Below are 141,369 nucleotides of genomic sequence, written 5' to 3' on the forward strand. Positions count from 1 at the left end.
TTCAGATTCTAGACTTCATAGCAAAGGAACAGGTCCTTAATCTATGGACATGAATTTCATGAATATTTTTAAAAAGTTATAGAGAACTTAAAAAAAAAATTGCTAAAAAGTTAAGATGAGTTTTAAACAATATAACCCATATAAGAAATTAAGTACCATTTAATTTCCACCAATTATTATTATCTCATTTGTACAATATCCCCCACACACTATATTCCCAATTGAATTTCCTGTTTTGGCCACATCCCTTGTATCGCTTACTCCCTCCCAATTCCAAATTGTGTATTACTGTATAACTATAACCAAGGTATAACTGTATAAGTTATCAGTATAAAATCATTTCGCTTGATTATATTATATTATATTAAATAAATCCAACAGTAACACCCGCAATCACACAAAGCGCCTTCCCACCCATTAACAAATAGATAAACATCTTGTGCATTCTCCAAAGCAAAAGTTGTAGTAGTAGACCAGTAGTACTTTTAGGAGTAGTGTTCAGTTGTTCACTCTCTATCTGTTCTCTCTCTCTCCCTCAGTCTCTTGCAGAAAGGGGAGACCATTTGGAGATCCCGATTCCCGATCGCTGTTGCCTGTTCGGAGGGTTTTAACTAGCGATACAGGTACAGGTTTCAATTTACTCCTCACTGATCTTTTCTAGGGCTCCAAAGAATTTCTATCTTCTTATGTGCGATAGCTATATTGCATTAAGACTCTCTTTTTCCCGAGAAGAATCTCGTCTTCTGCTTTTCTTTTTCTTCCTTTTACTGCTTTCGCAACTACAAGCCTTTTAGATCTGAGCTGCTCCTCTACCTATACAACTGTACTAGGGTTTGGAGTTGAATAAAGCCATCCTCCTTTATTTCTTTCTTTTCTTCAAAAAAACAAAAGGAAAAAAGTTCCAATCGCTTCCATTTCTAGATCGATCGTGTGAATGTGAATTAGTAGTAATTTTGTTTCTTGTTTATATCTAAATGCCTTAATTTGTATTCCAGGTTTCAAAATGTCAGCGATGGATTTGAAGGAAAACAAGTTCCTGAGTGTCGGCCTCCTCATTGTCGCAACCATGGTTGTTGCGAAATTCCTCTCTGCGTTTCTGATGCCTAAATCCAGAAAACGTCTCCCCCCTACCATAAAAACATGGCCGGTGCTCGGTGGCTTGATTCGCTTCCTCAAAGGCCCTGTTGTCATGCTTAGGGAAGAGTACCCCAAGCTCGGTAGTGTATTCACCCTCAATATATTGAACAAGAAGATAACTTTCTTCGTTGGACCTGAGGTGTCTGCCCATTTCTTCAAGGCCTCCGAATCTGATCTTAGCCAGCAAGAGGTCTATCGGTTTAACGTCCCAACTTTTGGCCCCGGAGTTGTGTTCGATGTCGACTATTCTGTGCGGCAGGAGCAGTTCCGCTTCTTCACTGAGGCTCTAAGGGTGAATAAATTGAAGGGCTATGTGGATCAGATGGTTGTGGAAGCTGAGGTAACTAACACTCTCCAATTTCCATCCTTTTTTTCTCTTCTGTTGTCTTTTTAGACCTAGTGGCTGCTTATCAATTAGCTAGCTTCAAAGCAGATGGATGGGTTTTGCTGTTTCTCTCCGTCTCTCTGGATGTTCGAGCTAATTGGGATTTGGGAATCCTTTTTGAATATTGACTAAGCATCAAGCGTTTTTCTTCGTTTTCTCCCTCCCTCTCAAGTCTCAATCACGCATTTATGTTCCATATATTTAAGGCTTTAAGCAGGAGAGCTAGCTTTACTCTTCATTCTTTTTGGTTTCCTTCCTTCTGTTGGTAATAAGTAATTGGCGCCATTACTCTTCATTCTTCAATAACTTTATTACCAATACCGACTTCCAATTAACATTTGATTCTTAAATGTTTGATGTATGTATAAAATAATACTTCCTCCACTCATTTTTTTCTGCTGGGTACTGTTCAAATTACGTTACAAAAACTTCTATTTATCTCAGATATTCAGATTAGCCTGGTTCTGATCCTGTCTTTAATCTGGAATTTCACAGGACTTCTTCTCAAAGTGGGGTGAGAGTGGTGAAGTTGACCTAAAGTACGAACTTGAGCATTTAATCATCTTGACAGCAAGCAGGTGCCTTTTGGGTAGGGAAGTTCGTGATCAATTATTTGCAGATGTGTCTTCTCTCTTTCACGATCTTGATAATGGAATGCAACCTATCAGTGTCATCTTCCCATACCTCCCCATCCCAGCCCACCGTCGCCGTGACCAAGCCCGCAAGAAGCTGGCGGATATCTTTGCCAACATTATAGTTTCCCGTAAACGTGCTGACAAATCTGAGAATGACATGCTGCAGTGCTTCATCGACTCAAAGTACAAAGACGGCCGGCCAACTACCGACGGAGAGATCACTGGCCTGCTCATTGCTGCCCTATTCGCCGGACAACACACCAGCTCCATTACTTCCACCTGGACTGGCGCCTACCTGCTTACTCACCAAAAGTACCTCTCAGCCGTGTTGGATGAGCAAAAAAGCCTGATGAAACAGCACGGTGACAACATTGATCACGATATCCTGTCTGAGATGGACGTGCTTTATCGGTGCATCAAGGAAGCACTGAGGCTCCATCCTCCTTTGATAATGCTGCTACGTAGCTCCCATTCTGAGTTCAGCGTGACAACCAGAGAAAGGAAACAGTACGACATCCCAAAAGGTCACATAGTTGCTACATCGCCAGCCTTTGCCAACCGGCTGCCACACGTCTACAAGGACCCAGACAGGTATGACCCGGACAGGTTTGCAGCTGGGAGGGAAGAGGACAAGGTAGCTGGAGCATTCTCGTACATCTCGTTTGGTGGTGGTAGACATGGTTGTCTTGGGGAGCCATTTGCGTATCTGCAGATAAAGGCAATTTGGAGCCATTTGCTAAGGAATTTTGAGCTGGAGTTGGTGTCACCTTTTCCGGATATTGATTGGAATGCCATGGTGGTGGGTGTGAAGGGGAAGGTGATGGTGCGATACAAGCGACGACGGCTTTCTGTTGAATAATTTTGGATGTTCAGAATTAGGATGATTTGCCAACGTTTGTGTTTTTTTTTTTCATTTGCTTAGTTTGCAAAGGTGTGTTTTACTCTGGCGACTGGCTTCTGGTAATTAATTTCATGTTGCCATCTTAAAACCCTTTACTCCCATGGGCTGTAGTATTTATGTAGAAGAGCTTTGATCTTGTTATCAGGAAGACGAGAGACGTCTGTATGACTGTATGTGTGTGTGTTTTCAAAGTTGAAGGAGAATGTGGAGAGGTGTTTGGGAAAGAAAGGTAGGTGCTTGCCAAATGCCAAATTGCCAATGGGTTGTAGTGGCTTCCCACATCAGCATTATGCAACATTGGGAATGAATTTCATTTGATAATGTTGATTTATGCAGAAGAAAGGTGGTGGTGCATTTGATAAATAAAGTGCAGGGAGTAGGCTGTATTTTGAATCCATTTTCAAGTTCCTTGAATTTGTTGGTTCAGATCAAAGATGGCCTCTTCAACTAATTAATTAATATTGTATAACAAAAAGTGGAAAGATAGATTTCTTATGACCAGCTCAGTGAGTAGACCATTTGCACTCTCCTTAATGAAAGAAACAAAGTGAACATATCTCATGTGTGTGGGTTATTGCCTTTTTTTTTTTTGGTAGGTTTTTTAGCTGTTTGTAGCGGAGACATGGGATCAAATGCCGCTGGCGAGTGCCGCTGCCAGTGGGGATTATGGGGTTGGGAAAGGGCAAATTTCTTAAACTATGCGTTTGGAATTTTCGAGGGAAAGCTCATAAAGAAAATAATAATATTATTATTATTATTATTAAAAAATCGCACTTTTCGTCTCGACCACAAAAATTCTAAAGCTGAAAGCGAAAGACGATAACAAACGAGAAAAAAAAAAGAAAAATTTTTTTTGGCTAACGAGGAAAAAAAACGAAATTAGGAGACTATGAGAGAACGAAGAAGCGGAAAACAGTATGACTTACGCGGCGCATGTTGCCGATAAACGCCACGTATAACGCTAATCCGAACTCGCAGGCTGCAGCAATAAACCCAGATGAATTAATGAACGGAAGTCGGAACTCGGACTCGGAAGCAGCAGCCTCCGATTAGGAGAGAAGTTAGAAGCCATAGGTGATACGACAACAAGTCTTCCAAGTTCCAAATCGAAAGAAAGACACTCTAGTAGGGTGGAGAAACCTCGAATGGAGATGGAGTTGGACCTCAACCAACCATAGTTTTCTTCCAAATCTCTTTTTCTCCCCCCTCCCCTTTCTGTTGACCAAAACCTCTCAATAAAATAGAAAACCCTCTCTTCTTTTTCTTTTTCCCCTCTTCTTATATACCGACTCCAAATGTTCTGTTAGAATTCTCGCAAGTTTTTGGTTATCTCCCTCACTTTCATTACTCAAGTGAGAAAGCGAAAATTAAAGAGGATTGTATTATGTTCGAATGAAGATCGTTTCGAGTTGCTCTCAGTCTTGCTGGTGTTGCACTATTTTGTATTGTTAGTGGGTTTCGATGACCATGGGCACGGACTCCGATTCGAACGGCTGGAGCCGAGCCCGGGGTCTGGTAATTAAAACGCTGGTTTTGATTGGAGGGGCGTTTCTGCTTAAGAGACTCACCAAGTCCACCACCAGATGGGATCATGCTCGAATTGTCGCCGAATCCCTCAGCGGTGAGAAGGTAACTCTCCTTACCTAGATTTTGCTTCATCTTATTTTATCTTTTTTTGTTTGTTTTCACTTTTCAGCAATTTAATTTTTCTCTTCATTCTTATACTTCTTATCCGGGGTTTCTACTTGTAGTTCTCGCGGGAGCAAGCTTCTAGAGACCCGGATAATTACTTCAATTTGAGGTACCGTCGGTTCCATTTTATATCTCTTAATTGGATTATAGATTTGGCGTTTCATTTAGTTTCTGAATTAATTATTAGAAACTTCAACCGAATTACTAGTGTCATTCGTTTTTATTGGATTGTTGCTTCTGGATTCATTTTTGCTTTGCAAAATGGCATGTCTGAGTTTTCTGTTGGAATGAGAACTGGTGGACTGCTGCTATTGAAATTAGAGTTTTATTTGTGAACTCTGCTCCTAGCCCCCTACTTACGAAAACCAACGCCAGTGGGTTTGACCACCTGCCAGCTGGTTTTTTTTAATTAAGATTTCTTAATTATTAGTTATAGTACCGCTAATGGTGACCTAATCTTGATTGCATTCAACACTAAAAGGATGAAGATCAATACATAGTTTTCATATTTGGATATTACACATCTTGGGATTGAAGAAGCTCCAGCAGTTGTTTCTGGGGGTGAATCTCCTACAGTAAATTTCTGCCCGTTTAGCCAAATTGGTCCATCTTTTATAACCCTAAGTTTTACCCTGCAGAATGCTTACATGCCCAGCAGCAGAGATAGTGGATAGTTCAAGGGTCCTATATTTTGAACAAGTTAGTATAAGTTGTTATCCATCCATTGCCACTTATAACTTCAATGCTTTTAGAAAGAATAACATTTTGAGGTATCTCCTTCTGATGGCAGGCATTTTGGAGAACTCCTCAGAAGCCCTTCCGACAGGTAAACAAATTCTCATATTCTATGAAACATGTTTTGTATCCTTTCATTCTTTCATTCTATAGGACATTATATGTGTGTGTATTATCTCCTCCGAGCTAATAAGATAGACGAGTAACAAAACTAGAAGGTCTATGATTAGAAATAAGTGTTGTATCCCTGCTAGGTGATAAAATGAGGGAAAGTAGATTAATATGGTTTGGCCATGTAGACTTAAGACTAACCATAGCACTGCTAAGAAGTAATATGATGCAAATTGAAGGGTCTTAATAAGAATTAAGGCAGTGAAAATGATTTGAGGACTTGAAATTCAACCATGGATAAGGACCCAGATGGAGTAGAACAACAAAGTAGGATGTATGTTGCTGACCTCATACAGTTGGGATATGATGTTTTAGAGTTGAATTGAGTTATATCTAAGCTATCCCCCTGACTTGTATGTTCATGAAGCTTTGGGTGCCCATGCATGTTTATATTGCATCCATTTAAAAAAAATATTTTATTTTCTCTAATAGCAATTTTGTCAGCAGGGGAAACCAAAGATACATTCTGTATGTCTCATTAAGTATAAATTGTAATGTATATAAATTTTTATGTAATCTACCCTCTTTCTTTTTAATGAATTTTATTTTATCTTCAAAAACAAAAATAAATTGTAATGTAGGAGAGTAAGATTTATGCTTATCTCACTTTAGTTTTACTGGTATTACTGGCTTTTGATCAGTAGTTACCAGAATGCTACTCCTTGTTTCCAGTTCTGCTCTTTCATTATACAGGAAAAATTCTAACAATTTCCTGGTTACACCTTGCAGAGATTTTATATGGTCAAACCTTGTCCAAAAGAGATGAAATGTGATGTAGAGGTGGGATTCAATTCTGTTTCATAGTTTACTTCCAAGAGAAACACAGTTCTATAGGGTTGCACTGCTTTTTCTTCTATTGTAACCTCCCAGCTAGCTTGCCTTTGGGTGGGAACCACCTACCCACTCTCCATTGCGCCTCTTGTCAGTTTGAGCTCAAAATTTGGAATCCAATTTTAGGTGTCATCATCAATAAACTACTTTGTTCTTTTTGCAATTGTTACACATTTTTGTGAATTTCCATGTTTGGAGATCTAATAATATTGGAAGAAGGGTGAGAGTTCTCCTAATCTTCTTGTCAAGTTAGTTTACATTAGCTTGTTCACAAAGTCAAGTGGCATTAAGTTTTTCCAACCTATTTTACATGGACAGCTAAGTTCATATGCCATTAGAGATGCAGAGGAGTACAAAAACTTTTGTGATCGTCCAAAAGACCAGCGCCCACTTCCAGAAGAAGTTATTGGGGTAAGATTGTGATCACCTTCAACCCTTGATTTCTATAAGTTAGTTGTCTTGTATTTGTGAAGGATACCTTTCAGGAATTGAAGTTGACTATAACATCTTTTTAACATGGGAACAAATTTTAATAAACTGTTGTATTCCAATTGGTAAAGCTTGAATGACAATTTATCATGGTCATATAGAAGGTCAACCAATGCCACTTAGACACTTGAATTGCTGTGCTACTAACAATACTTGAAGGATTGTTTGGACTGAGGTTGCCCAGCCCTAGGTTGTAACTTACAAGTTTTCCTCCTATCTTTTCTTTGGTTATATCTGCTGTATTTTTTGGGATGTAGAGGATGTGTTGTACTTGGCCCAACCGCTTTTTCAAGATGGGCGGTTTTCTCTTTTCATTAATGAAATTTATTTCTGACGCTTATCAAAAAAAAAACACAATACTTGAAGGATTTAGATGACAATTGGTTTAAGGTTACCCTGATTGAGGTTTAAGGTTTAAGGAGATTAGGAGGCCTGCTGTTTTCTTCAATTACTTATTTGTCTTCTGTACCAACCCAATGAGTCTCTGGGTCCGTGAAATTTGATGCATTGCTTCAAGAATCAAGAGTTGCAGAAATTAAGTCTTGATATGTTAGCAAAATGTTTTAAATTTTTGTTGACAAACTTGCACTGTAACCACCTTGATTTGCCATGTCAGGCATATTTTTTCTGTCTTTGATTTTGTAGATGTTATTTAATATATATAATAATATATCACCATGCTTTGGGTCTTCTTTTAGTATTGTTGTTTTATTTAGCAGTGTGATCATATATAACAACCTGACATTCATTTTCATTGGCAGTTTTTTCTTTTAATTTTTATTGTGAGGAACTCAGGATTCCCACATGTTATTACCGGAAAGTAAAGATGTTAAGATTTTTTGTCCTATTATTATAGTTTATATTCCTTCCTAGGCTACAATTCCTCGAATTCCTATTTTAAGATTCTTATTGCTTAGGTCATTCTTAAATTTCTATTTCATCATTGGTATGACTGGGAGTAAGATTTTTCAGGCATATTTTCCCTCTTGTTCCTCTTTTTTGGGGGGTGGGGTGTATTTACTTGGGTATCTTTTCCTCTTTATCCAATTGTTATCCATTAACACATTTGCACAGTTTACAATTTTCCTGTTCACATGATGCATCTACAGAGACCCACTGGCAGGTTTAACTCATGCTTATAAATAAACAAGGCGGTTATCTAGTCATGAAATTTAAGTTGATATCCTCTTATTTCACTGGAAAGAAAGTTAAATTTTAACCAGATGGAAAGGTTAAGACACAATGAATCAATGAACCAGATAACTTTCATGTAATTTGTCTTTTATTCATTTACTTTTAAAGGAAAGATTAAGCCCAACATTCAAGAAACTATTCAGCTTAGTTGATAGTGCTTATTTGTGTGTTAAGTGTGGTGACCATCGCACTTGTCTTGTACTTCCTCCAGGTTCTGCTTGTGTCCCACCTTTATGTTATTCTCTGCTTTTTTGCATTGAACTCTGGTTCTCATAGGGCCTTATTCATATTATCAGATGTTTACTTTGTTATAACTCGTGTAACATTGCAAGTGAGAATTCAAATCAGAATTTGTGGCTTAGCTTATGCAATATTCCAACCCCTTCTTATTTCATTCTTTAGAAATTACCTTGAGATAGAGTTCTGTATGAGTTTTATTTGGTGCATTCTGTAGGACATTGGAGAACATTTAACAACTATTCATCTCAAGCGTTGTGAACGTGGAAAGCGGTGCTTATATGAAGGAACAACCCCACCAGGCGGCTTCCCTAATTCATGGGTCTTTGCTATTTCCTTGTCTTTGTTTCTTATACCCCCTCCCCCAGTTTTTTGAGAAAGTCCATGTCTTCTACCAAAAGCTAATATAAAATTGGAGTTGGAAATTGAACTAAAAAGTTTGAAACTGAGATTCTGATAATCTCATCCATCTTTGCCTAATGATATTTTTGTTTTCCAGAATGATGCAACGAACTGTACTTCTGAACTTGCAGTCCTAAAGAACAACGAAGTACACACTTGGGACAGAGGTTATGACGATGACGGAAATCAAGTAAGATTTAGCTGCATTATACTTTTTAAAAGTCTCTCGTAGAATAATTAATGGCAATAGTTTTGTTTCATTGCTTTTCCCCTCGTTACTGTTAAACAGGCTTGGGGAGTAAAGGAAGGTCCATATGAGTTCAAACCTGCACCTAGCTCAAGTTTCAATGAAATGTTTTCTCCTCTAAATTTCCCTCCGCCATTATCTACAGAGAAAAGGATAGATGGTTCATTTGTCCTACAGGATTGATTACGTACAGAAAAATATATGCACAATGTAAATTTCAGCTCCTGTTATTAAATTTTCCAATTATGTTTGTGAGTTACCCACATCTTTCTATGTGATAGCATTCCATATCCGAAGATGTAATATTGCAAAGGGCAACCTCAGCATAAGTTGAGGGTTGCATGGCCACTTGTAAATCCCATTTTGATAGCATTTTGTGGGTTGGTAGCCTAGATTTCATTTCCATTCAGATGAGAAAGCTTTGTTGCTGGTGGTAGTTCTCTGCGTTATTTTCAGCAATTTTGTTGACTGGTTTATTTTCACTTGAACTGGTTCGAGTTCCTCCTAGTCCTGGTTGAATGATGGGTTTAATTAAATTGCACCCTCACAAAGTTCAATGAAATACTGACCGAACAGAGAGAGAGAGAGATGCCCTCTAAAAACTTACAATTATCGACCTTTTGAACCATGCTCCTGCATCTCATGTTAAAGAGACTCGTGGAAAGCTAATAGACTGCAAATCTTCCTTCAATTGGTTGCTTGTCAACGATTTAGGCATTTAGAGGCATACTTGTCTATGATGTGTTTCATTCACTCTACATGAGTACATGACTACAGCGGTATGGTATGAAATGGAATCTTCAATTTCTTCTACAGTTGATGGTTCACTCATCATCACATTGCGCAAAATTAAATTGAGATAAATTAACAGCACATTTTGAAATTCCAATAGATATTCTACATGGAAGACGATAACAAACAAAGCACTAATCACATAAGAGGGAAGAGGAGATGACAGTGACAGAGGGGTGGAAGTGAAGTCATGCATCTTTTCTTTGTGGTATGCTGCTGGAGTTGCACCTAGAAGGCATTGTTGAGGTAAAAATATAAACCAGCCAAAGCTGCAATCCCAACCACAATTGCAATAGGCAAAGCTCGTCTGCACAGTGAGGAACGATCAAGTAAGAAGCAGAATGTGTATGTATATGATTACTATCAACTGCAGAGAGAGAGAGAGAGACAAGTAGAGAAACCACACTAACCCAATTGCTTCGTCACTCTGGATCTGTGCTTTCCGGGCCTTGCGGACATCTGTGTCGTTAGCATTCTTGGTTACCGCAGGCTCGTAAGTCCTGAATCTTCGCTTTGGAGCACCGCAAACTGCAATAACAATTTAGAGTAATTGTCAAATTGGGGCTTCAATACTGCTGTAATCCCTGCTCCTAGAATTTATTTTTAACTTCATGGAAATCGAGGATCCATAAACATTTAAACAAATCCGCAAATTTAGTTTGAACAAGTTTTTTCGGGGGAGAAAAGCTAAGGAAGTGCATCAACAGAAATTGAAGAGAAGAGAGAAGAATTGCTTCGATCTATAGGCTACAGGGAGAGTGGCAGAAGTAAGCAATATGATGAAATTCAAGAGAAAAGAAAAATCAGCAGCATTTTGAGAAGATGCAGACATAAAAGCAGAAAAAGAAGAATTGAAACTTACCAGGGCAGAAATACTTATCGGGTAGCTTCTCAAAAGGTGTTCTATCGTTGTAGATATACCTGCGCAAGCGCAACCCCAGGGCGAAGCGAAGACAAATGAAAAATTCATCAAATCAAACCATTTACAGAAAAAAAAAAAAAAAAAAAAAAAAAAAAAAAAAGGAAGAAGACGAGCAAATGCAGAAAAGGAAGAGGAGACCGAACCCGCAGTCGCGACAAATGTAGGCTTGCTTTGAAGCAACACGCATAGAGAATCTTGGGGCAGCAGCAGAGGAGAGAGGTTGTTGAGGAGGAGAAAACAAGAGGTGAAGGGAGGGAGAGAAGAATGATGATTTGAGGGCAAAGCGATGGGATGGTCGTCGTAAGCCGACATGGGCAGAAGGTGATAAGGGAGAAGATGAAGGTGAGGCTGCGACGGTCTTAAGTCTTGCAGATGCTTGAAGGGCCATTTCTCTCGTTGTTCCTCACGCTATCTACTTGCTAGTTGCTGCGACCAGCCGAAAACGAGGAGAGAGAATTAGAGATGAGGAGAGGAGCAAAATAAGATTGTGTAGGAAGGAAAGCGTGGCTTTCCTACTCCCCACACAAGCCACTTCCCCAACCGCTGCCCTTTTTTCTCTTTTTCTATGCTTTCTTATCTTGTAGACAATCTGGCAGTGGGCAAGGGTGGGCTGGGGTAATTTGGGGCCTGAACCCAATTCTATTTTAAAAAAAAATTTTACCTTTTCAGGCCCTGAAAATTTTAGAGTCGGGCCTATATCACTATTCGGTTAAAACCGAAAAACTGAATCAAAATTTTTTATTTAATTTTTTTTTGTTTTTTATTAAATTGGTTCAATTAATTCGGTTTTTGGTTTTGATTTTTAGAATTAGAAATTCGGTTAATTGAATTAATCAAATTTTTTTGTTATTATATGTAAGATATAATATAATACATATATAATAAAATAAAATTTGATTACATAATATATAATATACATTATATGTTATAATATATATATATATATATATATATACACTAGAGTATATATTATTAAAATTTGGTTTTAATCAAAAATTTTTGTTTTTCTATAATTCAGTCTCAGTTCAATTTTTATTTTTTTTAGTTTGATTACGAATGCTCACCCCTACCTAGGCCTAATACTTCAAACCTGATCTAGGCTTAATACAATCCATATATATAAGTAATTTAGTGGTGTAAGAGTAATTTTAAACAATAAACTCATTGATAGAGAGTTCTCTAGAGGTTTTGAAAAGTTATGGTGAGTGTAAGAAAAATGCAAAAAAGTGATGGTGAGTTTTTGATAAGAAAAAATTCCTAATCAAGTTATACTTTGGGCTTATTGCCACTTTAGTCTCAAATTTTAAAACACGATAATTCAATACCCAAAATTTCAAAAAAAAAAATGTGTCAATCCATTACCTACAGTTAACCAACCCGTTAATCAACCAATAAGTGACATTTGAAAAGACATAAATGCCCTTCAAGTGTCATCTAATTTTCTTTGCCAATCATCCAAACGTTGACAGAAAATGAACAATCCAAAATCCTTACCTTCTCTATTCAAGAAAGTTGGGGTCACCAGAATGTCCATTGAGACGTGACCCAACTTTCTTGAATAGAAGAGGCAAGGATTTGGAAATGTTCATTTTTTGTCAATATTTGGACGATTGATAAAGAAAATTAAATAAAACTCGAAGGGCATTTATATACTTTCAAATACCAATTAACGGTTGGTTAACAAGCTGGTTAATGGCAATTAATGGATTGGAAAGTTTTAAAAGTATGGGTACTGATGAAGGAAGATTTGGCCCGACCTCGTAACCACTCAACACGTGGCAAAGGCAACAGTTCGGCACAACAGCTCGCCAAGGCGCGAGCTCCGAGAGGAGGAACCAGTGGTCCGAACTCCCCGCAAGGAGCCCGAACTCCTAGTAAGGAGCCCGAGCTCTCCCTTAGGCCCCAAGCCTTACAAACACAAAGGGCAACAACCCGAACTAGCCTGCCCCACGGCAGGCCAGGCCACACCACTGTCCGAACTCAAGACTTCACCTCGCACACCACTCCAGCACTTCGTCCCCGGGACATCGAACTGAACAAACCGTACCTGACACCGAAGGAGTCCGTATCCAGGGGCGGCGCACCTGACTGACTTGGGATCTGATGCTTGACAGCCGCATTCCAACGGCCACCTGCCACCGCCATCTCCAGTTACAGAGACGGCTCCGACAAGGAGCAGTGGCGGTTCTGTCCCAGCAAAGGTGATGACACCCGAACTGGCAGAAACACAGAAGTAATCATACCCGACCTGACAGAGGCCTCGGAGTGAGTGCGCGAGGTGGTTATAAAAAGGCTCTCTACCCCCCGAGGAAGGTACGTGAACTTTGCGCCATCTGGTTTTATCTTGCCTTTGAGAGAATACTAACTTGAGCTTCGGAGTGATCTCGTCGGGTTCCTCCCCGGAGATTCCCCACTTTCTTCGTTTCAAGCCCCCCTGTTGCTCCAATCAGAGGCAAGGTCGTTGACAGCTAGGATCGGCCGGATTGCGCACCATCAATTGGCGTCGTCTGTGGGAACGCTTCTAAAAGCCTCTCTCTAAAACTCTCATAACCTCTCTTCTCCAAAAACCCCAACACTCATGGCTTCTTCCAGCAATGTCGGACGTGGCACGGAGATGAACACCACCGGGGAACAACTTCAAGTCCCCGTGGTGTGCATCGGACAGTTCACCATCCCCCTTCCGGTGGATGGGATTCCCAACTCGAATGCGCCACAAGCAGTGGCGCCCGTAAACCTTCCTGCCAAGAGCATCCCCTTTCCTCTCCCTATCAAAACAACATTTACTGAACCAACTGTTGTCCCCCTGGCAACAAGCCAGAACCAGTTGGACGACCTGATGCAATGCATGCGGGCAATGCAAGCCCAAATGCAACAATTCCAGCAACATCAGCTCCAGCAGCACCAAGTACTGCACCACATCTCCCAGTATCACTATCAGCAGCAATTCCCCCAACTGCCTCTGAACCAACCACTGCTTCCACCTCGGCACCCTGCTCCAAAGCCAGTTAAATCCTCCCCTCAGGGTGGACGCCATCACCGAGGAGAGGCCTCCCAACCTCAGAACCCCCACAAGAGCCAGGCCTCATCCCCGGGCCGAGGGCAAAGAAAGATCACCCCCGCCTCGCAGCTCGCCAGCGGGTCGGGCACCTCGCCCGCCAAGTCAATATCTCGACACTCCAAGTCTGAGCTCCCACTGACAGAGAATCGGTTTAGCGTCCTGGCAGAAGACTACCAACAATTCGGGCCCATCGAGCTCGGCAACACAGAGGCCAGCAGCGCCAGCACCAGGCCCACTCAGCAACGAAGGCGCCGGCGAAGTTTTCGAACTGCCACCGTGTGCTGCCCGAGCTCAGAGGTAAAGAAGAGACGAGCTCGGACAGGGTAAAAGCTGCCCCAATTCTCTCAGTTCCTTCCCCCCTCGCATCAGAACTCCTCACAGTCCCCATGCCCAGAGATTTCAAGCTCCCACCTTTGGACAAGTATGATGGGTCCTTTGACCCCAACGACCACATTGATGCTTTCCAATCCCAAATGCACCTTGTCAGGGTCAGTGAATCGTGCATGTGCATGGCCTTCACCACCACCTTTAGGGGGGTAGCCCGCACTTGGTACAGGAACCTGGCCCCCAGGTCGATAAGATGTTGGGCCCAGTTCGTGCAGGTCTTCACCGCACACTTTGTCACCAGCAAGCGGTGCCCCAGAACCGAGGAAAGCATCTTCGAAGTAGTCCAGAGAGAAGGAGAATCCATCCGAGGCTACATCAAGCGGTTCAATGAAGCGTGCTTGCAGATACCGCGATTAGACCCCGCGGTGCAGCTCGCGGCGGCCAAGAGAGGAGTAACACATAAGGAGTTCAAATGGCACATGGTAGCTAACCAGCCCGCAACCGTGGCCGAATTCCTCAAGCTCGCGGATAAGTTCATGAGAACAGAGGAAGAAATCAACCAACAGACCGAAAGTGGGAACGAAAAAAGAAAGAGGGAAGGCGAGCCCTCCAACCCAGTCGATAGAAAAAACCCGGCCCGGGAGCCGAAGCCGAACCAGCCGTTCCGAGCTCCCTTAGCAGTTCGGACGGATTACACACCGTTAAACACAAGGCGGACCGAGATCTTGATGACGATCAAAGACGCCCCATACGTAAAGTGGCCACCTCGCCTAAAGGGGAATCCGAACGAGAGAAATAAAAATTTGTACTGTAGTTTCCATAGGGACCACGGTCATAGTACCGAACAGTGTAATAATCTCCGGGACGAGATAGAGGGACTCATCCGTCGCGGATACTTGAGGAATTTTGTACAGCATGATAATAATAATAACAATAAGGCAGGTCGGCAAAGGGAGCACGAAAAGGATGCCCCCGAATCCAGCAGCAGGCCAACCGAACCGTTGCAGCGATAGCCTCCGGAAGAGAGGCCAGTTCGGGGAACCATCCATGTAATAGTGGGAGGTTCGGTGGTAGCAGGGTGTACTTCGGCAGCGGCCCGGATGTCAATTTGTGAAGCAGCCCGAGAGGAACAGAACCCTCCAAAGAGATCGAAGACTGAAGAATCGATCTTCTTCACGGAAGACGATGCGCGAGGGGTCCACTACCCCCACGATGACGCGCTTGTCATAAAACTGAGGATTAGCGACTTCGAGGTCAGGCGCATACTCGTGGATCCGGGTAGCTCGGCGGACATCCTCTTCAAATCAGCATTTGACCAGCTACAGTTGTAGAAGAGCGAGTTGAAGCCCGCGAACACTCCTCTGGTGGGCTTCAGCGGAGAGGAAGTCAGGCCCCTCGGAAAAATAACAGTACCTGTGGAAGTCGGCACATGGCCTTGTGCGGTCAGACTCAACCACGATATCCTGGTGGTCGCGACCCCCTCCCCATACAATGCCATAATAGGGCGGCCAATTACGCATATCCTGCGGGCAGTGGTCTCCACATACTATTTGGCAATGAAGTTCCCTACAGACTTCGGCGTGGGGGTAGCGCGGGGCGACCAGCTTGAGTCCCGCAAGTGTTATGTTGCCGCCCTGAAGGGAAAAACCAAGGCGGCCGACGACCTTGAACTGGAGCGGCCTACGGAGCAAGGCGAGGAACGAGCTTTGCCCACAGAGGAAACGGTCGCAATCCCGACTTCAGCTACAGACCCGGCTCACACGCTACAGATCGGTGCTTCCGTCGAGGAACCACTACGAACCGAACTGGTGAGTTTTTTACTTCAAAATTTAGATATTTTTGCCTCGTCCGCGGCTGACATGCCCAGTATTGACCCCAACCTTATAACTCACAAACTTAATACTGACCCTGTAGTCAGACCCGTTAGACAGAAGAAACGCAACTTAGCCCCAGAGCGCCGGAGGGCGGTCGACGAAGAGGTCGAAAAGCTCCTCGCAGCAGACTTCATAAGGGAAGTTCATTACCCGAGCTGGGTAGCCAACCCAGTGCTGGTGAAAAAGGCAAACGGCAAGTAGCGCATGTGCATCGACTACACCGATCTGAACCGAGCTTGCCCGAAAGATTGCTTCCCCCTCCCCAGAATTGACCGCCTAGTGGACGCGACCTCGGGGCATGAGTTGCTAAGCTTCCTGGATGCCTACTCGGGCTACAACCAAATCAGGATGGACCAGTCCGATGAGGAAAAAACCAGCTTCATAACCGAGTTCAGTCTGTACTGCTACAAGGTCATGCCCTTCGGATTAAAAAATGTCGGGGCGACCTTCCAAAGACTTGTAAATAGGCTGTTTTGGCCCTTAATTGGCACGAAAATAGAATGTTATGTAGACGACATGGTCGTCAAGATGCAGTTTTCACAGGAATTAATACAAGACTTAGATTATGTCTTCCAAATTCTGCGTCAATTTAGCATGAAACTGAACCCTAACAAGTGTGTCTTCGGTGTCACCTCGGGTAAGTTCCTAGGGTACATTGTCAACCAGCGCGGTATTGAGGCCAACCCAGACAAGATAAAGGCCATCCTAGATATGAGACCACCCCGAAAAGTAAAAGAGGTTCAAAGGCTAAACGGCCGCATAGCCGCTCTGAGCCGCTTCATGTCCAAATCAGTAGACTGCTGCCTGCCTTTCTTCAAAGCAATCAAAGGCAAAGGGTTCGAGTGGACCCGAAACTTCTAGCTCACGTTCGACGAGCTAAAAAGCTACCTTGCTAGTGTGCCAACCTTAGCCCGACCCGAGGAGGGCAAGGTCTTGGAACTGTACCTCTCGGCAAGCGACGAGGTGGTCAGTTCGGTACTAATAAAAGAAGTAGATCGGGTCCAACGACCCATCTATTATGTTAGTAAAATTTTGCAGGGAGCAGAGACAAGGTACCCGCAGATAGAAAAGCTAGCATACGCACCGGTGATAGCAGCTCGGAAACTCCGCCCTGGAACGATGACAAACCTCTGAGGCAAGTCTTACTCAAGCCCGAGGTTTCCGATCGACTGACGAAATGGGCCATCGAACTCAACGAGTACGACCTCCAGGCCGGTCGAGCCCGAGATCCCCAGTTCGGGTGAGCACGGAGCTCCCAAGCCAACAGAGTTTGAACCCCGTGAAGTAGCAGCCAGTGTGGCATCTCTCCTGGTTAGGACAAACGCGAACTGGGATGAGGAGCCCTGGATCCTTCATGTAGATGGCTCCTCGAACCAATAGGGCAGTGGGGCTGGAATAGTACTACGCGGCCCAGGTGGCACGAAACTGGAATACGCATTACGCTTTGAGTTCGCGGCATCCAACAACGAGGCAGAGTACGAGGCACTGATAGCCGGACTGAACCTAGCGCAAAGAGTAAGGGCAAAACACATAGTTATCTGCAACGATTCCCAGTTTGTAGTCAACCAAGTTACGGGCGAATACGAAGCACGCGAGCTGACTATGATCGCCTACTTGGCAAAGGTAAAGGAGGCTCTGCTCAACTTCCAGTCACACTTCATCAGGCAAATACCGAGGTCAGAGAACACTGAACTCCCTGTCCCGGTTAGCCAGCACGAGTCACAACACCATGAGAACCGTGTACATAGAGGACTTACCTCGGCCTAGCATTCTCAGTGGGGCAGAGGAGGTCACTCCCGTCCTTGAAGCAGAGTCGAGCTGGATCGACCCACTCGCGAGCTTCTTGCTAGATGGAACCCTCCCTGCGGACCGCAATGCAACCAAGAGGGTATACGTCATAATAGACGAATGGCTGTACCAACGGTCCTACACGCTGCCCTACCTGCGCTACTTGCGACCTACCGAAGCCGAGCTCATGCTCCGCGACACTTATGAAGGCCTGTGCGGCGGACACTTGGGAGGCAAAGCCCTCGCTCAAAAGGCACTTCGACAAGGATACTACTGGCCAACGATGAAGGCAGATGCCATCGAGCTCATCAGAAAATGCGACAAGTGTTAGAAGCATGCCAACATCCACCATCAGCCTGCTACCTACCTCAAGTACCTCACCAGTCCATGGCCCTTTGCGCAATGGGGCATCGACCTCCTGGGACCATTCTCGCCAGCAACAGGTGGGAGGAAATTTTTAGTGGTGGCGGTAGATTACTTTACAAAGTGGATAGAAGTTAAACCTCTAGCAACAGTTACAGCCCGAAACATATAGAACTTCTTTTGGAAGAACATAGTATGTCGCTTCGGTCTACCTCGAGTACTGATCTCTGACAACGGCAAGTAGTTCGAGGATATCAAGTTCCAAGAATGGTGCCAAGGTATGGGAATTCGTCAGAACTTCACATCGGTCGCACACCCACAAGCAAACGGTCAGACAGAAGTAATGAACAGAGCCATCCTCCGCGGACTGAAAGCACGACTAGACTGAGCTAAAGGGCTGTGGACGGACGAGCTACCAAGTGTTCTATGGGCTCACCGAACTACGAAAAAAACCGCCACGAGGGAGACCCCCTTTAACCTCACCTATGGCACTGAAGCGGTAATCCCGGCGGAGATCGAAATACCCACACTACAACTAGAATCATATGACGATCAGACAAACGGAGACGAGTTACGTACCAACCTCGACCTACTGGATGAGGTAAGAGACCTCGCGCACATCCGGACAGCAGCCTACCAACAAAAAGTAGCTCGGTACTACAATGCCAAAGTAAAGAAGCGGAGCTTCTGCGTCGGCGACCTGGTTCTCCGTAAGATCATGGTACCCGAACCCGGCGTGGGCAAACTTGGACCAAATTGGGAAGGGCCATACAGAGTAAAGAGAGCGCTCGGGGGGGCATACGAGCTCGAAACCTTAGAGGGCAAACAAGTACCCCGAGTGTGGAACATCGTCAACTTAAGGCGATACTACCTATAACCACCAAGCGAAGTAGACAAAATCGCTATCAGAGCCCAAGGGCTAGGATGTCGAGCTAACGAAGTGGTGACAACAAACTAATAAGGAACAGATCAGGCATATAGTCAGTTCGGAAAATACGGTCAATTCGGGAGAAAGAAAACAACCAACACTTAACCAAAAGAGATTCCATTCCAAAATAAGGGAGTGTACATTTCGAACAAAAAAAAATACATATCGAGCTCATAGGCCCGGAGGTGGTTATTCTTCATCAGAAGGCACTTCGACAACACCCGAAGGTCCTGCCTCGCCCTCGGAATCCAGCTCACCATCAGCGGCGTCGGCCATCTCCTGAGTAATGCGCGAGGTGGATATCACACTAATATCAAGCTCGGGGTATGTATTCCGGATCATCCACCGGCTTAGTTTAAAGCCCTTTCTGTACGAGTCCACCATCAGGTCATCAAAGCGCGGCGAAGCAATGTACTCGTCAAAAGCCTTCTTCTTGGCGTCCTCAATGCCTTGGGAAAAAATCTGCGTCCTCTCCCTGATATCCTCCTGAAGGTATTCAACCTGATGCTGCAAGTCCAGCCTCAGGTCCGCCATATGCTTTACCACAACTCCCATGGCCTCAGCATCCCTCTGAGACCTCGCCTGCTGACCTGTGCGCACGAGTAGCCGCCTCGGCAGCTCGGGAAGCCGCCTTGGCAGCACAGAATGCCTCTTCGGCAGCTCGCGCCTGCCTCGAGCTCCTTTCCACCTGGGCCGCCAAGGCATGGATTGAAGAATTCACCTACCAAAAGGGGAAGAACAAAATGATCGAAGGAACGACGGAAGGATAAAAGCAAAGAGCCGGACAAGAAATCTGACTTACCACCATGGCATGAGTGGCAGCACGACAAGCTACCTGGTTCAATGGAAGCTCGGACCATGTCGTGACCTCCTCAGGATAGATAGCCTCCCTACTCTTCTGCAGAGCGTAGTTCGGTGATAACACGCTCCTGAACTCGCCTTGGGCCCCCGAGCCTGAGGGCCCAGCTCGCGTGTAAGCAGATTCAGAGTAAGCAGGAGCCCCCGTATAAGTAGCTTCGGCATAAGGAGCCCCTGCCGCATCATGGACTGGAGGGGCCATCTTGGGTTCCCTAGGCGGATCCACAGATGGATAGTCCGGTACTTCGGGCTCTGCGTCTGTGGGCACCTCGGCGCAAGTTCGTTTTGCAACCCACTTCCTCCTCTTCATGCCGTGAAACAACTGCCCGCCGCGAGTCCTCTCTAAGTCCATAACACCTGCAAAATGAGTTCGGCATCAGGAAAAGGCGAAAGAACAAAGCAAAACAAGACAAACCTGAGTAAGGAACCTACCCGAACTCAAACCGGCCTCAATGAGCTTGGCCTCCGACAGATAAAGATGGCATTTTATCCCAAGCCGTGCCCATTGCCGAAGGCCCTTCGCCGTCTCTTTATCAAGCGTAACACCGGAGTCAGGGGTGGCCATTTCCCACCCGGTTTGAAACGGCCACCCCAATACACTTCGCACCCCGAAATAATCCCGCTTCCACGTCGGGACCTTGTTGGGAAGTTCGTGTAAAAGCTTAAAACCTGGGCGGGGAGACAGGTAATACGCCCGCCTATGCCCGGGAAGGGGACCCGCTTGCTTCTTAAGCATTAAGATGGAAGAGAAGATCTCCAAGTCTAAAGGGAAGCCCTGTTCGCAAAATAGGGAGATTGTCCCCACCAAGTTACGAATGGAGTTCGGGTGAAGCTGGCCGACAGTAACGCCAAAGTGGTTCATGACCTCGACAAGGAGGGGATGGAAAGGCAGTCGCAGCCCCGCAGTGAGCTACTCCCGGAATATCACGATCTCTTCAGGACCGTGTTCCCAAGGAAAGCTACCCGAAGGTATGAAGTAGGCGTACTCCCCAGGCAAGTTGTAACAGGTAATAAGGGATTGGAGCCCCTCAGGCGTCATGGTCGAGGGACCGAACTTGTCTAACGTTCGACCTCGACGAGAGGTGGACGCCAAGCTACCCGAGGTGGCTCGGCCTACGGGTTCGAACTCTTCCTCGAGCTCTACCTCCGGTTCGCTAGGACCATCAGGGGATGCAACTCGGTTCGTAGAACCTGCACCAGACCCCCTTGAAGAACCGTTTGAGCTATCCGAGCTAGACATCGGGGAGAGAAGATGGATCCCAGGAAAGTACTCACCCGGAAAAATGCTTGAACGGACTACAGGAACTGGAACACGAGCAGATGACCTTGATGGCGAACTAAAGGCTTGGACGCGAGCTCAAGAAGCAAAGCGCAGAAGTGACAAGCAACTGGGGTCCCCCCACTATTTATACCCACAGTAACCAAGAATCAACGGCTCAGATCAAATCCAATCCGACGGCCCGCAGTCACACTGACCGCACATCTCCTGAGACCAAGACGTGACTGGCCACACGTCTCTCGAAACTGACCGCACGTCTCCTCACATTAACGGCGGCAGCAGCACGTTTTCAAATTTGAAAAGACGCCCGCTGTCGCATCTCCCAGCGGTGCGCTTTTTTGAATTTTGAAATAAAGCGCGCGCTGTCACGTCTCCCAGCGGCACGCTTTTTGAATTTTGAAATAAGGCACGCGCTGTCACGTCTGTCAGCATTTGTAGGCAGATCAGTGCATTTCCCGTCTTTTGGGCGCTCGAGAAGCCCAAATAATCCTGACGATGCACCTCGCGCTATCAGTCAAACCGAAGTACGGGACAAATCCACCCGCCACCTCGCGAACTCCCTGCGCCAGGGCAAGACCCTTAGCACGAGGAGTGGGGGGCAATTGATGAAGGAAGATTTGGCCCGACCTCGTAACCACTCAACACATGGCAAAGGCAACAGTTCGGCACAACAGCTCGCCAAGGCGCGAGCTCCGAGAGGAGGAACCAGTGGTCCAAACTCCCCGCAAGGAGCCCGAGCTCTCCCTTAGGCCCCGAGCCTTACGAACACAAAGGGCAACAACCCGAACTAGCCTGCCCCATGGCAGGCCAGGCCACACCACTGTCCGAACTCAAGACTTCACCTCGCACACCACTCCAGCACTTCGCCCCCGGGACACCGAACTGAACAAACCGTACCTAACACCGAAGGAGTCCGTATCCAGGGGCGGCGCACCTGACTGACTTGGGATTTGACACTTGACAGCCGCATTCCAACGGCCACCTGCCACCACCATCTCCAGTTACAGAGACGGCTCCGACAAGGAGCAATGGCGGTTCTGTCCCAGCAGAGGTGATGACACCCAAACTGGTAGAAACACAGAAGTAATCATACCCGACCTGACAGAGGCCTTGGAGTGAGTGCGCGAGGTGGTTATAAAAAGGCTCTCTACCCCCCGAGGAAGGTACATGAACTTTGCGCCATCTGGTTTTATCTTGCCTTTGAGAGAATACTAACTTGAGCTTCGGAGTGATCTCGCCGGGTTCCTCCCCGGAGATTCCCCACTTTCTTCGTTTCAGGCCCCCCTGTTGCTCCAATCAGAGGCAAGGTCGTTGACAGCCAGGATCGGCCGGATTGCGCACCATCAGGTACTAAATTATTGCATTTTAAAATTGGAAGACTAAGAGAATGTTTGGTATCGTGGATGTTTTTCTGAAAAATGGTGCCACATCGGATCCATATAGGTGATTCCACTTTTCACTGCCTACATGACTGTTTGGTTCAGGCAATTTTTGAAAAAAAAAAAAATGAAACAGGCATGCATCATAAATTGCATCTATCAGCGAACCGTTGCCCCCAACGGCTATATGATGTGGCACTTACGTGTATCCTAGTAGTCAATGGAAAAATGGTGTAATGTGTGCACGTACATGAAAAAGAACGATGGAAATCACATTACCAAACAGCATTAGCATTACTTACTACCTACGTGCCAGAAACACTATCAAAGATATGAAGATGTTTATTTGTGAAAAATGGATTTAGCAAATATAAGCATTTTTTTAATCGGTAGAAAAAACACCCAAACTTCAAAACACAATCTAAAATGGCACTATGCCCGTACAGCGTATTAATGGAGAATTTTCTCTTTTGATAATATCCCTACATTTAGCCAAACGTCCCTGCCGCAGGCCCGCAGCTTTTGAGAGTAGACGGAAACATTGAATTAAAGGTCTCAGTTATTAAATTAAGGCCATCTTTGAATTGGCGAAAGTTGAGAGCCCAGATGAAAAGCTTCCAATCACACGCATGCATGCAGCAGTCCATCTCGATCCGAAGCAGTACAGAAATGCGCATCTATGTCGATTAATCCGCCGCTGCCTCCCTGCCTGAGTTTCCGAATTTACTGTTGCTCGCTCAAATGGCTGAACGACGGAGATGGGTCAACTATATACTCAGAGGTCCAGGAACAGTGTGTTTCAAGTTCTAACTCCTGAGCAAGACGCCGACGTGGAATTATCTTGTCGATAAAAACAAATGGACAAGATTTCGTAATAAATTGTAAATCAAAGGCCAGAAATAATGAGATGGATAAAGTGAAGAACAATATAAAGAGAGAGCGAGAGAGAGAGAGAGAGACTCGATAAATTGTCTGAGTGACAAATCTGTAATCTCCCTCCCTTGAGTTGCTCGCCCACTGAACGGTAACTGATGGCAGCAAATAAGCTCCTCTCATCTCATCATCTCTCTTCTCCTTTTCTGCCTTGCAAATTCTATACCAGAAAGTTATCTCACAACCAGCCATCACTCGGACGGGCTCCACCAGCCCCCAGAGCCAAGAGGCTCGTCTCCTCTGCCTCCCTCCACGATCTTCTCGGTCTCACCTCCTCTTCTGCTGCCCTGTTCCATCATCATGTCCACAACCTCTCTCTCTTCTCGCTAGCAGAGAGCGTGGGCTATTCCTTGGCCAGCTATTACACTTCCCTGGGTCTCTTCGTCATTTCTGTTCCAGGCTTATGGTCTCTCATCAAACGCTCTGTAAAATCCAAGGTATTTTTTTTTTTCTGATTTCGGCAGATGAAGTGATTTTCCAAATTAGAATTCTGAATGCCTTCTCATTATTATTATCTTTTTTTTTTTTTTTTCCTTTGTGCGAGTAATTCCAGGTTGTGCAGAAGGCATTTGTAGGCGAAGGAGAAGATAAGAAAGTACCAAATCAAGTTGCAGGAGAAATTCTATCTTTCTTCACCCGCAACAATTTCACCGTCTCCGATAGAGGAGAAACCATAACGTAAGCACGAAATCCAACAGTCACCATCTTTTGTTTATCTCTTACTCTTAGCACTGCAAGCAGTTAATAGGATTCTAATCCTCATCCATTTTGATTTTTAGGTGTAATTATAATTAGAATTTTGGTGGTTACTCAATGGCAATACACGTTAGAGTATATCTTAGACTAATAGTTACAACTATGAAGTGGTTCAAACAACTTGCCAAGATTCTAACAAATTCTTCTAGCTTTGAGTAGTGGCCAGCTGTCTATTAGTCTAAGAGTAGACTTGTATCGTAATCGGTCTCTGCCATTAAGAGATCATCACTGCGCACAACTTCAATTTCTTTCATTGAATTGAATTTCATCAATTGTAATCACAAACTTGTTAATATTTGATCGGGGTGTTTGTCTTAATTAAGGTTTGAAGGCATGATGGTTCCAAGCAGAGGACAAGCAGCATTGCTGACTTTCTGCACTTGTATCAGCTTGGCAAGCGTCGCCCTCGTTCTTACTATAACAGTTCCCGATGTAGGGGATAACTGGTATTGGCTCACCATCTTAAGCCCATTAGCGTAAGTGAAACAACTATGATACCCTGAGAAGTGAGAATTATTGCTGCATGTTTGATGAAGAGATCTTTACATCCGTTATACGATGCAGAGGGGTCTACTACTGGACGCGTGCATCAAGAAAGGAGCAGATAAAGGTTAAGATGATAGTAGCAGATGATGGGACACTCTCAGAAATCATCGTCCAAGGAGATGATCAACAAATAGAGCAAATGAGGAAGGAGCTTCAACTGAACGAGAAAGGCATGGTATATGTGAAAGGCATTTTCGAAAGATAATGATAAAGAAAGATTATAGAGGTTCAATTAATCTTGGTTGGACTCTCCCATCATGCACTTGACTCGTCAGCTGCCGAAAGAAGAAAGAAAATGGAAGGAAAACCCTGTTATTCTATTTGTTCAGTATCTGTTTTCTCTTTCATCCAGAAATGCCTTGGCAAATTTTGAGATATGTTGTTACGGCTTATTACATACATGTGCCCTTAACTTGGACTTATATCAAAAAGTATTTAACTTTTAAACATTTATCAGCATTTGCAGTTGCCTTGACTCCAAGGGTTCCCTCTTCACATCCAAAAGTGAATTAAGAGTAGAACCACTTGATTTCAATTTTCAAAAACCTGTTTGCAATTCAAGGGGTTTAAGTGAACTTGTAGGTGCAATCCAGAAGGAACTCTGTAACTAATCAATCTCAGTGAGTTGTTTTTTGGTTGCTTGTATTCCATTAATCCATAAGTTTATCCTCAAAAATAATCCATTTCCAGTGCATATGGAAGTTCTTATACAGATTTCTTCGCAAACAGGTTTGAAGCCAAAATGAGGAATAAAAATATACAAAAAGGCCAAGGGGCATTGACTATCTGCCAAATGTGTTGGTTGCCAGGAAACTGGAGCTTACAGAACTATGCTCTTGTAAGAAGATCACTCTCCTACATACTTGAATTAAACACTGGTGAAAATAGCCGTGGATGCACCTTCTTAAATTACATGGAGCCTACTACGTTCTCTAGGCAGCTCATGATGCAATATCTCTGCATAGAATGACAGTATTTATTAGGTTTCAAGACTATGTTGACAAATGACAAGTTGGACAACCAAGCAATGAAAGGAATCATTTTCAAAAGAATATATATATGTCACAGGAAACGAACCAACCTCAATGTTTACACAACAATCTACACGAGTGCAAGATGACTTGGCAGTCATCAATTTGGTATGATTTTAAGGAGTTCAATGTCGAACAACAGAGTCTTGTCTATAAGTCCTTGATTCTTAAGCACAAAATCTAAAGCTCTTTGACCCTGGTAAAACACATTGTGGTGGGGACAGTTGTTTTCAGGTATAACAGAAATATAAATATCACTAAAATGATAAAAGTAACTGGTACCGAAAATGTCGTTGGTCTTGGGCCCCTTTTGTTGAAGTCATTCTCTGGATATCCCAGTTCTGGGGGCACTATTATCCTGCATCACTGTCAAATAAAATGTGAAATGCACAGTCATGGACATCCAAGTCCTGATGGACATTATAGGCAATGTTGTTAAAATCTTACGATTTATGATACAATTTATGATTTGAATCATGAATCCCAAGGGTTTCAATTCGAATCTTGTGTTTGAATCCTTTTCTACAAAAATCTTAAATCCTACAATTTGATTCATAAATCTTACAAGTTATATGATTCCTGCAATTCATTACGATTCAAATCAATTCAATTAAGAATGAGTTCTCTACTTTGTCATGTTGTTTTGTTTATATTAATCCACATTAACGGCCATGCCATGTTCATATCATGGATCAGATGAAGCTCCTTGATTATCTGAAGTTGTAATTCTCAAAATAAGCTAATTATTTGAAAAGGCAGGATCGATCACCTTCTAATGCCACCAAGAGCCATGCCTGAAACAGCTTCCTCAAAAGCTGGTATTACCTGAACAGTCAATCAGGTGGAACCATTAGGGTCTAAGTGCTATCATCCAATCAAATGTGAAGGAAAGTATTGAGCATCATTCATAAGTCATAACAAATACGGCAAAGTAAATTAAGATTAATATACATGGATGCACTATTGATGTGCATGCATGCACAACTAGTTTCAGGGCTTAATAATAGTAAAAACATGCAAAAATATGAACTTTCAGAATAAATGATATAGAGATATTGCCAATCATTAGGTGATCAATGAAGAATTGGATGAAAAGAAATTTAAAGAACTCAAAAAATGGAAACCTGAAGAGACAAAGCTCTTTTTCTGTTCATTAGACTGCAGCAACTGCATATGGTAAACAGTTGAAAGTAAAAAACAAATTTCTCACCTGTTGGGTTCCAAGTTTAAATTTGAAGAAGTCCTTGTCATCACCCTACATAGTAAGAGGCAACGTTACATATCTTGTTCAAAATTATAAGATTTAAGCATAGGATACACACCAAGGTTTGTGCATCTCATCTATTGAAACTTTAATGAAGTAAAACATATAAGGACCTAATAGAAGGACACAAGCAACTACCTCAAAGGAACCACCCTTTGTTTTGTTGCGAGCTTCAAAGATGCGGCCATAGTACCCTATGGTATAACCATCCCAATCAACCTTAGAAGCATTTACAATTCAGAACGAAGTTTAGAATTTTTCCAACTTGTTTGTAGATCACCAAAGGAGAGAGAGAGAGAGAGAGAGAGAACAGAAAAAAAAATTTAAAGATACAGAGTGACATCAAAGAATTGTTGAATTACCACAACTGTTTCCCCCATCTTTGGTGTGGAGCCACTTCCTACTCGCAAGTCCTATATCCTTCAGGTTCTGAATCAAATTCCATTCTCTAGAATGTATTTTTTTCTAAATGCAAATATATGGACATTTTCTTGTGCTTTCTAGTATATTACCTTGTACTGAAGACCTGACTCTGTTTCTGTATAGTCTGGATACCTCATTTTTGTCTTCCCATAATCCTTCCCTCGAAGTGCTGGCACTGTGCATCCAAATGTAGTGCCAATGGTAAGTCCTTACTAAACCTCTAACATTGCAATGCTGACAATTGTCTGGAATCAAGGAACCATGTATGTTGGACTGTTCAAGTGTTCATGGTTAAGGATATGGGTACAAACCATGAAGGGTAAGGTAATAATCCTAGAACTCTTACAGTACACTCAGACTCCCACCTTATATTGTGATTTGACATACATGTTCACCAGTCCAGTCCAGAGATCCAACCAATTGCCAACTTTTCCATTTGAAGAAGACCAATATTCAGCCAATCAGTTCTTTGAGTGGAGGCCATCAATTTGATTTTAGAAAATTAACTGATTGGCCAAACAGATGGTATATCTCAATGGAGTTAGACCATGTTTAATTCAAAAGGCACCCCCATCAACTGAATGTTCTAGATTGAATGAGCAGAGTTTGCATTGCATATTAACAGGGATATATTTATAAAATACAACCTCATTTCTCCAATTATTAGAGCTTAAACACTTCAAAAACATAAATGCGGATGGGATGCAGAAGGAAATATGAATTTCAATGATCTTGAAGGAGAAAACTTTCACCATACAACGAAAGGATACTGCAACTTACTGTCAGCAAATTCAGATGCTACGGCTAAACCATTATTTGTACTCTGCGAGTTGATGCCTGCTATAAGTCCAATAGCTGAGAGAAGCATTTCCCTACGGTCAAAAGTCTCCGTAGCGCCCATGGACCCAGTTTCATCTACAAAAATAGCACAAGGTCGAGCAGAAAAATAAATCTTGTGCAGTAGTTCATCTTTGTGGATACCCATAAGTGCACATTAATACATGTTAAGCATCTCATCCTTGGTAAGGATTAAATAAATTAAAAAAAAAAGTAAGGATTAAAGACTCAGATTTTTTATTTTCTCGACAAGAAATAAAGGCATGGTCTTGAAATATCCAAGCTCGATAAATTTCTATAAAAGAAACTCTTTTTGCACAAAAAAAAAAAGAAAAGAAAAGCAAACTAACAAAGTCAAAAAAAAAAAAAAAAAAAAATGAAGTGGATAAACTTGGTTTCTAACATACGCTGGTGAATCAATGTGGTTTAAAGGACTATATGAATTTGAAAACAAATGAAGTGGATTAGACTTGGTTTTGAACATGCGCTGCGGTACAGTCTCCAAGCTCCATTTTTTCAATGATGAATCATCAACGTGGTCTGAAGGACTATCTGAGTTTGAAAATAATTCAAACTTTGAATTGATCGTTTGAAGAGTGTTGTCCTAAAAACTCGAGCAAGGCCAGATCAAAACGCATGTGTCTTCTCTTTCTCTTCTTTTTTCCAAGTAATAGTGAAGTTTGAACAGTAAATTAGTGAGAAAAATAAGATCTTCTACTCACTATTTACGCTCAAAATAGTTAAAGTGCAATTTCTCTCTGGCTTCCAAGAAGACTCGCGCATTATCCATCTTCTCCATTTCTGAGATATCAAATTTAAAATAAATTGAACCCCATCAGCGAAAGAAATATGTGAGATCATTCATCAATAGAGAAACAACGAAATCAATTTTTTTATTGATGTGCACGTCTTATCCAATCAAAGGGCGAACATTCGATGATTTGGGAGGAAAGGTAATCAGATAGAATAGTGAGCTGAATTGGAGAACATAAACCCTAAAATAATTATCTCAGAATGCCAAACGTAGAGCACTAAGGCGTACCTTCGGCGACGATTTTCCAATACAGAAAATCGATGAATTCGGAAGAGACCCAATAGCTGCAACTGATGCCATCTATGGTTGAGAGAGAGAGAGAGAGAGATGGGTTTCCACTGTTTCGCGGGAAGATAACGGCCTCATCTTTGAGGTGTAGTTGAGTGACTATTATACCCTCAATCTCTTGCCCAACAAAACAAACGGATGTTACGGAGGCAACGTGTTTGTTAACATTTTGAATGGCTATTTTACCCTCACCTTCAAAGCGGCAAGCAAGGAACTGAATGGTGACAGCCAAAGGAAAACTGCCATAGTTACGACTTACGAGTTATCCCTAATTCCCTAACACTAGGGACAAGGGAGAGAGCACTTTTAATATTTTACATTCTCCATGTATGAAGGAAGGTCAATGACATTTTTCAAAAGAATAGAGACCAATTACCAACATACCACAGATGAACTGGCTAATCATACCAATTAACATGTCACTCGGACGGGTTTTGAATCAACAAGTAATTGACTCAGTCAATGACATGATGAATTGCTCATTGAGTGATTGAACTACTAGACTGTTTGATTTGTTAACTACCTGTTGGTGCCAAACTTTGACAAATCCAAATCATAAAAACAACTTCAAGAGGTTAATCTTTCATTTTTCAGCCATCCCTTTTTCAATTCACCTATAGAAATTGTAATCAGTGGCTGAGTGAGTTTTTTTTGGTGGAGGCCAAATTAAACAAAAAAAAATGAGATAGGGAGTAGAAGAGGTAGGGTTTGGAGAAATTTTCCTGAACAGGTTTGGATCTACAACAATTTTATTAAAGAAAAAATAAACTTTTTTTTAATTTTAGGAGTTGTAGGAGTGTTAAAGAGTGATATTTTACATTTTAGTTCAAGGTTGGGGGCAAGGACCCACTTAGTAATCATATAAATAATGGTTTTAACTAAAAGTTTAGGGGGGATCAAGGACCTACTTTATTATATTTTTTATTCTTTTTCCATTTTTTTAAGCCAAAGGCAACTAAATTAATCTCAAAAAAGGTTACATCTCACCCAAAGCAATAAACCTGACGAAATCTTGAGGAGTCGACCAGCTCATAGCACATTTGTGTCTAAAAGCATGATTAATTAGCCCATGGACTAGTGATTACAAGAGCGAGATATATGAGTAAAGATGGTTGAAGGAAAGCATGAAGCAAGATGTTTGCACTCAAAAATGGTAGAATGTAATCTCCAAGGAGGGTCTGCACCTGAAGAGAGAATGTCTATAATATTTTTTGCATCACTTTCAATGATGAGAGAATCTATAGACATCCCAATGGCACATCTCAGACCCTCCAAAATCGCCAAAGCTTTAGCTTCTATAGGGGACAAACAATGGAGGGGAGCAGGTCTTCCCAGAATGAAAGCACCATTGTGGTCTCTAATAACAATGCCTAATGCCGAGTGAGAAACACTCTACATGGAACATTCAACTCTTAAATTTTTTCTGAGAATGAAATTATTCAACAAATTACAAAGATAGTTATCCCTCAGGTTGATCCTTTAACTAAAGGCAAGCTGATCTGGTCTCTTACTCCCCATGGATGGGTACTACTGCAACTCTGGCTATAAATTGTTGTGTCAAGATATTTCAAAATCTTCTTAGGCTTCCTATGTTTGTGCAGACCTTAGCTAGAAAGAACTATGGAAAATGAAAACTTTAATTCCCTATGTCAAGATGCTTTTATGGAGATGTTGTAAGAGAGCTCTTTCAGAAAAATTCAAAACTGGAAAAACGATCAACTAATATTGAAGCTGCTTGCCAACTATTAGGGAATCGGATGAGATTCTGCATCATCTCTTGTTTCACTGTCCAGATATTCAGCCTATATAGTTTGCCTCTTTGGGTATCCGAATAGAGAATGTTCAGAAACATTACTTTATATTATCAGTTACAACATTGGAGACATATTGACAAAATAAGGGATCAGCACTCACATCTTCCAACTTTTGCTCGGGGGGTAATTGTAATGTGGTTCATTTGGAAGCAAAGAAACAAAATGATCTTTGAGCAACAAACTATTAATCCAATTCAAACTTCTTGCTGCAATTGAAGCTCATTGTGCCTTACTCTTAAGATCCACTGTTTCAGACTCAAATACTAATAATGTTCATTCTCAAATCTGCCTGGGTTGGGGGGTGGGGGGAGGGCCCACTTTATTACATTTTTGACCCTTCCCCCCACTTAGTAACCGTATAAATAATGTTCTTAACTAAAAGTTTGGGGGGGGAGGGAGAAGGACCCACTTTATTACATTTTTTACCCTTCATTTAGTTACCATATAAATAATGGTTGGGGGAGGGGGGGAAGGACCCACTTTATTACATTTTTTATCCTTTCTCCACTTAGTAACCATATAAAAAAGGGAAAATTCCCAATTAGTACCCTGTATTTTAGGCTTAGTGCCACTTTGGTCCCCAAACTTCAAAACGCAACAATTCAATATCCAAACCTTCAAAACGTGCAAATCCAATACCAGTCATTAAGTGACATTTGAAAACACATAAATTCCCTTCAAATGTCATCTAATTTTCTTTAACAACCATCCAAACATTAATAAAAAATGAACAATCCCAAATCCTTGCCGCTTCTATTCAATAAAGTTAGGGTTACTTCTCAGTGGACATTTTGATGACATCAACTTTCTTAAATAGAAGAGGAGAGACTTGGGACTATTCATTTTTTATCAATGTTTGGATGGTTGATAAAGAAAATTAAATGACACTTAAAGGGCATTTGTGTCTTTTCAAATGCCACTTGGGTCAGTTAACAGTAGGTACTAAATTGGCACGTTTTGAAAGTTTGAGGACCAAAGTGACACTAAACCCAAAGTACAAAGTAATAATCAATAAATTTCCCTATAAATAATGGTTTTAACAAAAAGTTTGGGAGTATCAAAGACCCCCACCAATATACTTGGCTCCGGCCTTAATTGTAAAAATAGTGCACATGATCTAAGCTCAATATTGCATCAAAACAAATCAAAATTGGCGTTTTGATCTGATTTAATTTTAAACGATTTGGTTTTGTCTGAAATTTTTTTTATATATTTTGGTTTTTAAAATTTTAAAAGTCAGATCAAACCATAAACCATATTAAACCAAATTATTAATTATATTTATTAGTATAAAGCTAGGATCGAGCCTTTTTTGGCTTCAAAAGCAAGAGTGAAGTTACTGCTCGTGGGACCCATAAGGCTGTTCTACGGATTATTTTGACCCTTTTATGTTATTCATCATACAATTATAATCATTCCCCACGAGAAAAGAATGCCATGAAGGCCTCCTTTGTCTCTCCTTTTACCACTCAGAATCTTTTTCATATGTATATTCGTAAGAGATTGGGATTCGGTCAGGGTAACTCCCGTTTCAACAGCCTTATCACCGTAATTATGTGCTTTATTTCATAGAGAGATATTTTTAATACAAAATTATAAAAGGGTATGAATATGGACTTGTCCTGATGAAGTCAATCTTCTTCTAAGCCAATAATTCTTGACTTTTGGGTGGCCAGTGTTATTTACCCACTTCAGAGTTCAATAGATAGATGTGATTTTTGTTTTTTTCAGATAAATGCCGAGAACTGGGATCTACTTCTCAATGTGCCTCACACCAACCTCACAATCACATCCTACTCTGCATTTAGAACATCTCCTATGAACAATAAACATAATTATAAGAGATATTTCCAATATATGATTCAAACATATTGTGAGATAGGTGAGAGGTGCGCTTTGTAAGGAGTAGATCGGAACTCAAATACTGTTCCCAATAGAAGGTGGGATGAGTTGTAAAGTAACTTCATATATGCTCTCACAAATCGCACCCCACCATGTATTCGGAGCATCTCCGCATGAATAATATACACTCATCTGCCCCCCCCCCCAAAAAAAACGTCCCACGGACTCACAACGCGCCGCGTGTCCTCCCACACGTGAATAGGTCATCTCTCACTCTCTCGAATAGAGAATCTCAGCTTCACTCGAACCCTCGACACTTTTTAATCCTCAGAATGTTTGGATTAACGTTCTTGCAGTGTTGCAGATGTGCAGCCATCTTTGAGTTAGAAAAATGAGAAAAAACAGATTTGAGAACAGAAGAACTGAGAATAAAGAGAGAAATTTACCTTCACTAAATAAAGCTGCCGGAATGATCATCGGCGTCGATCAAGGGAACTCGAAGATGGCAAGCTCCGGCGGGTTTTAGAGAACACACTCCAGGTCGAGGGTTCGAGTGAGGCTGAGATTCGAGAGCGAAAAGTGAGAGATGATCCATTTTGGGCGAAGTAGGAGCTAACGGGACGAACTAACGGCCGTCCCATTAGCTCCGCACGAGATAGAGGCATTCGCGTGTGAAAGGACACGCGGCGCGTTGTGAGTCCGTGGGACGTTTTGGGGGCAAGTCTGTGGGGGCGGATGCGAACTAACATTGTGGGATGAAGCTGTGGGGTCCTTGTGAATGCGTTGTGAGGAGCAGATCCGGTCTCATTCTTGTAAGGTCGGTGTGACGTGAGTTCTGTAAGTAGCAAATCCCGATTCGGCTAAGTGCTGATTTGTGAATAAATTCCGAAATACCGGTGACAGAGTGTAATTTCAACGTTTTTTTCCTTCTTAAAAAACAAAATAAAATAAAGGAATAAGGTAGAGAGGACTTAAAGGTCAGTTTCTAAGCAGCTTGTCTTCGGCTGTGAGATCGACTTCTCATCAAACTTCGTGAAACAAAATAGAGCTTTCATATACCCGCGTCGATGTTCATACATCTTCCTTTCTTCTCTGTTTCTTGAAGCAAATACCTCTGGTCCTCTGGGCAGCATTTTTATGTAAATCCTTACCTGCTGGCTTCAACTTCTATTTACCATGAACTATATTCCTTTTTCAAAACCCGAACACTAAGAAAACTCTCAACTACTCTTCATGCGACGTTCCAACAATCTTTTCCCATAAATAAAGCTTCCTCATTCTTTCGTTCTCTCTAGAGGAAACCACGAAGACCCATCTCAATATTTTTCATTTCGAGTGTTGATTTTCTCTGATCAAACACCGGTTTTCAAGGAAGGGTGGAAAAATGAAGGTTCCCATCTGGGTTTTTGTTGTCGTTGCAGTTCTTGCTACCGCGTTTGTTTTGAGGATTGGTGCTGAGGAGCTTGACCAAAGTCATCAGACGGAGAGAATTGCAGGTAAGTTTCTCTGATATGTCTTCATTGTTCATCTTATTTGGAACATGAGGCTGCAGGTTTCCATTCCACCGGTTGCCTTTTCCATACCCGTCATTTTGTATTTTTCCTATTTTCTTTTGCTTGTCGGATTTCTGCCTTTGTTAATCTTGCTTGAGGCCAGTTCTTGTTTTGCATTAGTTGCAAATTGTCGAAAAAGAGGGTAGAACTTGGATTTCTCTTCTCTTCTTTCTAGTAACTTATTATATCTCTTTGGTTCTTGTAGCAGTCGAAGTGTGGGAGTTTGACCCGTATAGGCTATATCTAAGTTCTCTTCTATGCTGAAGTAGTAGTGGAGAGAAATTGAAGATTTGTTTTGACGAACTTGAATTGAGATATGGCCCTCGCTTTTAATTCTATATATTGCTTGAATTTTGAGTCTTTTTTTAGAATTCCTACTTTGTTTTGTATGTAATTGAAATCTAGGGATGTTGGCTCCGGGGATTTGGTTTTATTTCCAAAGAAGTGGTACTGTGGGCCGGGAAAAAAGCCCTGCTCGGATTATTTAGATTGGTCCTGATTTATTACTATTGTTTGGAATTGGTTGGTGACTACATTTTTAGGTGCACATGTTTTGGTTGCTTTAATCAATTAAAAGCCATGATTCAGAATGATCCTCAAATTCATGGTGTACAGATGTGATTCTTATGGTTCAGAAATTGGCAACTCATTGGCCTTTGGCTGGAGGGGGTGCATCTATACTGGAAGATGAACTTGAGATTGTCAGGATCCAATCTGACATTCAAGAAACAGAAAATTTTACATACTTGTGTTTTTTGAGAGAGAAGGATGCATTATACAGTCTCTAGATGCAGGAAGAGAAAATGGCCAAAAGAAATAAAGAAAAAAAAAATCGATCTGCCTCTCTCCCCTTCAAGGCTTCAACATAAATGCTGAAAAGAAATATTTAAGTACATAAGAGATCTCATTATGATGATAATTGGCATAGACACATCAGAATATGCATTCCATCGAAGTGTAGTTTACCAATTTCTGACTTGACAGCCGCAAAAGGTTGCAAGTCTGGAGACACCATCATCTCTTATAACTCGCAACTCTTTAAGATGCCTTTCAATTCAATTAGATAGAATTTGCAACCATGAAGAATATAAGCAACTAAAGTCCAATCAGAATCAGTGGTAGCTGGTTCAAAGAGGAAATTTTACTTGCAATAAGAAAATATAAAGAATATGACTATTGGGTATTTGGACTTGGTGGCAAGCCATTACCTATTCATCCTGACTCGGGTAATTCTAACTAGCTTAAGCTTATACAACACTACAGGTTGAGTGGACTGATATCTTGTGTCTCAGTTGATATGGCATGAATTACTCTTGTATAAGAAAAGAGTCCAAGCACTAGTAAGATTGTTCATTTTTTCATGTAGGGAGTTGACTGAGTCAACTTATTTATCTTTCTTTCCATCCAATATCCAAACTTAAAGTGTGAGGGCTCATGTCATTCTTAAAAGATGATAACTTTATATTGTTGTATACATGTGCATGCGTACTTTAAAATTGTTCCACCAAAACAAGAAAAGAAGTTTGAAATCACTCAAATGTTTCGGTTCTTGGGAAAATTCCAAGTATGAGATCTTTGACTGTGCTTAAAGTTTTTTTCACCAACTGTAGGGAGCGCTGGTGATGTCTTGGAAGATGATCCTGTGGGGAGGTTAAAAGTTTTTGTTTACGAACTTCCAAGCAAATACAACAAAAAAATCCTGCAGAAAGATCCCAGATGCCTCACACATATGTTTGCCGCTGAAATTTTCATGCATTGGTTTTTATTATCAAGCCCAGTTCGAACACTGAATCCTGAAGAAGCAGATTGGTTCTACACCCCTGTATATACAACTTGTGACCTTACACCTAATGGGCTTCCATTACCTTTTAAGTCTCCCCGAATGATGAGAAGTGCAATCCAGCTTATCTCTTCAAACTGGCCTTTCTGGAATCGGACAGAAGGTGCTGATCACTTCTTCGTCGTTCCCCATGATTTTGGAGCGTGCTTTCACTATCAAGTAATAAACTCACTTTCTCTTTTATGTTTTTGCTATACAAAAGAATAATAACTAGATGTTAGAAGAACAATAACTCATTTTTCCTACCTGCCTAGCTTTTTATCAAATTATGGATATGGCCAAGCATCAGTTGTTGGTCCCGTAAAATTTAAGGAAATAGGAAACTGGGGCAGATGTGTACATTTTCTGCCGTTGCTCTTAGAACATCCTTACAACCATCAATATGTTGTTATGGTTCTTTTTAATTAAGCCAATGTTAAAATGATAGCTTTTTTCTTGCTTTTTTGGTAGTTAATGTAACTTGATAATGCTTTCTATACTCTTAATTATTTTGTTTTTATATCAAACATTAACATAACATTTTAATATTAAAACACTGAAAACGTTGAGAAAAAACAGTAACTATTCAAAAAGAAAAGTTGTTTGACATCTGTAACTAGTTTTGTAACTGCAAATTATTATCAAAGTTGCTGGATGCTATTGGCAACCTTTTCAATTTTAATCATCTGGGAACCTTAAGGCCCAAACTAACTTGTAATGTAGAATTTTCTTGAGTTGTTGAGACTTGTTCATTAGCAAACCAATGGCCATATATATGACATGGGTCTCAAACTATATCATGTCTCTTGTCATTTGTCAATAGAGGATACCTTAGAGGTTTCTTCCAAGGGTCTAGGTAGCATTACCTGCATGTAGCACAAGTACAGATTGGTTTTCACCCAGAATTAATTGGTTTAGAAATGATTTCTTGATAATAAAACATTGTCTTATTTGACATATCATACCCACAAACTTTAATTGTATAGAAAGCGTGAGAAAGAATGGGATCTTCCTCAGGATGGAAGAATAATGGCAGTGGGTACACTAACACCACCTAAAATGCCCAAGTCTGGGAGAATATTCTGAGATGGGGGATTCTGATGTGCTATGTTCTGTTCATTCTTGGGATCTGATCCCCTTCTATAATTTTCATTGGAATTGTTGGACTTCATTAACTATTTTGTCTTTATCTGAATGCTTTTAGAAAGTCATGCCAAAGGAATGAGTGCGAGAATATTTGCTTGGCAGAACAAGCATTTCAGTTTGTTTTGTAATGAGAAATGATATATGCCTCTGAAATGTTATAATCAAACAAGCAGTTTCTCCCTAGTGTAATCTGTATCTTATGTTTCATCCATTTCCATCTCTGCAGGAAGAGAAAGCTATTGAACGAGGGATTCTTCCCTTGCTTCAACGTGCTACATTGGTTCAAACTTTTGGACAACGGAATCATGTTTGCTTAAATGAGGGTTCAATTACAATTCCTCCATATGCTCCTCCACAGAAAATGCAAGCACACTTGATTCCTCCAGATACTCCTCGGTCTATATTTGTGTACTTCCGTGGTTTGTTTTATGATGTGGGAAATGACCCAGAAGGTGGATATTATGCCAGGTATATTCCTTGTGAGCCTTCTGAACTCAATCAAATTACAAGGAAAGTTTGGAATTATCTAAATCATTTTGGACATTAGCAAATGGTTTTAACCCTGAAACTCATATTTTAGTTGTTAACCGAAACACACCTTTATGACTCTGTTGTTCAATTATACAGAGGTGCAAGAGCGTCAGTGTGGGAGAACTTTAAGAACAATCCACTCTTTGACATCTCTACAGAACACCCAACAACTTATTATGAAGACATGCAACGGGCTGTTTTCTGTTTGTGCCCTCTGGGATGGGCCCCGTGGAGTCCTAGATTGGTTGAAGGAGTGATATTTGGCTGCATTCCTGTTATCATAGCAGATGACATTGTTTTACCCTTTGCGGATGCAATCCCATGGGAAGAAATTGGGGTGTTTGTAGCAGAGAAGGATGTCCCCAAGTTGGATACCATTCTCACCTCAATACCGCCAGAAGTGGTACTGAGGAAGCAGAGATTGCTTGCTAATCCTTCAATGAAGCAGGCGATGTTATTCCCACAACCAGCTCAGCCGGGAGATGCTTTCCATCAGATACTGAATGGGCTTGCTCGAAAATTGCCACGTGACAAGAGCATTCACTTGAAGCCGGGGGAGAAAATCCTAAACTGGACTGCGGGCCCAGTTGGAGACTTAAAACCTTGGTGACACCAGTGGCATCTTGAGTTGAACATGTATCCTCGGTATGCTTACTCTGGCACCCAAGTGTTTGCATCATTTTGTGATGAAGGTATCAGTCTTCATGTCAAGTTGTAAATCTCTATTTTGTAGAAATGCTTGCATTATAGATTCTTTTTTTTTTCAGATGAAGATGAATGATGCATTCACTGTAACTTGGCCTTACTGGACAGTTATAATTTGAGCTGAATGCCATGATCTTGGATTTTTTCCAGCTTTTTCCCATCTGTTCTAACTGGGGATTAGTCGACTCTGTTATGGAGTCTGATGGGTCGGAATGCAGAATAATTGAAACAAGTGGAAGTTCAGTTCAACGGATGGTGTTGTTCTGGACCTTCTGAGCACTAATCAATTTTACCACGGTTGACATGGTTTGGTTGGTTTGGGTTGTTGGTTTATGGCCAATAGGCAAATATGTTCTACTTTACCTTAAAAGGTCCGGAAATAAACTATAAGCCCGTCACCCGACAAGTTAAACAACCCAATGTGTCTTATGTATTAGGTTAGGTACAGTTAGGTGGGAAACCTCCCAAGTCCTAACAACTAAAAGATTATATATATATAAAGAGAGAGAGAGAGAGTTAAAAGTGGATTTTTGATAGGTTTTGGTAAGCCACTTAAAAAGTTTCTTGCTTGATGGATTTTGGGCCCAGTCGCTATTCAATAGAGAAGACTCTAGTGGCTATTGCTACTTGCTGGGGTGCCTTCAGTCAATGGATTGATGTACGATGGGAATAGGGGTTTGGAATCGGAATCGGAATGGGCTATTCCAATTCCAACTGTTTAGTTGGATGGAATCGGAATCTCATTCCCATTCCTGCTAGAATGGCCCCATTTGACGAAATGGTCATTTCCTGCCCCTCCATTGGGAATGAAATTCCATTCCTCCTGATTTGAATTCCAATTCTCATTCCGATTTCGAATGTAAACCAAACGGACTCTAAGACTTACAACTTCGTCAATCTCGTCATTAATATGTTAGTTATTCAAGAGGTTGTAAGCTAAAATGAAGTTTGATTGATTTCTATAGCCTTAAATAATAAAGTGAAGTGAGATTAATTAGAAAGTTGTTTGATCCTCTTGTTTGTGTGGGTAAGCGATTCGTCAAGTGTTTCAATTCAGTCTTTCAGATTTTTGCATGTTAGTAGTTATTGGCTTATGGGAATGCATGCAGCTCATAACCTGTATCAAAAGATTTAAAACTATGTTGTTTGGTTTCTTTCATTCCAAATGACATCATGCTGTGTTGCATGCATTGAATGAGCTTAAGCAATATACTAGAATGTACAAGGGAAACTTTCCAACATCAAGAGCCATTCCTTGGTAGCGTTCCATCTAAGGAAGCGAATTTCTTAAATTCATTATGGTTGTTAATATCCCAACATACAGGTCTTCATTTCGGTTTCTCATTACATAGAATTATAAAGAACTACTTGTTAGGTTTTCCTGAGTGCCCAAATGTATAGATTAAATACACCACAGAGGCCAGCACTACCAGGGCAGCTGCAACCATGTTCACAATCAGTTTTCTAGACTCATCCAGTCCAATTAGTTGATTACCAGCACAAGCAGCAGTGACCTTTTCAGTTGACCGGTCCTTAGCTCTTGCTTCATTATCACCACCAATATTGGCTTCTTTTACTTGTTTAGAAATCTTCCCTGCAGCATCGCCAAACCCATCACTTTGTTCCTTCTTTTCTAAAGCTTTTTGGGCTGCATCATCTTTATCACCACTTGGCCTTCCATTCTCCTTCACTCTTTTATCATCATCAGCTTTGTCAGCTCTAATGGCTTCTTGACGAATGTCAGGTTTCGGCTCAGTAGTCGATTTCTGACGACTGGGCATTTCTTGGATTGGTTTTGGGTGCTTTTCCGAGCTCATGGGTTTTAGAGTCACCGCAGGTTCCTGATGCTTGTCAGGCGCAGGCAAGCTTCCGGTTCCGGGCTGTTGAGCTGTAGGTGCTTCTGAGTCTGAGGTTGGTTTAACTTGAGGCTGCTGCTGCTGTTGTTGTGGTTGGGCTGGAGTAATTGTCTTTGGCATTACCACGGTAAGTACATCGGCGCCCAATCTTGCTCGAATGCCACTCCTGTCACAGTTCTCGGGAATCTGAAACTCCTGCTGGAAGCGACTCCATTTGTTGTCCTTGAGAGGCCGCTCTCCAGAGATCTGTATGACCCCAGGTGCAGGAAAATGGGCCTTTAAATATTCCTTCTTAAAACCTGCATGCATGATGAGCAAGAGATGAGACCGAGTCTGAGACCATCACGAACATGCATGATAAATAGTTTTTCTTCTGCTGATTGCTGATTCGGGTCGGTTGTTTTAACCTGACCCAGTAGTCCAATCCAATGTACCTGCAATAAAAACTACATGCATGGATGAATTGAAGACAGGAAAATAGAAGAAATTAAAGACGAACCCGGTAGACGAAGCAAGAGAAATTTAGCTTCATCTTCCTCCTTCCATTCCGACGAGGGTTGGAAATATTCATAGACACGATTGGATACATCTCTTGGCCTTGTATCCATTTGGAGTCCTTAATTATCTCTCTCTCTCTCTTTGGTTTGGAGTCCTTAATGTAGCAACTATATATGAAATCCTGGAATGAGAATGAAAGCTGCTAAAGGGTCTTAATATATATACACGGCCACGGACGGGCAGGGAAGGATGAGGAACATCATTGATTGGATTGGAGATTGGTTTTTGGGCTTTGTTTGAAGCAAAAGTATTCCTTTTTGGTGTGTTGGGGTTTGTGATGTAATTGGATATTTGGTTGAATCATCCTTGTGTTCTTGTGGCGCAAAGTGTAATAATAGGTTCCTTGTTTTCCTTCCACTCTACTAATAGGTGTTAGTCTTGAAGATTCGGTTGTGTTGGTTTTGCCTTAACAGAACTGGCATGCTTTCCACTTTATGAACAAAGAGAGGTTCTCCCTTACCATATATTTTTTCACTCCGATAGATAGCTAGGGGTTATCATTCTTCCCTTCTTGGCCACACCGGATGAGCTGGATGAGATGGAGACAAGACTGTCCACACCTTCTTGGGTCGGTCCAGGTTACAATATAATATAATATATTATATTATTAGATATAACATATTATATATAATATATAGTATCTTTATATTACTATATATTGTTTTATATATTATATATGATAAATTATATACTTAATATTATATTTATATTATTTTATAAAAAATATAAAATCTTTAACATATAAATATTTATGAATTGACACGTGTAGATACAAAACATGTTTTCGAACTATTTTTTCGTAAATAAGCAAATTCAGATTTGCCCTTAATACTCTTCACACCACACTTGTTTCCCAATCTCCTCACAAATAGGAGAGATACTTCTGATGTGCAAGTGCAACGTATATGAAGTTGATGTGAGGAGCATTCTGTGAGGCTGGTCATTGGTGTGAAGAGATCCTGACGAGACCTGTTTATGGGCAGGTAGCCTGATGGGCCGGCCCACCCTGGCCCGGTCTTTCTTAGGCTTGAACATTATTTTAGGCCTGTAAGCTCGGGCTTATGCCCAAAGCACTGGGCTCAATCTTTTTTGGGCTGAATTTGAGCTTTCTCAGAAAAAAGAAAACCTGGACTGAGCCCAAGCCCAGGTCTAATAATATTTTATATAGTAAAAAAATATAATATATTTTTTCTTTGTTTATCTTCTCTTTTATCAAGTCATAATGATATTTTTTAACATTTTTGGATTTGTATGTCATTTAAGATAAATAAATCAGTTTTTATTAAATAAAAAGCAGAAAAAAAAAATCTTTTTGCCCAATTTACAGACCGGGTTTTGTACTTTACAGGAGAATCGGGCTTGGCTCAAAATGTAGGCCCAATGATGGGACTGGACTTGAGTTTGGGCCTAAATTTATTATGTTAACAAAGAGTCAAACCTGACCCAATTCGGCCCCTGAACCTGACATACTTTTTTATGTATCCGGATCTTCTCCTCCAATAGCACTCTAACGCTAAGCTCACAGAACTTGCCACCGACATCAGATACATCTCCCGTAACTATATGGAGTCTGGATTTGCTGCTCACAGTCTGTCTTGATCGCATATCGGGAACATTTCTCGTACTTGTGTTTATTATTCATAGGGAGATATTTCCAATACAGGGTGGAATATGGCTGTGAGATCGGTGTGAGGCACACTCTGTGAGGAACAGATCCCAATTCATCTACATGTTATCTATCATTCACTGGAAACAAGGTTCAAAATATTGATACATGGTGATACGTTGGTAGGGTGTATCGGCCTGTATCGGTACTGTTTTTTATTTTTTTTCAAATCTGGTTCAGAAAGGCCGGTCTATCCTTTGAATCACTTGCCGACCCGAAACACCCTCCGACATATCGAGAAGGCTCCGATACGATATTGACCGATACGTAATAAAATTTTAAACCTTGATCGGAAATACCAAACTCACAGCATTTGCTTTGTGAGAAGCAAATGAGTTCGGAATTGTTCCTCATTCTCACACTGACCTCATACCATGTACCAGTCACACATAGAGAACATCTTCTAATGGTTGTATGTTATTATTAATGGGAGGTGTTCCCAACACAAGGTGGGATGTGATTGTGAGGCCGGTATGAGGAGCAGATCCCAATTCAGAGCAAATCCCGTCTTCTTTTCACGCGATGGTTTTTGAATGAATTCGTCTCAATGCAGGCAATCCAGGTCGGATTTTCTGATAACAAAACCGTGTGCAAATACTCTGACTTGAGTATCCTACCGTACATTAGGAATATCACTCATGAATTTAAAATACAAGGACGGTATTTTGCTTCTAAGAGATCATGGCTTCGAACGATTTTAACATACAAGCAAGAGAAACCATGAGATAATAGAGCAGAACAAAGTGGATCTTCGGAAGAGAAGATGCCTGCCCAAAGCCCAGAGGTGCTCCTCTTCTTTCTTTCCCTCTCCCGGTTCCTTCTTTTAGGTTGCTTACTATTTATTTTTGCGGTGATTGCTAGAATTGCAATAATTTCCCGCAAAACTTCCCATTTAGAAGGGTCCCACAATATCCATCAAAGCAATTACTAGACTTACAATAATTTCAATCAATATAGTACAAAACATGCTGCCACATATTCCATATGCCAATATTTTGGGAAATTTCACACCAAACTGAGAACTTATATCATAAAACTCACTATAATTTTTCAATATTTCTCTTAAATTCATCATAATTTTTCAAATCTTTAAGAAAAACTTGTGTTAATGACATTTTACTTTTCAAAACTCACCACCCGTTAGAGCACCCTTAGGCTATATTTGATTTGAAGAAAAAGATAAAGAAAGGAAAGAAAAGACATGGAAACCAATACAAAGTTTATAAAGATTTCCCTACCTTTTCCTGCATTTTACTTCAAATGAAACATAGCCTTAGTGTTCGTAGACAGAAGTTGTCCATATCAGCATAAATACAATTTTTATGACCAAACTGCTCTTAAATGAAATATTAGCCTTATTAAATATATTTTTATGTCAGCCTAGCTTTTATTCAATACACCTTTGTTCTAACTGACACCTGATACAAGTGGACGTTGGGTCCTATGGAACCACATGTCCTCTTTTTGACCATCGATCTTTTATTGATGTCGGTTCTTGTTGCATTTAAAATTAGAAGGGATAAAATGATGCTTGTGCTGTGCAATTAGATGTGGAGCGTGAGATGAGTTTGATTTGAATCAAAAGCTTTTTTGTAGTGCTGTGCAATTAAAAGGGATAAATTTTTTAGACAGAAATATTTGAGATGCATTTTTGTTGTTTTTTTTATCAAAGTTTTGCATCTAAAAGGGATAATCTACCAACATCCGTTAGCCTATTTAACATCAAAATGGGGTTCTTCAAATTTTGAAAATGCATGGTGTGTTTAAAAGAAATGCTGAAAAGTCATGGTAAATTTTAAACAATTTTCCCTATTCCTAATTGTTGTTAGAATATGCACATATTTCAACTGAAATATAGATGCTATTTGATGGCAACGGGATGTAGTTTTCAAAGCATTAATCATGTCTATATTTACAATTTTTAAGTGTAAAGGAACTCCTAATGCTTTATTGCTTCCTTCAAACCATAAGATAGTAAACCACTTAAAATTGCCCATGAATTTCTCTTTTCTCTTAGGCTATGTAAAGGTTTCCCCACCGTTCCCTTCCTTTCCCTACTAATTCAAACCAAACACAACATCAAGGTTCAAAATTATTACCAAATTTAAATTTTCAAATCTTGCGAGAAGTACAAGCAACTTATTGAACTAGAGATGTTTATGAATTTATGAGATGAAGAAAAAGAAAAATTCCTAGCATGGGTAATGGATCGCGCTGGATGAATCACTTTATCTCTGGGATACCCCGACCATGCCGGGTGGGCCACAGCTTTTTGGTCATAGATCGAAAGCACGAACTGACGAACCTATTACAGATTGACTGGACAGAAATCAACGTTCCATTTTCAGGATCAAGGAACAATTACTTTGGGCAAAGTACTCTCTAGTCTCTACGCTAGAATTTAAAAGAGAAACACTATAAGAATAAGCTGTGTTTAACCTAAAAAAAAAAGGATCCATCTGTTTTCGTGGCAGTTGCCTGCCAGATAACTATTGAAGAATAGCTGGCCTCACGAAAACACCATTAAGAATCGAAAGGCCAGAAAAATTATTGAGAATTCGAAACCAGACAAGCACTGGTAGTAGAGATATCAGATACATGATGCATGCGTTAAACAGGACCAAAAATAGGAAAGGAGTTGGAATCTGCAAAAAAAAAAAAAAAAAAAAAAGAAAAAGTCCTAGAATTTTTTTCTGAAAAATCTATTAATATCTGATAATGACTCACTCTCCTGGAACTTAGCCGATCAATAACTTATTCCCCTCCAAGAAGCTGTAAGAGGGGACTTCCAAGTTGTATGGCGCTGGGCCCTTGCGTATCCTGCCAGAGATATCATAGTGGGATCCATGGCATGGGCAAAACCACCCGCCAAAGTCCCCAGCATTTGGCAATGGGATGCAACCTAGATGAGTGCAGACACCGACCACAACTAACCATTCCGGATTCTTAACCCTGGCAGCATCATCTTGTGGGTCCCGCAAGGATCCCACATCGACACTGTTAGCCAGCTTTATGTCTTCTTCAGTCCTGCGCCTGATGAAGACTGGCTTTCCACGCCACTTGACAGTCACAGTAGTCCCTGGCTCAATGCTGGAGAGATCAACCTCAAGGGAGGCAAGAGCAAGAACATCTTTGCTCGCAGACATACTCAGCACAAACTTGAGAACCAGGAGACGGATCAATGAGGCATAGACAAACCTCCCACCGGTCAACACAAAGTATGCAAACGCCCGCTTGCTGGGATCACCCGGAGGGAAACGCTCATGGTTGTGCTCGTCGTACACAATTTTTGAAGTTGGGTTCTTCACAGTAGCAACAGTTGCAGGAAGGCCCGAAATGATCCCATATTCATTTCTCGAGGCAAGCGACTCAGAAGCAAAACCTGGCATATTAACAAGCTATCAGAAAAAATACACAGGGCCTCCCATTTGCATTACATCACTTGGTACCAGAATGGATTAATAACATGCGTTGACATGAATAGCAATAAGAAAATACTTTCCACCTCAACCAAGAAAACCTTTCGATGTCATTCTCCTCTAGCGCAAAGCAAATGCTAAAAACATTTTCCACTTGCTAATCTCTTGTAATCTTGTGTCTGCTATGTGGAAGCCTTTTTTTTTACCTTTGTTTGGTTATAGTTAGTCCCCTCCAAATGATTCGACAAACCTGTTTTGAGACCTCCCTTACAAGAAAGAGTGGAAAATTTTTGTGATGTACAAAAGTTGCAGTGTTGTAAAGCGTTTGGAAAGAAAGGAGTGCCCAACAATTTAAAGAATTGATAACATTAAAATAAGGTGGTCTATTGGGTGAAGATTTGGACTTCTTATTTGAACCTTTCACAACTGGATGCCATTACCAGAAATTGGAAAACAGTGGTTCACTGCTCTTTGATTAGAGCAATTTCAATTGCAGAATGGAGCCCACCACCTCCCCATACTATAACCTAAACTTTCATGGGTGCAGTCTAGGCAATGTTAAGGATTTCAGGAGTAGGTGTGATCAGAAATAGTGAAGGAAGCATACTTGCTATATATTCAGGTTGCAAAGGGGTCAGGTACTCAACAAAAGAGAGAGCTGAATGCTGTCTTGCAGGGTTCTAAGATGGGTAAAATCATAAAAGTGCAGAAATGCAACAATTTTAGAGGACTAACCAGGTTGTAAGTTGTAAAAAGGTGGCTAGGAAGAGATCGAGAGGGCTCTTGGAAGCAATAGTTGGTACCTTGATCTACTAACAGCCTAGCAGATGAGAACCAGCAAAGTAGAGATGTTGAAGTGCAGAGAGGACTTGCTGGTTGCAAGAAAGCAACTAGGAAGAGATCAAGACGGTTCTTGGAAGCATAGACATATTGCTATGAGTGGTTTGAGAACTGATGAAGGATTAGACAAGTATTAAGTAGGTACCACGATTTACTAACAGCCTAGCAGATGGGCCACCAAAGTAGGGGGTGGCAAGAGAGCAGAAATTTTGGGGTTTAGTACCTGTGGGGTAGGGAAAGGGGTAATTAATAATCTTAGTGGTGGTTAGCTAAGGACCTGAGGCTAGCTACCCATTTCAACCTTCTTTGGAATTATATTTATCCTCCTCATAACTAATATTAGTTTTAAAAGTTATTGATATATATTAAAAAAACTATAGCAGTGCAAAAGCAAGTATTCACAAAAAAAGGTATATTTACAAGAAGATGGTTTGAACTAAATAGCCTTCACATCACAGTATTTAACTATTCATCACAGATTCACAGGTCTTTTTTTTCACTTCTCTCATAATTTCTACAAGCAAAATAGAGCATCGTTTCCCTCTAACTCAAACTAGTGATCTTATTTTCTTCTCTTCCTACTTTAAACACATGCCAAGGTCTTTTAACCCAAAACTTTTGTGATGAATAAAAAATGGAAAGATGAATATGCAGACTACTTTTGAGCTCCAAACTAATTGCCACACATGAGATTCCTAGGTTGTTAAGGGAAGGTCACTAAACAAAATAACTAGCAAATCTGAAGGGTCACTATTAATCATCTGCTTGCAAAAAACACCAACTCTGATTCATTGAAGGAAAATTACTAAAGAGACTTTATGCAAGCAATCAATAATGTACAACCTACATTATTAGTTTGTTCAAAAAAAAAATGTACAACCTACATTGTTAGTTTCTAAAAAACAGTCACCTACCTGCCCTCTCCCTAGTAAAAAAATGAAGAATAAAGCAGAGAGAAAATACAGCCGAAGTACAATCAGCTGTTTATTAACTAATAATTGTGAAGAAAAAACAAAATAACATCATCCGCATGGCCATTAGATAAAATATCGACCTAATATTCTTATAAAATTACTCCACTGGAACCTCTCTACCTAGTTGGGCACTTAGATGAGAGGCATCTAATATGCCTGGGTATTTGCCAAGGGCTTTAGCCACAATGCCCAACAGTCTGACAATTTATGCATCATAATTTATAAACATAGGAAAAAATCATTTGTTGCATGCCAATTGAACAGGATGTCTTCAATGGCTTAGCAGTCTGGAATGCATAGAACATCAGACAAGAGCCAGTTGTACATATCAGTGCATGCAAGGACTTGACAAAGACATTCTTGATTCTACATGTATTAAAACAGGCCCCATGAGGTAATTGCCATATTCTAATTGGTTGGATGTCTGTAATTTGGGTCCATAGCCCGTAAGGCTCTTCATTAAAGGGTGAATACTTCCTAGGTTGAATATATACTTCAGGTGGATCCCTTGATCAGCAGTTAGCAAATTGTCACAAGTTCACCGCACCATCAAGTGCCATCCACCGTGCCCGCAGAATGCCAACCACTTGTCATTGTCTATGTCTTGGGTGGGGCAATACATGTATTTTGTATGAGGGAATACCAATGGCATTAATATAATTACTAGTATGATTTTTCACAATTATGATGTATCCTTCTATCACTCCCCCAAAAGCTTAAGCTACTCTTTGAAGGGAGGTAGGTAGTTGAGTGGTGCCAATATCGTGTAAAGGTTAAGCACGAGGTCCCCTCAACACAAACTTGTGTGCTTGTGCTTGTCACCATTTCATGCAATACAAAGTGTCTTTTGACTAATTCGTGTGCCATCTTATTGCCTTTTCTTGTGTTGTTGCTTGTCAATCAGGCTTACTCGACCCCAACGACCAGCCCCGTGACAAAATGGTATAGCTGACTCACTCGCAAGGGGAGGGATAGGGACATTTGGTTTAGCATAGGGAATTGCAAAAGGATGCAACAAGGAAACAAAGATCCTCTTCATGTTCCTATCTTTTTTTGCTATGTTGCTTTTTATAGTCGCATTATGCCATTTGCATGCTGAGATTCTTTTCCCTACCAATTCACATTTATCTAGTATCTTATAAGCAAGAAACACAACTAAAGTGGAAAAGGTTACTGCAGCCTAATGTGCAAGGCACAAGAACCAAAGTGAGGCATGTCTCTAACCAAAGTGAGCCAACATTTGGGGGGGGGGGGGGGGAGACTTAAACATACAATAATTTGCAAAACTAAGTTCTAAAAATAAAATATTTCAAAAAGGTCTATTAGTTTAATTGGTTAGATTATCTTGTTACTAACATGAAGGCTGTAACCTTGCATCCAAGTCCTAGATATGTTAAACTGGTTAAACTCTTGGTATCATAGGCACAACCTACAAATATATAAAATTATGCATTGTAAGATGTCTTATACAATTGAGGCTACATATTGCACCTCTGCTTGGGAAGTATTCATCATAAAATTCTATGCTCTTAATATTCCTTTTGAGAGAAGGTAAGATATAGAAATCCATTAATCAAAAAAAAAACCAATACAACTAGGAGTTGTATAATGGAGTATACAAAACACCACAATACCATCCACATATATAGATATTCCCCAAATTTTTACAAAAGGATTATCAAAATCAAAATTCTCTGTTATTAATTAATTGAATGAAATATCTTTTACTTATCAAAAAGAAATAGAAATTTGTATTCAACATCAAATTCAAGGCTAACTCATGACCAAAGCAATAGGCCAGATAAGGCACACCTGGGTTCAAACAAGGTGCATCCCACAAAATAATCCTTGACTATGAACCAAGAGCAGTGTTTAAAAGCACGAGGCGCAAAAAAAGCGAAAGGGGCAATTTGCGCCCAAGGCGCAAGGCACAAGGCACAAGGCACAAGGCACAAGGCACAAGGCACAAGGCAAGGTGCATGCCTTTTTGAAGCAAGGCGCAAAAATGCCAAAAAATTAAAAAAAAAGGTTAGAAAATTCAAAAAAAAAAATTAAGCATAATATTAATAAAAAATTTAAATAAATATTTTAAAAAACCTATTATCTAAAATTAAAATACATAAACATAACACTCAAAGTGCATTAAAATGAAGATTCAAAAATAAAATCAAACATAAACATTTTCAAGCATGTAAAACCCACAAACTCTTTTTTCCTCTCATTTGCATTACTTCAAATAGCTAATGTGATGTAAAGCATCTTGCATTCCTGATTCTATAAGCTGCCTTTGTACCAAGCCCCTCAAGGCAAACCCAAGCAAATCCATGTTAGGGTCTTAATTTCTTAATCCTTACACCAAAAATAAATGATTTTATAATGTTAATTGTCAAGGGGGTTCACAAAGCTTTGGTGCTTGCCTAGAGGGGCTTGGTCGGGGTCAGGGGGTGAAGGGGCGTAGCCTCCGCCTCCGAACCCAGTAGTTTGGTTCAAAAAAGAACAAAAGGCGCATGTCATGCGCCTGGGATGAAGTGCAAGGTGCACCAGGTGCACGCCTTTTGAAAGTGTTGTACCTGGGACCTAAGCGAGGCGCATACCATAAAATGCACCTCACCTAAGTGCCTACATGTGCCTTCTAAATCACTGGCCAAGAGGACCTGGTGTGAACCTTGTAACACTTTTCTCTCATACATTTTATCATAATAATTAGTTTTCAACATTAACTATCAAGGAGATATATACAACACTAGAGAGGGGAGATTAGTTGACTACAAATTGTATAAAATAGTTACATAGTATATGGTCGTGAAAATGAAAGCACATTCCATCTATTCAACATCCCAAACAAAAAAAAAAAAAATACCTGTTCATCTTTCTGTTTATTTGTTTGCAAGGTAATCAAAATTAAACTCTAAGGTGGTGATTTATGTGGACGTGAAAAACATGCCTAATTGGGGGGGGAATCCAAATGTAAACTAAGATTAAATTTCACATATTCTGCAAGGAAGGAGTAAATACAAGGACCATGAATAAGAATCACACAAGGCAAAACCATGCTGAAAACCTCCGAGAAAAAGCAATAAAAGCATTGTTCTCTCTGCAGCTGTTAGGGGCTACATCAAATTCTCGCTGGTATAACCAATTAAATGCCTTGAAATACTATCTAAATAAACTGGTAGGAATTAAAAGCACACAACGAGCAACAACTTCTATCCTTGGGGAATTTCAGTAACTGACCTTCCCCCATTACAAACACCTAAAAAATCTTCTTTATTTATATCCATGATATTATTTGACGTTGTCTCCTTTAAATTGAATTACAGAAATAGCGCTGCCTGCCATCCCCATCCCCTTTGCTTCGGAGTTCATCAACCAAAAGGCGTGCATTTGGTATTTGGACTAACCATATCATTGGAGCTAAATTCAAAGATTGATAAAATACGAAATCATGCATTATACTGAAATTTTGATGCTCTACAAAACTTCTGTCAAGAAATAATAGTCTTTATTCCTTCCAACTATTTCAATTTGCACCAGGAAAAAAATGAAATTATCATATCAGAAAAGCTAGGTTTCTATTTCAAAATTTAATAATAAAAGCAAAATATGGGTTGGAATTTGGGAAGGGATTCCTTGTACAGTGCTAATACAATGCCAAATACTTAAAGCCGGCCTTGCTCCTTTTTTGTCTCCAAGGCCTTTGTGTTTGTACATCTTCTCATGTACATCCCTCCCCTTTTTGGTCAACAAAATCTTTCTTAAAAAAAAAAAACAATTATAACAAACTGCGTTTAAAATAAAGAGCCGGGCACATCTAACTGCATTTTCTTTGCTTCCATGTTCCCATCTTCATAAGCAAAATACAGATCGGCGTAGTAATTCTTTGAAAATTAATGAAGTTTTAATAATTGCAGCAACCAACAAGAAAATTTAACGAACGAAAATCTTCAGAAATATCCACCAAGAAAACAGAAGGAAACCCTAAGTCCACAAAGGCCGACGAAACTAAGAGAAATGCGAGAAAACCCTAACCTCTGATTGGATCACGAAAAATCGATCTGGAAGAGAATCCATTAGCAGAGAATATCGGTTCGGAATCATCAGACGCGACATCTCCGTTGATTAAGTTCCTGGAAAGTATGGCCGAGGCGGTCTGGTTCGGTCTCCAATACAGAGAAGATAGTCTCCTTCCTGCAACTCTCAACATCTTCTCCGCCTCTTCCTAGGGTTTCTTTGGATCTCTCTTCTTAGGAATACAGAGCGTGAGAGATATCACCTGTCTCTAATCGGCAATCGTAGAAGAGAAAGAAAGAAGACAAAGAAAATAGACTAGACTATGAACATAAGAGGAAGGCTAGCACCACACGCACTTGTTGCGCGTGGCATATGCGACCGACGATTTGTCGACACGTGGATAAATCGCTTCTGTATATTTGATTAACCGGTTGAACCGAGTTGAGACCTCCCGCCAACAAAACACGTTAGTGTTAAACCCCCTTCCAATATAATCTGACACCGCCCAATTTAGACCTGGCAATTGGGTTGTGTGGGTCGGGTTCGGGTTACGTCAAGACACTTTGGGTTGATTTTGGGTTGGGTTGAATTTTTTGGTTGGGTTATCAAATGCTAGAATTTACTCTAAATGTTCGGGTTAGGGTTGACCCATGGGTCAATTTGAGTCATCCCAAAAAATAAGTTAAATTTAAAAAAATAAAAAAAAATACATGAAAATGCCAAAAATAAAGGAATTAATATTAAAATTCTAAATATAAAATTAAAAAATCGAACATTTAACAATTTAAAGAGTAAACAATAAAAAGTAAAGACTAAATAGAAAAATTAAAGAATAAAAACTTCTAACAATGCACAAAAAGTCCTAATTAGACTTTGACAATTGGGTCAGTAGGTTGACCCATAATCCAACCCAACTCAATCCAGTTTTGGATTGGTGAGGTCAGGTTATTCTCACATTCAGATAGCTAAATATAAGACCCTACCCCTTTTCGGATTGGATTAGATCAACTTTTTGCAGGGTTATGAAATGTGTAGTGTCAAATTATGTTAGGAGGGTGTTAGAAGGTATTTTGGCAACACGTGACTAGACTTTTTCTGTCTAAGTGGCTAATCAGGCCACGTGTCAGTTCAGCAGAATCGTGCATGCACCAAACGTAAACTTGTAATGCTAGAAATCACATGAGAAAATAAAGAATAATGAAGGTTCCATGAAAGAGAAAAGAGATGCAAAACAGGCCATTTGTGATTCTGGTCTCCTACTTGAACCATCCTCTATTCAGGACTTCTTACACCGAAATGATTAAGAGTTTGGATTCTATCCTCCACTCAGTGGTCTGCCAATTTCTTGCAAGAGAGATGTTTTAATTGATCTAACTTGTCATATCAATGGTTTTTGACTGTCACGGTGAGTGATGAAATTTATATCAGAATAATCTTTTCATTCTCTCCGTCTTCTCTTTTTTCTTCTTTTCTTTTTTATAAAATAATCACAAAGTATTATTAATTTATTTTAAATAAACTCATAGTATATTTAAGTCAAGTTATGGAGATTCAAGTCTTTTACTTTCTTTTTTTGGGGGGTCTTGATAGACAAAATAAAACTACATTAGCTAGAAAGAAGATAGATAGTCCCCAAAATCCTCCCCCCCACCCCCCACACACACAAAACCGAGCATTCTGAACTATTCTATGAGCAGCTTCATAAAGCTTCTACTTAAAAGGAAATATGCTGAAATTTTAACCTAAAACAAAATATTGTCAAAAATATAACAAAGAGACCAATGACCCTGCAGTATCATGACCATTCAAGGCCCTTATACCCATGGTTATCAATATGCTGGTTGGACATGAACATATTACAGCGGATAAGAGAGAAAGAAGAGAGATTTAAGGAGAGAAGAGAAATGGGGGAATGAAAAAACGAGAGGGGTGTTGACATGAAACTTAATCACTTTATAATATGATATAGATAATATAATAAAATCTATATATATATATATATTAAAACTGGTCCTGCCATGTCAGCATAGCTCTCCTTGCAAACCCCCCTTCTTAGTTTTCTATTTTTTTAATTCCACATAATTACCCATTAAACCAATAAGAAAATCACATATACCTAAAATTTCTAACAATCATAAAACTTTTCTAATGTTTAGCCTAGTGGCACCACTTTCCCCCACTTCCTCCTAAATTGTCTCTAATTCCTATTTATCTCCTAAATTATCTCTAACTCCTATTTATCTCTTAAATTATCTCTAATTTAGTAGAGAGATTCTCTCCTAAACTATCTTTAATTCCTATTTATCCTCTCCCCCACTTTTTATCTATATCTATCTAAAGAAATTTTCAATTAAAAAAAATTCAGAACTTTTAAATGTTATAACCAAATTATATACTAAATTTAAAATATTTATTCAAAACACAAAAAATTAATAGATTTAATAATATTCATATTATTAATAATTCCATATGCTTACAAAAATCATCATGAAATTATGTAGTAACAATAAAAATTATACTTTTATGAATTATTCAATTTAAATGTTATTCAAATAATAAGAATTTAACATTAAAAAATAAAACATTATTTAAATCTTTCAATAACTAAAAATATTAAATAAAAAACATTAAAAATAGTTAAATAATATAACAAAATATTTAATATTACGCAATAACATTAAAATAAATAAAATTCAAATAATGATTTTTTTTAATATTTTAGATATTATTTAAATATTTAAGTAAAAAAATATTTAACATGACAAAATTTTAAATAGTTAAAATAACGAAATTATGTAATAAATTCAAAAAAATCTTAAAAGTAGAAAAATAATTATAATATAATTCATAATATTCATATTAATAATAATTTAATATTTTACAAAATTAATAACGAATTATGTAATAAGAGTACAATTATAATTTTACGGATTATTAAATTCAATAAATAATTAATATTTTAAGAAATTAAATAACAATATTATTTAAATAAGTAAATAATATTGTAAATAACTAATTTCACTTATATCAATTAATAATTATAGAAAATAACTATCAACAAGATTATATTTATTAGTAATAATTTTACAATAATAGTGTATATTTATTATATATTTATATTTACTATAATTAATATTTATTTTATTTTTAGTAATAATTTATTGTTTTTAATAAATATGCTTTCATTAATTATTTTTAAATGTATTTTTATTTTGTTATTTAATAGAAAATCATCAATAATTATTGAAGATTAAAAAACTATTGTTTAACTTTTGAAATTTAATTTATTGTATTTATTGTATTTTTGTTATAAATTTTACTTTTAGTAATTATATATTTTTTATAATTTATAGATTAATACTTATTAGAGATTAAACTATTATTTAAGATTACACTATTTATTGACTAATTGAGTATATTTTTAGTATTTATTATATTTTTGTAATTATTGTATTTTTATTATATATCTATTATATTTTCATTATAAACTTATTTTTAATGAGTGTGTACGTTTGCTATAAACTTTCAATAATTATTGGAGATTAAACTATTGTTATTTATTAGAGATTAGATTATAAATTTAGTTGAAATTAGGAGTGTTCAATGATTGGTTCAGTTCAATTGCAAGCTGTTTTGCCAACCAAATCGATCTGGTCAAGTCCGCAATTTGTCACTCGAAACCGATTGACCACTAGTGAAAATCCACCAACTCGGGTTGTATCGATTTGGGTCTATTTTCGGCTTAATTTTTTTGTTTAAAAGATTTAAACTTAAAAAATTAACTTTAAATTTCATAAATTACAATGATATTATTAAAAAATAAATTATAAAAATTAAATATATAATATAAAATATTTTAGACTAACAAATATGGGAATTTTCCTACTTTCCCATATTAACAAACAATTAAATTTAAAATATAAAATATTAATATATATTTATTAAACTGAAGCCAATCCGGAATACTAGAAAACCAACTAAATCGGGTTTAGTTTGATCGGATTGTTTATTAAAAAGTTCAAATATAAAACATTATATACTCTTATGTATTTCTATTGTTTAACTTTCGCTTAACAATGCACGGGTCCCGTCGCCACCCAACTACCTAAAAATATTCATATAATCTCTCTCCTAAGATATCTCGTTTAAACCAATGGGAAAGTATCATGTTGCCCCACTCCTTAATGAATTCCTAAAATGCATCCCCCCCCCCAATCTATATCCACTCTCCCTCATTTTAAATATTAATATTAATTAATAAATAGTTAAATATGATTAATATTTAATCCCACCCATATTAATTAATAAATAGTATTAAATAGTGTTATTACTAAAAGTTAATAAATACGGTTAGTAAATTACCAAAAATTAATAAATATCGTTACTAATTAACTCATTAACAACATTTTATAGAAATTGAAAACTCTTTAACTAATTTCTATAAAATTGAGAATTATATTTAACAATTATCAAAAAGTATAAAATTTTAGTTATTGTTATTATTATAATTAATAACCAAATACAAATGGGGAACAAAATATTATAATGTTAGAAAATGAAACTATTAATTAGTTTATATTGAAAAATAAAAGATAAATTAGTGTAATTTTGTTAGTAAACTACCAAATAAAAATATATATTTAATAACAATTTTAAAAAAATTAAATAAATCACCATAGTTACACAAATGTAATAAAATTTTCAAAAAAAATCATAAAATAACATTTTTGAAATTAAAAGATATAAAGTATTTGAAAGTTTATTTAAAATGCACTAAATAATTATTGAAAATTATTAGAATATTTTGGAAATTTTAGGAAAATTTATTACATTTGATAGATTTTGGAAAATCATTGAAAAATTATGTAATTTTCATTGCAAATTATTGAAAATTATTAAAGACAAATGACTATGGGAAATGAAAAACTATAATTTGAACAAATAATTACACTGATTATGAAGATAAATTAGTATAATATTGGAAAAAGGAAATTATTGGTTAGTTTATATTATAAATTATAAGATAAATTAGTATAATTCTGTAATTGAACCATTTAAAAAGAAAATAAATTATTTAAATAAAAATTTAAATAAATTTGAATAAATTTTCAAAATTACACAAGTACAATAAATTTTCCAAAAATTTCATAAAATTACATTTTTGAATATTAAAGACAATTTAGTGTACATTTATAAATTTATCATGTGGTTGATACTCAATATATCCTTTTGATCATTTCTATCATCAAATTGAATATTGGGTTGACGGGGATAGTGTATTCAAAACTGGATCAAACTAGATGGTTAGACCAAAAAATTGGGAATCGGACACCATTTCTCCTCAAAACCTTTTTCTGTCCAAAAACCATTTATTTGGTTAGTGAACCGCTGACCTGGGCGGTCAAACCGTCAACCCGGACAATAGTTTTTGGCCTTTTTTGTTTTTCTAATTTTTTATTTTTTTGTCAAAACAGGTCATCCATTTGACAAACAAACCATTCGACCCCAGAACGGTTCCCTATCTAGTCCAATTTTAAAAACCTTGGACGGGGAGTAGGTGCCTTGCCTTGAGATTGTCTTGGTGTACGGCATGGCCCGGCCCAATGCCTGGTCCATGGACCAGCCCGACCCATGGCATGGCACGGGTCCGTACGGGCTTGAGCCGTGGGCCATGCCGAACTGACCCCCCAAATTATCCTAGAGGAGGGAGGCACGGCCCGGGACGCCTTGTGGGCCAACACAGCATGACTCGCACTTTGTGTGGGCCACATGCGAGTCATGTCGTGCCGATCCAGCACGACCCAATTTACACCTCTACTTGAACCTGCCCAATACTGGGGACGGGGCAGGAAAATTCGAGGATTCTTCATCCTTGATGAGGAGTGGGGTGCCTTTACCCCTGAACTCGCTCGACATTGAGGAGTGGTTACCTTGCCCTAAACCCGCGTGACACTAGGGACGGGGCAGGGATGGGATACTCTGCCCTGAATCCACTCCGTTGTCATTCATATATAATTGTTAATTATTAGTGGAATTAATAAAAATATTAACTTTTATATTTATTTTTATTTATTTTAAAAGTAATCAAAATTTCATTTAAAAATAATAAAAAAAAATAAAAATTATTAAAATTACTACAAATTATTAATAAAATTAAATTTATTAAAAAAAATTATTTGTATTCAATTAACAATTATTATTTTTCTTAAATCAATAATTGTAGGTCCAGGTCCAGAATTGCCAAGCCGGGCTGAAAGCTCTGTTAGTATTCGTTTAAGAACCGAGGTTGAAGCTTTAAGAGAGAGAGAGAAATGATCATCTGAAAGACTGAGTACAAACTACAGAGTACCTCACTAATTCAATACATTCACAGCCTCAAGATCCCAAGTCTACGCAAGAGGCAGAGCTCAAGCCAATCTTGAATCCAACAAAATGCAGCTTATGCAAGCGGGTCTGCGCTCGAGAGTCGTTTTGTTTTATGTCAACATTGTCAACTACTTGTTTAGATCGAGCTGGCCGAGTATTTGAATTGACCAATTAAAAGGGAAGTCTGATATAATGCCACGTGGCACTCGTCCGTTAGATCATGAGAAAAAACTAGTTGGAACCAACAGCCTATACTACAGAGAGAATTTCTGGGAATGTAAACTTACCATGCGAATGGATAAATTAGTAATCATACATTATTTTATTTTTACTAAAAAGGAAAATATGGGCGTAAAAAGGTGAAGTGCCCAGAACGTGCAGCCTATACTATTAACAAGGCCATACCCCACTTTTTGTAATTCTAAAATTGATTTTTTTAACTTATCATTCCCAATCAATCAAGGCCGACTTGCCGAGTATTTACTATTTAGTGGGTCGGCCTGAGAATCTGAGATCATCACCATGACAACCTGGCCGATCGGATGGTTTGACACCCTCTACACAATTAACACGATTACGAAAGTTTCTCAATGTATTATCACCAATGTCACATGGCAATAAATAAAGGTCCTAACTCAACCGAGTTCTTAAAAAGAATATATCGATATAAGTTCCTTAAGGCTCCGTTTGTTTGCAGTGCAATTTCATTTGCACTAGTACAAATACACGAGTGCAAATAAGAAAGAGTGCAATTCTGGTTCACTTCTGTTTTGGGTTTTAGTCGTTTTACAAATGCAAACAAAATAAAATGCAAAGAAAGTTGAAACAAAAACAAAAAATCATTTACACTCCCATGCTTTTGCGTCCCTGCAAATGAGATTGCAATGCAAACAAACCAGGCCTAAATTAACATTACCAAAGCAGAAATATCCGGCTGCATAAAGTGGAAGATACATACTGATCAAAACAAAGTGAAGGATTCACAGTTTTCTTCATGTTTTCGTGAAATAATTTGAAAAGACCTTTTTAACGCAAGATTTTGGTGTCAAACAAAATTCCAATATAATGTTTTCACATAACATGATCAAGAAAAGGCCCTACACTAGGCAATTAACTCACTCATCTGCTGATACTGCTGAATGAGTTGGGTATCTCCAAAGCACATCGGCCCATGTACTCTGTCCATCAGTCACTTCTTTAACAACAGAAGCCACCTCCTCAACACTAACACGGATTTGATCTTTGCTGTCCCTCTCACGTATTGTTACAGATGATGTTGAATCAACAGTGATAGCAAAGGGTACACCAAGCTCATCTGTTCTTGCATATCGTTTGCCAATAGATGTACCTTTTACACAAATAAATAACATAAATAAATGCAAGCATTTATAACAATAACATAGCATGACAAATATACCATGTTGGTGAGTATTCTAAACCTTTACTAGATTTTTTCTCGAACCCAATCAAATCACTGCCCACCCAAAATGTAATAGACAACTTTCCTTTGCGTTTGGAAGTGTTTATATTAAGTGCTTATTGGGTTCATTGCTTATTAGAAACCAATAGCACACAAAAAAACCCTAATCGGTGTTTGGTAAAAAAACCAAAAAAAGCATTTTTTTCACCTAAAAAAAGTTTGTTTAAAAAGCCAAACGTTTTGGGCTTTTGGCATATTATGTTTTGGAGAAGCCCTTTTAAAAGAAAAGGCCCATTAGAACATCATGCCAAACACTCAAATGTGCTTATAGAAATAAGCACTTTACTAAAGACACGCTTGTTTAAAAGCCCAAACGTTATCAAGAATAATATCCATGCAATTCAACCTTTGAAAGCATAAACTAAGCATGTGTCCACCAATTCTTAGTCCACAAATGTGAAGTACATAAAATATGTGATGCACATGATAACTACTTATTTTAGTCACATACCTGTAATGTCAATCTTATGTGAGATTCCTGCTGCAGTCAATGATTTGGAGATGAGTCTAGCAACTTCTTCATATTGCTGATTCTGAACCAAAGGGAAGACAGTGCATTTGATGGGTGCTACAAGAGGTGGGAAGCGGAATACATTCAGCTGCTCGTCTCCAGCTTTACTTGGCCTTGTGTAGAAGGAATGCTCGAAGAGACAGTAGATTATTCGCCCAATACCAAAAGATGGCTCAATCACCGAAGGTGTGAAAACCCTCTGATGTTCCTTCTTTTTCTCCTTAGAAATCATTACCATGTTTTTCTTAATAATAACGGATTTTCCAAGAGTGCAGACATGGAATTCTGATTCTCCTTTAGATTCCAGAGTAGCCTTCATTTCCATAGCTTCTTTTTCATCCATAGACTGCACAAAAAACAACACAGTACATGCAGGCAAAAGATATAGAACAGTTCCAAGTTTCTATAAGTAAAAGATTTCCACATCCTTGGTTACCTCCAAAGCTTCAACTACATTCTTTTGGGCTCCTTTAAATGCAAGACCCAGCTCCTTTTTGACTGGGGCTATAACCAGTTTCTGGAATAATATTCCAACAAAAATGTTTAATGTTAGTAGAACTATAATGGCCAAGGAGTGGGGTGGATGTGGGTTTTAGGTTATGTGCATGTGTGTGTGTGTGTGTGTGTTTGATAAATATGTATGTATATTACAGAGAGAGAGAGAGAGAGAGAGAGAGGAAAAGAGAGAACCTCCACTTCTCTAGGTTCCTGAAACTTCTCATGTGCTACAAGAGGAACCCCACTTTTTTCCTGTTAAACAAAAAACACACAAACACTTCCATTGGTAACAGATTATCTTTCCAAATCTTGATAAATTTGGTAATATAGAAAAGCAGATACAGGTGCATTAACATCATGTCTTCAATTATGCCGTATGGCAAATTAATATTTTAAAAGGTGTGTGAAGTTTACTCCTTGGGGCAAGGCTTGGGGGAACACCCCATGCATGGTAAGCCACATACCTCACATCCTCAGGTGTCTTATGCCAATGTGTTTCATATATGAATTGAGGCAGAGGTTCTCATCACAATACTGATTTAAAGATCAATACCAAGTTTTCATGCGAGTTGATTCTTTTAACTCTACAGGGATTTTAACCACTAATTGTGGTTTTAATTTACAATAACAGCTTTAATATAGTTTTGAAGAATATCCAAGCATGTAGTTTTTTTTTCTTGGATTGTTAACAAGATCTAAAAAAACATTAAGAAAACAGTTAGAGCAGAAAAGTGCAAGGAACTAGTTTGAAGTCCACTAGCACAAAACAGCTTGCCATGAGCCCCCAAACAACAAACTGGAAACTGAGTCTTGTCGCATCCAATGGCCTAATCCATAGCCCCCGCCCCCAAGCCCAATCTACATCTCATAACACTTTAAGCTAAGGGTCCATTTGGTTCAGACGGGAATCAGAATCAGAATTGGAATAAGCTGGAATGAGATCTCATTCCCAAGGGAGGGGGAGTGAATGGCCATTCCCTCAAATGGGGGAATGCCATTCCACCAGGAATGGGAATGTGATTCTGATTCTGCCCAAACAGATGGAATCGGAATGGGCCATTTCGATTCAGATTTGAGACCCCTATTCCCACAAGACAGGCCCTAGGAGTCTTCTTAAACAAACAGCCTCCCAAAGCCTAAAGCACATAGGTTTTTTTCTTTATTTCCTTAAGCTTTTAGTAATTGATTACATTATGATTTTCATATGCACTCTTGTATAAAATGTCCTATGCACATGGTTATATATTTGTTCTTATAAAGTTTACAACTCATGCTCTTGGAAGGTTCTAGCATCCTTACTCCTCTGCCTTCTAAAACATTGCATAAGCATTACTTTTTTTTTTTGAGAAAAACATTACTGATATTGCATCATATAAATCTCTCTCTAAAACTAGACAAAATAACATTTGAATCAGACTTCACACAAATCCCTGACAATTAAAATACTCTAAATGACAATAAATAAGAGCCAAGACAACCATTTTAGTTATAAACATATCTGATGAAAGAATTCTGCAGCCACAGAACCACATTTCATTGGACAGGAAAAAAAAAGTTTTATATTAAAATCACTTGAACATTTTTCTAGATCACTTCTATTTTCTGCCACATGGAGGAATTGATAACAACTTTCATTCAAAAGAAAAGGGAAGGAACGATATGAGAAGATGCTATAATGTAGGGGCACCTAAGCTGAAAATAGGGTGATGTAGTAAACATATGTGATGCAATGGCTAGGACTGAGAAAAGGGAAGCAACAATCACGTTTTTCTCCAGGCCTGCATAGAACTTATGGACCTTTAGAAGTGCTTCATTATGGGCCAGTTATCAGATTCAAACAAGCCCGTGAAAAATAAGCCTTGAGCTTTGGGCATACAACCACCATGAGTAGTGATGGACTCACCCGATAAAGATTTCTTACATTTAATAAGAAATTCTAAAAAAATATATATGGATTTTCTTACCTATTTCTTCCCAGTCATCATCTACAGATTTTAATTGTTACCAAGTTTGGAGATCTCAGGAAAACATTTGGAGATGTTAGAAGATCTTAGAAAATGTTTTGTTTCTCTTTAGTTTTAGAAAACAATATTTTTATGTAACAAGTAAATGTTCCACCTTATGAGTTTTATAAATATGGCAAAAACTTTTAGAGGAGATTATACAGAATTTATGAGCAGTTTTGCTTCTTTTGTTTGGTTTAGAACTGCAAATTCCAGAATCCAGATATTCTTGAAGTTGCAAAATCCATCAAACTATTAGGTGCTGACTCCCAGAGAAGCCTAAGTGCCAACCCCTAGGTTATTCTGCCTTTTTTTATTTTCTTTTCTTATGTTTATGAGTTTTTTTTCTTTTTTATTTGAATTTTTCTTATTCTATAGATCTATTTAATATTGATATGGCATTGCCCCTACAAATAACACCTGCATTTCATCATTCGAGTCTTGTATCAGCATTAAGCCAAAGCATAAGGCCAGCTAAGCTGCCATGTATAAGACTCCTGATCAGAGTGGATCCTTTTGCTTAATGGTTCATCAAGCAAACCCATCCCTATCTAGTTGATTCATGTACATTTATAACCTTCGCAAAATAAGTGAAAGATTCAATATCTCTAAGAAAAAAGTTTTAGCCAAATTCAACCATCAAAAGGAGAAATGTGGTTAAACTCTTACAGAGTGAGCTTTTAAATCATAAGCAGATCTATCAGCAATGCCAACACATTCAATCCAGCCATAGGAGCATTCAATCTCTGCATCCCAACAGTCTGCAGCATAGTGAGCCATCTCATTTGCGAGATGCTGCCGGAAACGCAAGCGCTCTTTATCAATCCCAAGGTGTGTCAGGAATAGGTACACCCTCCCAATGAAATAGCCAAGGGTTTTATTATTAACAATTCCCTGACCCAGAGGGGAATAGAAGAAAAAACAGTGAGCCCATAGAACAATCTTAATCTTAATGTGAAAAGAGGGAAAAAAAAAACATGAAAATTAAAACAAGATACAAGCCAAACCAACCCTAGAAACTGCTTCACCAATACACATTCTCTTTGCTGATTGGCCAGACATCTGCTCTTCTCTTGGGAACATCAAGAACTCCAAGTTTACAACCTCATTGTATTTTGGGTGAGACTTGTCATCGGGATCTACAAAGTGCTCGATCTCAGCTAATGTGAACTCACGGACCCTTAGAAGGCCTTGGCGAGGAGATATCTGGAATTATGAGAAATTGCTGTCAGATTTGGAGCTTAGCAATGACTTAAACAACTATGCATGTTGCAAAAAAGTACACATACATCCTGGAAAAAACAAAATGGGGTGCATACGAGATTTGGTAAGTTTTCACCAGCTAAGTCCTTTGGGTACACCCCATGCTCATGCATTTGCTTTCTTCTAATGGTTTAAAGAAATGATATCACCAAGGATTTAACACAACAAAAAGAAAGAAGAGAATGAGGCAGGTAAAGAGAACCTCCATCCTTCTCTCTACCTATCTCCTATATTAATAAGATCTTCGATTTATAGCCAGAAAGCCATAATCATAAATTCTTTTACAAGAGAGTAATAATCCAAGAAGTAATAGATGAGAAACCCCAACCAGATATCCTAACAACCAATTGCAAGAGCTCATCATATCAGCAGTCCAATCATCAGGAATCAATTGGTAATTTGGTAGGAAAGCAGGCACCATTAACATGGTAAAACTACAATAGCTTTGTATTATTAAATGAAGAATTTGTGACCTCGTTTCTAAAAGCCTGGCCAATCTGAGCTGCTGCAAATGGGAGCTTGTTCCCGTTATAATAGTACAAGTCCTTGAAGTTCACAAAGATGCCTTGTGCTGTCTCTGGGCGCATATACCTGCATCAGATGAAACATATGAGATGCTGATAATGCAGGTAAAAAGGAAAGCAATATTCAATATTCACATAGGAAGCAATGGGATACTAATAACAAATTCCTACACATGTAAATATACGAACATACAACAAATTTCTCACCCAGGGCTCAAGCCAGATGGACCTATAGATGTCTGAAACATCAAGTTGAATGGGTAAGGATTGGACAGAGGGTTTTTGGTATCTGGAGCAGTAATACCATACTCCTTAATCTTAGCACCCAGCTCTTCAGCAGAAAGATCATCCAAAACAGCAATAACATGTTTCAGCTCTGCTGCCTTATCTGCAGAAATACTGAGATCCTTCTCAAGCTTCTCCTTGCAAAAATCCTTGAGCAAGTGATCAGCACGGTAACAAGTTCCTGTCTTTTCATCCTTAACCATAAGGTCAGTGAACTTGTCCACATGACCTGATGCTTTCAGCACAATTTCTGGTGTAACACATGGACAATCCACTTCCAACATGTTCTCTTCTAAGACAAAATGCTGAATGAACAAGCAAAATACATCTGTAGATTAACGACTAGTATTCACGCAAGAACCATAACAAAAATTTCTTAGTCAAATGAAACCCCAGCAGAAAACTGGAGTCTTACAGACACTGGAGTCTTACAGACACTGGAGATGCTTAATATGTTCTCTGAAGGAGAAATCAATTGAGGAAAAAAAATCCTACCTTTTTACATGTACCAATCTTTTTCTCTTTTTGCAAGTTTCAACCTTGAGAATGTCAAGGAGCCATTGACTGAAGATCATGTTTCTCTCTTATAAAAATCATGAGTTACTCTTTCAAAACCCCTAAAACAGTCATATTTCCTTCTCTTTTAGTTATTTATTTTTCTTCCCTTTTCTTCAAACATCAACCTCAAGAATGATAGGGTGATTAAACCATCTTTCATTCTTGCACTAATGAGGTATGTACAAAAACACATTCTGATTTATGACTCATAAAGACTAAACTGTATCGTGCATAAATTGTTTATTATGGCTCTATTTACAATTATGTAATTATTATAAATTGCATAACATATGTGAAGTGACTTCCCTAGTTAGTTTATGAAAAAATGACACCCTGAGTCTACTTCATGCCTCCTAAGTTGACTCCACCTGTTGGTCGAAGTCAAATTAAAATAAAAATAAGAAGTTTAAGTCATTAAGCAATGATCAGAAGCCAACCTAGTTTTAAACACCCTCTAGGAGTAACAGACTAACAGTCATATAGGGCCATACAGTCATCATGATGCCAAAAGATATTAATTTCATTTTCCAAAAATTTGGCTAAGTGCCAGACTGACAGCGTTTTTAACCAGTTTGTCTAAGTGCCAGTGTTAGTATAAATAGCTTTTCTATAAAGGTGGAAAACAACAATTTCATCAAATTAAATAAACAGCAGCACCTACATCTAAAGCATTAAATCGTTCTCCTTATGTGATGGATGGGACCTGAAAAACTTTCTTGAAGCCCAAAAACCTATAATGATGTTTGTAAGTCTGCAGAAGATGATGGAGTTGCAGTTCGTTTGTAAATTCAATAGCCTGCTACTCATTTTTATTAATCCTATTGCTAAAATTCTTGACAATAATCAATCAAGGCATTAATACTGATTACTGAGAAGGCTATGTAATAATCAAAAAAATACCAAGAGGGATGTTTTGTTTATCCTTAAATTTTTAACCGTTTGGAGAACGTACCAGCCACAGTTCAGTAGACGATCAAGTTTATGCATGCCGTCTTTTGATCAAATATTGGATTTATTACTATTAAAACCAAAAGTTGGTAAGTGAAAAGTATCTGCTTCCTATTTGCCATACTACTTCTTCGTCACACACTCACACTTCACTTGGCACAAATGCGTCAATAAGTAAACTGTGATTTCTAACAGATCAGATAAACGGCCTTCCCATGCTAGGGACAGGGTGAGTCCATTTAAACTGAAGTTAACGATTAATTTCAATACTAAAAACAAAATATAATAAGCAGATGCCTCATTAATTCCTTGTCTAATTGGGAAAATCTAAAACTACTAAAACCTCTTAAGCTAGACACGGTTCATGAGCGTGTGTGCTAACTCAACAACACTCTTCTGACAGCGAATTCGAAAGAAATAACCTGTATAATTTATCTTTTAAAAAATACAAAAAAAAAAAAACACTTACTATCCCGATCATTACATCCGAGCCGAATAACGTGATACCGGGAAGAGAGAGAGAGAGAGAGAGAGAAATTGAACTACAGAAAACGCAATTGGAGAAGGGGAAAACAACCAAATACATCAGAACAGAATCTTGAGCTTACCTGCCGCCAGAAGGCTAAGACGTTGGACTTAACAGCACAACCAGGTGGGCCATAATCATAGAGACCAGCAACACCACGATAGATCTTGAAGGAGGGGATGTAGAACAAGCGCCGCTCCAGTGTGTTAACGACGGCTTGACGGAAAGCATCCCTATTAACAGTGTTTATGTTGCCGTCATTACTAACAATGGCCTTGAGTTGCCTCTCAGTCGAGGCCTTCTCCAGCTTCAATGCAGTTAGGGCTTCAACAGCAGCGTCAATTTCCACCTTTGCAGCACCAGCAGCCTTCAGATCTCTAACGGCGTTGCCTTGGGCATCAATGGCTGCTTGCTTGTCAGCGAGAGCTCTCCGTAGGGCTTCTTCAGAGGCACCCATGGACAAAGGATTCCCTATGCCGGCGTGGGCCTCCGTCCACTGGGGCAGAGCGAGGGAGATGAGGAATTGATGCGCCACACACTTTGGAAGACATCAATCCACACCACGTCACACTCGGTTAATGTGGACAGGACTACAGCTATAGTGTTTGTTCAATAGTATAGTGTGCATCACACTTTTTGATATATACAGTTGATTATAAATATGTAATTTTTGTATTTTGTATGATAAATATTTAAAAAAATGTATGAATGAATTAATGTTAACTAAAAAATATTAAATTTTTATAAAATAATAGTAAAATAATTAAAAATATTTTATTGATAAAAATATTAAAATATAAAAATTAAAGAATTAAGTAAGACAAATAATATTTTATTAACAAAAATATTAAAAATAATATTTAAGCAATTGATATGAGAAACATTTTGCAAGATAAGCAGAGCATCTAACGATTTATGCAAATTAATAATTCACTTATTCCCATACTAGTTGTAAAGCAAGTATAATATCAAAATATTGTTCAATTTGTTTCCTACAATGGTGCATGGATAAACCACCACACTTACAACTACTACTTAAATAAAAATAAAATGACCACCATTATAAGAGAGATAAGAAGAAGAGTGCAAATTATGTTGCACCAACAACATGCAAACAGCATAATATCCAACTTGTGAAATTTGGTATGCCTTCATACTATGTGCTGATGATGTGTCGTATAAGCTCTGTATGGGGCTATCTGAGCATCATGTTCAATCAATTCATCTATCCACCGAAATGAATTTGGATGGTTCTCCCATTTTGGGCAACGAAAAAAACACCATCCATAATTGACATTGGTTTTTGCCGTGACTAATTCCATCGGTCCCTTACCACATGAGCACATTGGGGTGCACATATGTCCGGCCATCACTGTACCAATTTATCAATATAAATACATTAATGAGATAGGATTACTTCACACAAATAAAGAAATCAAATCAAACATACCACAAGTAAGTTCAAAATTTTCCAAACATATCCAATATGTTAATCATATAATCTGAAACTTGAATTGAAACTAAAATTTGAATGGTTCAATTTCGTGTTGCGCCCACACCATATTTGCTATATTGTCCCTAATATTGTTTATTTGTATATTTGATTGTTCATCCTCCTCATCAGTATCACTCTCATTGGTGTTGTTTGAATCCTCACTAATAATGTCTTCGACTACCATCGATCGATGTCTTTGTCGTTAATGGCTTCCTGCTTTATTAAATTGTAGGTGATGAAGCATGCCATTACGATGTATCGTTGCATTCGTAAGTCGAAACATGGCATATTCTGCAGGATATGAACTTTCCCTTCAGTATCCCAAAACACCTCTCTATAACATTTCTTAGTGATGAGTGCCTGTAATTAAATAATTCCTTATTTGGTCGAAATCTTCTTATTTGCCCTCTATAGTCATTTAGATGATGTCGTTCATCGGAATAAGGTGTTAAATATCCAGGCCCACCAATAAATCCATAATCAACAAGATAATATTTCCCCACAAAATCCATATGCAATCGAATGCATTAGACATGGGTAAATAGACATATAGTAAATATTAAAATAAATTACCTGTATGAGGATGTGGGAATTCTAAATGTGGCTGAGAAATAGCTTATACAAATACCCTAGAATCATGGGCAGATCCTTCCCAATCCACATAAACGAAGGTAAATTTTATGTCAAACGAGCATACTACCAAAACATTTGTAGTGCAACGCGACTTCCTCCCCCTATATGGAATTTGCTCGTCCAAAAGAACCTACGCACTTATATGAGTACCATCAGTTGCCCCAATACAGTCTTAAGTGGTAACATATGTGGTCAATATATAATTAATATATGACATATATAAAAATATAAGACACCAATGGAATACCTGAAACCACGGGTAATATTTCTCTAGATGTATGATATGTGGTTGCACAACTTCAAATGATGGTGGTTGAATCAACTCCCTCCTAAGCCTACAAATTGTTTTGCAAATCCTCCTAAAGTGAGTACTGATAGTACTTTTTGAGTGTTTGAACCTACTTGCAATCAACCGATATATTTCATTGTGACCAACCGTTATAAGAAAAATAGCAAGTGATTCCTCCACTATGATATTTTGATTGTTGGATAAAAGGTTACGGTCTCTCAGGAGATTAGCAAAATTTTTAAATGCATATCTCTCCATCCTAAATGTGTCACACACTCTGTCAGGATGCTCTAAGTCATCTAAACACTCAATGACAAATGCATGTCCACCCATCTTTGATGTGCAATACGGTTGTTTAACAAAGTACGTATTGTAATATCGTACCACTCCACTAACAAATGTAAGTTCAAAGAACTCCTCATCATCTTCGTCCCATTCATTGAAAGGGATGTCGTCTATTTCATTGATATCCATATAATTCCTATGAACATACACACATTGCTATACTAATTAAGATGTGAAGTATGATGGAACATGATAAAACATAATGAACATATGAAAAAATGACATAAACTGTGTAAAACAAAAATTAGCATAACTGAATTGTCAAACATAATAAAAAAAAAACCATACTGATAAGATATCCAATAACTCAAAAAAGGTCAAACATAAGCAACAAACAAGTAACCCAAAGTTGTCCACTATCTAAAGATTCCTCAACCACTCAAGTTGACATTCAGATGTTGATGAGGGCGGATTTGGCCCTCCAGTGAAATTGTGACACCTGGCACTTCATGCAAACCAAGTGCAGCCTCTTGACAACTGGGCAGCTCGGCAGAGCTTGCCACTTACAGATAGCTCGGCATGGCTCGCCACAAGCAGCTCGGCAGAGCTCGCCACAAGCAACTCGGCATAGCTCGGGGAGCTCGGTATAGGCAGCTTGCCACAGGCAGCTGGCCACTCCGCAGGCATCCAGGCGTCTTACGAAGAGCTTGCCACTTAGGGTCAGCTCGGCACTTACAGGTAGCTCGGCATAGGCAGCTCACCACAGGCAGCCTGGCGTCTTACGAAGAGCTCGCCACTTATGGGTAGCTCGACACTTAGGGGCAGCTCAGCGTATCGCAGGAAGATCTCATGCCTGACAACCGTACCTGACAGATCCGGAGACCTGCACCCACGTCTCTCGCTAGGCGGCGTCGTGCCTGCCAGTCTTGAGAGTTGTCCCTTGACTGGCAGAGCTGTACTTTGCAGTAGCCGCCTGCACCCGCCACCTCAGCTCTGGCAGTAACGGCTGCGGCAGAGAGACAGAGGCGGTTACGCCTGACTTGACAGAGGCTGTTACGCCTGATTTGATAAGACACCACTATATAAGGACTCCGACCCCCAAAGACAAGGGAGAGATAATGAAAAAATGGAGGTAATCCCTGCTCTCTAGCTCTCTCATTTCTCTCCAAGCTCCCTACAACAGAATGCTAACTTAGGCATCGGAGAGTCCTCGCCGGGAAAAATACCCCCGGGTCCTCTGATTCAGTTCTCGCAGGCCCCTCAGCTCCTACCACCTACAAAGGAGAGGAGATCACCTCATGCAGAGGGCAGTCGGGTTGCGCTACACCAGGGAGCTCCACCATCCTCTCCTGGGAGCAAGTCAAATGGCGAGGCACTTAGCCAAAAAAAAAAAATTTGATACATCACAAAAAATTGGTACGCGACCATAAATGGTTACATCAGATGTAAATTTCATAAACATTTGTCTCCAATGCTCCTCCTTAAATATCTCAGTTGCTTTCAAAACTTGTTGGACACTAATAGCTCCGATCATCAAATACTCATTCACAACATCCATGCATTATGTTGCAAGTACATCTTTTTTACGTTGTTCCTTCTTCTCTTTGTTATTTTGTATCTCTCTCTCTATTTGAACCTCTACTAGTCTCAATCTAGCTTTGCTAAACTCTGCCCATGCATCCATTGCAGGCAACAAATCAATTCCTTGTTTGATCATTTTTCCTTTCCTAAGAGAGATGGGGAGTGAACTAGTCCTTGTAAGTCTATCATTTTGTTGGCTAGTATCAATTTCAGGATCAACAGGGGTCTCAGGCATAGATGCAACCAACGTATGAACATCAATAGGAGAGAAATTAATAAATGGATCTTGAGTCTGTGGGACATAATCATTCTCTTAATCTGACGATAATTCAACATTACCCATAGATGCATTTCCGGTAGCACTAGTTCCAGAGAAGATGATCTCCAACTCCTCCGCGTAGGGGCACCTTTTTTTCTTTATCTGCTTTGCCCACTTATACTTCTGCATGAAGTATAATAGTTTAGTGTTGGCATCGTCTTAATTAAAACCCCTCAAATAAACATAAATAAAAGGAATGTATAACATCCATACCACAATCAAATAGTCCCAAACATTATCGCTAGCAATTGGTTTTTTGTTACTGGATCTATTGTAACTCCTGTATGGTTGCATATTTGTTGGTAATTGCTGAATCTCCTCTTAAAGTGATGGAATTTGTTTTTGAACTGCTCACGGGTATATGCCCTGTTGTGCATGTTATTGAATTTCTCAACAATATATTTCCAACCTTCACTGTTAAATGTTGAGGTTGGTTTATTGTGAGCCTTCACCTAATCTACCATCAGTTCAATGAAGGTTCATTCTTCGGCCTCACTCCATGTGGCAGCCTCATTGGTCCTATCCTCATGCAATAATCCAGACTGGGAGGTCATATATGTCTGTAGAATATGATATAAATGGGTTATGTAAAACAATCAAACTCTAACAACACAAAGATGGAGTCAGGAAATGATTTGAAACCGTTAATGGGGGGGGGGTCCAATTATCATGGACAACTTATCAAACTTGAGATAGATGGATTTATAAAAAGGGGGATTCCAATATGTTTCTCTTTTATTTTATTTGACATGATCTGATGTTGAACTTGTTCAATATGTTTTTCTTTTATTTTGTTTCTAAAAAAGACTATAGATCTTTCATGACTGGAATAAGTGCAAAACATGAGGAAAAGAAAATCTCAAACCCAACTAATCCCACCCGAATCCAGCCTGATTAATGTTGTATGTAGTTCAAGCTGGGCTTGAATTGTCCTTTTTGGGATTTGACCTTAGGTAGAACCAAAGACAGGCCAAAGTTTTAGGTCATTGAGTTCACCTTGGTTGCTCCTAAATCCAGCACCATGCATTCTAGTTGCAGTTGTAGTCAAATTGGGAACATTCCTATTTCGAACAATAACACAATTCAGATTTTCAAAAGACTAGGCTTTTGTCCAACTTGAGGTGAAGGCTAATTCATCTAACAGTCTGATTGGGCTTCTCAGAACTTGATGGTTCTGCTAAGCACATGGAAAAATAAATCAGCAAGCAGTGAGAACCAGAAAGATTTTAGTACTTTGGTTTGGGTTCAGGAGTAGCCCAATTCCTCCAATCCACTTTAAATTCTCATTCAGAAGTTTGGGAGTTCTTTGGTTTGGGTTCCAATGGTGGTCCATCAATCTCAATGGGATAGTGATCAACAGATGTATGGTTTCTTGTATTGAGATATTATCTTGGAATCAAGAACTAAAACATGGTTGTATAAAGGAAGAATCTGAAAGTACCACCATTGCAAAGAGTTGTGCCTTACCAAAAAAAAGAGTGTTATTCTTGTATGCTATGAGATCGGATTTTGACATAAAAAAAATGGTTTCTAACATTTGTAGCCATGCATTGGAACATCTTCATACTTGAATGTTTTCATTTATGATCAGATATGTTCCTTTCCCGAGTTTTTGAAACAGGAAATCAAATCCAAAACCCTTATTTACTCCAATGGATATTCTTGGTATAGTCCTGTTAGTGTTCAAGAACTTCAGAGTCTATTGGAAAATGATGAAACTGAGAATGGAACCAAGGTGAAATTGGTTGTTGGAAACACATGTGTAAGCTACTACAAAGAACCAGAGAAGTACAATATGTACGTAGATTTAACGCATATCCCTGAGTTCTCTATGATAAGAAGGGACAGCAAGGGAATTGAAATTGGAGCAGCTGTTACAATCTCTAAGGTTATTCAAGTTTTGAAGGAAGAGAGAGAAAGTGGACTTCACTCAATCAGAGAAATGATATTTAAAAAAGTTGTTGATCATATGGATAAAGTTGCATCAGAGTACATTAGAAACACAACAAGTTTGGGTGGAAATTTGGTAATGGCACAAAATAACCACTTTCATTCAAATATTGCTACAATACTTCTTGCTATGGATTCATCAATAATTATGCAGACTGGTTCAAAAAGACTGGAAATTACACTAAAGGAATTCTTGCAGGGTCCACTGTTCGATTCTAAAACTGTGCTTCTAAATGTTAGAATCCCAATTTGGTTGTTGGTTTTCTATTTGATTTTCTTCGTCCACTTGTAGAAGTTGATGCTAACATTCCCAGTGGTGGCCTAAATGGGGTTGTTTGTACTTTGTCTAATAAGTTATGTGGACCTGAAAATAGTAACTTTCATATTCGAAGACCAGCTCTGCTCTCATCTACAAAGCAGGTGGTGGAGGTTAATAGGGAGTATCATCCTATTGGTGACCCAACTCTGCTCTCATCTGAATGAGTATCATTCTATTGCACATAAATAAGTATTTTATTTCATCATTATAATTGATTCTTTGTTTTCTTTTATTTTTCCAATCTAAATTCTTGCAGTTGAGATTTTGTGTCATATGACCAATTCTATTCACAAGCAGTAATAATGTCAAGGACTGTATGAATCACAGGAAAATGTGATCAGTAGAATTTTGTGCAAATTCATAGGTATAACTTGGTTTTAAGTATTTTTCTACCTATTTTCCATAGAATAAAAAGAAATCTAAAACTTGTAATAGAGTTAGATAATGGAAGAAAAGATGATCAAGATAATAGGAGAAGAATAAATGAGAGAAAGGAGAGAAAAAGACTGCAACGCAATATCCAGAACTAAAGAACATGCATGTTGGAGATTGTGACCACCAACCCACCAACGCAATACCCAGAAAGAAACAAAAAAACCAATAAAAAAAAATAGGAAAGCAACGTAGAGGTTCGATGAAGAGAAAAAAAAAAGAGGATGTTGTTAAAGATAAAAAAAGTATGCAACATGGGTCTTACCTTCGGTGAAGAACTTGGACGGCGTCAGTGGAGTACGCAGAGGCGGTGGCGGTGGAGCACAACAGCAGAGGCGGTGGAACACAGCAGCAGAGGTTTGGTGGAGGAGACCTTGAACAAGATGTAGGGTTATAGATACTGTGCGTGAAACACATTATCAAAGGCAACCCGTGGAAGAAATCCATCCACAAGAAGAAGTCGTTGTCGAGAAATTAGGGTGTGGACGGGACTGGTCCACGAGATAATGTGGATCGGTCCCGTCCACAGTGAACCAAACGCTACTTTCATCTCATGGCGTGGACCGAAATGGTCCATCCATGAGATGTAAACAGTACCGAACAACACCTTAGACAAATAATGGGGCTTCGTTGAGAGTGAGGAAACGATCGAACTAAATTGCATGCGACGGATATCTTTGATATTTTCGAACGGGCCTTCGAGGGATTCTTTCGGTAATGCGCGTTGTGTCCTGGCTCCTGAGAGTGGGAGTAGACAATAGATATTTTAACAAAATCCATACTCCATACCACCCTGGCCGGTTGGCCCGGCCCGGCCCCTAGCCAACTAATAACTATCGAGTCCGGCTTGGGTCAGGGCAAAGCCCATTCCAACAAGCTTTACAGTCTTATGTTGGGAATATCTCCATAATTATGTGATTTATTTCAGGGGAGATATTCCCAATGCAAGGTTATAAGGGGCTGCTCAAACGGTGCGAGCACTGAAATGCCCTGACAGAAGTCGAACTCATAACTATCGTATGAGAGTTCACATCTGCGCCCAATATGCACATTTCAGCATGCATTGGTAACATCTCCCGAAGTTATCATTGGGAGATGTTCTCATAACGGTTGGGATGTGTTGTGGGGCGCCTGTGGGACGCGCTCTATAAGGCGCAAATGTGAATTCATTGTATGACTCCTAAGTCTCATCTAGTTATTTTATTCCTATCGAACGAAAAAAAAATTAAAAAAAGAAGACACAAAAGTAAGTGTTTTCAGAGTTGATTTCTTAATTGTTACCCACAATAGCTCTACCCCAACTAACATCTCATCCTTTTATAATAGGAAATTAGCGGAGGGGGCCTTGCGTTGTAGGGGCTCGCTCATAAACTACTAGGCTCTAGTTCGATTCGAATTAGAGACTTGAGCTTGAGTTCGAGCTTGACTACCTTTGATTGCAAGCCTCTCAAGCAGCCGAGATCTCCCTCAATTGTCGAGGTGCCAAACCAAGGTCTCCCTCAAATGCTGAAGTGTTGAGCTGAGGTTTCCCTAGCAGGCGAGTTGTCGAGCTAAGGTCTCCCTTAGTTGACAATGTGTCGAGCTGAGGTCTTCCTCAATTGTCGAGGTGTTGAGCCGAGATCTCCCTCAGTGACCAAGGTGCCGAACTGAGGTCTCCCTCAGTGGTCGAGGTATCGTCTAGCTTGAGCTCGATTCAAATTAGAGACTTGAACTTGAGCTCAGAAGTTCAAGCTTGGCTCGGTTCGAACTCGACTACCTTTGATTGCAGGTCTCCTAGCAGTTGGGATGTCGAGTTGAGGTCTCCCTCAGTTAGAGAGAGAGTGGCATTCTTGTAATTTATAATGAGAGAAATATGGCATAGAGAGAGAGAGATGGTAGGAGAGAGTGGCATTCTTGTAATTTGAAAGAAAAAAGAGCAAGAGAGATAGAGGGGGAGGGAGTTGGTAGGAGAGAGTGGAATTCTTGTAATTTATATGAAAAAAAGGCAAAAAATACTGTTACATTCAATTTCCCTCATCCTCAGGCCTTCTTACATACACATTTCAGCTTAATATATTTATATAGATATCTCCTGTGTTTAGAGATCCAGGGTTAAGGATCATTTTCATTCATAGAGTTGGATCTCCCTTTCATAAAGCCTACCTCATAGCGCACCATAGGCGTATGTTCGGAACATCTTCCCATGAATGGTTGTACAATAAATGTTCTCAATGCACACCTGCTGACCTACAATGAGCCAATGATACGTGGGTAGACCTGTTAATGGGCTTCGGGCCTGACTTTACACTATGTTGGGCTCGAGCTTTGGGTTGGGTCTATTCAAATTTTGGCAAAAGTCAAGCCTGAGTCTGGCCCATTAACGGGTCTATATGTGAGTAGAGGTGTCAATTGACCGGTTTTGGATTGATCCAATCTGAATCGAAGAACGACCCAGTATAGAAATTGGATTGGACTAAATCCAAAATAAATTTGTCCAAACAACTACCAGTTTGAGTTGAACTTAAATCAAATGTTCAAAATAGAACCGAAAACCATAACCTTTTTTGTGTTTTACAGGTATTGGTTAACAGAGCATATGTGGGGAAAATTTTGCAAAAAAAAAAAAGCTTTATAAGATCAATAAGAGTTATTGTCTATCGTAAAGAAGATTAATCTATAAAATGAACAAAAAAAAACACGTTTTGTGAAGAAGCTTTGATTTTAATCAATGTTTTCAAAACTGGACTGGACCGGGAAAAAAAAAGTGTCTAGTCACCTAACTGCTCCCGTTTTACCCCAAAACTACTATTTGGCCAATAAGCCGTTGATTTGGTCAGCGAACTATTAATTCGGGTGGTCAAACCGTTTGGCCCGAGAATGTTTTTTTGTTTTTTAATTTTTTTTATTTATTTTTTGTTATAGCCGGTCATCCATTCAGACTAGATGGTCGGACCGTTGGGCCCGGGAACCAGACCCATAATGATTCACTGTCTAGTCCAGTTTTAAAAACCTTAATTTTAATGTTTCGGATTTTCTCTATTTTAATATATTTTTGTAATTTTAATTTGAACTTCTATTATCATGGTTGTTGGATTATGTAAAAAAAAATGATATTTCATTCAGTTTGGACTGGGTTAGATCTAATCCTGTCCATTTACATTTTAATGGATTGGATTGGATTTGAATTGGATTGGATCCGATCCATTTGTAAATGAGCTCACATTGAACTGGATCGGGTAGACTAAATCCAGTTCAATTGACACCACTAAATTGTGAGGTTGTAAAATTTTTTTATATTTCATTCAGTTTGGGCTGGGTTTGATTCAATCCAGTCCATTTACATTTAATGGAATAGATTGGATTTGAACTGGATTAGATCCGATCCATTTATAAATAAATTCACATTGAATTCGATCGAGTTGGACCAAGTCCAATCAAATTGACACCACTAAATTGTGAGGTTAGTGTGAGGCACGCTCTATAAGGAACAAATCCGAAATCCCATTCAACGTGATTCAATGTATTAACGCAAGGCTTCTAACAACCTTTTATAACTCAATCTGATTGAAGCATGTTGTATCCAAATCGAGTGGGTCAAGTCGACACATTATATTATATTAATAAATTATTATAATTATATTTTACACCTATATATATATGCATTATTTTTATGTTTAATTTATTTTTAAAATTTTATTCATAAAAAACATAAAAAATGGGATTTGGGATAAAATGAGCTTCTTTGACAAAAAACAAGAGTGGGCAATTCCACATTTGGCTCCTTTTGACTGCATGGATCTCAAGATCTACTCAAAATCAATATAAAGATAACCCAAATCCGGATACATAAATAAGATTGGGTGATGGTTTCGGTAGTTTGAGGCTCGGTTTCGCTTTTGTTAAAATTCTAATAGGTTGGGTTCGGGTTTGGCTTTTGTCAAAATTCTAATGGACCCATCTTGAAGTCCAAACCTAAGACAGTGTAAAGTTGGGCTAGAAATCCGGCCCATGAACAGGTCTAGGTGAAATCACGGGTTTATAAACTTATGTTGTGGAACAACCACTCGTCTATTAACCAAATGGGTTTGCTCCTCCCAATCATCCCCTTTCTCGTTTTGGTCATTTAACACCATTAGTATTTGTGTATGTGCTTTGCACATCACAAATTTGTGATGATAATATTATAGCAGTATACAATATATTTCTTTTTTTGTATTTTTTTATATTTCTATATCTATAAAAATTATTCTTATTTATCACATTTATTATGGATCGTCAATATAAAGATATGTTCAAATAAAATTACTGCAAAGGTAACGAGAACTAATAAAATTCTTATTACTCTTGTTTACTATAGTTCATCAATAAAACTAAAAAATTTTATCAGTTACCTTTATCGAAATTTTATTTGAATTCTCGTTAATCGTTACCTTTGCAAGAATTAACTTCTATATATATGATAAATCCAACGTCAACTCCTTCATTTGCTAAAAACATTACAATGAATTGCTATAAAAAATATCACTTACTCTTGCAAATATCTTGCCATCCAATGATGTGGACAATGAAAAATTAACCCACCATATGGTGGAAGCAAAGAAGAGAAAACCATCTGCTATCTAAATGATCAAGAACTCAATCAATGAAAATAGGTTAAAAATGTTTTTTAAAAACAATAAAATAATTTAAAGAATAAACTGCTCATCCATTTCCAAGTTGGAAATCCCTTCGTGGGGGTTAATGTGACCCAAGTTTTATTTAATTGAAATAAATGAGAGGGTAAAAAGCTAAGACCTCCCGTAACTTTTTTTATCATTGCTAAACTCCCCTAAAGTTTGGTAAATACAATAACCTCCAATGAACTTTCTAACACAATTGCAAGTAGACATTATGTTAGAATCTTTTAACAAAAAGCACAAAAATGTCCAAAAAACACATGTAGTTACTTTTGATGAAAATGTTTAATTTCCATTTTTTCTTCGTATCAATCACTACCCCCAATCCCTTATAATCCTTTTTTTTTATAATTGATGTATTTTTCCAGAGTTAAATAATTGATGTATCAAACACATGTAGTTAAATAACATTTTTTTTTACATTGACATTTTTTTTTTACAATTATGAACAAAAATAATGAAGTTTTGTGTCTTTTTTGTAATAAGTATTCAATGAGAAATAAGAGTCATTTCCTATAAACATTAAGTGAGAAAACAAATTTACATATTTACCATTGCTCATTCTCTAATTCAAACCTTATAGATTGAGTATTTTAGTATAGTGAAAATTCCAGCATCCAGCCGCATCTATTCGTACTTTTATATACAGTATAGATACTTGACTAGTATGTTACTCTTTGTAGAAAGAGATATTGTTCCCAGTCTTTTTTAACTTTGTATTATTATTATTTTTCTTTAGGCTCAACAACTTGTGTGCCATATAATTTTCATTATAATTGGTGTAAAGCATCATTTTAACTAGTATGATGCTTTATTTATTTTTTTAAATACAAAATAATTATATTAGCTAGCAGAAATATCAACAAAGTTCAAAACATCAGGCATCCATGGGGATAATCAGCAAAATAAAACCAATAAATTTTTGCTATATGGGCTACTTAATGAACAAGGACATTGTACTTCTTATTTACATAGCAAAGGGAGACAAGATTAAATTGTAAAAAAGATACTGACAAAAAAATGTAAAATAAAAAAGATGTTGTTTGGTATTTAACAAAATCCATAGGCAATAATACCAAGAGATATAAGCTTGGGACTATAATGCTTGAATCATTTTCCAAAAATCCAAACAGATCGATATATTACTTTTATCTCACTGAGCAACAAGTTGGATTCCTTAGAAAATAGCATGTGGAGTTGGAATTGGAATCATAATAAAAATCCATCCAAAATAGAATCATAACGGTATATTCCTCAAACCTATTTGGTTTAGATGAGAATTGGAGTAGTTGAAATCACAGTTAGTTGGAATGGATTCTCATTCCCAAGAGAGGGAAGGAATGGGCCATTCCCTCAAATGGGATAATGTCATTTCACTAATAATGGGAATGAGGTTCTAATAATACAACTCATAGTTACAAAACAAGCAAATGCAAATCTTAAGAAGGTGCAAAATTTTATATGGTTTAGTTTTGCACTACAAGCATATAAAAACATAGCACACAAAACTGCATAAAATGAAGAAACATGGTCCAATTTAAAAACTCAAATTGCATTATACTTATCTTCAATACAAGAGTATGAAAACATATAGCCTACAAAACTACATAAAGCGAAGAGAAAGGTCCAACCTGGGCCCAACACAACCAAAATTATATAGATAGAATCGGGGTTTAAGAATTCAAATTGGCTTATAGTTATCTTCAACCTGACCTAACCAATTAGGAGAAGGCTAGTTAATATGACGTTACAATTAAAATGATGAAAGTGATTTGATTGGTCACCTCTTTTATGATATCAGTTAATTGCTGTAACTTTTTTCAATATCATGTCTTTCATGTGTCATACTCAAACCCTAAGATGAAAATAATGAACCCAAAATACAATTTGCAGCATGTAGAGATTATCGTTGTTTTAGGATGAAACTTACAGTTGTGATACACCAGCTATTTTTCTGAATATGAAACCACTTTGGAGTATAAATACATACCCCATATTGTATTTTTATGACATTTTACGTCATGTACTAATGTATGTTTAAATATTGCATTAGTTTAATTTGTTTAGTTCCACCCCAAAAACAAAAGACAATGGGGAGTAAACATGATTTTTTTTGCACTTATCTATTTGCATCGATCATAAACGATTTGACTAAATATTTCAGGAGTATTTTGAATGGTGCATGTTGATTGCAGGTGAGGTGTTGTTGTTTTAATTGATGGAATTTATGAAGGATTAAATGCAAAATTGAGCTTATAAACAAATGCCTCAAAACAAAATGTTAACAAGAAAAGTAAGACTAAGATAGAATAGGTGACATTTTTTCTAGTACATTGGTTCAATAAGTCATAACAATTAAGAAATTGGGGAGGATGTCACAAGAAACATTAAAGCAAGCTGGAGCAAAATGAAGGGGTAAACCTATATTTTTATTTGATATGCGAATGTCATTTAGATTAAACAGAAATTTTATAAAACAACCTTAAGTGTAGCACATATGCAAATGCTAAGATGGATGATGCGGAAAATTAAAACCATTGGGGTAATGAATAAATCATCCATATGAACCTAAGAATATATCTAATAGGTGATAAAATGAGAGAGAATAGACTAAGATGGTTTAGTCACATGTATAGAAGTGGAAGGATATTTGTTACAAGTGGAAGGAAAGAGCTATGGGTAAACAAAAAGGATACAGATATAAGTAGTAAAAAATGATTTAAGCATTAATAATTTAAGATTGGACATAACTTTAAATGGAATGAATTGGCTAAACTGAATTTATTTAGCCGACCCATATAGTTGGGATAAGGCATGAAAAATGATAATGATTTTTTTCCACACATTTGTTTCAACAAGTAAAAGAAAAAAAAAAAAAAATATATATATATATATATATATAAGATCTCAATATAAAGTGCTTAAAAGTAGTTGACTTATTTACATGAATCAGTGGATGGAGTAAATGTTTGTATCCAATTTTGGAACGAAGTGTTGCATCCATTTTGATTGGGACTTGGGAACGAATTAACATAAAATTTAATGCACATTTCAGAATTTTTTTTAAAAAGAAACTTATACGTAAAACAAATATTTTCAATATAAAATGGTTTATTTACAAGAATCATTATTTGAAGATCACATCTATGCCCCACATGCACATCTAAGTGTGTATTGGAAATACCTCCGGAAGTTGTTAGTGAGAGATGTTCCCAATACATGATTAAGATATGCTATGGGGCGTAGATGTGAGTTCCATGAGATCGGCTTTAGTCAGTGGGAGATATTCCCAATACAAGGCCCATAGGCTGTTTGAACGGGCCTTGCACTGACTGAAGTCGAGTTCGAATTCCATTGGCTGTATAAAGGAATTTTGGATTTCATAACCATTCAACTTTGTGAAAAAGCTACATGTGAGAGATGTATATGGACAAGTGGGACCCATATGTAATTAATTTTTTATTATTTAATTATCAAATAAAAAAATTATTTTTAATTTTTATTTTGGTCGTGTGAAGAAATGGAATTTTAAGTGGGACACACCTGTAATGACCATATTTATTTTGACTTGGGTAGTGCCACATTAATAGACATTACTTTTTAATATACATATACATATATTATTATTATTATATAATATTAATATATATATATACACACATATATATATATATAATATTATATATATATGTGTGTATACATATATAATAATATAAATATATACATATATCTGTATATATATATATTTATTTTAAAATTTATTATACTATTTTATTAAATTTTTTTAATTTTGTTTTATTATTTCATATATAAACAATTGTATACAATAAAGTTCATATGGAATAATTTTGTTGTCTATATTATTAATTTATTTTAACTTTTTTTTTTAAATCCGACTAGACACAACCCGACATAGCATGGGCACGCTTGGGCTCATGCCATGGGCTGTGTTGGGTTTCCCTTTCCACTGAAGTGTGGTGTGCGCGGCCTGCAAAAATGAGCCCTACCGAGCAGATTTGCTTGAAGTCTTGACGAAAAATCCTATCATGTACCAACACAACTAGAGGGTAGTGGTCCGTTTGATTGTCGAGAAAAGGATGGGATGAGAAGCATCTTTAAAGAATATTTGTTCTTCCATGTGTTTATTTTGAAGTAAAAGGATGAGATTGAAAAAAGAAAGAGGTGGGATGCAGGTTCCCAAAACTCCATATGTGGGGATTACACCAAAATGGTGAGACCCCGTTGGAAAAGAAAACAAAGGCCATTTGTGATAAAATATTATCAAGAGCACCATCGTATCCAGTCATCTTCTTCCTCACACTATCTTACAGTCATCTCTCATGCACCATCTAAGGCGATTTCTTTCAAAGTCAAGCTCAGATCTGGCATCCCTATGCCATCTCTGTTCATTTTTTGTATCACTTTTTGTATACTTTCGTTAATGAGTTCCTCCCTTCATCTCACCGTCTTCTTTCGTTGAACGAGTTTCCTTTCAAATCTGGTGTTTTTCTCAGCAGTAGACGTTAAAATGAACTCATACAAGGGAAATTATCCAAGACTGGTGATGAATTCCTTAGAGATACAACAACTTTTTGGTTGCTGGATGTAAGCAACCTCGAAAGCAATAATCCTGTAGCATTTCCCTTCTCAGCAATCCTGTAATATTTACTTAGCAATTAAACACTGAAAAACATATTTGACAGGACAACTGGTCTCAGCAACCAGCAACCAAACACAGGTGACAGATTGAGAAAAAAATTTCCTATTCATCACATAATTTCTCATCCCATTTCATCCTTTATCAACAACCAAACGGACCATAAGAAAAAGTCAAGAGTGAGAGCTGCTATAGTCTGAAGCAGTGAACTGAAAAATGCACCAAAAAATAAAGAGAATAAGGGTAATTTAGGGATTTCGGAAGTTACAAGTTCTATAACCCGTTTTTTGTTTTAATTTTTTAAGTAGGATGCAGAAAAGATATGGTATGGGAAGATTTTTGACCAATCAAAACCCTTACATAAGAGGAAAACCTGTCTCGGTCTCCCGTGAGAAGAGGGAAAAATTTAAAAAGCGGTCGAAATATTTTCAAAACCCCGCCCTGGCCTCTCCACACTCCAAAGTCCAAACCACTCCACTCTGACTCTCCCTCTTCTTTATCTCTCCCTAGTCCTTGTATATGCACATTTTATCTTCGTCTAACCATTCGTTCCATCAAAAGCCATACCCCATACGACAGCTCTCAATCGTCTTCCCCATTTACCAACTCCCCAATCTCTGTTTCACCCTCATCCATGGCGCAGGATAGTCAACTCCCTTGTGACGGGGATGGCGTTTGCATGCTGTGTAAGGAAAAGCCCCCAGAAGAAGAGACCCTTACCTGCAAGACGTGTGCCACTCCATGGCACGTCAGTTGCCTCTCTGTTCGTCCCGAATCCATGGCCTCTGTTCTTCAATGGGAGTGCCCTGACTGTTCACCTTCTGTTGATGGCCTCCCTGCCGCGTCTGCTGGCAAATCTGTTGCCTCCTCTGTCCCTGCAAACTCTGGAGACCTCATCGCCGCGATTCGAGCGATCCAGGCCGATGCCTCACTTAGTGAGCACCAAAAAGCTAAGAAAAGGCAAGAGCTATTGAGCCGCGGTACTCGATCTCCGGACAACGAAGAGGCGGAATCTGAAGGGAAGGATAAGATGGTGGAAGGGAAGGATGTACTGGATCTCCTCGGTGGGAACATAAACTGCAGCTTCTGTATGCAACTACCGGAACGCCCGGTTACGGTCAGTGTTTCTATCCCTCCTCTTTCACTATCTCTTCTATGTCCGCGGCTCTGATTCAAAGATTTAATAGAGGTTAAGTCGTCTGGTTGAAATTGTTTCCATATATCTGCACTGGTTCGCCTTTGAATACTTGATACTTCGAATCAGAGGTTGCAGGGAAAGGAGGTTCATTTCTAGATGAGTGCTTTTTTTTTTAATATTTTAGTTTAATACATAAATGAAAGGCATAAACTGGTGTATCCTCTTTTCTTCGGGCCTCCGTTTGGACAGAAACAGACTTTTATTGGTGTATGTTCTCCCCATTCATCTATCATACTTTGAATCATTATAGATTAATTGGGTATGAGAGATTGAGTAGTTTTTGAGGAATTGAGTTCTGTAGTTGTAAACTTCCAAATCTGTGTTGAGTTTGAGGTTTTCTAATCCCAATTTGGAGAGGAAGTTTGGAGAAAGTAGAACAGAGTCTTCTCTGTTTTCCGCTTTCTTGGATTTTTCCTTTTGGTCGAAGCCTACGGTGTCCTTTTACTTTGGGAATATTAAGAGCATCATCTATTTCTTTTCCTCTGGGAAATCCTTTTTTTCTCTTTCGGTTCTCTCTTTTCTGGGTACTCTCTCTGGGTTAGATGTTCTCTTCTATGAGAATTACCCTGTCGAAAGTTAATTGTGAGCAATATTGGCTCTATCCGATCGGCGGATTTGGCTGGATTTGTATTCAAATTTTAGGGTTTAAGGGTTCAGAGTTTAAGTTTTAGGGTCTTTGGGATTTAGGATTTAGATATATAAATCAAGAGGTGATCGGACGCTAACTGAAACCCGTGAAGTTTGGTACTTGATAATGGGTAAACATCTTTTCAACGGTTTCGATTGACGAGGAAACACAATTAACTTGCCTTTAATGGGGTTGAATATTTTTCGTTTCAATGCCTGTTTTTCTTAAACATTATATTCTCTCTATTTGTTTATCCCTACGTGTAGTTAATTCCATTTCTTTGTTTATTTATATTTATTACACTCGGTCCTGGTTCATATACTTCATACTGGCTTGTCTCCGTTATTGATTGTGAATTTGTGGTCGGTTAGATTGAGTGCGGATGATCGGACCCTATACAATTATACTCTTAACACTGGCATGGGCTAATGTGGTTTATTAATTATGATTGTTCCAGCTTCCTTGTATTTTTTTCCTTTACTGGTATTACGATTTACACTTCTATATAATGGAAATTTTTTGTTTCATTGAAATTCAGTTAATTTTCTCAATGAAAGAAAAAAAAGTGATGTAAATTTGTACCATCTTCCTCTATCTCAATTCTATATGTACTATTATAAATTGGATACTTACCCTGGTTTTTGGTGCAAGACGTAACAGTTAAATTTAAATATTTAACTTCAACTTATATCTTACCCTCTACGGAAAATCTATCATCCCATAACCACATGTTACAGAAAAATCTTTCACCAATCAAAACACCCTGTAAATTCATCACCCTAAGATTTTCTGATATCATATCTTTCCGTATCATACTTGAAACTTGCCCTCTATCATATAAAGCAGGAGCCACATCATCCAAAGAAATGTCCATTCTACCTCCATTTTCTTTTATATAAGCCAACAATACACCATTTTACTTCTCACAAACAAACAAGACAAGGCCAGAGATCTTAAACAATGGTAAACCAAAATTTATACTCAATCTATTTGCACTCCGGTGCATTTATACTTGTGCAAATTTTCTGTTTTTTTTTTTCTTTTTACATGCCCTATAAGCTAGTTCATAGGCTAATCCATTTGCATATATGTTCAGTCTATATTTGGATGTAAACATGTTTAAACAGTCTATATTTCTTTTAGTACAAAAAGAAATGGTGGTTTGCTATTGCTTCATACGTGACATTGTCTTATTTATTTGTTCATGTAAACATGTTTAAACAGTTGTTGAATGAGGACAGAAATCTACTATTCCTCGGCCTAGTCTTATTCTGTTTGTACATGTAAATATAATATTCCTCAACTATCTCTGCCAGAAAATAAGGTTTTTTGTTTTATTGAATAAATGCTAATAAACAATGAACTAATCAACTCTTGGAAAATTTGCACATATTATACGAAAGTAAGAGGTTGAACGCGCTCTGATGCAGATTTGTTTCCATATTCCAGACTCCTTGTGGGCACAATTTCTGCCTGAAGTGCTTTCAGAAATGGACCGGGCAGGGGAAGCGTACGTGTGCAAAATGCCGTACCATTATACCTCCCAAGATGGCGAGCCAACCGCGTATCAATTCTGCACTGGTTGTGGCCATTCGTATGGCCAAATTGTCCAAATCAATATCTACCGTGGGACCGCTGAAAGTGCATCATTTTATACACAACCAGAACCGGCCTGACAAAGCTTTCACCACGGAACGGGCAAAGAGGGCTGGAAAGGCCAATGCTTGCAGCGGCAAGATTTTTGTCACAGTCCCGCCCGACCATTTTGGACCCATTCCTGCAGAAAATGACCCCATAAGGAATCAGGGTGTATTGGTTGGGGAGTGTTGGGAGGACAGGATGGAGTGTAGGCAATGGGGCGTCCACCTTCCGCATGTTGCAGGAATTGCAGGGCAATCGGATTATGGTGCGCAGTCCGTGGCCCTTTCAGGCGGCTACGAAGACGATGAGGACCATGGAGAGTGGTTCCTGTACACTGGAAGGTTTGTTCTTGACTTAAAACTGAATTTAGATATGTTATTTTCTTAGTTCTAATTGGCATAGTTCTAGACTGCCAGGTTTTGATTTTTAGGCCCTGATCCCCCGTCTCAACCTCAGCAATTGATGACGATTGACAAAAAATCCAGTAGTTCTCCCTCTGAATGTTGAAGCCCGTGCCAATCGTATTCACAAAGTGCCGGCTGGACCCCTTTTCTTAGATTTATACTACTCGAAACTTCATTGCTTGGGATTAGAGTTGTCAATGGATCGGTTTTGGGTTGGACCTGTCCAAATCAAAATCAATTTGGACGGATTGGACTGACGAATAAGGCAATTACATATTGAATTGGATCAGTCCAGATTTAATGAACCAGATTATTTATTGGATTGGATTGGACCTGGACCATCTGTAATGCATTTATATTGGATTGGATCAGATTGAACTTATAAGAGAAACCTGATTGGTGACACCCCTACTTGGGATTATAAGAGAAACCTGATTGGCGTAATTGAAATCACTAGACCATGTGATTTAGGGGGCATTGTATAACTTGAATTGTTTTTCTTGTTGTGGTTTCAAAAACAAATAAAAACTATTTGATTTGAAAACAGATTCTTTCTTAAAACACAAACACAAAAAACATGTTATTGGTTGTGTATGTGTTTTTTGTTTTTAAAATTGAAATAAAAACATGTTCTTGAATCTGTGTTTTAAAAACATGTTTTCATTATTTAATATTATATTTATAAATTATATAATGTCTATATTAAAGGTTTATTTTCGTTTTTAAAAATATTATTTTATTGGTTCAAAAAACATGTATTTTTTTTGAAACAAAACCAATTTGTTTTCTTTTGAAAACCAAAAGTGTTCAAGAACATGCTTCTCTCTCTCTCTCCCTGCTGTGCTGATTCTAAAAACAAGTGAACAAAACATTCGTGTTGTAGAAGGCTCCCTTGTCAAAAAAGATTCATCTTTATTGAGGATCTCTACTTTGGATAGCTATTATGAAGGTACAAGTTTTTCTTGATGCATTATGAATTTAACTAGCTTAGCTGCTTAGGTCTATTTAATATATTTGCTCGTTAGTTACACCGCCTCTTTGACATTCATCTCTTTTAAAGTTTTTAATGCTCATTTATACTGTCATCCCTACCTTACTGATATTACTTGAATTTGTTGGTCTTCACCTTGATCGGTTTGCTACGTAGTGGTGGAAGAGATCTTAGTGGGAATAAGCGCACAAACAAGGAACAGTCGTTTGATCAGAAGTTTGAGAAAATGAATGAGGCGCTGCGAGTAAGTTGCAAGAAAGGCTATCCAGTTCGAGTTGTGAGGTAAGATTCATTTTGGTGAGGTCTTCCATGCTAAAAGGTTAGACACTAGGAATTGGTTCACTATTTGATGGGCCAAAGCAAAATCTCTTGTCCAGAGGATGTCCTACGTGGTAGCGTTCCATCCAAAGATGGAACCAAATACGCTAGCAATAGCGTCCACATTGTGCTGCATGATTATTAATAATTTCTTTGGAATACAATACACTCAAGCTAATATGATTTTGATAGAAATGTGGTTAGCATGTCAAGTAGCAATGATAAATAGCCTTTTTCGACGATTATGCAATGATCAGTAGCAATGTGGTTTTATGTTTTTCATTAGCCTATGAAGTGATGTCCAAAACTCAGTTTCTTTGTCTGACCTTTACTTTTTAACCATACCAGGATAATACGTTTTTTTCGTCAGCTTTGACACAGGGTCCAATACCACTTTTTACTTTGCTTTATAATGAACAGGTCTCACAAGGAGAAACGTTCTTCCTATGCACCAGAAACTGGAGTGCGATATGATGGAACATACAGGATCGAGAAATGCTGGCGCAAAATTGGAATTCAAGTATGGCAGTTTCTTTTTCTTGACTACTCCAGTACCACTTACTCTTTGCTCGTAATGGACATGTTTTTTATGAGATTTTGCTGGATCAGGGCTTCAAGGTCTGCAGATATCTGTTTGTTCGATGTGATAATGAACCTGCACCTTGGACAAGGTTTGTGTTTGTTTTATCATTTCTAGTCCTCTAGAGGGAACTTGTCTTGTTCCCGAAGGGCTACTGCTTTGTATCCTATATTAACTGTGCAACCTCGGTTGCAGTGATGAGCATGGGGACCGTCCAAGAACTCTGCCTGTTATTAAGGAGCTAAAGAAGGCAACTGATATTACTGAAAGGAAGGAAAGCGCATCTTGGGATTATGATGTGAGCTTACTTGTCTGTTTTGTTATTACATATATCATTTTCCACTTTTGTGCGCCTCCACCTACTCTCTATGTTACCAAATAGTTCTGTTTTTGTTTTTCAGGAGGAAGAAGGGCGCTGGAAATGGAAAAAGTCTCCTCCAGCCAGCAGAAAAGCAGTTGAAACTGTAAATCAAGAGGACAGAAAGATGATAAGGAAGGATATAAGACAAGCACAAACCTTGTCTGTGAGAGAAAAACTCTTGAAAGGTGTGGTGTCTCTTTGATCTATCTGGACCCAGTTTCCTAATCATGGTACTTAAAAATAGTTTATTCATCTCTTATCCTGAGGGTTTGTTCTTCATGAGGGGTACATGTGAATATTTAAAATTTATTCTTGATTTGTTATGGAGACTCTTGGTGGCTTGAACTTGTTCTGTTTGAATAAAAGCCTCTTTTTTGATCATTAAACATTGCCTAAAACAAAGAATTCTAGTATGGCCTGAATTTAAAATTGAGGCATTTCTAGAATGGGATGCCGTCTTATGTTCATAACTGACAGTTTTTTGAATGGGTAATTGGGCAGAGTTCAGCTGCCTAATATGTCGGAAAGTCATGATCATGCCCCTTACGACTCCATGTGCTCATAACTTTTGTAAGCCTTGTCTGGAGAATGCATTTGCTGGTCAGACCTTTGTAAGAGAGAGGACATGTGAAGGTAGAAGAACATTACGTGCAAGAAAGAATGTCATGAAATGTCCATCGTGCCCTAATGACATTTCCGACTTCCTCCAAAATCCACAGGTGTGTAACTGAAAATCTCCTAATATATTTGCAACTTAGCAGTGCTTATTTAATTTGTAGTATTGCTGGATTCACTGTTCTCTGTATCACACCATGACTATCCATTTGAGACTTTGAGTGCGCATTAGCTGTCCCAAAGTGGTAGATACTGGGTCTGGTTGCTTAGTTGATGGGGTGTGTATAGCTCATTTGGTTAGGGATGTGCTATTTATTTTCTTAAACTAAACGGGGGGGTTGAGGTGTTATCATCAACATTATCATTTTTGTCTATCTGAATTTTAGATTTTAAAGAAAATATTCCTGCCTCTCTTGCTGCCTCCTTTTCTTTCATGTGTTTTTCCTTCTACAGGTGCACCTTTTCTTTTGTTTTCTAATCTGGGGTGTTTATTGCAACAGGTAAATAGAGAGTTGATGGATGTCATAGAATCCCTTAAGCGTCAGACTGAAGAGACAGAAGAATGTGCTGAAAAATCAAGTGAAGAAAATGATGACATGGAAGAGAAACCTGATGCTCTAACAGATACTGAAGCCAGCACCGAGAAATTAGACATAATAAATGAAAGTGATGGTAAGGAAGTTGCTGATGGGGAGAAAAGCAAGATATCCATAAATGAGAAGCAGGATGATCAGGAGAACTGTAAAATATCCAAAGATGAAATGCCCGATTCTGTAGAAGGGGATGCTGGTAAACCTAAAATGCCAGACTGTATTGAGCAGGATTTGCCAACTAGAAAAGAGGCCAGACCTAAACGGACTTGTAAGCGGAAGGCAACTGTTGAGACTTCTTCTCATGCCGGTGCAAAGACCAGAAGCAGGAGCAAGAAAACAAAAGAGTCTATTGATGATGGAAATGTTTCACCATCAAGCCCTCTCCATGTTCAATCAGATGATGATTTTGAATGATTTATAGTCTATATTTTTTACCCCAAAAAATTCATTTATATTTCATCTTAAGAAAGTTTAAGAGCTTTCTTTTCCATTTCTGGAGTTTATGCCATTATAGTTGGTGGATTTTTCTTTAAACACTTGAGGAATTCTTGCCAATCAGGCATTCGATTTTTTAGCCTTAAATTTTGTATTATTTATGTACTTTTTGGATTCTTCATTTTGAATCTTTCCCATACCCGTGTAGGTTCAAAATATCCACATGGTGCATTTGATGGAGGATGCATTATATGATAGATATCTTTAAGGTATGGGCATGTGGCGTGGGTGAAACCATGTTTTAGCTTCTTCAAAGCAGTATGCCAAATTCGAGATATCTCAAGTGGGCACTGAGGTTTAGCCAATTGCATCTACATCTGATCTGATTATCATGTGATGTTTGGTATGCTTTCCATTTATTTGTAAAACGTTTTTCTTTGATATATCTTCAAAATCGAGTAAGTGGTTTTTTTTTTTTTACTATTGTTTGATAGCTAAGTGGCATTAAGCATAATAGTAAATAAGCACCTTGGTATTAAGAGAGGTTAAAATTAAACTGTCTCCAATGGTTGATTTATGCATACACCAAGATAAACATTTATTTGATGAACAAGTTTACCAAATAGTCATAAAAAACAGGTTTACCAAATAGCATTTTAGGGAAAATGCCTACATTGTGATGAATTAACATTGTTTTTCAAATAAATGAAAGCCATGCTAAACACCATTCGAATATTTTGATCCAAAATTGATTCTAATGTAGGGGTAATTAGTCAACTTGTAGATCTTGACACGTGGGTCGTGGTGTCGATTGGATCCATCCTGGGCATCTTGACACGTGGTGTCGATTGAATGCACCTTGACTATTTATCACCAACCACTGCCAACCATTGCCACCTACTTCCAAGTACTCCTCTCAATCAACTCCAAGTCTCCAACTATAAAAAGGGGTTCCCACATTGAGGTAAGGACACATTATAACTTAAGCTCTAACGCTCTTGGGATAACTCCCAGGGCCTTTGGCATTTTCTTTGGACCTGTTGGCCTCGAACTTTGAAATTATGTTGTTGCCCTCGGTTCTATATTTGGTAGCAACTATTGGTGTTGTTTGTGGGAATATCTTCAAAACTTTTCCTTAAGAAAAAACAAATCTAATTTAATTAATCAGTGTCCTTGAAATGGCTGACAAGCAAGACCTTGCCTCTAATGTCCGAAATATAGTCACGATTGACCAATTCGAGCTAGTAGGCTGGACAACTTGGCCCAGCGATTGGACAACTTCGTGTATCCAAGCCACGTTCAAGGGAGTATCAAGCTGATGATTCTCCACACTTCATTGCCTCTTGAAAATAGTTCACGGACCTCAGCAGCCTTTTAAAACGGTGTCAAAAACCGTCATGTCCTGATGTCGGTCAAGCAGACGCGCGGGAAAAGCCTTCTAACATATATGAATCTCTGTGTATCTTGTACTGGTTACTACTCATTTTCCTCGTACCGTCTGCTCCGATCTCCCTCAGCTCTCTCTATCTTCTGCTGGTTATTCCTCATTTCCTCCTACCGTCTACCCCGTGGCTCTTATAACCGAAATCTTGACTGGCGACGGCAAGGTTGTGCGCTGATCACCTGGAGCTTCATCTCGTGCACTCGAATCTGGTGTACATCCTGATTATCGTCACCAGGAGCTAACATAGGCGAATTTGATCAAGGTATGCTCTGTACTCGTTCTTTGAACGTTTCACGCCGTGATTTTCCTTCTGTTTTTCTCTTCTTCATTGGTTGTTATTTTGAATGTTTTTGATGTGGTTTAGTTAAGATTTGAGGAGGTTGTCGAAGTTGGTGATGAGGCACCTATCGAACCAACTTCTACTAAAGACCTATACCATTCAAATTTCTAGTTTCTCATGCTGTGCGGACCTCTGTTTTTTTTTTTAAACTCTTCTCTTTTCTGAACTGCATGCTCTGTTTTTCTTTTCTTCTCCTTAAAATGCATCGATCTATAGTCATGTTATGGATCCTATCTGAGATTAATGACCAGCACCGATGATTGTGTCGTTTCTTCTTAATTATGCTCTCTCATATTGATCGAGTAGGGAATCCTTTAATAGAATGTTTAAGTAAATACTGAACCCCTGTATTCTTATGTGCGCTTATCTGCCGTTTTGTTACGGGTTTCATTTTATTTACTGTGAATAAATCTAGTGCTGTTGCAATATGTGCTATTCCGAGAGATAAATCCCCATACCAGCTCTGGTAAACCCCCTGATATCGACTTCGCTGCATATCTTTTTCATCCCTTTGCTGTAGATATCTTCCCTTTTCCTTTCTATCTTCAAATGATTGTAATAATTTAGTTTCTCATGGAATAAGTCAATCTTCCTCTGGGTTTAGCAGTTTTGGGAATGATTCAAGGATTTTTTGCCATTTCAATGAATGTTGATTGGAGCCTAAAGGTCTCGTAAATATCTTTTTCAATGTCCTCAGAATCTCTGTATTCTGATTTCTTCCTTTTCCATATTATTTGAGTTACTCCTGTTGTTAGGGCCAAATACCAGAAGGTCGCAATGTTTGTGTGCCTCACTACTGAATTCGGTTTTATTGAAATAAAAAGAAAAGAAAAAAAAGATCACTTTAGAGTAGGACCCATTTTGGGACTGGTAGGAATTACATTCGGTGATGCTAGGAAGCACTTAACAATGATTCTCAGAATCATTGAATTTGAGACTCCATTCGGGACTCCATTCACAGCCCAAGTGAGCCGTTTTTCTGATGCCCGCAATAACAAAAAAGAAAAGAAAAGAAAAGAAAAGAAAAGCGTAAATAGTGATTATGGGCAAGATGAATTTGAGAGACAGTATACAGAGGAAATGACCAGAGAGGAATTTTCTGAATGCAGTAAGCCAATCCTCAAAAGCATGCTGACAGACTTTTAGCTTACATGAATTTTAGACTTATTAAATGCAAGAAGCATCATTATAGGATAAGAGAATTATGAGTGGATCAGGTTTGGGAGTTGGGACTCAAATTACTAGTGCTCTTTACCTGATTCGGTTATTGATAATCAGGTTTTGTGGCATTAGCATAAAGGTGTTTGTCTACCATTCATGCTTACTTCAAATGATCTTAAAATGGATTTATTTGATTGATCAGTCACATCCATGGATCATGTTCTCATTGAACATGGAGCCAGGTCCCAACATATTGGACGTGTTGACAAAGTCAAATGGCTAGACTGACAAGGGCCTGCTATTTGTCTATTATTAGCGAGTCTAGGAAATTGGTACAAGTTGAAGGGCCTATAAAAGATGGGGTATGCCTAAAATGACATGGGTTGAAGTAGTGAGAAATGATTTGAGGGACCATAATTCAACAATGGTTATGAAACTGAACTGTGCGGGATGGTGGAACATGATTCATGGAGTCCATATAATTGGGACAAGCCTTAGTTGAGTTGAGTTAGTCTAGGAAACTTGTAATGGTGGAACACAATTCATGTAGCCGACTCCATATAATTGGGACAAGGCTTGGTTGTGTTGAGTTAGTCTAGGAAAGTTAATTTGGGGATCTTTGAAGGTCTCTGTCTCAAGTTCATTATTGAGTAAGAATAAGGATAGAAAGTTAGTTTTTTAAGAGATTACAGCATTTCATTGGTTGATGTATCTTTATATTATTGAAGAGAATATATATGCTATATGCATGTAGAAGTATATACATATCTTCCTTTGAAGGTCTCTGTGTCTGGAATTCCTTTTTATTAAGAATTAGAGATGGGAAATTTAGTTTTTTAGATAGACTAGGGTATTGCATAGATTTGTCTGGTTGATCAGTTGTTGAAGAAAAGAGAATATAGGAACATTTTTACTATATATTTCTATTATATGTTTGATCATTACTTTTCTTGAAGTTCACAAGTTCATGGATCCATGTGAAACTTAGCATTTTAGATAGTTTGAAGAAGCTATTGTCAATTATCGCGTCTATCCTTTTAGCTGCACCACACCATCAGGCCAGATCCTCTTCTTACTGCATTCACATCTATAGATTTGTTGGTCTTATATTTGTTTCTTAGTCTAATGTTGATGATAGAGTTTGGAATATTTTAATCTTCTGGTGGTTGCCTTCTAATTCTTCCTCAAGGACACAGTGAATTGCCAGTCCAATCCCTTACCTTCCTGTTTAAGAAAATTTAGAAACCTTCGGTCTGTTCCAAAGTGAAAATGGTACTTGAGAAGGTAGTGCCAGGCCATTCATATTTTCCCTTGCATACTCCTATTCTGACATATTTGATCTATTTAACCTCCTTTGCTTCAGAAGATGGCCAGGTTGTTTTTTGGCATTGATATCAGTTTCATGGAGGTTGTGTACATCTGTCCCTCCCCAGATATCAGTTTCATGGAGGCTATCTAGGTTTTCGTGTGTCCTTTAGTTGATTCCTCGTTGACATGTCAACGGATGTGCTATTTCAATGCTGTTATTTGGAGATTTGTTCATTAGGACAATGAACAATTGGTTCCTTGGCAAGCCCACCTCGACCAAAACAAACATGAAAAAATGATAGTTTATTTGTCTGTAATCAGAAGGGCTCCACAATCTGAACCAACTAGTTGGATATAATAAATCAGTCTACCATGTGGATCTTTTGCAATGATCATTCAATAGGGAATCACACATAATCAGATCATCAGAAAATATGAATATTGATTAGCTTCAATGTTTTAACATCCCTTCCATTAATATAATTTAATGGTTGTATACAATCTTATAATTTTCATTCGTTCATAATATGGCCATACATTTGCATTTTAGCAGAACTCAAAATAATGGCTGAGATTTTATTATGCAAGATAAAATTGAGTCTTTTTACTACATGATTGGTTGATATAAAACCTAGCATGATTTCTAGGTTGCACTCATTTTGTAGGTTTCTTTTCAGAATATGGTTCTTACATATAATGTAATTCCAATTTTCCTCTTATTGTTTGCTATTCCAGTCTTGCAGATTTTTTCCTTCAGGAATCCTTCGCATACCAGATCCTGTTGTTTTATTAGCTACACCATTCCCTGAGGTTTGATTGTGGTATGGTTGTAGATGTTTTAATGTACTCATCTATACGATCTACTTCATGTTAGTTTTGGTTGTTTCTCTTTATGTGGTCTTATTTGTACCTTTTTCTGTTTATTGAAGTCATTTTTGGTCCTTGAGTTCTATTCTATTATCAGCTAGATTTTTTGAGGCTCTGAATCATGGTATGTATTAGTTCCATTCCATATTTCAATTAAAGTTTTTTATTTTCTACATCTCTGTATATTAATTTGCTCTGGCATAATAGGTCTGCTAGTTGGGTTGTTTAGGGAACTCTAAATGACCAAGAAATCTTCCACATGGGTATTTTCTATGTTAAAAAAATTAAGACTTTGAACCAGTATCAGTTGGGCAAACCACCGATACAGGGTGGGTTATAGGACAGAGAGACTAAACCATAGTCAATCCTGAGGCGCCCTACTTGATGGATGGTTTGGATAACACATCCTTCCACATGGCACAGATAAGTAGGTTTTATAGGTAATCTTCCTACTTGGCCTGATTAGGAAGCCTTGTTCCTTAATATTTTCCCCTAGTTTAGTTGTTTTTCTATTTCAGGGCTTTGGGTTCTCCCTTGTAGTTACCTAAATGCCTTGGTAATTAGTAGGCAGTTTCCAAAAAAGTTTGTTTGCAAATTGCAGGTTCTTCCCCTTGGTTCTGTTAATGTGTCAAATTTAGGGGATTTTTTGTATGGTTTCACTTTTCAAATAAAAAACAACTGCAATTATCGGCAATGTACATAAAAGAATCCTTAAAGACTACTACTAATTGAAATAAAAGAATCGTGACATCCCTTTGATCTTTAACAGGCCTTGTGTGAATAGTCCTCATTGGAATGTGCATAAATCTATGCTTAAAAGAAAATCTATGAAAGCAAAAAGGGAACAAAACTGCTACAATTTCATAGTTTGGTGGAGCCATTAATTGCTTTACTGGACCAAAAGGCATGGATTGGAAAAGAATGGGTTCTTCTATGAATTGCTGATACTAAACTGCAAACCGTAACTTGACTAAGAGCCCGTTCAGATAAATAGTGACTAGAATGCTGTTTGGGAGAGCATGGCCTGATATGCGCTTGATAGTGGTTTTCTGGAATGTTGTTTCTACATGATTTTGACACATTTCAGTCACATGGAAAATGGATTTACATTCATCTTCCATCTTTTAAAATAATCAAAAGGATTATTAATATGAAAAAATGCATGGGTGTGGGGCTGATGTGGCCAATGACACCATACATGTGTGCGATCTAGTGAGTCGGCCATTTTCTCCTTCTAACTCTGTTGTTTTGCAAAATTTGTTTAACCAATCTGAAAAAGGACTGTCTTCTTCTGCAAAAGATTCATCGTCCGTCAAATAATATGTGATAGTTCTCATGTTGCTGGTGCTGGCTGCAAAGATTCTTTCAAACTTGATTGTGACAGGGTCTGCAATATTGGCAAGGGTTGCTGTGCAAGCTTACCGCCAAGCACTTGCAAGTAAGTTCACTGTCTTTTAATAATATTACAAAGATAACATCAAATTGCTTCTTTTCCAAGTAAAGATGTTTCAACGACCATTGGATAACTTACTGGTCTTTTCTGCTTTTCTAATTCCATGGTCGTAATGGTACTAACAAATTTCTCAAACTGAAACTACTAGAGCCCATATTCTTCCGATGACATTTTTATTTCATCTTCCCTCTCAGTCCTTTCAAAATCCAACTTGACCTTTTGGTTTGACCGGTTCAAGATGCCTCAAAATCTGGCGTCACGCAAGGGATGGCACAGACTACCGTTCGTAGGGCTAGCAAAATCATGACTGAAGCAGAGGCCCAACAGATTCTAGGGGTCACCGAGGGGTCGTCATGGGAAGAGATTTTGCGGGTTTGTATCTCATCCCATTTTGCTTTTTTTTTTTTTTAATTAACCTTTGCTGCTTGACAACTGAACTGGTATTTCTTACAAGTTGGGACCAAAAATCTGCACGTACGAATGCAGAAGTACGAAACTATGTTTGAGCAAAATGCCAAGAATGGGAGCTTTTACTTACAATTGAAGTTCCAGAGAGCTAAGGAATGTCTGGAAGTATTGTACCAAAGCAAAGCCCAAGGATGAACAAATTGATAACATGGCAAAGCATAGGCTGCGTTTTTGTCTTGTTTTCATCTAATTCTTATTCTTTCCACGATGTACACCCAGGTGGGCTTTGTAAATTTCATTTGTTTTGTTGACAACAGGGCATTAAAGTTTCTTTAAAATGTGAAAGAGAGTAGTTTCGCCAAGATGAGCTGTTTGTGATTCATGAATCTCAGATAGCTTCAGACGTCGTGGTGGATCTTTACGTGAAAGTATTCTCGTGCTGTGTTAAAAATAGGGACTCTAGTCTTTGGGCCCGTTTGGTTCATAGTTGGAATCGAAATTGGAATTGGCCGTAATCTGTTTGGTTCAGACAGGAATTGGAATCAGTTTGGTTCATAGTTGGAATTGGAATGGTCTATTCTCATAATCTGTTTGGTTCAGACATGAATTTGAATCAATTGATTCTGATTCAGACCCCTATTCCCATGAACCAAACGGGCCTTTAACACTTAATAGTTGTATGATAGCCCTGAACCATTTGGAATTGGAAGGGTAATTGTCTATAAGCCTAGTGCGTGGGAATGTGACACATTTGAGATTATTATCCCGGAAGTGGGGAAAAGAAATGAATAGGCCATGGGATGGGTTCTTTTTCAACATGCGGTCCATGAAATAGTAATTGGCTTGAAAAGCCCACACCTGTTTGAGCCCTTGAACCTTACCTGCCCAAATGAGGCCCATTATAATTTTTGTGGGTTTGGAATGGTCCGAACCCACAATGATTGTTGCCTACGGATGACTGTGTTGTAGTCTAGGTGGTTAATGACATTTCTCCCATTTGGAAAAGCCCATCCGGATATGCTGGTTATCCATTATTCATTGCTGGTTTTGCAATTTCGAGTGTGTACACAGCCTAAATACATAATCGGTAACCAGCAGATAGATATTGACACCGGAAAAGCAGGTTCTGGATGTGGCTCCGAACCCTGGGCTGGCCAGTGAGGAGAGGGTCCTCCACACTACTGGTCCAATGGTTTCACGCCAACTTATTAGAGTTATAGTGGTCTTATGGTATTGCGTCTTTTGGTATTGGTGGTTATTTCTTTACCCACTAACAATTGAATGATTTGGCACAATATCATTGGACCAGTAGAGGATTTGGAGCATCTCGATATTGTACAAGCCAGAAAAACTTTGGCTGTTGAGGGCTAACAGCCTATGCTGCTGAGAGCGTTTTTGGGAATGTCTTGTTACCATAAGAGTGAGTAAATTAGTAATTGTCCTCTAATTTATTTTGACCAAAATCAAAGATATGGGTGTGAATAGGTGAATATGCCCAGCCTAAAAACTCTCTCCAACTGTGTAGGCTGTTGGCCCCCAACAGCCAAAGTTATCCTGTACAAGTCAGAGGATCCGGATCTGGTGTGAAACATTTCCCCATGAATGACAACATGGCCTGACGTGCTTACTTGTGTACGAGTCAGAGAATCCGGATCTGATGTGTAGCTGGTGTGAGGAGCAAATCTGGTCTCCAAGCAGATGGCCCGACGTTTTTCCTTGTTCTGTTAATGCAAGCAGCCGCTGACTAGAAAACTTGTGGCAAATGGTTAATGGGCATTTAGGGCCAAAGCCCATTGTGATTTGCGACCCCAGTAAAGAAGCCTTAGCCCATGCATGTAAAAAAAAAAAAAAACAAGTATACATGCAATGCAATCATGATTGTTTTGCACATAAGCATGCATAGCGTAACATGGTTACCCTAGACTTCACATTGGCACCCCACATGCACATTTCACTGTGCATCGCGAACATCTCTTGTACTTATCACAATTCTATTCTTATATGGGCAATTACTGTCATGTCAACCCTTTGGCTTCAACAAAAGCATTATACATCTCTCTTTTTATGTAGGCCCTTTTAGAGTTTAATCTACCTCAGAATTTATTTATTAATTCTTCAAATGTATGTATCCCCACCCCCAATTAAACCAATGTTTTAAAAAACGACCAGGAAACAGAATCTTTCTGGGCATCGGTTTCCGGGTCAACGGTTTGATCATCTGGTTCGAATGGACAGTCCATTTTGACATCAAAATAAAAAAAATTAAAAAATGGCCAAAACCCGATGAACAGGCCAACGGATTGACAGTTCGACTGCCCGAATTAACGGTTTATTGATTTTTTCAATGATTTTTTACTAGATTCCAGATTTGGGATAAAACAGAACCGATTGCATGAACTGTTGCTGGGCCGAACGGTGCAACCGTCCGGATCAACGGCAGTTAGAAAATATTACCATAAACAACATCCCTTGAATTGGGAATCTTTCCCCTTTCACGCTGACCCGAAATGTATGATCGCATTATGAATTTTGGGATGGACCGAACTCAAATTATCACTTTTTATAATTATCAGCCAAGCTAAAAACATATAAGAAAAACAAAACAGGATGGTTCTTTTTTTTTGAATCAACCACTTATTTGTTGCATGAGAATATTTCCCAACGCTAGGTACGGAGTAGGGTAGGATAATTAGTGCGGAAAGTTTCTGATTCAACATCTCTTACATGATTGCATTTTCTTATCGCATGGTTATTATGATAAGCACTTTAGACTGATAACACTTCATTTCACTTGGTCTTTTGTCTTCCCGGTGCAAAGCACTTAGAAAAGAAGAAAGCTCTTCCGCCTCCATCTCCATTTGTGCGTTTCTTTCTTTCTTTGCTGGAATCTCTATTCAGCCACCGCAGCCCTTTTCTTTCTTTTCTAGAATCTCATTCCTATCTGGTCTTCTTATAAAGAACCATCGGAATGTCTGCTACTGGTAGCTTCAGTTTTTCTTTGTTCACATGCAAATGCCCAAATACCAGTATACCATGGCAATCTATGATGGGTTACCGTGTAACCCTAAATTTAGGACTCAACATCTTAACACTAATAACGTCAAGTCACATGTGAGTGTGCCAAAGAGAGATGGTGGGTTTTGTAAGTAGGGGTGTACATTGGACGGGATTTGGTCCGGTCTGATCCAATCTAAAACATTTTGGACCAGTCCAATTCAATGTATAGACTGTCCAATCTATTCAAATTGGTTTTAATTTAGATTGGTTCTAACCTAAATTTGATCTATCGACACCTGTATTCTTATTTTCTACCAATGGATTGGATATTGATTGGATCCAGCACAATTCAATATAAATTCATTGGAGACGGACCATGTCCAATCCAATCGAATCCAATAAATACATTGGATTATTAAATTTGAACTATTCCAATTCAATATCTTATTGATCTATCCAATCCGTCCAAATTGATTTTAATTTGAAAGAGGTAGAACTGAAAAATGGACCCTAAGAAAAGAATATGGAAATTTATTAAATGGGGAAACATAATCATGTTATAAAGTTGTTCACATCAATAACATAGCAAATCCTTAGGGGAATAAAAAACAGAAAGCATGTTGTTGATGAAGTGAACGTTGGAATTTAGAACTCTACTTAAACAATTGATGGACAATGATACTTGAATGGATACAATCAACCAGAAGCAAAATTTTATTAAATGCTCAGCTTTAATTTTAATAAAAAACATATTTTTATATTAAAAAAATGGTTTACAAGGTAATGTCAAGTAACCTAGTGAGTAGTGACACCTTAATTATTAGGCAAGTTAGATAAAGAAAAATAAAGAAAACATGATCTAAATGAATGATTAATGGTGCTGCCTCAGGTTTATTATAAAGGCAAAGTTAGTGAGGATAATAATAAACAGCTCGGCTCAGTTTTTTTTTTTTTTGAGGGCCAAGGGTCCCTACTTTACGTGGACAACCGAGGCTGGAGCTGTAAATGGATCGGATCTGATTCGGAACAGGATGTATCACAATACCAGTGATATGAAAGATGTATAACCAGGACAATTGGATTTGACCCAATTAAACTTACTTATACTTGATATTTATAATTATCTATGACAATAAATGTGTAACTTTATTTTTGATAACCTAATCTTAATTCTTAACAAAAATATGCAATAAAATATTAAACTGTTTATATTAATATGTTGGTAAAAACTAAAAAGAGTATTTTTAACCAAAATTATCTTATACACTTTTTATGAAATTTACCTTTTTTTTAACATAAAATATTACAAAAATTACAAGAAACCCGTATATATTTAACAATATATATTTGGCCCGTGACTAAACTGATTGAGAACGGAAAAAATCAGTCCAGAGCCAATTCTTAGTCAGGAGAAAATCACATAACCAGAAATTTCAAAATCGGTTTGATCAATTCGGTTCTATCGGATAGATCCGACCCATTGACAGCACTGAGCCAATCCAGGAGGTTACTGGTTTGATGTTTCATCTCATCTACTGGGTCCGATCCTGGGTATCCAGGTCCGTGCCACGTGGGTGTTAATAAATGGAGCCGCACTTTGATTGCCGTGGAAGTGGAAATCTGTAAATATATATAAATATAGATCACTTCAGAGCCGCAAAGTTTGACGTGTAGCCGAAAGCAGCATACGGAATAAAGAATGGGGATGGGAGGTGGGAAGTCTGGGGTTGGATGGGTCCCACAGGCCGCAGTAATCATGTCCTTCCATCCCACGCTTGCATGCACAAAAGGAGGATGGTGGGGTAGCAATGGCATCTCACGCTGATGCCACGTCTTTGTCACGCCCACCCTCTGTCTACGTGGCGCCCTCTGAAAAGCCAGGAAGCTTCCTAACTTCTGTCGGCTACCCTATTACTCCCTTTCTCTGCTCTCCTCAGTACTCCCCCCTCCCAACCCTGAACTGAAGCCCTACTCTTCTTTCTTTTCTTCTTCTCCTCCTCTTCCGAAATCCAGACGGATTCCCCGACATCAATCAAGTTGGGCATTAAACTTCTGGGCTGAGCTGAGCTGGGCTGGCCCAGTTTATCAAAAGTTCTCTCTCTCTCTGCATAAGTTCATATTTTGCGGCATGTGGAAAATCAGGTTAATTGAATGGGTGGGACTCACGTCATTCTGATCGTCTTTTAGTCTGCCAATTCGTGGACCGAGTGATCCAGCTCTGAGATCTCATGTGTTGCTGGATTTGTTGATTTGATGGCGTTACTTGTCGTTACATATATATTTGTCCTGCCTATTCACTCAAATGATTCAACCCAGCTTTTTATTCGTTTGTATTACTTTAAGGTCCGTTTGGTTTATAGTCGAAATCGAAAATAAAATTCTTGAAATTAAAATCAGTTAGAATGGGATTTCATGGGGAGGCAATGGTCATTCCCTCAAATGAGGGAATACCATTCTACTAGATAGGGATGGCAACTTTCACCATTCCTAATGGATACTTGACTTTCCCCACCCCATTGGGTCCAGGATGGGAATTTGCTTTGGCGGGTGGAGACAGAGATGTGGATTAATAGGGATCCCCAATTGGGGTCGGGATGAAGAATGAGGTCTCTGCCCCGTTTCAACCCTGATTTTATATATATATATATATATATTAAATATTATGCATATGATATTACTTATATTATATATTTAAAATATCATTTATATTTTAAAATTTTTATTTATTTTAAGTAAAATTATTTTTCAGAAAATGCTATTAAGTAAAAATTTTGAGGATTCGGATCTCCATTGAGGATTGGGGATGGAGGACATTTTTTGTCCCTAACAGGGATCGGGGTCGGAGATTTATTCTAAAATTGGGGTTGGGGATGGAAAATATGATCCCCACCCAGTTGTCACTCCTACTACCAGAAATGAAAATGGGATTCTACTTCCACCCAACCAAACAGTTGGAATCTGAATGACCCATTTTAATTCTGAGTCTTGACCTTTATTCCTGAGAACCAAACAGGCCCTTGAAGGTTTCGGGGGACCAGCGTATATATGAGTTTGCCTTATAATAACGCTCTCATTGAGTAATTTCATGACGATCAACACAATCACAATTGTAGTGTGTTCAGTCGTGATTCAGCAGATCTCAGTTCTAAGACGGATCCTTCATGCAACTTGAAAAAGAACTCAATCTGGTAGGCCCTACAAAAGGTTTATAAGTTTCTTAGCAGTGGCTGACAACCACCTCTGGATGGATCTGATGGGCCCATCCAAATTCAAATCTCATATTGCAGAGATACACGTAAAGAAAAAGAAATGGGGGAAGAAGCTGTAAGAACAATAGATAGTCTTTATGAACCCCTGGGCCTGGCCCCGGCAAATTATCTTTTAATAAAGTTTTCCATGAAAAGAAGATTTTGTTCTTGTTACACTGTTTTTATACAAACCCACAATATCTTAGTCGTTTTCATATGAAGATCGTACGGAGATTTATTTTTTCATGGATCCAACAGCACGCTTGATCATTCATATGCTCCCATTGCATTATATTAGAAGGCTTTCGACTAGATTTCCTGTATTTTCTCTTTTGATAAAGATAAATTAGTAAAGCATGTTGTGTATTCAATAAAAGAACAATGATTTTATTTACTTTTAAGAATTCTTTGATTGGATTATCTCCTTTTTCTTTTAGTCATGTGACCACACCATATTTGTTAAAATTCTTGGATTTTAGACAAAATTTAATCATCATCTTATCTTTTAGGAATGGGGATTCGTGCGATTAAAGTGCAAATTGTTAAAAAGGAAAAAGAATTAGATTCAGTAGAGCATATGATAGATATATAAAAGTCTTGTTAAAGAAAATTTAGAATGGTCTGTTCTCATACTCTATTTGGTTCAAACAGAATTTGAAATAAAAATTGGAATGAGACTTCATTCCCAAAGAAAGGGGAAGGAATGACCATTCCCTCAATGGGGAATGCCACTTCATCAAGAATAATAGGAATATGATAATTCCGCTCAACTAAAAAGTTGAAATTGAAATAACCCATTCCCGTTCTGATTACAAACCTCTATTTTCACGAATCAAATAGGCCTTTAAATATTTTATATGTTAAAAGACTAAACAATAAACCATTCAGTTCAGCCATTATCAAAGGGGAATGGTTAATTTAGATCAGAACCACTTTCTCGTCTTGATCTGGGTTACTAATTGCCTTTTGTTTAATTTCTCCAAATTAGCAGAAGATATTTTCCCGAATTAAATTAAAAATATTATTATATTTAGTTTTTGAAAAAATGCATATAAGGAGACAATAGTTTTTATTTTATATTTTGTTGATATGACATGTTTAAAAAATAAAAACAGAAAAGTAGAGACGTTCTTATTGAAGAACGTCCCTTGAAATTTTCCAAAGAGATACTTTTAATTTGGGGTCAACACTAAATTTAATGTGTATGTGTGTTAAGGTATCTGAACAGGGCCCCAACTTTCTACCTTTTGTCTGTTGACACAATCGACCCATCCTCCTTGGTATGTCAATTCTGTTCTGTCGTTTCAGATTGCAGAAGGCTCTTGCATTTTAATCCCGTATTCTCAGTGAAGCATGCCAACAGGTTACAATAAAGTTGCACATACTTCAGACAATTACAGATGTATGGCTGGTCCCATGGACCCCCACTCTCAGTCGTCTCAGCTGCATACGTAATGAACCAATATTGCCTGCAGCTGCAGACGATAACGCAGTTAATAAGTCACCTTACCCATTGATAAGAGTAGTAGTGACACATTGACAGTTTGGTCTAAGCCCTTTTAAAGAAAAAGTTTGATTTTCATTAATTATTATTATTCTGGAACTTTCTACTACTCTTATCAGGCATGCACTGAGCAGGGATACAGGGATACAGGATACTGTTACATCAGCATGTGTGAAGAAAAGTTTAAATCGTCCCATGTCGGGTTTCTCTTCATGCAAATTCAGCTACACAACTCCTTAACTTTCTTGAACGTACGTGTCCCAAGGGGAGAGAGAGAGAGAGAGAGAGTTTTCCTGTTTTGCTGAAGGGTCGCACAGCAAATACTCTAGGTTTCGGTGGGACTGGGGGATGGGAGTGTTGCTCGTCGTGGTCGCCAACTTGCATGGCAGAACCACAAATTTGTCATCCACGTACATGACAGAGTGTTTGTGCTTGTTCATCGACTCGCGAGTCGCGACTCACTTCCTATTATCGTATCATGATATGGAGTTTGGAGTGTAGACAAACCGTAAATACCCTAATAGCTAGACAACTGTAGATGTTACAGAAGTCGCACACGCACAGCAGAAGGACCACACGGCGCGACCACTTGTCTGATAAGACAAACATTAATGTTTGGACGATCCACAAACAGAGAGGGAGAAGAATACGAGCAAATGACATGACCAGAGCAGAAAGCTCCGAGAGCCGCAGCTCCGCCTGCCGTCAAGTATAATTCTCTGATCATCAGCTAGCGCCTCCCAGGCTCCAGCAACTTCCAACTCATAAAGCACACTTGGAAATTAGAATTTAGACGACAGGGTCGTCGTCGTCGTCGTCCCAATTCGGTCATGTTGATCAGCTGGTCATGCGGATCGACCAACCTTTCTTTAATTTTTTTACTTTACAGCCCCACCGAAGCTTCTGCGTATATGAGGCAACTCATCTCATCTCAACCAACTCCTAGTTGGATTCAACCTATGATCCGGATCAGGAATTCGGGTACCCGCCTCCTATATCTATATATGCTAATCGTTCCTATATAATTATTACTATACCAAGTCCAGAACGTGTGTGGTTGTACTAGAGACTAATTAAAGATCTAGTTTCATTCCAAACCCTTGTCATCAAGTCAAGCTCAGGGTCAGGGGGAGCCTTGCATTGTTTTCAAGCAACGGTTGCAAATAGAAGGTTTGGCAGAGATTGATCATGGCTCTTTAGACTTTGCAGGGGTCTCTTTTCTCTTTATTTCCGACTCCTTTCTTTCTTTTAGTTTTAGGTGGCGTTGGCAGCAGCAGAAGAAGCACGTCCCCCCTCCCCCCACCGTTCATCTTGTCAGAAAGAAAGAGAGAAAAGCTAGCTATATATATATATATATATATATATCGAGTCTGTCTGTCTCGACGCCTCTATCTCGCTCAAAATCTGATGATCCAGTTCTTACTTTAGCCGACTTCCATGACCATTTTTATCTCCACCTTTGAATTTTATTATTGAATGCTTCCTGGTTTCCCACCTATCTATATTCTGTATAAAAATACCAGGTTGACGTCAAAAGCCCCTAACACGTTGAATTGGATACATCTAGATCCAAGTTTTGATTCATTTATATATCATTCGGATTCAAATAAAATCTTATTCATGCATTGAACTTGTATTGCTTTCGAATATTGGGTTCCATTAATAAATTAAACTAATTAAAAAATTATATATACTAATATAAACTGAATTTGGATTATTGACTTTGGTATTGCGTATTATATAAAATGAATTGAACAGATAGGGGTGGATTCATATTCGATCCAATTATGAACAGATTGAAGCTGTTTGATCCTTAACCTGGATTTGAATTGAATTTTGACAAGCGGATACTGTTTGCAGATGGCTGCATGTGTACATACTCTATCACTTGAATATACATACTTCAGTCAGTTCACCAACATAACTTTCCTTATTTTCTGATGATTGCTGGTTCTCTCTAATTGTTTAATTTAACCAGGATCAGCCTATCCACCGGTCTAACCAGGTTTACCGACCTTGACGTCGGTCTAGCACTTAAAGCACGTGATGCATTTACATGCAGAATAACTGGACCCCACATCATTTCACTATGTCATTGATCGTCCTCTCTGCTAAGATCCTAAACATTATTTATCTGATTAAATTCTTTCAAGTAACAAACCGAACCAATTAATTGAGAGGGGGAAACGACTGCCCCTTTACGCTTTATCAGCGCAGGACGTCTGCATATTGGTGAAACTGAAATCGTGAATGTTGGTATTCTCTCTCTCTCGTTGCACTTCTGAACCTTAGCCTTCTTTTGGTAATCTTGTGAGATCAAAAACGCATGGACCAAAAAAAAACACAATAACTTAAGACGAAGAATGGAATTAATCCTCCAAGGAAGATGTTTAACAAGAATCCCGTACAATAATACTGAATGAGCATAAACCAAATTCCTTACATCTCACTCGCTAATCTATTGGGTCTCTGCTGTTTGATTCCCTCCGCTGATCAGGAAGCTCAGAACTAGAAGAAGAGCTTCCGAAGTGCGATGAAAAGCTCAGAAGATCTTGCTGTTGTTGTTGAGAAAGCACCGAAGTTGACGACAACGACGACCAAGACGTTGTCCAAGAATAAGACGGCAAAACAAGGGATTCCGGATTGTATAGATTCGAGGCAATGAATGGTAGATCTTCGTCCCTACTACAAAGAAGTTGGGCGTACTGAAGGAGGTCTGGGTACATTTCCTGTGACAGAGAAGGAGCAGGAGCAGGAGCAGAAGGAACAAGGACCTGGTTAGGAAGAGCAGCAGCATGGCTAGAGTCATGGCGGCCTAGTACGCAGCCCAACCCAGTCCTGCCTTGCACTCGCTCAGGAAAATTAAGCTTGGCTTTGGTTCCTTTAAACTTGAGTGCTGCCTCGTCATAAGCGATGGCTGCACTCTCGGCCGTGTCAAAAGTACCGAGCCACACTCGAGCTGCCTTCTTTGGGTCACGTATCTCCGCTGCCCACTTTCCCCATGGTCTCTGCCTTACTCCTCTGTAATGTCTTCTCCTCGAGTTCCCTTCACAGATATATATTATCGTTAAGTGTCATTCATAGCAAGAGAGAGAGAGAGAGAGAGAGAGAGAGAGAGAGAGAGAGAGAGAGAGAGAGAGAGAGAGCATGGCGCACACAGAATGGAACTAGAGAATTTGAGTATACTCACAATTTGATTTTTTTTTTTTTTTTTCCTGCTTCTCCAAACTAGCTAGAAAGCTCGATATACCTCCACAGAAACTAGAGAAACAAGAAAGCATGGCGCACACAGACAAAACTAGAACTAGATAGACCTAGAACCCGTTCACCCAATACTTTGAGAATAAAAAAGAAGATTCGTTTCCATTTGGGCTAAATGAGAGAAGCTAGAATTACATATACCTGATAAAAAATGGCCAATTGATCATTTTTATGCCAAAGGAGGAAAAAAAACTTGGTAGGTAGTGGAAATGGTATTTTGATTTCAGCAATTTTTCTTTATAATTAATTAACTTGTGACTATGTGAGAGATAATTAGATATGTATCTAGGGTTTTCATAACAATAATTAACAAGACACGGTACCTTGATCCTGAGTAGGTGGTTGAGAAGGGTCCAGCTCTCTCATGCCGGATTCCGGCACTTTTAGTGGGTTTGCTTGCACCTGGGCTGACTTTTCATCAGCGGGGCCGATGACATGGGCTAGGGAAGACACCATGGCCGATATATCTTGTTCAGAACGAGCGGAGGAGTAGGCGGAGAAGATGTCCTCTTCCTTTTTCTCCTCCGATGCATCGGAAGGAAGAGGCCTCTTCCCATATCTCCGATCCACCTTTCTAAGCTTTGGGAACGGCTAGCGGAGACACCACCAACCACTACTTTCTTTTGTGTGGCGCTAGCTAGTCCATCACAACATCAATCTGATCAGTCTTGCAGTCACAACATATACCGGATAGATGATTAAAGAATCAAACGAATAGAAAAAGAAGAAGATCTGGAATGATAATCACGGCCGAGGGGATGGCTGAAGAAGAAGAAAGAGAGAGTGAGGGAGAGAGATTGTAAGAAGGAAAATAGGGTTAGCGAGGGGGGTTTTATTAGGGAACGTTCGAGCCACAGTTGTATCAGTCTTAGCTTTTGGTGGTGTGAAGAGGAAGAGTTTATTTATGTATTTAATTGAGATGATCGCATCTCTTTTTTTTTTTTTTTTGGGGGGGGGGTTTTCATCTCTCTCTCTTCTGCTGTATATATTTTCTTTGACTCCTGGTCTCGTGCCGTGTCTTTGTTCTCTTCCTACTTTTGTCTTTTCGTCCCCTTTGCTTTCTTTCTCAAAATAAATCTTCATCTTTCATGCTTTGCTGAGTTTGCTCTGATCGTCAGCTGCCGAGTCGATCTTTAATTTGGTTTATATCTTGTCACAAATAGGGTGTAAACGGATCGAATTCGAACCGAATAGTACAATATCCGAATCCGAATCCGATTTAAAAAATCTGATATCCGAATTCGAATCTGTTTTTTTTTTTTTTTAATATGATATCCGAATTCGATTTGATATTTGACGGATATTGAAAATTAATATCCAAATTCGAATCCCATTAAATATTCAAATATTTGATTCAATTTGAATTCGATTAATTAATTATTTTAGATAATTAATAAAAATTTAAAATAAAATATTTTATTGATATAAAGTATATAAATTATTATATATAACTTAATTATATATATATATATATATATAACTTAATTATTATATATAAATTATTTTTTATATTTTATATATTATATATAAGAATTAAATAATCGATCGAATTCGGATATTTATCGAATCAAATCAGGTCATATCTAAATTTGAATCCGATTAACTATTCAATAAGAATAGGATATCCGAATTTGACCGATTAGATATTCAAATGATCTGAATTCAATTCAATTATATCAAATATAAAATTCGAAATCGGATTCCACAAAAATAAAAAAAAAGAAGGAAGAAAAAAAATTAAAGTAGCGTTTGGTTTGGTCGTTTTAAATCTAAGAAGTAGACGTATTAACTAAGCAGTAAAACATGCAAACACGCATTAACTAAGAAGTAGACGTCCATATAAATAAATATATATATTCTTCCTCTTGACGTATGTGGGTTCATTACTTCACTGTCACTGAAGCTTGCATTAAACTTTCGTTGACGGTAGTAGGAATGATACCCTTTTTGGGAAACCCAGGAATCAGGCATTTTTCCATGAATGAATAGCCAAAATTTAATATTTGTAAATTAGATGCAATTTACCAGTCTCAAAGCTCGATTGGCTGGATCCAGATTGATAGGCTGGATTATTCTTGGTTAGATTGTACTTTGTCCGATTTGGTTCGGTCATTCGTTTGCTTGATAACAACTTGGACCATATAATAGTTGAAAATTCCTGCCAGTTGACTCAGTATTCATTATATAATTTTTCATTTATTTATTTTGTTTATTAGTATATTATCTAAAATTCATTATGATTTTTTCACATCTTTCTTCAATTTATTGTCACTTTTCAAAAACTTGAAGATAATTCTCCTATCACTGAGTTCTTTCGTTAGGATTTTTGTTAGATCGCCATTAGTGATCATTGATAGAGATTATCTATATAAGCATTTAAAAGCTACCCTTAAAATGCCCAATCAATCTTATTAAATATTTTATGAACTGCCCAGTGAGTTAATCGAGTCATGGATATTGAGGGTCATCACTCAAGCTTTTCAGTTTTAAACAGTTAAATACCTGATAATGGGGTGTTGGACAATCTGGGTGTTTTTGTTTTAGTTTTTTCTCAAAATTACTGTTCCAGTAGAAAAACAAAAAACACATCCACTAATTTTTTTTTATTTTATTTTGAGAAGTGAAACTAAGATATGTTTTTAAAACCATGGAAATTATTATTATTTTTAAACAAAAACAAATGTTCACTCTTAAAACGTTTGAAAACAAAAAAATGGATATAAAATCAAGAACATGTTACTATATATGATTTTTGTTTTGAGAAATAAAATGGTTTCCAATCAGATACATAGATAGTTTTGATTTGTTTATAGAAGATGGTACAAGAGAAAAACAATTCACCTTGAAAAAACGCCCCTAGATCCCATAATGGGTGTAAAACAATGGACTAAGTTGAGTTGGTGATTGACATATAGAAAATATTAATTTCAAGAGATGAGCTAGCTAGGTGGGGATCTTCCAGGGTTGGGTGCCATGGACCAAGCATGTGCACCATGTGTTTGTGCCAGGCCAAACATGCAAGTGATAGAGACTTGCCATCTTTCTTTTCTTTGTTCTTTAAACCGATAAAATTCCTACCTTATAAGATGATTACAAGTGTATAATTGACCAGTGCACTTCTCAAATTCTTATGACTTTTGTAGAGAAGAGATTTCCTACAACTCTGCTCATATACAACCCCCAATAAAATATAAACACGTAAATATTTTAAACGAAACACTAATTGATGTATGTGATGTTTCATTTTTTCTTTGAAACACTGAGATGTGTTCACATTTTATTGAGGGTCTCCATATTATCTGGTCGCAGGAAATGTGATCTCAACCTTATATACTTATATCCCCCCCCACCCCCTCTCTCTAGATCGATCTCTCTCAATCACAAGCAAAGGTTCACGTGGAGATGCCTCCTGAAATGCTGCAACAAAGACAGTAATTTGAAACCCTTCACATGCCATCTATATATCCTCTGATATAAGGCCAAAAGCTTCCAATAGTTGGAATAGAGTCCCTAATTAATAATAAAATGATAATAACAGCAGGAGATAGCATGTATCAAGGCTTCATATATTCTCAAATGATTCATTTATTCTGTCTCCGACAGGGCCATGACCTTGGGCTTCATGCCGTTTTCAAATTGACTTTGTCAGGTGTAACATGTGAGTATGCCATATAATAATCCGGGTCTTTTAATTTGCCCACTTTGGGTGCCTGAATCCCCTTTTCTTTCAACTTAATTTCATAGATAAGCTATCTTAATCCCTCTCTCACATGCCAATCTCTACCATGTTTTTGACCATATCTTCTTCTTTCTTATATATTCTACTAGTTATGGCGCTGTTAGTGCTCGGATCCATCAGCTGATAAACATGGGGATTGGGTCTTTCTGCTCTATTTACTTATTTATTTTATTTTATTTTGAGTCCGCATTTTCAGCCACAAGACCCGAACCCATTCTGATAACTTCATATAATAAGTCCAAAAATTGTCAATTTATCATTAGATATATCGAAGATAGTTTGAAAAGAGAGATATACAATTAGGATTCAACTCTGATATTGGAAAATTTTATTACCAATTAATTAGTATCATAAAAATAGTATTTATAAAAATACATAGAGTTTTGATTAATTGGTCAAAGCTATCCCAATATCATACCTTTCTGGCATCATTGATTTACAAATAAAATGATCAGATTTATGGTCAAAATAGCAAACTAGAGGTATGCCAGTTATAATTGGATTCTAAACGATAAGTTTGATTAATAAATAAATAATATCCTTTTATAGTGTGGCTGTGGGTAAGGGTGTCAATGGACTGGTTTTGAATTGGACCCCATCCAATCCAAAATCAATTTGGATAGATTGGACAGACCAATGAGACATATGGGATTGGATCAATCCAGACCAAAATATTTAGGGAAAAGTACGGAAACACACAATGCAGAATTCTGAATTCCAGCCCCCCCCCCCTATAAACCATATCCTGCCCGTGAATTTGGCATCAATTCACGGTCAGGATGCATTCCCCCTGTACTTTGGGCCTAGTAAATTCTGATCTGGGTTGATTAGTACTTCTCCCAAATATTTATTAGATTGGATTGGACCTGATTCGCCCGTAATAAATTTATATTGGATTGTGTTGGATTAAGCCAATATCTGATCCATTGATATAAAATAAGAATATATGTGCCAATGGACCGAATTCAGGTTGAAATCAATCTAAATTAAAATAAAATTGAACAGATTAGACGGTCCAAACATTGAATTGAACCGGTCCAAAATGATCCAAAATATTCATTGGATTAGATTGGACCTGATCCATTTATAATGGAATCACATTGAACTGGACCGGATTAGACCAAATCCAGTCCAATTAACACCCCCTATTGTGGGTGTGGGTTAGACTAGTTTTATGCGTTAAAGTTGAAGTTATTGGCTTTAACTTGATACATGACCCAGGCCCAACCTACTGAAAGATATCTTCCTCCAAACACCAATTAACCATTTTACTGTCACCGTTACGCTTCAATGTTAAAATTTAGAAAGCATGTAATCGATGGCAACGGCTGCTATTAAGATGGTCATGTCAAACTTTTAATCTGCTTCCTCCATTTCTGCCACAATTCAGGCTTTTTTTTTTTTTAATAAATTGCCGAAACCTCTTGACCTAGCTGAAATCTCCCCCGCCTCCTATTAACTTTTTAATACAGTTGCAAGTATACCATCTTAACAAGAGTACCCATGCAATTTCTATTAAGACTGATTCATACAAAAAATAATACAAACTTTATAAACAATAAGAAATAGATAAATTTAAAGTTGCAGCTTTACCTTGAGCGATAAAATTAAAAAAAAAAAATTGGAAGGGTTTGGAAAAATAAGTGATTGATATGAAAAGAAAAATTAGAAAATAAATATTTTTATTAAAAGTAATTGTATGGGTATTCTGAATATTTTTATACATCTATTTAGAGGAATCTAATGGATCTACCATCAGAGTAGACTGCTTGCAATCATGTCAAAAAGTTCAAGAGAGACGATTACAATTACCAAACTTTAGAAGAAGTTTCAACAACGATCATGAAAGATTTTAACAATTTACCCATTTTTTTTTATTTCAATGAATTTGACTATATTAATTATCATGATTTATATTCGACTCCGATAACCGAAAAGACAAGATGCCAAAAACAGTTATAACCAATGGAAATTGATTCTTTGGATATCATATCTTTCGGGCAGCATAGATTTTTCCGTGGATCCGTGGATAGGTGGAAATAATGAGATTGTAAGATAAGAGGTGTCGGTGACGTCAAATTTGAATTGGATGATTTCTCTCCTTGTATTTATTACGGGGGGAAAAGGATTTGATTTGTGGCAGCCAAAGGTTGTTGTTTGGATAATGAAGATGAAATGTGAAGTGAAGTAGCACAGTCGTGAGATAGCGCTGACATAGTGGGAGTTGTTGCTGACTTCTTTGCCCTTTAGACGTTATCACGTAACCATCCGATATAACACTCAATCTCCATATTCCTTGGTTTTTTTCCGTAAAAGTCTTAACCTCTATTAAATTCAAATAGATTGGGATTTTGGAGGTTTCTATAGAAATGGGCTTTTGGATCACTGGATCGCCCCATGTATATCGTCCTACCCATTATGGGCCTGGCCCATAAATTCTAATTATGACGTCCTTATAGTTGGGCTCCATTTGATGCGTTCCGTGTCGATTGTTGGTTTTTAGAAGCTGCCGAAAAACTTTGCCCCGAAGTAAGAAGTTTGATTTAAATTTATTTCAAAAAGTTAAAAATAAAACCTCTTACCGTTTTTGTCTCGTCTTTGCGAAAAAGACTCACCTCCAACAAAACGGTATGTGGACTGTCAAAATTCAATAAAAAAAAAAACTTGCCAAAAGACACTTAATTTAAGTCTGGCAGTGAGGCGGTGACTTCTACTGCCGGTAAGGCTGTCTCCACTGGACACGTTAGCTCATACAATTACGCATCTTTTACTGTTGCATGGAAGTGGTGTGCGGATTAACGTGTCAGAGGATAGTGGATTATGATTGTCTAATTAATAATATTTGGACGGTTGGACCGGAAAACCAGAAATCAATCAGGTGACAATTTCATTTTATTTTATCTCAGGATCGTTATTTTGCCAAAAACTATTAATTTAATCAGTAAATTATTGATCCTGGTAGTCAAACTGTTCAATGCTTTTGACTGTATGTTTTTTTATTTTCTTTAATTTTTTAAATTTTATTGTAAGAACAGGCCATACGTTCAGCTCGAATGATCAGACTATTTGACCCAAGAACTGGACTCCTGACCGATTCATTATCTAATTTGGGTTTAAAAACCTTGATGTAAACAACCTAATATTTGACCTCTCAAATACCCAACGTGAAGTTTTTAGTTACGCCTCCTTTTCACCCTTCCAAGTCTGAAGTTTTTAGTTACCATTGTCATGGAAGGGGTGACTTTGGCAATCCTTTTTTGTGTATCCCCGTTTTTGGGAGTTTGTTGATGAGTTTTGACTCTATTGGAGGTTGGTCCTCCTTCATTAGGGTTTTCATCTTTTTGAATCGTCTTATAAGAATTTCTCCCGGTGCTTAGAATTTGTTTCTTTATCAATAATTTATTTTAAGTTTACCTTTTCATATATATATATATATTTTTTATTTACTATTGATGATTGGACTCTCATGCATTGTATTTAAGATTCTGAGCATTCTTAATAAAATTAGCCATTGCCTTCGAAAAAAAACAGTACACAACGTGATGTCGGGATACCTTAAGAAAGTCCTTAAAAAAAGTATCCAACGTGACGACCAAAGACTCAGTGAGCAAAAGGTTTGACTATGAGCAATACCGGACTGGAGGTATACTGTTTTCTCCCTAACGCTTCTGGGTCATCAGTTCAATTGGTTGGATCGAATATAATAAATTAATAATATTAATTATAAATTGAAATAAAAAAAAAAGGATTAACTCAATTTGACCACCAAACAAAAAGTTATGGCATTAGAAAGTTGATGAGAAAAAAAAAAAAAAAAGAAGCCAAGTAGCCAACGTTTTTATAAAATCAGAACTGGTTGTTTGGTTTCCCGGTTGGATCAGCCGATCCGATCTGATCTGATCGGATCAGATCAGTCGATGGACCAGTTCATGGTTTTTCCAGTTGGACTGATCAGTCCGGTCCGGTTCAGTAAACACGGGTAGGAGAGTAGGTATGGATGAAATTAGAGGAAATAGACTGAGAGATTCTGGTTTGTTTTGGCATATCATGTTCGCGAATGAAGATCAATTTGATCCACGCCAACGGTAATGATCTCGTAATGTCAAACACGTTGCACTGTGTCATAATAATTTCCGCCTCTAATTTAGGAAATTTTTATTAATGTGTTCTGTGTTAAGCAAAAGCAGTCCACATTAGCTCGTGGATGTTTGAAATGAATGAATTGAGCATATTCCATGACATAAACTATAAAAATAAGTAAATAAAAATATAAATGGGAATCCGGGATACAAATCCAACAACTAAGGCTAATTGCAGAGAACTATTTAATTAGACGCATATTTTGTAGGAAGTAATTGGCAATTATTAATTCAGGCTCCAATGAAGCTTAATATATATGAAGTTTGGATCTACTGATAAATAATTATTTATTTGGTAGGTCCATTGCTGGATCCCTAATAAGTAATAACAATACACCACCTGATCGGGACCCGTCCATGTGCACAAATCACATGCGAAGAAATGGATTTTTCCGTTTCAAAAAACATCACCTTCTCACAAGGGATCCTTTTGGTTTACGGGATTAGAGATTTAGTATTAGAACTGGATTGGCCCATTCCAATTTCATTGGAATCTTATTCTCATTCATGATGGAATGGTATTCCCTCATTTGAGTATGGCTAGGGGTGATAACGAGCCGAGCTTTTCACGAGTTGTTCGAGTTCGGTTGAAATCGAACTGATTTCAGTGGCTCGATTATTAAACGAACCAAGATCGAGCCTACTAGAGCTCGGCTCGTGAGCCGGCTTGAATATATATATATATATATATATATATATATATATATATATATATAATAAAAATATTATAATTCTTAATTTTTTAAATATAAAATAAAAAATTTTTGATATACAATTTTTATTTTTATAAAATATTTTTTTTTTTCAAAATCGAGCTTGAGCCTGGTACTATTCGGCTCAGCTCGACTCGAATCCACCCCTAAGTATGGCTATCCCCTCTTCTTCCCTTGGGAATGAAATTCCATTCCATCTGATTTCAATTCTTATTCTGATTCCCTTCCAAATCAAATAGGCTATGAGAATAAACCATTTTGATTTCAATTCCAACTATAAACCAGATGGACCCTAATGCTCGGTTTAGAAAGAGTACAAATATAAATATGTACAGTGCAAATACATACAAAATAATATAAAATATGAGGTTTTGCATTCTACAAATTTGTATTTATATTCTTTCCAAACTGAGCTTAAGATTCAATTTGCTGCTTGAGGCTACACAGCAGAAGTAGCCCATCCCCCTCCCTTAACCCCCCAACCTTGATGGCAGAGGGATTTGATAATATCAAAGATTCAATTTGAAAACAATATAAATATAAATATGTACGGTGCAAAATTTTGTATACATGTTTCTAAACCCTACACACATGACACCACAGTTGAACATTGGAAGTGAGATTGGCTTCTATCAGGGCAAATCTGTGCCCACACCATTCTAACAGCCTTTTGTAACTTTGCATTGAGAATATCTCTCCATTAAATAAAGCATGTAAGTATGAAGATATTCTCAATGCAAGGCAGTAGAAGCTGCCCGAATGGGCTTTTCCCTGACTGAAGCCAAACTCGTTGGAATCATACAAATACAGGAGATTGTTATCGATGTAGGGCTGTGGTGTCCCGTGGGTAGGAGATCGGGCTTGTAACATCACCGGGTAGTCCATCCCCTGACCCATAAAGCCGCCTCTACTTAATATTTTGCTTAGACCAATTAGTGGATTGATCCCATTCCCCATATAAAGTATTAAGTGTTTTTCTTTTTTTAGTAGGAAACTAAGTGTTTTTCTGGAAGCTTATTGAAACGGTTCTTATATTCTCCAACACCAATGTATCAATTTCCTCTTTCTTGGCTCTTGGGAGTTTCCTTTAAGAATTTTATACCATTTTTCCCCTTTTTCCAAATCCTGTTGGCATCCTCCTGGTGAGGTTCCTCGTTTTCTGTGCTAATTTTCTCTCTCCTCCAACTAAGAAAACTTCTAATAGAAAGTCTGACTGACCTAGTTACTATCAGGGTTGCTCAATGGATCTTGATAACAGTGGCACTCAGAGGTTTCTGTATAAATGATAGCAGGGATTAGCATGCTGTGTCTAGATTTTCAGCCCATGGGCAGGTCATTGATTGCAGTTAGTTCCCTCCTCTCCATTGGTTCCATCAAGAGTCAAGACTAATTTTGATGGGTGCTCGGTTGATAATCCTAACCCATCAAGAGTATAGGAGCTTTTGGTATACATGATTACATTGTGGTTCTTTCTTTACTGATAAATGATAATGCATATTGTATTGGAACGTGATTAGAGTGGAGATCATTTCCCTTGTTTATGGCCTTGGAGTCATGCTTGTAATGGGTGACAATCAGTTTAAGGTGCAGTGACATTCACAAAAAAAAAAAAAGTTGGATGCACAAAGCAGCCAATGGTCCTTGGTCTCTCCAAACAGAACCAGGCAAGAAACTGTATCAAATCCGTCGTCGTTAACTAAATTTGAGGGGTTAAAACTTGCTTGTTTGGCATCATTGGATAGGTTAGTCCATTACCCATTCGGGATCACATGATTTGGACATCAATTGAGTAGGTTATGGCCAATTTATGGATAGCCATGTAGCTGAGTCCAAATCAGCTCCCCACAAGGTTGCCCTCACAACGTCCCACAACACCTCCTGATGATGACATCATCATTTCTGGGATTATCATCGGGAGTTATTCTCAATACATGGCGGGGATGTGCTGTGGGACGTTGTGGGGGGCTGATTTGGTCTCCAAGTAGCCACAATTCTGTGACAGGATTTTTGGTAATTTTTATTATTTTTATTTTTGAATTAAAACTCTTTTATTTTTAGAATTCGTTTGATATGTATTAGTTTTAGAAATTGTTTTCTTACCAAAAAGAGTAACTGTAGAAACCCTTTTTAGGACTTTTTTCTTGGTTTGGTAGCCATCTCAAAGAACTGTTTAACCTAAATACTTAAGTTGTTAGGTGAGGTTTCTGAATTTTTTTTTTTTTTTTATTCTCTAGCACGCCCTCTTTGGGGTGAGCAGTTTATTCGGTTAAAAACCGAACCGAATAAACCGAAATAAAAAAAATGCAAACCAAATTACAAGAAAACCAAAACTGAAAATTTTGGTTATTTCGGTTAAAAACCGAATTTAATTAATATATATATATATATTATAATATAATATATATTATGAAATTTCATTGTAATATATTATATATAAATATATAGCATATTATATATTATATGTTATATATTTTATATTATATAACGAGTTCTGGTTAATTTGGTTTTTCGGTTAACCAAATTTCTAACTTTGAAAGCGAAACCAAAAACCGAACTAACCGAACCAAATTACCCAAAAGACGAAAAACAGAGACCCACCCGTACCTTGTATTGAAATTTAATTATTATAAAATGGGTAATAAGGATCAAAGACTAAACCACTTGGTCAAATAAACTCTAATACCATCCCAAGGAACCATTCAACCTAAAAGCTTAAGCTGTTACGTAAGGTCATTGAATAGGTTTTTATTATCTAACAAACCATACTGTCTAGATTTATGACTAGGACAAAGTTTAGATTAGGGAAATAAATCTATATTAGGTCCATGATGTTGCTTTAAAGGAGAACGACAAAAGTGAATAAAATATTGCGGAGCTGAAATGGCAGAAGGTTTGCTTTCTTCAACCTTAGGTAGGGTAAGGGTTAATAGTTAACGGTTTTCCCTATTTTATTTCTCGCAGTTAAATCTTATTTATTTTTTCAATTTTATTTTAATTTATTTCAAAAAAAAAAAAAGATAACAGGGGGAGACACAATCATGCCGTTTACCGTTTAGTGCAGGAAATCCCGTCTCCCTGCTGTATATATATATTTTACATCTATTGATTCTATTCTTTATGGCATAGTTGCTTCTGTGATGACTGATGACTTAAGTCATGCAAATGCTCAATCAGCATTGGTCTATGATGAGGTAGGAAGCCCTCAAATCAAAATAAATTACTTTTCAGGCCATAAACCCCCGTGGCCACATATTCGAACCAAAAAAATCGATATCCAAGGGGCCGTTAGACACTGAATGTTTTGTTTTTACTTGCCTTCTGAACTGCAACATCAGCAAAAAATACATTTTCTCCCACTCTGTTTTTGTTCTGAGAAGTGAAAATAAGATGGTTTTGTTTCCAAAAACAAATCCTTTTTTTTTTGAAACAGAAATTATAGTCTGAAATAAAAACAAAATTTCACTCTTCAAACATTTGGGGAAAAAACATACACATACACAGCCATTTTGTTTTGAGAAACATTCTGTTTTCAACCAACAAGAAAAACAATTTACTTAAAGAGCGCCCAATGAGGCCATAATACGAGTACAAATGTTCATGGTGTGGAGTTTCAGTCCACAAATTATCTACAAGCAGAAAATTTATCGAATAATCTTTAATGTGCATCCACCAGGAAATGATTACCTTCCACTTTATTCCTATTAAAGAACATTCATTCTTGGAGTTTGATGGAAGATTATGGTTATTTTCCGGATTGGGCTTTGTAATGATGGGAATACAATCTTGCAATTTCATGGCATATTTTGATTCCATTCCGCATTGGGCTTTGTATTGATGGAAACTTGACTTGTAAACATGTTTGGAATCCATTTTTTAGCCAAATGAGAGAGACTGAAAACCAGAAATCAGGAGGCTGGAGTGGTAGGAAATGAAAAGAAATAAAGAGCACCACTGCAATCTGGGAACGTTTTCGGTATGGTAGGCAAAATCAAGGGGAGGTATTCAGGATGGGAAACAGTTATAAAATCCTATTTACAATTTTGACAGATAATTAGCTCTTTGGCTGAATACCTCTTGAACGCATGTAGGTTAAGAATTGTGTGGGCAATTCGGCTAGAAGTGATTGGACAATTGACATTTCTCCACCTGCAATTGAAACTGCGGTTACTGTCGGTCTTCTGAATGAGTATTGTCAGTAAAAGTTGTCAAGGGTAAATGGAATGAACAGTTGAAAACTGTTCAGAGTCAGGTTATGAGCCAAAGATTACATACTCTGTACATCCCGAAATGGAACAAACTGCACTATATCACGTGATGCAACTCGTCCACTAGAGCTCTCAAGTCTCTCTCCTTTGTCTGCATCCAAAACCTGCCAAACCAAGAGAAAATTGGGTAAACAAAAAGGCAAGAAAGCAAATAAATGGAACTACTGAGAGATGGCTTCGCATGCTGTTTTGACTCCTAATTGAAATTCTGGCTTCAAATGAGTGGACACAAAAATGTCAGTAACTCAAAGACTTGAACAGTCTTAGCAATGGAGAGTAAGGGGAATACAGCACCTCCATTTCTTTGAAGTCAGCCCCACCAACACCAACGATGAGAATTGACAACGGCAAATCAGAAGCCTTTACAAGAGCATCTTTTGTTTCTTGGAGATCTGTTATGACTCCATCCTGAGAAATTCAAACAAAGTTCGATTAAGAAGTTTTATAATAAAAGATAGAAAAGAAAAATCTTTGGTTAGACCCCAGAAAGAGGCTGATTCATGCCTGTTTGGTATAACCTATCACATTCATAGATGTGAAGAGAGATTGCCCCTGTACACATTCTTACCGTGATTATCAACAAAACAAAGTACTTCTGTTGGCTGCAAGAAAGAGAATGGCTAGCTATTGCTGCTGCAGTGTTGATCACTGGCCCAAAAAGGGTTGGTCCAGCAAATGATACATTGTGGAGGGCACTTGTATAAGCCATCATAATCCCATGAATTCCCTCAACCTGGAAAAATATAATCATATCTTCTTAGTACAGTGGAATTCTAAACAGAAATTTTATTATCCAAGTTTGCTAACAACTACTGGTTTTGCTAATCTTTCACCTCACATTGGTAACTGCTTCCATTCAAGTTAAAACAATGAGAGACTGGACCATCAATAGGGCGTGCTCCAAAACCCCAGGAAGGAAAACGTTTATCCGAATCATAAAATTGCAACACCTCTCCAACCTCTAAGATTGCCTGTGAAAGAAATATGGTCACCCAACTAAATTAGTTTGATAAATAAAAATTCAACAAAAATATAGAACAATAAAGATCAATTTCTTACTCTCTGGTAAGCATTTGGCCGGCCTGAAGGGTCAATATAATGCAATGAATCTGGTAGACGGGGATTTCCATTTGAAGCTGATAAACAAAAAGTAATTCATAAACACTGGTATGGCTATGTCGGGGCATTTTTTTGCCACCCCAAAAATAAGTAATTCATAAACACTGGTATGTCAATAATTTAAATCATGATATTTTTTCTTGTTTTGGCTCTATTTGTTTCAATGTTAACTGGATTAAGGATTTTGTAGACTGAAATATTTAAGCTGTATTTGTGTGCCTTCTACAATAGCTTCGTTTTCCTTGCCATTTACATCAAAACAGTTTGAAAGGGGTGGAAAACAAAGTTCTCATTGTAAAAAGGATGGAAATGATAGCAGAAATATTTCAAATTTCAATCTCAATAATTTTATGTCCACTTTATTGATAAACAAATGCCAGCCTAAAGAAAGCATGTAAGGCTTTTTACAGATCGCAATAGAGAAATTGTGAATATAAAACAAAAATAAATACTAAATGATCAAATTGACTTAGAAGAATCGTGAAGTTGAGCAGGATAGGAAGACAAAGTACTGAACCTTTCTGCCTGTAAGGAGATTTGTTATGACAGAAAATTGATCAGATTTGTAGACCTCTCTCAGAACACTTCTTTTTTTTTTATAAGCAACAATATATTACAATCAAAAGCACCGAATTGTCAAAAATCTGGGCAACCAGGTACAACACAGCATCATGCTGTGTTCACCTGATAAAGCAACTGGTTGGGTCATGATACAACCAAAGGATTTCCTTCAGAGGCCCAGGTTCAAATACTAACACGAGTGTACATGTGCAGCAGAATCTCTGAAAATGGCCCCTTCAATCCTCCCTCAATTATTATTTTTTACCTTTTCTATTAAATTAGAAAATAACTTGAGAAAAAAAAAAGTATACAAAGGCTATACAGGCCAATGGCCCCAAAAAGATAAGGAAAGGAAAAGAAACAAAAAGGCAGGAAGCAAGAAGCAAGTGGCCAAACAACGAGGATCAAGTGATCAACCCTTACCCATATCCAACCCCTACACTATAGTTGTCATTAGGCATGGTTTTCAAAACCGGACCGGACTGGACGGTCAGACCGGAAAAACCAGGAACCGGTCAGGTGACCGGTTCCAGTTTTCCTCAAAATTGGATTTTCCATAAAAACCGTTGATTTTGGTCAGCAAACCACTGACCCAGGCGGTTAACCATTCAAACTGCTTGAACGGTTTTGACCGATTTTAATTTTTTTAATTTTTTATTTTTTGTCAGAACAGGTTCGACCCGGTAACCGGACCCCTGACCAGTTCGGTCTCCAGGTCGGTTTTAAAAACCATGTTATTAGGTGATGGGGATCAACTTAAGGCATATCAAAAGAGAACCAAAGCTGCTCCTATGCTTATATGGCATTATTATGATGACATGGGGCCCACATGGGAGCTGGGTTAGCAGTGGATCAACTTGGGAAGATCCTAGAGTCATCAATCCACCTTAAGATACTCTTTGTGTGGTTGAGTTTGCCACTGGACAGGACTTATTTGACTTTCTTGCATTCCTAGACAGCAAGGGTATTTTTGTAAGTTTACATGTTTAGGGGTAATGTTTGGGGACAAGACTTAGTCTAGTAATTTCCCTTTGTTTGGCTTTATGTTTGTAATTGTTTGGGGCAGGTTTAGTCTAATTTAGCTTCTTTTGTAAGTGGCTTGTTGGGCAAGCTAACTTGGGGGGCAAGTTTCCTCCTTTAGAAGCTTCTTTCTTATTAAGCTTGTAAGGCTCATTTGAAGAACAGTTTTTTGCCTAATGAACAAAGAAATTTTCTCTACAGAATTTGGTATGACTACCAAGTTGAGAGGGTATGATTGCCTAGGGTTTTCATCTTATTTCCATCTCTTCTCTTCTCTTCTTTCTCTGTTCTTTGTTTGACCTACATATCTACACCAAAGTTGATTGCACGAATTGTGCTGAATCACAAAGATCCTGCATCAGGCACCTAGGCATAGGAAAACTTGGTCGTATTGGACAAATACCTTGCCCAAACACCTAGTTGTTTTACAAGGTGCCTTATAATCATCATATCTAAGCCTCATCCTAACACTATGGGGCCGGCCATATAATACCCCTATATATATATATATTATGAGATTATAATATTAAAATAAAATTGTTACACTAAATTATTCATTTAATAGGTTTATAATGTTTTTATAATCCATACACAGTTTCGATTTATTTTTTCTTGTTTGTTAGGGTTTGATCAATAAACAAGTTGGCGGACACCACCTTGAACTCCTTAAGACTTCAAAAACCTCAAACTACAAGCAAGGAAGATTTTATCCAATCAATACACCAGCAACAAGGAAGATCCATTCTTTCCTCCTTTTTCTAGGACAAAAGAAGGGCCCCACCCCTTCGACCAGTGTTTTAAAAGCGCAAAGCACAAGGTGAGGCGCACGCCTTTTTAAGCAAGGTGCAAAAATTAAAAAAAAAGTCAAAAAATCAAAACAAATGCCAAAAAATCAAAAAATTATAGAACATAATATTAATAAAAATATAAACTTAAATTTTAAAATAAATGTTTTAAAAAAACTATTATCTAAAATTAAAATACATAAACATAAAATGTAAAGCATATTCAAATGAGAATTTAAAAATAAAATCAAACATATAAAGCATTTTCAAGCATATAAAGCCCACAATCTCTTTTTTTCTCAATTACATTACTTCAAGTAGCTAATGTGACATATTACATTCCTAATTCTACGAGCCACCTTTGTGACACACTCCTTGAGGCAAGCCCAAACAAGTCCATACTTGGGTCTTAAATTCTTAGTTTTCACATAAAAAATAATGATTTTATAGTTTTAATTGCTTTTAAAAAGATATTTTATTAGGATGAATGAATGGACAACATTACCAAATAGGGGGTTCTACTCTGCTCTAGTGCTCCGGCCCAACCGCTAGACTCAAAAAAAAAAGGAAAAAGACATCAAATTTTCAAAAGGCACAGGCCTGGGCTGAGGCGCAAGGCGCACCAGGCGTGCACCTAGGACCTGGGCGAGGCACCTACCCTAAAATGCGCCTCGCTTGTGCACCTGAGGCATGCCTTTTAAATCACTGCCTTTGACTCCTTTTTATCTTTTTATTTTCTAAGTTTCTCTTTATTTCTTTCTTTCAAACATATTGATTTTCCATGTTTTAATATGAGGTTTATACTTAGTAATGAAGATTATTGCTGATTATTAACCAAAGAATATTGCTAGTCGCTATGAAACCAAGGGAATTAACTTATGATTTAGAGCTTTAAAATAAAAAACAAAAATAAAAGATACATTTCCTAAGCAACACTTAGGCGGTTGCCTAAGTGGCTATATACTTGCATGTCACCTATCTTCGCCATTGTGCCTAAACAAATATGTACTACACTAGCTGATATACAGAAATAAATAAATAAATAACCTAATGATCCAGTCCAATACTTCCCAAACCAACCAGTATACAGAACCAAGTACAATGGTCACCATGAAAAGTCTACAAATCCATAGAGGATGACATCATGAAATACCTCCCTATAAAAATTCCAATTGGTGCTTCCTCATAGAAGATCACATTACACATAAAAGCTACAGGTAAAAGTGCTCAGGCATGGAACATAGATTAGTCCCCAAAGTGCCAAAGTAAAATATGTACCAGTAAAATCAATGGCCACCATGAAGTTTAGTTCACATCCACCAGCAACATAATCCAAAAACGTATATTGTACACTTTCTGAGAACTTGTCCACAAATAGTTGACTCTTCAATACCTGAGAGATGTTACCAAAAAGTCACCAAAATTTTAATTGAAGAAAATAAGTAATTGGATAAGCAAACCATCTTATCAGAATGATCAGGACCTTGTGATAATTGTGTCCGACAGCAGTTGGTAAGAAAAAATTTTCTCCCTGCTTACTGATCCAAAGGTTTTCCAAGTCTGCCAGTGATTTTTGAACTTTTCTGGTCAATCCACAACACAGAAAATCAAAATTCCAGTGGATCAGACAGAGAACGAGACAGAGGAAACTAGGTGTCTACTTACCCAATCAAGTCATGTTTGCCATTGCTATTGAAATTAAAGCACTCTATAGTTAATGGATTGTCCTGCATGAAACAAAAGGTACTGAGAAATGAGATCTAGTAATAGAATAAGGAAATCCAGTGTCTTCTGAGCAAAGACCCTAATACATCCATCTCCACAGATGTGCACTGCCATGTGGTACATATGATTGGACAATCAAATGTTAGTCCACTCCCTGGATAGCCAATGACACTATAATAAAGCAATAGGAAGTCCAACATTCTGTTAGAGGTGGGGAGGTGGGATAAAAAATGGATGGATATGGATATAAGTATTGGTGCCATTTGACTAAAATCTATGCCAATGAGCCACTAAAGCTCGGAGAATCCATGTGTCCGAAGTGTATAAAGTATGCCTTGGACAATGAGAGGAAGGGATGGGCCTTCACCGAAAGACACCGGATTTCCTCTGTACAAAATCCTAGCTCCTTAAAGACTTGCTTATGCCTTGCTTCCAACTTGCTGAAAATTCAAGAATATAGGCTTCCATGTTGGGTTGAGATCGTTCTTTTTCACTTCTGTTTTGCAAACTGGAATGGGGCCACCACTCTCCACAACTTTTGAAATTACTAAAAAGGGGTCCTGAAACAAGTGTAAGATGATTGAATATCAGTAACCATTCCTACATTACTTTTTTTTTTTCTGGCAGGGGGAGTGTAACAATGAAAAATAACATAAATACAAGTCTGGTCCATACACATTTAGAGAAGAGATCCTTATACTCCAGATCTAAAGACCGTAAGATAATCTCTACTGTGCTCTTTGAGCTGAAACATTCTTCAGCCCGAATAGTAAGCTCCCCTAAGTTTCTGGGCCAACTTGGCTTACTAGAATCTTCTCTATGCACAAGACTTAGTGTCAATGACCGAGTTGGCTTAGTGACTATCTGCAAAGAAACATAAAGGTGCAAGATGCTCATAAGTACAGAATGTATTGGTTTTCACAACAGATATAAGGTGAATAAAATTATGCTGCATAGTTTGTCCTATAAGCAATTGTACTTGCAACTAGAAGCTTTGAATTGAATTTTCATCTCTAACTATAAAAGTGGGCAGAGTTGACTCGTCAAAAAGACAACAAAATGTGGAGTTATTAACAAAGTAAGAGATTTATCCAATCAAAGAGTATGGCAGCCAAAGGTTTACTTTCAAATGATGCAGAGTCTCTCTGTCTGATATATGACATGCTATCTGACCTATATCCAAGCTTGAATAGGACATAGACTAAAAATCACACTAATCAGGTATTGCTAACCACAAATCCAGTAAGTCGCTTATATAATGATAAACTTAAGTAGGGCTGTGAGTCATGTTACCCATTTTGAAGAATTTCAATTACATCGGACTCAGTTAGGTTTGGTCCCATTGAAAATTTAATAAATTCCCAACTCAACCCTACCCACCTAAAGTCCATTGTTTTGAATGGTCATCAGTCGAATTATCATGATCGTTTGATCATAACTTTTAGCTAAGAAAAATTCAAGAGGAGGCATATCAATTGGAGGTCTGGGTCAATCAGCATGCTTGTTAACCAGGGTACTTGAACCAACTGTAATGTACCCAAATGGCTCCTGGGCCTACAAGATGTTCAATGACTTAAACAGTGTAAGACACACATACTACAACTCTTGGAAGGCCATACCTCAGATAAAGCACAAGAAGCCTCCCCAAGAAACTGTTGCTCATCCAGCTTAAGCATCTGCAGAAAATAGGAAAGCATAAGTTATGGATATATCACTTCAGCCTTGCACACCAGAAAAAAGGCGCCAACATGCTAAATTAACAACAGTTACCAATGCAAGAACCCAGAAGAAGTTATTCAGTATTGCACTTACATATTCTCCATGTTCCATTGAAATCATATCTACCAAAGATGATTTTTTTTTCTACTAAGAAATTTCATTTTGTGAATAAACCCTAGTTGATTCTAGGTCAAAGTAGAGAAGAAGAAAGAAGAAAGAAGAAAGAAAAGAGAAAGAAGAAGAACAAGGAGAGGAGAAGAGTGTTCGGCCAGACTAGAAGAGAGGATGTTCAAAAGTCACTCTCCTAGTCGACCCACTTGGCTTTTATTCATAAAACTTGAGTTACAAGAAAGACAATTTTGTCCCTCATAGAAGATGGGACACATAACTTAAACTCAGATACAATAGACATTTCACTTTCAATAAGATACACCAGAATGACCAAAATACCCCTAACTCGAGCATTCTAACACTCCCCCTCAAGCTGGAGAGTATATATCATATAGTCCCAGCTTGTTACAAATGTAATCTATTCTTCCCCGAGACAAACCTTTTGTGAAGAGATCTGCCCACTGATTTCCTGAGCTCACATGAGATGTAGTTATTACCCCACCAAAGTGACAATCCACCTCAATATGTTTAGTTCTTTCATGGAAGACAGGATTGGATGAGATGTGAACAGCAACTTGGTTATCACAGTATAGTTTCATGGGTTTGTCAATTGAGAAACCCATATCCTGTAGTAGGTTCTTCAGCCATACTAGTTCACATGTGGTATGGGCCATAGCCCTGTACACTGCTTCCGCACTACTTCTTGCCACCACTGTTTGCTTCTTGCTCTTCCAAGTTACAAGATTGCCACCCAGGAAGGTACAATACCCTGTGGTTGACCTCCTGTCTGATATAGAGCCAACCCAATCAGCATCTGTGTACCCTACTATCTCAAGAGGTCCTCCTTTTTGGTATAACAAACCACGACCTGGAGCACCCTTTAGGTACCTAACAATTCTCAGAACAGCTTCCCAGTGAGGAACCCGGGGATGTTGCATAAACTGACTCACCACACTCACAGCAAATGATATATTTGGTCGGGTAATGGTCAAGTAGTTCAACTTTCCCACCAACCTTCTATATCTTCCAGGATCATCAAACTCTTCACCTGCATCCACACTTAACTTGGCATTGAGTTCCATAGGAGTCTCTACTGGTTTAGCACCTAACAACCCTGTTTCTTCAAGTAGATCAAGAACATATTTCCTCTGACATAGGTTGATCCCCTGTTTTGACCTCGCAACTTCTATTCCTAAGAAATACTTTAGCTTCCCCAGATCTTTCATATTGAAGTGGTCCTGTAAGAATTTTTTCAGTGTCAATTCCATTGTTGTCACTTCCAGTTATGACAATATCATCCACATACACGACTAGCAAGATTTTTCCATCTTTCGAGTTATAGCTAAACACAGAATGATCAACCTGACACTGTTTCATCCCAAAGGCCTTCACCACTTCACTGAACCTACCGAACCATGCACGAGGATATTGTTTCAGTCCATAGATTGCCTTCTTGAGCCTGCACACCTTACCAGCCTCCCTCTGAGCAACAAACCCTGGTGGTTGCTCCATATACACCTCCTCAACAAGATCACCATGTAGGAAGGCATTTTTTATGTCAAGTTGTAAGAAAGGCCAATCATACATAGTAGCCAATGAGATCAACACCCAAACTGAACCAATTTTAGCCACAGGAGAGAATGTCTCCATATAGTCCACACCATATAACTGAGAATAGCCCTTGACCACTAACCGTGCCTTCAATCGTTCCACACTGCCATCAGGAAGATGCTTCACTGTATAGACCCATTTACACCCAACAGTGTGCTTACCAGGAGGAAGGGTGGTGAGTTCCCACGTATGATTATGTTGTAGAGCAGAGAGTTATTCTTCCATTGCTTGCCGCCACCCTAGAGAGGCAAGGGCTTCCTGTACAAACTTGGGAATGGGAACCGAAGAGAGTAATGATATAAACTTGCAATGGGAAGCAGAAAGGTGAGCAGTGGAAACATAGTTTGAAATGGGATGAGAAGTACAAGTACAGTTACCTTTCCGCAAAGCAATAGGGAGATGAAGATCTGAGGGAGAAGGAGCAGTAGCAGGATTTGTCAACGGGTGCTGAAGTGGAGGAGCCGAAGCACTTCTGCGAGTATATACTTGAGTAATTGGCGGCCTCTCTGTAGTAACCAGCATATGATGTGCATCTGCAGTAGGAGTGGGAGCTACGGGAAGGGGGTCCACAACCGGAACAGGAAGAGGAACCACAGAGGGAGAAGAAGAGACCCCGGCATTGGAGAAAAAAGGAACTGATTCAAAGAAGGTAACATCCGGGCACACAAACGATTTATGAAACTTATAATTATAACACTTGTACCCTTTCTGAGTCCTTGAGTAGCCAAGAAAAATACACTTCGTAGCCCAAGCATCTAGCTTGTCTACTCCAGGCCCCAAGTGCTGAACAAAACAAACACAACCAAAGACTCTTGGGGTGAGAGGAAAGGGAGACAAAGTGGGGAACAACACAAAGAAAGGGGATTGACTTCCAAGGATTGACATGGGCATCCGATTTATCAAAAAACAGGATGTAAGAACAGCATCACTCCAAAAGTGCTTTGGGACATGCATATTGATCATCAAGGACCGAGCAGTTTCAAGAAGATGTCTATTTTTCCGTTCAGATACACCGTTTTGTTGTGGGGTGTAGGCACAAGAAGTTTGATGAATTATTCCATGTTGTTCTAGGTATTGCTGAAATGATGAGGAGATGTATTCTTTGGCATTATCGGAGCGAAGTATTTTCATATTAACACCAAACTGAGTGCGTATTTCAGCCTTTCAATTCCATTGATGTCACTTCCAGTTATGACAATATCATCCACATACACGACTAGCAAGATTTTTCCATCTTTTGAGTTATAGCTAAACACAGAATGATCAACCTGACACTGTTTCATCCCCAAAACCTTCACCACTTCACTGAACCTGCCGAACCATGCACGAGGAGATTGTTTCAGTCCATAGATTGCCATTTTGAGCCTGCACACCTTACCAGCCTCCCCCTGAGCAACAAACCCTGGTGGTTGCTCCATATACACCTCCTCAACAAGATCATCATGTAGGAAGGCATTTTTGAGGTCAAGTTGTAGGAGAGGCCAATCATACATAGTAGCCAATGAGATCAACACCCGAACTAAACCAATTTTAGCCACAGGAGAGAATGTCTCCATATAGTCCACACCATATAACTGAGAATAGCCCTTGGCCACTAACCGTGCCTTCAATCGTTCCACACTGCCATCAGGAAGATGCTTCACTATATAGACACATTTACACCCAACAGTGTGCTTACCAGGAGGAAGGGTGGTGAGTTCCCACGTATGATTATGTTGTAGAGCAGAGAGTTCTTCTTCCATGGTTCGGCAGGTTTAGTGAAGTGGAGAAGGCTTTTGGAAGCTAAACAAGTCATACCTAAATGGGCAAGTGTAGTTGTGTTCTGCTGAGATGTTTGAAGGAACTGCTCATATATTGCCCGTGGTACACTCACCATTTCCTGCCCGGAAGCACAAGTGGGTGTGGAGGGGATTGGGGCAGTTTGCTGGCTTTCAGTAATTGTGCTACTACTCTTAGATGTAACATGGTTAGCCCAAGTGTTGGGTGGACCACGCAAATCATAGCAGAAATTAACTGTGTGCCCCTCTAAGCCACAATGTGTACATTTTCTCTGAGCATTACCCCTTCCTTTTCCACGGCCTCCCCCTGACTCTCGGCCTCCAGTCCGGCCACTGGCCCGGTTAAACATGTGTCCACCACGGTTGCTTGGAGGGCCACTGCTGCCACCACCACTTCTACTTCCATGGCCACTCCCTTTAGTCACTACCAAACCAGATCTATCAGAGAAGGAAGAATGTTCCACCGGCTCAATGGATGTCTTCTTAAGACGGGCAAAAACTTCTTCAAGTGAGGGGAGAGCTGATCCCCCAATATCTATGCTCTTACAGGCTCATACTCAGCCTTCAAGCCCACAAGAAACCTAGTCACATCAAGTTGTTCACGTTGCTGTTGTTGGATCTGGACATCTGATGTTAGAGGGTGATACACATTTAGCTCATTGCGGATGTTCCTCAAACTTGCATAATACTCTTCTAAGCTTTGACTTCCTTGCTTCAAATTGAAGTACTCTTGGTATAACTGATATACCCTAGTTGTGTTGTCTTGTCCAGAGTACAACTTTTTAGCATGATCCCAGATCTCTTTGGTTGTATCTAGGAACATGAAGTTCACACTAATCTTTGGTTCCATGTTGTTCCAAAGCCATGTCATTATTTGTGCATCATCTTGTTCCCAATCACTGAACCCAGGAGAATCAGAGGAAGGTTTCTCCTCCCTCACATGTTTTACTTTCCTCTTGGCCTTCAAGAACACCTCCACAGATTTTGCCCATGGTACATAGTTCTCACCATTCAACTTGATGGATGTCATTTGAACACTTAGATAATCTACAGAAAGCATGATGCTTGTTTTGTTGTCATTCCCAACTACAGTTGAAGCCATCTCAATTATTTCTCCTTTGAATATACACCACAATCTCACACTCGTCACAAGACTTATCTCACTTATGATACCACCAACCCACTTTCTTCAACTGCACATTACACACTACACTCTAAAGCTGAAATCATTCAGTCAACACATCAAACACTTAGACTGCACACTGCAGGACCATTTACCATCAATACACCACTACTGAAATTACTCAATCATTTCATCGAACACTTGTTCTTCACACTGCAGAACTGATTACACACAAGGTCTAGGGGATCACTTTTAAGCATTTAGAATCATAGATATGTCAACCACCACAACACAATCAACACCACACCACTGCTGTCGTGGACATCAACAGTCTACTACTCTTATTTCAGCACACATGCGAGCAAGAAAACACAAAAAAAAAAAACATGACCGATATGTGTATCAGTTTCACCCAGCACCACAGCAACTAACTTTTGAAGCACACAAAAAAAAATCAGCATTCACAGTCCATTTCTGAACACACGACAGCAGTGTCCATACCTGTATACGTCCAGCCCTCTTCGTACACTGAATAGAGGGTCTAGTATACCACTTCAACGACCACCACAACACCGGCCAGAGGCATTCTCACCTCCAGGCCCTCAAAACGGCAACTCCTTTTCAGCCCTTTATCGAGTCTTCAATCAGGTCAGCTGTAGGATGATGAAACCTACTGTGAAGCTTGCGGCGAACCCAGGAAGAAGACAGCAACAAGAAAAAGAACACGAGACCTTAATGCTCTGATACCATGTGAATAAACCCTAGTTGATTCTAGGTCAAAGTAGAGAAGAAGAAAGAAGAAAGAAGAAAGAAGAGAGAAAGAAGAAGAAGAAGGAGAGGAGAAGAGTGTTCGGCCAGACTAGAAAGACAAGAAAGACAATTTTGATTCAAAAGTCACTCTCCTAGCCGACCCACTTGACTTTTATTCATAAAACTTGAGTTACAAGAAAGACAATTTTGTCCCTCATAGAAGATGGGACACATAACTTAAACTCAGATACAATAGACATTTCACTTTCAATAAGATACACCAGAATGACCAAAATACCCCTGACTCGAGCATTCTAACACATTTAAACAAAAAGGAGAGCATACAAAAAGGTGACAAGGTAGCACCTCAGAAAACACAAAACCTTACATCAATAACTATATAAAAAAAAGAAAAAATAAATAAACATCTTCAACAATATCATCAAATAAAGACCACAAGTTAGAACCAGAAAACATCTGATCAACAACTTCCAAATTGCACCAGGAAACGAATAAGATAATAAAACATCTTTACAATATAGTTAATAATAAATCAAAACATAAATATTATAAATCAAAATTTTGACCTTGTATATGTGTAGACAAGTGACTAGTTCAGTCATTTCTTTCCCTCACAAGATCAAAAGATGTTTTTCATTCAATTTTTGGTGTAGCATGCACCAGACAACCAAAGAAGGGTCTGCATACTGGACTCTATAGCATGCCCCTTGTATGAGTATTATGATTTTTGGTTGTCCAAAGAGTATTATAGTTGGGACAAAGCTTAGTTGAGTTGAATTTATGGTTCAACACATGAAAACCTAAGGGAGTTAATGCTTATCCCAGGTATCAAGTTCTCTTTCTTCTCTAGTACTTGGCATGTGAACAGGTGAGATCTGGGTCTGATTGAAATAGTCTAGGAACAAAACTGAATAAAACTACCCAGACCCAGTACCAACTAACCATATAGGATGGTAACAGGCCCAGAACAAACCCCTTTCTGGTCAAGCTTACTAGATCAAAACCAACAAGATCCAAGTCACCCAACCATAAATATGTAAACTACACGTACAAAACATTATGATCTAATTTGAACCCATACAAGTAAATTAGAACTTAGAAACCTAATAGAAAATTGAGTATGCATTATGTGTCTATCAAATTATACATACTAAGAATGATTCATGTTCAACACAGTAGAAATTATGACAATCTTAACAAGCCTTATTCCAACCACATTAGAATTATAGCGATACAAAGCATAATAAGTATACCTTTACTGATGTATTATGAAACTGTGTGTCAACATCATATACACGGAACCTGTGGGAAAAAGTAGTTACCCAGAGGATAAGTGAACTTGAACAAAACAAGAGCTATATTGATCATTTAGAGAGAGAGATTAAAAACACCAAAAGTAAAATAACCAAGGGTAGCAAAAGCATTAAGACTTACAACAAACTCTGCACAATCTCAAAATGATAAGTAATAGTATGTTTTGTAATCCAGACAGGATTTAATGAATTTAACACTACTTCAGTGCGACCAAGCTCGTCAAGTTTTCCATCTCTTCCTTTTGCATAAACAACCACCATGGGGTCACTCTACAAACAAAATGAAAGCTCTAAGATAACAGGCTAAACAAACTGCAGAAATTGTAAAACCTCACTTTAGGAGCATAACCAAATACATTATATAGATGATTTTGTAAGTTATTAGATCTTTAATGGTCTAAAAACTAAATTGTAGAACACAATGTGGTGATAACAACAAAAGTAGCTGCCTAGATGGTTTCACCGGGCTGTGGAACACATTACCAACAAACAGAGTGATTACCATTGCTTATAAAAATCTCCATTGTTCCACAATATGTAGACTTTGCAGGGGTCAAAAGCAGGTTTTCATATATTAAATTGTCAATTGATCACAACAATCTGAAAGGTAACAAAACTCTGAGTAATCCTAAAACTTATTATTCATTGAATCTGTATAGGGAAGCGGGCCAACCAACTAAGCTGCCACATCTATCTTATGTGATGCAGACCATGATGGGGGTGGGGGAAGAAACAGTTCCAGATCTGCGATTTTGGGTTTTTCTCCACCGGAGCCATAAGGTTATTCTTTTTTAGGTTCTAAGAGGCCAAAGATCTTGGGATAATACCTAAGGAACAGAAGGAGATATCCTAGTGGAAGCACAAAAGATACATGAAAGGGCCTTGCATCATTTCTTTCAGTTCCCCCCTCATCAATGGTTTTAGTGACAGAAGGGGCCTCAATTCATTAAGAGTTTCATGTACAAACTACAAACATAGATGAGATGCAGAGGGGTTTGGAAATTACTTTCCTTGTGCCCAGGGAGCCTTATGAAGATTTTAGATCAACTTTTGGTGGTAGTTTTTCCTATCAGTATTGTATTAGTTATGAAAACACATATATCTTATGTATAGAACCCCAAACCACACAAGAAGCAATCAGGGCATCCCAATTACTTAAAAGGGCTTCCTAATAAAAAAATGTCCAAAAAGATATTACTGTACTGTCGAAGAAAAAGGTCCCAGAAAAAATCACTCTAACCTCGGCCATTTTTTACAGCTAAAGAGTTTGCAGACTACGAACTTAGCTACATGGATTATGCTTGCCCAATTTGATGGTATAAGTCATAACCACCAAAGACCACACCATCTTTCCCACCCTTAATTCATTCAATCACAATGTTAGATTCCCTTATGATGAGTCTCAGAATCCATAAAGATTGACTATTCTAAGTCCATGAAGAAGAGACAGTAGTTAGTCCAGTGTTTTCAATCTATGGTTGAAATGGACAGTCAGACTGATTGATCCATCACCCAGCCAGAATTCCAGGTCCATTTCACCACTAAACTTCTTACATCAAAAACTGTTGACCAAGTCAATGATTCAGTGACCTGGCTGGTTGAACTGCTGAACCTTTTGCCTTGCCAGTGGGTCAAGGGTTAGATTTTAATTCTCTTTTTTTCATTTTTTGGGTGTTTTTAGCCATTTTCATCATTGATAAAAACAATTCTTATTTATCACACTTGCATTTGTTTAATATGATGAATATATAATATTAGAGATATGCTTAGTTTTTCTCTCTACAAATTTTCTGTAATTTTTTGAAAGATAAATCATAAATGTGTATTTATCACACTTTTCCATATCTTCTGTATTTGTCTATTTTTTATATTTTATTATTTAATTATGCTGTCACAGATGGTTAAACAACTGACCTACCACCTGGACAGAAAAGCGGTTCTGCTTCCAGGCATGGTTTCAAATGTCGCCAAATGTCACCCAACATATGTCGATGTCGAGGCTCACTGACATGAAAATGGATGGTAATATAAAAATTACATTATTTCAGTCGACATTTCCTATATTTTGGAAATGTCGACCAAATCAGTCCAAATAACCAAAAAAAAAGACAGTTTTTCCTATTATGTCGACTAATGTGCATTAATAATATAATATGCTAGTATTTTATATTAATATAATACAGTATATTAATATAAATTATTCCATTAATAATTTCTATTTAATATTTCAAATAAAATATTTATAAAAAAGAATTAACAAAATATAAAAACAAAAGAATAAATTAATTACTTTATGATATAAAATATTTTTCATGTAATAAAATATTAACTAGTTAGTATTTCTAAAATATTTATTAATATCAGAATAAGTTTATTAAATTTTATACTAAATCATAATTTATTATAAATTTAGTATTAAAAATCATAATAAGTTCATTAAGTTTTATAAGAAATCAGGATTTATCATAATCTTAATACTACAAAAAGGAGAATCAGTTTATTAAATTTATAATAAAACATAATGTATTATAACTTTAATATTTAAAAATCAGAATAAATGTATTTCTATTTACTAGTGTGAAATAAATATGTTAGAATTTATAATAAATCAGAATTAAAAATAAGAAAAGAAAATATCAGATAACCTTGTAAAAGCATCAAAATGCATAATAAATCAGTAAATCGTCATTTACTAATTTGTTATTGATCTTAGTTTCTTAGCTTTATATAATGGTTGGGAATAAGATAATAGTCTAGAAATATGTATTAATGCTTTTATCATTTTACAAAATATCATTGCATATTTCCACAATGTCTCTAATTTTTACAATATTTCCCCCAACATTTCCAACATTTCCGACATATGTCCTATATTTTGGTAAGCGACATTTCCATCGACATCGACATTTTAAACCTTGCTTCCATGTTGGTTTTAAAAATACCATTTAAGTCCTAAACAAACTGCCCAATCTCACCAATTCCAGAAATAGTAATATAATATTTCTATTACTTTCCCTGTTTTTTAATCAACCAGTTCAATGGCAGCATCCTTTGGGTTTTTTGTGGTCTAGGTGTACTGAGACTCAAACAATGGATGAGTGCCTCACACTCAAGCCGTTGCAACACTGGTAAAGTCCTAATTCCTAAACAAGCTGCCCGACTCACTAATTCCAAGAATAGCAATATAATATTTCTATTATTTTCCCTGGCAAATAGGAACAAGGGGCAGTGTTGGAGACTATCTCAATTCTTTGTCATGTTTTCATGATAAACCAGTCATATTCATCACTAATACTAAGCAAATATCACTCTTTCAACCTCAATTGAGACAGTGAATATTTTTTTTTTTTTTGATAAATGAAAGATAATTTTATTAATAAGATAGAAAAGGTGTATAGACACCCTAAGAGGAGGCACGAGATGTTACCTCCCCTTAGGAAAGAGAATATAAGCACACTCTTAACAGAAATACACTTATGAAGTAGCCCAAAACAAATCACCCCTTGAAGCCCCTTGTTTAGCCAAGGAATCAGTCATAGCATTTGCTGATCTGCTAACCCACTGAAAGCTTATTGTCATGTTTCTTGTCAGCCACTTAACTTTCTTGAGAAGATCCCTGTAACCCCAGAAAACCGTATCCGAATCTGACAGCCTACCTACTACCACCTTAGAGTCCCCCTCAACTATCAAGTGTTCCACTCCAAGTTGGTTTGCATCCTGTATTCCTTGTACTGCAGCCAATATCTCAGCCCTTGTAGAGTCACCAACACCCACTGATCCAGAGTATAGGGATAAGATGTTACTATCATTATCTCTCAAAACCGCTCCCATGCCTGAGGGCCCTGGATTACCTTGACTACTCCCGTCAAAGTTCAGTTTAACCATTCCTTATGGAGGAGGTTCCCATTCAGCTTTTACACTACTCTTTTTGGAGGTTGTGGAGGCGACCTCTGCCCAGCTTTTCCAGTGAACTATATTTGCTTACAACTTTTTTTTTATCAGCAAAGAGATTTTATTTACTAATTTTAAAAACAGATTACAAGTGCTTTAGCTACTCTGCAGTCCAAAGAACAGCAATATACAATTTGTCCCAGATTACAAGGATCATCATCTCTCTGTTTTGCTACAACCAGCTATAGTTTTACCCAAAATAAAGTAGGCCTATCAACTCCCTGTTTTGCTAGAGTATCTGCCAATCCATTTGCTGTTCTTTTAACCCACCCAAATTTAGAGTTAAAACTCTTTGCAAGAAGGTAATCTCCCTAAAAGCAAATCTATACTTCCAGGGTGCTGAGTTTACTTGCTTAGCCAAAGAGATGACCAATACTATGTCCCCTTCTACTTCCAGCTCTAGGTTCTAACTGTACTGCTAATTTCGAGCCTTGTAAGAGTGACATTATTTCTGCCTGAACCGAGTCTCCATAGCCAATTGGTCCTATGAACAAAGCTGCAATTTCTCCATGATGATTTCTAAAAACTCCCCCTATACCTGCCCTCCCCAGTTACCAAAATATTTACCATCAAAGTCCGGCTTCAATTTATTTGGCTCTGGAGGTTTCCAATCCATCTTGATAATTTCTGTTGGACCTGCTCCAGAACCAGAGGATTGACCCAAACATGGAGGATGCTTGGAGATGGAAATGGGAAGCTGATGGCAGGTTTTCTGTAAAGTCTATGTTCAGTAAGTTGATAAGTTCAGGTCAGGAAAACGTTCCGGCTAGGCAGATTTTGAGCTCAATCAGTCCTTCTAAAGTGAAGTTTTTGCTCTGGACAATGGTTTTAAATAAATGTCTATCCAAAGTTAATCTAGTGAAACGTGGCATACAGATTTCGGACATGTCATGTGGCTTATGTGGTGGGTAGTAGAAACTACTGAACATCTGGCCTTACATTGCCCAGTCTCGAATTATATTTGGAGGCATTTTCTTCAAGCTTTGGAAATCAGCTGGGTAATGCCAAATTCTGTGAAGGATCTGCTGTTGTGTTGGCAGATTGAGGGTCTCAGCAAGAAAGGTATCTTGGTTTGGAAGACTATCCCAGCTGCTGTGCTTTGGACTATCTGGATTGAAAGAAATAACAGAATTTTCCAGGGCAAAGCTAAATCTTCAGAGGAAATGGTGCAGAAAGCTGTGGGTAAACTTCTGTCCTGGGTGTCGGCAACAGAGGTATTTAAAAATCAGATTTGAGTCTGTTGTTTAGATCTCAGAACTGGATGTATCTGTAATTTGTGGTGGCTCTAGGCAGCCTCTAATGGCCTAGACTCCTTTATACTGGTTCTTGTTTTAATAAATTACC

The 141,369-nt window shown here is 38.2% G+C and overlaps 13 protein-coding genes across 20 annotated transcripts in view; 6 read left to right on the top strand and 7 right to left on the bottom strand.

Moving 5' to 3' along the window:
* Positions 1–361: 361 nt before the first annotated feature.
* LOC104591877 (sterol 14-demethylase-like) lies at positions 362–3,455 on the top strand. The gene is made up of 3 exons (XM_010250958.3): positions 362–623; positions 996–1,477; positions 2,018–3,455. The coding sequence occupies exons 2-3, from the start codon at positions 1,004–1,006 to the stop codon at positions 3,014–3,016; spliced, it is 1,473 nt and encodes a 490-aa protein (XP_010249260.1). The 5' UTR covers positions 362–623; positions 996–1,003; the 3' UTR covers positions 3,017–3,455.
* Positions 3,456–3,881: 426 nt separating this feature from the next.
* Positions 3,882–9,492, top strand: LOC104591876 (chromophore lyase CRL, chloroplastic). 2 transcript variants are annotated; one of them, XM_010250955.3, is made up of 9 exons: positions 3,882–4,687; positions 4,810–4,859; positions 5,389–5,449; positions 5,541–5,576; positions 6,386–6,436; positions 6,806–6,898; positions 8,625–8,729; positions 8,907–8,999; positions 9,099–9,492. In XM_010250955.3, exons 1-9 carry the CDS (start codon positions 4,520–4,522, stop codon positions 9,237–9,239), a joined length of 798 nt encoding a protein of 265 aa, XP_010249257.1. In that variant the 5' UTR covers positions 3,882–4,519; the 3' UTR covers positions 9,240–9,492. The 2 variants fall into 2 exon arrangements, with proteins under 2 accessions (XP_010249257.1, XP_010249259.1); XM_010250957.3 differs by lacking the exons at positions 6,386–6,436; positions 6,806–6,898.
* A 403-nt stretch (positions 9,493–9,895) lies between these two features.
* LOC104591875 (Rubredoxin-like superfamily protein) lies at positions 9,896–11,327 on the bottom strand. The gene is made up of 4 exons (XM_010250954.3): positions 10,914–11,327; positions 10,711–10,769; positions 10,259–10,376; positions 9,896–10,155 (listed from the first exon to the last, which is right to left on the bottom strand). Exons 1-4 carry the CDS (start codon positions 11,156–11,158, stop codon positions 10,077–10,079), a joined length of 501 nt encoding a protein of 166 aa, XP_010249256.1. The 5' UTR covers positions 11,159–11,327; the 3' UTR covers positions 9,896–10,076.
* Positions 11,328–23,553: 12,226 nt separating this feature from the next.
* Positions 23,554–25,312, top strand: CCB1 (cofactor assembly of complex C). Its single transcript, XM_010250953.3, has 4 exons — positions 23,554–23,994; positions 24,111–24,235; positions 24,637–24,789; positions 24,878–25,312. Exons 1-4 carry the CDS (start codon positions 23,656–23,658, stop codon positions 25,062–25,064), a joined length of 804 nt encoding a protein of 267 aa, XP_010249255.1. The 5' UTR covers positions 23,554–23,655; the 3' UTR covers positions 25,065–25,312.
* Positions 25,313–25,465: 153 nt separating this feature from the next.
* Positions 25,466–29,757, bottom strand: LOC104591873 (FKBP-like peptidyl-prolyl cis-trans isomerase family protein). The gene is made up of 11 exons (XM_010250950.3): positions 29,457–29,757; positions 29,137–29,215; positions 28,358–28,492; positions 27,667–27,752; positions 27,517–27,567; positions 27,293–27,373; positions 27,101–27,145; positions 26,660–26,715; positions 26,173–26,248; positions 25,941–26,086; positions 25,466–25,816 (listed from the first exon to the last, which is right to left on the bottom strand). Exons 1-10 carry the CDS (start codon positions 29,526–29,528, stop codon positions 25,991–25,993), a joined length of 777 nt encoding a protein of 258 aa, XP_010249252.1. The 5' UTR covers positions 29,529–29,757; the 3' UTR covers positions 25,466–25,816; positions 25,941–25,990.
* Positions 29,758–33,538: 3,781 nt separating this feature from the next.
* LOC104591872 (putative beta-1,4-xylosyltransferase IRX10) lies at positions 33,539–39,075 on the top strand. 5 transcript variants are annotated; one of them, XM_088886320.1, is made up of 5 exons: positions 33,539–34,009; positions 34,594–34,668; positions 34,931–36,724; positions 37,917–38,158; positions 38,318–39,075. In XM_088886320.1, the coding sequence occupies exons 3-5, from the start codon at positions 36,455–36,457 to the stop codon at positions 38,829–38,831; spliced, it is 1,026 nt and encodes a 341-aa protein (XP_088742446.1). In that variant the 5' UTR covers positions 33,539–34,009; positions 34,594–34,668; positions 34,931–36,454; the 3' UTR covers positions 38,832–39,075. The 5 variants fall into 5 exon arrangements, with proteins under 5 accessions (XP_088742446.1, XP_088742447.1, XP_088742444.1 ...); XM_088886321.1 differs by having other exon boundaries at positions 33,539–33,989; XM_088886318.1 differs by having other exon boundaries at positions 33,549–34,009; positions 36,336–36,724.
* Positions 39,076–40,180: 1,105 nt separating this feature from the next.
* LOC104591871 (uncharacterized) lies at positions 40,181–41,497 on the bottom strand. Its single transcript, XM_010250948.3, has 2 exons — positions 41,282–41,497; positions 40,181–41,081 (listed from the first exon to the last, which is right to left on the bottom strand). Exons 1-2 carry the CDS (start codon positions 41,388–41,390, stop codon positions 40,291–40,293), a joined length of 900 nt encoding a protein of 299 aa, XP_010249250.1. The 5' UTR covers positions 41,391–41,497; the 3' UTR covers positions 40,181–40,290.
* A 3,909-nt stretch (positions 41,498–45,406) lies between these two features.
* On the bottom strand, positions 45,407–52,549 carry LOC104591870 (cytochrome b-c1 complex subunit Rieske-4, mitochondrial-like). Its single transcript, XM_010250947.3, has 2 exons — positions 52,269–52,549; positions 45,407–46,388 (listed from the first exon to the last, which is right to left on the bottom strand). Exons 1-2 carry the CDS (start codon positions 52,441–52,443, stop codon positions 45,745–45,747), a joined length of 819 nt encoding a protein of 272 aa, XP_010249249.1. The 5' UTR covers positions 52,444–52,549; the 3' UTR covers positions 45,407–45,744.
* A 6,946-nt stretch (positions 52,550–59,495) lies between these two features.
* On the bottom strand, positions 59,496–67,841 carry LOC104591869 (glycine--tRNA ligase, mitochondrial 1-like). The gene is made up of 9 exons (XM_010250946.3): positions 67,295–67,841; positions 65,103–65,485; positions 64,845–64,962; positions 64,120–64,314; positions 63,778–64,002; positions 61,298–61,357; positions 61,044–61,124; positions 60,548–60,953; positions 59,496–59,964 (listed from the first exon to the last, which is right to left on the bottom strand). The coding sequence occupies exons 1-9, from the start codon at positions 67,667–67,669 to the stop codon at positions 59,732–59,734; spliced, it is 2,076 nt and encodes a 691-aa protein (XP_010249248.2). The 5' UTR covers positions 67,670–67,841; the 3' UTR covers positions 59,496–59,731.
* A 16,369-nt stretch (positions 67,842–84,210) lies between these two features.
* LOC104591868 (E3 ubiquitin-protein ligase ORTHRUS 2-like) lies at positions 84,211–91,772 on the top strand. The gene is made up of 9 exons (XM_010250945.3): positions 84,211–84,944; positions 87,103–87,635; positions 88,846–88,971; positions 89,428–89,527; positions 89,617–89,678; positions 89,783–89,885; positions 89,989–90,133; positions 90,450–90,667; positions 91,064–91,772. Exons 1-9 carry the CDS (start codon positions 84,462–84,464, stop codon positions 91,568–91,570), a joined length of 2,277 nt encoding a protein of 758 aa, XP_010249247.1. The 5' UTR covers positions 84,211–84,461; the 3' UTR covers positions 91,571–91,772.
* A 145-nt stretch (positions 91,773–91,917) lies between these two features.
* Positions 91,918–98,934, top strand: LOC104591867 (mitochondrial import inner membrane translocase subunit PAM16 like 2-like). Its single transcript, XM_010250942.3, has 4 exons — positions 91,918–93,297; positions 96,580–98,149; positions 98,403–98,536; positions 98,651–98,934. The coding sequence occupies exons 2-4, from the start codon at positions 98,047–98,049 to the stop codon at positions 98,765–98,767; spliced, it is 354 nt and encodes a 117-aa protein (XP_010249244.1). The 5' UTR covers positions 91,918–93,297; positions 96,580–98,046; the 3' UTR covers positions 98,768–98,934.
* A 9,734-nt stretch (positions 98,935–108,668) lies between these two features.
* On the bottom strand, positions 108,669–110,537 carry LOC104592013 (ethylene-responsive transcription factor ERF113). Of its 2 annotated transcripts, XM_088902549.1 has the most exons (3): positions 109,906–110,031; positions 109,512–109,723; positions 108,669–109,367 (listed from the first exon to the last, which is right to left on the bottom strand). In XM_088902549.1, the coding sequence occupies exons 2-3, from the start codon at positions 109,600–109,602 to the stop codon at positions 108,775–108,777; spliced, it is 684 nt and encodes a 227-aa protein (XP_088758675.1). In that variant the 5' UTR covers positions 109,603–109,723; positions 109,906–110,031; the 3' UTR covers positions 108,669–108,774. The 2 variants fall into 2 exon arrangements, with proteins under 2 accessions (XP_088758675.1, XP_010249458.2); XM_010251156.2 differs by lacking the exon at positions 109,512–109,723 and having other exon boundaries at positions 109,906–110,537.
* An 11,162-nt stretch (positions 110,538–121,699) lies between these two features.
* The window catches only part of LOC104591866 (protein BONZAI 1-like), a 30,111-nt gene continuing 10,441 nt past the window's right edge, over positions 121,700–141,369 (bottom strand). Inside the window, exons 3-16 of one of the 2 annotated variants that reach the window (XM_010250941.2) lie at positions 136,196–136,344; positions 136,015–136,063; positions 129,268–129,324; positions 128,324–128,512; positions 128,074–128,208; positions 127,589–127,650; positions 127,407–127,506; positions 127,202–127,316; positions 123,498–123,574; positions 123,272–123,409; positions 123,007–123,171; positions 122,733–122,846; positions 122,446–122,542; positions 121,700–122,319 (exon numbers count right to left, since the gene is read on the bottom strand). In XM_010250941.2, the coding sequence (XP_010249243.1) occupies positions 122,225–122,319; positions 122,446–122,542; positions 122,733–122,846; positions 123,007–123,171; positions 123,272–123,409; positions 123,498–123,574; positions 127,202–127,316; positions 127,407–127,506; positions 127,589–127,650; positions 128,074–128,208; positions 128,324–128,512; positions 129,268–129,324; positions 136,015–136,063; positions 136,196–136,344 (1,542 nt within the window). In that variant the 3' untranslated portion in view covers positions 121,700–122,224. The remainder of the gene's footprint in view (positions 122,320–122,445; positions 122,543–122,732; positions 122,847–123,006; positions 123,172–123,271; positions 123,410–123,497; positions 123,575–127,201; positions 127,317–127,406; positions 127,507–127,588; positions 127,651–128,073; positions 128,209–128,323; positions 128,513–129,267; positions 129,325–136,014; positions 136,064–136,195; positions 136,345–141,369) is intronic. The other variant, XM_088903109.1, reaches the window with a different exon arrangement.

This window comes from Nelumbo nucifera, chromosome 4 (assembly GCF_055504915.1).
Source record: "Nelumbo nucifera cultivar China Antique chromosome 4, China Antique-T2T, whole genome shotgun sequence".
NCBI classification, from domain to species: Eukaryota; Viridiplantae; Streptophyta; class Magnoliopsida; order Proteales; family Nelumbonaceae; genus Nelumbo; species Nelumbo nucifera.

Coding starts and splice junctions, on each gene's coding strand:
- LOC104591877 (XM_010250958.3), top strand. CDS start 1,004: ATGTCAGCGATGGATTTGAAGGAAAACAAGTTCCTGAGTGTCGGCCTC. Junction 1,478..2,017: donor AGATGGTTGTGGAAGCTGAG/GTAACTAACACT, acceptor GGAATTTCACAG/GACTTCTTCTCAAAGTGGGG.
- LOC104591876 (XM_010250955.3), top strand. CDS start 4,520: ATGACCATGGGCACGGACTCCGATTCGAACGGCTGGAGCCGAGCCCGG. Junction 5,450..5,540: donor GGGTCCTATATTTTGAACAA/GTTAGTATAAGT, acceptor TTCTGATGGCAG/GCATTTTGGAGAACTCCTCA. Junction 9,000..9,098: donor ATGACGATGACGGAAATCAA/GTAAGATTTAGC, acceptor ACTGTTAAACAG/GCTTGGGGAGTAAAGGAAGG.
- LOC104591875 (XM_010250954.3), bottom strand. CDS start 11,158: ATGGCCCTTCAAGCATCTGCAAGACTTAAGACCGTCGCAGCCTCACCT. Junction 10,770..10,913: donor TACATTTGTCGCGACTGCGG/GTTCGGTCTCCT, acceptor GCGCTTGCGCAG/GTATATCTACAACGATAGAA. Junction 10,377..10,710: donor CGATAAGTATTTCTGCCCTG/GTAAGTTTCAAT, acceptor TTGTTATTGCAG/TTTGCGGTGCTCCAAAGCGA.
- CCB1 (XM_010250953.3), top strand. CDS start 23,656: ATGGCAGCAAATAAGCTCCTCTCATCTCATCATCTCTCTTCTCCTTTT. Junction 23,995..24,110: donor AACGCTCTGTAAAATCCAAG/GTATTTTTTTTT, acceptor GAGTAATTCCAG/GTTGTGCAGAAGGCATTTGT. Junction 24,236..24,636: donor GATAGAGGAGAAACCATAAC/GTAAGCACGAAA, acceptor GTCTTAATTAAG/GTTTGAAGGCATGATGGTTC.
- LOC104591873 (XM_010250950.3), bottom strand. CDS start 29,528: ATGGCATCAGTTGCAGCTATTGGGTCTCTTCCGAATTCATCGATTTTC. Junction 27,568..27,666: donor AGTCAGGTCTTCAGTACAAG/GTAATATACTAG, acceptor TGAAGGATATAG/GACTTGCGAGTAGGAAGTGG. Junction 26,716..27,100: donor TTAAACTTGGAACCCAACAG/GTGAGAAATTTG, acceptor TTGACTGTTCAG/GTAATACCAGCTTTTGAGGA.
- LOC104591872 (XM_010250949.2), top strand. CDS start 34,557: ATGAAGGTTCCCATCTGGGTTTTTGTTGTCGTTGCAGTTCTTGCTACC. Junction 36,725..37,916: donor GAGCGTGCTTTCACTATCAA/GTAATAAACTCA, acceptor CCATCTCTGCAG/GAAGAGAAAGCTATTGAACG. Junction 38,159..38,317: donor GAAGGTGGATATTATGCCAG/GTATATTCCTTG, acceptor TCAATTATACAG/AGGTGCAAGAGCGTCAGTGT.
- LOC104591871 (XM_010250948.3), bottom strand. CDS start 41,390: ATGGATACAAGGCCAAGAGATGTATCCAATCGTGTCTATGAATATTTC. Junction 41,082..41,281: donor TCTCTTGCTTCGTCTACCGG/GTTCGTCTTTAA, acceptor TCATGCATGCAG/GTTTTAAGAAGGAATATTTA.
- LOC104591870 (XM_010250947.3), bottom strand. CDS start 52,443: ATGTTGAGAGTTGCAGGAAGGAGACTATCTTCTCTGTATTGGAGACCG. Junction 46,389..52,268: donor TTTTCGTGATCCAATCAGAG/GTTAGGGTTTTC, acceptor TTAATATGCCAG/GTTTTGCTTCTGAGTCGCTT.
- LOC104591869 (XM_010250946.3), bottom strand. CDS start 67,669: ATGGGTGCCTCTGAAGAAGCCCTACGGAGAGCTCTCGCTGACAAGCAA. Junction 61,358..63,777: donor ATGATTTAAAAGCTCACTCT/GTAAGAGTTTAA, acceptor TTTGTTTAACAG/GAAAAAAGTGGGGTTCCTCT. Junction 61,125..61,297: donor AGGAACCTAGAGAAGTGGAG/GTTCTCTCTTTT, acceptor ATATTATTCCAG/AAACTGGTTATAGCCCCAGT.
- LOC104591868 (XM_010250945.3), top strand. CDS start 84,462: ATGGCGCAGGATAGTCAACTCCCTTGTGACGGGGATGGCGTTTGCATG. Junction 89,528..89,616: donor GGCGCAAAATTGGAATTCAA/GTATGGCAGTTT, acceptor TTGCTGGATCAG/GGCTTCAAGGTCTGCAGATA. Junction 90,668..91,063: donor ACTTCCTCCAAAATCCACAG/GTGTGTAACTGA, acceptor TTATTGCAACAG/GTAAATAGAGAGTTGATGGA.
- LOC104591867 (XM_010250942.3), top strand. CDS start 98,047: ATGTTGCTGGTGCTGGCTGCAAAGATTCTTTCAAACTTGATTGTGACA. Junction 98,150..98,402: donor TTACCGCCAAGCACTTGCAA/GTAAGTTCACTG, acceptor GACCGGTTCAAG/ATGCCTCAAAATCTGGCGTC. Junction 98,537..98,650: donor CATGGGAAGAGATTTTGCGG/GTTTGTATCTCA, acceptor GTACGAATGCAG/AAGTACGAAACTATGTTTGA.
- LOC104592013 (XM_010251156.2), bottom strand. CDS start 110,038: ATGGTGTCTTCCCTAGCCCATGTCATCGGCCCCGCTGATGAAAAGTCA. Junction 109,368..109,905: donor ACCACCTACTCAGGATCAAG/GTACCGTGTCTT, acceptor ATATCTGTGAAG/GGAACTCGAGGAGAAGACAT.